This window comes from Lagopus muta, chromosome Z, assembly GCF_023343835.1.
Source record: "Lagopus muta isolate bLagMut1 chromosome Z, bLagMut1 primary, whole genome shotgun sequence".
Lineage (NCBI taxonomy): Eukaryota > Metazoa > Chordata > Aves > Galliformes > Phasianidae > Lagopus > Lagopus muta.
In genome coordinates, this window is record NC_064472.1 from 44,405,115 (window position 1) to 44,549,293 (window position 144,179).

The 144,179-nt window shown below is 40.7% G+C and overlaps 1 protein-coding gene across 5 annotated transcripts; it reads right to left on the reverse strand.

Annotated features, from left to right (window-relative positions):
• Positions 1-3,660: 3,660 nt before the first annotated feature.
• Positions 3,661-94,822, reverse strand: RNF38 (ring finger protein 38). Of its 5 annotated transcripts, XM_048931021.1 has the most exons (13): positions 94,724-94,771; positions 83,053-83,137; positions 31,000-31,070; positions 22,363-22,556; positions 21,777-21,990; positions 19,854-20,021; positions 16,336-16,506; positions 13,923-14,084; positions 10,795-10,901; positions 9,932-10,016; positions 8,360-8,481; positions 7,955-8,054; positions 3,661-4,105 (listed from the first exon to the last, which is right to left on the reverse strand). In XM_048931021.1, the coding sequence occupies exons 2-13, from the start codon at positions 83,135-83,137 to the stop codon at positions 4,049-4,051; spliced, it is 1,536 nt and encodes a 511-aa protein (XP_048786978.1). In that variant the 5' UTR covers positions 94,724-94,771; the 3' UTR covers positions 3,661-4,048. The 5 variants fall into 5 exon arrangements, with proteins under 5 accessions (XP_048786978.1, XP_048786980.1, XP_048786976.1 ...); XM_048931023.1 differs by lacking the exon at positions 83,053-83,137 and having other exon boundaries at positions 94,724-94,822; XM_048931019.1 differs by lacking the exons at positions 83,053-83,137; positions 94,724-94,771 and adding an exon at positions 38,963-39,505.
• Between the last annotated feature and the right edge of the window lie 49,357 nt (positions 94,823-144,179).

The window sequence follows — 144,179 nt, forward strand, 5'->3', positions numbered from 1 at the left end:
CCAAAATTAAGGATAACTACTGGGTTACAAGCAACATGGACTCATGGATTTATAGAATGGCCAGAACTTGGCTTGGTATTCAAGATCAAGCAGTACAAATTTTGAATTTGGTTGTAATTGGGACAGCTGAAGAGTGGTACACTCAACTATCAAGAATCACAGGCAGGAAATCTGCGAGTCTGATAGCGAAGAGATGGCCTGCCACCTGGCAAGTGCTTTCTGTGCCTATCTCCCACACGCTCAGGAGCTTCAAACACCCCAAATGCTGCCCAAGGGCTGCTTCTCTTCCTGTCATATGTCTGCCCATTTTTTCAAAAGCCCACATTGTGCTGGAGGTATCTAAGAGACGTGTGCATGTGGGGCTTAGGGAAATGGTTTAGTGATGGACTCGTAATGTTAGGTGGAGGACAGATTTGACGATCTTACACGTCTTTTCAAAACTAAGTTATTTTATGACTGCATGCACTACAGCTTAGAAGGCAAACCTTCCCCCAGCACCATGACTGTGATGCTGCCAATATCTGAAGTTAGTTGTATGACGATGCACAGAAATAGGGGGAGCAGTGAAAGGAAACAAGGCACAAAGAAGAACAAGACAAACTTGTGTAAGTGAACATCATACATTTATTACTGAACAACTCTCTCAACTCCAAAATTGGGCACAGGGATTAAAAATAAAACTTCATTGCACTACGTAGTAAAGCATTACTAGTAACTCTCATAAAAAATGTACAAATTTTGTTAAAAATTTATCAAGCCTTCAAATGATTTGGTTACAGATATTTATAATACATTTAAAACTACATATTAAGTGATTCAAAAGAGTATGATTTAAAGAAAACAACTGACAAAAATGATTCCAACAGAAGTCACAAGCTTTCAGAATCATTAATAGATCTGAAATACAAGTAGCAAAATGAGGTAACAATGTACCAAAGGAAAAAAAAACAAAACAAAAAAAACACAGCTTCTAAAAAGGCCCAAAGATAACTCAGTCAAAAATGTGTTTTCTGTAAGTAAAACAACAACAACAAAAAAAAAACAGGTTGGTAAATCCCATCCCAGGTACTACATGATGTGTTAACAGCTGTGAAATCACATTCAAGAGCCCGTATAAAACAGTATACAACAAAAGGCTTACTTTTTTCTTTTTTGTAAAGAAAGTCACAAAATGAGACATTGGAATTATCTGTAGGCCTTGATATCCCCTTAAATTTCAAATTTAATTGGCAGTTTATGCCAAAGCCACAGCAGTGCCAATATGATAAAGCAAATGTCTTATGGACTGTTTAGGAAAAGGGGACAGGTGAAGTCAGGAAGGGAAGGAACATAAAAAACATCTTGCTGGATGCTGGTGCTGCCTGGCACCACGGCAGGCTGAGAAGTTACACACAAATGTACAGAACACATGGCAGTGAGCAGCTCAGCACGAATCCCCATCAATAGCCACAACCGAGATCGGCTGTGGATCATCTGAGCTGATCCAGAACATGTGCACGTGTGCTGTTTACACACACTACCCACAGGAAGCAAGTCCACACACATCTGCAAGAGACCCATGCAAACAAATGAACCATTTGAGAAGAGACAAGCCATAAGAGTGCAACAAATCATTTCAGGATTTGACCCAGTTAGATCCTCCAACTCCTCAGTCTCCCAGTGCCTCACAGAGTTCCACTGGGGAAAGGGACTTCACACATCAGGATTTCTCAATTCCAGAAAAAGGGTGACTTTCCCTTGGCTTCAGAAGAATGTGAATGCTTAGAGAAGTGCCCTCTTCCCATGCTTCAAACTGAATATCAAACATAGCGTTAGTTATGGTTAAACTTGCACGCATCAAAAGTTTTCTTTTGCAGCTATATAAAAGAGCCTAAGTTTTGTAAGACACGTGGTATGTTTTTTAAACAAGATGATTTCATTTGTTAAAAAAATAAATTTCGCTATATGTACTTTAACCTGCCAGGTGTTATTGTGAAAGATTATTCTAACTCCTCTGGAAGAGAGGAGGAATTTTAGTACTTTGATCATTTGTTTAGCGTTCTAACGTATGAGTAGGAATGGAAAGACTCAGCGTTTCTGAGAACTACCTGCCTAACTACACAAATGGAGGCAAGAGCATCTGACATAGGGCAAAATTGTGCTTTTACATCATCTGCACCATCAGCTGTGAATGGTCTGTAGAACACTGAAAGAGGGCAAACAGCATGGAGAACATGTAACACTGGAATAATAATTGATACTAAAGCATAGCAGCATACAAAAGCATCAGAAATGACAGAGAATCAACTTAAAGCTGAGACTGGCAGCAAGCTGCAGCAATATTGCTAACTGTGCCACTTGTGCTGCTGCAAGTGAAGTAATGACAATTCAGGAGAAGCAATCTGATGCGAGAAGTGCATCCTCTGAATAACTATGGCATAGGTGGACGTTAGTATTTTGGAGGAACGTGCTGAAGATGCTAACAGTCTGAAACGTTGGAAAGGGAGCTACTTTTTTTAAAAAAAGCACAAAGAAAACACTATTCAGAAAGCAGTTGGATAGAAGCTACCTCCTGTTTAACAGCACTTTGTTCAGAAGGTGCTCCCGTTTCGTACTGTGGTGGAGTCTTCTGGAAACTCAATTGCAAAAACCAAGGGAGTTCCTTCTTCACATTACACTCATCATGAAAATAATGAGGGACAAGAAGCAGCATCGGGGCAACTGAATTCTGCAATGAGTGACCAAAAACCACCCTCTTTGTGATACAACAAAAAACCAGAAGTTCTACTTCTCTGAGAAAATGCTAGAAATTTTATTTTATTCATGAAGTTGCAGGAATAAAATTGTAACCTCTTACAAGTTATTTTAACTGTATACAAACTCCTTTGTAAATGACAAAGAATGTGTATGATTAAAGCCAATGCTTGTAAGCTAGAGGATTATCTATTTAGCAAGCACAATGGCAAAAAATGAAGGGCTGTTGCACAAGACCCTCAGTATCCTTTCTGCTTCCTTTCATGAAAGAAGTGCCTAACTGCAGCATCTTCAGAACTCAGCTCTAATGTCAAATCAGCTGAATGCAATTATAGCCCAACTAGAAAAATTGAAAAGGAGAACAGGAACATGTTGATTCTGAAATTACCAATTGAAAATGTTAATATTGCTAAACGATTCGTGTGATATTGCAACTTTACATTGATAAAATAACTTGTAAATAAGCAAAGTAAAAATCTGAACTCTGTAACTTATGCTAAAACCCAACATTACTCAACTATGAACAATCAATGACCCCTTTAGTGGTACGCACTTAAAGCCTCCGAGTAAAGGGTAGCATAACAGCTTGTTTGAATAGCAGGTAGACAGGTAAGTACCTGTAAGTACATTGGGGAGGAAATACTAAATGTCTGTAATTGCTGCACCCATTGTATTTTGTGTGCAACTGCAAACACAAGGAAAGGAACCAGTGTACAGTACTAGTACTGTTTAAATAACACACAAGATTATACATTGCAGCATAATTAATACTACACACATACGTTCTCAGCACATGCTGGTATACAGGTTCTCAAACACACATGCACACTCATTCCCAAGCACTCTTCACCCATCCTCTCACAAGCAAACATTCACACCACTCACTCCCACTCACAGTATCTGAAGGCTCTATATAAGGTAGATTGCTATACTGTTTGGAGCTACCACTTTTTTTTTTTTTTTCTTTTTTCTTTTTTATAAAAGCACATGCTAAAAGATCACGTCCACAGTAATCTCGCAGCAACACTCAGAATGATCACACAAAAACCAGGGAATGTTAGTGCACACACAAAATTAAGCTAAAGAAAAAAATCTTTGGAGTTCCAATCACACTGTTAGTATAACAATCCCGTAGATGTGAAGACTAGTTATAAGCTTTATAATTGATTAAGTTCACACAGTGCAAAGTAAGGTCCACTGACCCTTTTGTGTAAAGGAAAAGGCTGGAAGCCACATGGGTAAGTTCAATAGATAGTTCATATATACACATGACCAGGAACACCCAAACCAGATTTGTGCTCTTAGATTGGTCACTCTAATCACGATGCACTTCTGAAGCATCAGCTCTGCAAATTGGGCAGGTACGATTTGCCTGCAAAACCAGAAACAAAAAAGGGTTTACTGTAATGACAAACACATGTGTACGACATGGAACATCTGTGATAACAATGCTGCTACTTTCAAAGCTCAAGACTACTCAAAAGCAAGAAATGACAAGGTGTGTTCATCCACTTCGTTACTTCAGAGTTTTAAGTCTCTCAATTCATAACTGCACTTACAAAAAAAAAAAAAAAAAGAGGCTTTTTAATATTAAATAGATAAAAGAAATGCAGCGAACTGGGCTTTGTTCTAAGTGCAGTGGTTATACTAATGTGGATATGCTGTTACTGTAAGCTGCAATCAGAAGGGAGCAAATAGGAAGGGGTACTCTGTGTTCAGTGGAACCCATCAAAATCAAGCAAGTCACTTTGGACTGGCAATAAATGCCCTAAACTATTAAACAAAGGTGCCATGTTGTCACAAGCTGTGCTGATCAGTGACCACATCTCTTCATGCTCTCTTTATCCAGTTATTCTTAAAGAAACTCATTGAACAGAGTTGGTAAAAGCTAAAGGCAGAGCAGTGAAAAACAGAAGGGATTTCAGTAAAAAAGAAAAGAAGGGAGATGATCTGATTAAATAGGTTTTAAAATTCAAAGCCCAGGTAATAACACACAGAAAAGGAGGCCTAACTTTATCCCTTCGTTAAAGCGCTCACTGAAAATACATATCCATCAACTTTCTACAGCTTCCTTAAAAAGGACAGATAAAAGAAAGGTAACATTCCTTGAGCTACCGGGAGTATTTTTGGGTTCTCTTTCTCTTTGTAAATGAAGACATAATTTCAAATGAAAAAAGTAATGATAAACAGCAGAAACAACACGTGTCACATTTATGACACAACATTTACTTTGCAAAGGGCAGAGGGAGAGTAACTCCTTCCTGTCCCAGACTCTGTAGTTCACAATGCCCACAACTACAAAATAATCCAACCACCCTCAGCTCCAAGTTTTCCAAACTTTTCAATGAACACAAAACTCACAGCAATAGAAAACATGGCTCCCCCTGTCCCAACACAGAAATCATTACCACACATTTCAAGTATGAATCGTAAATGTCAATGGAAGTAGCATGCCATGACTAAAAAGCATTTCTTAATAAAATAATTAAAATGAATAATATTTTTCCTATTACTTCTGTTATTAATGATATACAGTTTATGTTGCATTTAATAATTTCATAGTTTCTATAAAGCACGGCTAGAGAATCATCGATTATTTCTTGCTCTCTCTCCTGCAGTTCTGCAGTTACTTGAGAACAATACCATCACTTGGTTGCTACTTTGCATTATTCTACGTATAGTTCAGCTTATGTAATTTTTAAAATAATTGGCAAGTTCTTCAAAATTCAATGAATTAATGACTCAAGGGATAACTGCAAGATAAACAATTAAGTACTTACCAACGTAGCACGAAACATTGCTCTTTAACATGACTCCTGATATTTTTAGGGTTTGGATTTTTTGGGAGGTGGCTTTTTTAGGTTTGAAGTACTAAAAGCTAAAAGTATTATTTTTCTTGTGTATTTATCAGTATGATATTGATCGGATGTTGTGAATTACATGGACATGAACACATCTATACTCTCAACATATAAAATACATGCATAAGGAAATGGACAAAAACAAAAAGTTATAAACCACAATATCCTGTAGTTGCCCTCACTTCCAGTTGGTGGCTGCTTTAACTGTAGGTACAGGCTTTAGCTAAAATAGGCTGAAGTTATACAGGTCATTTACTCTGGTTTGCAGAGCAAAATAATCTTTATTTTACACAGCATCTTCCTATAGTGCAACTAAACCTATGTGGTATAAACAGACTGATTTAGCAACGATGCTTTACGATGCTTTATCCTTGTCTTAAAATTGGATGCAAAATGAGCTAGACATGTTAGGCCAATACAAGCCATTTTTGGTGGATGCAGCTGCACCCCCCTTAAGTTTACATTGCACATCTTTCATCTCATTCTGCTTAAGCTCATGCTTAAGGTTACAACCTTTTTCTCTGATAAGTTAGACAATACCACACTCAGACCTACTCGAAAATAAGTGGTTCCTAACTTGGGAGAGGCATCTGGATTAGGTCATAATAGTTTTTTCATTAATACAGAACATTTAAGATTGTAAAATAAAGGCTAAAATAGGTTCTGGGTTTTTTTAGTTTGCTGATCTGAATTCAATTGCTAGTTCACTACCAACTCAAAGTACTGAATGCAACTTCAGAACTGCCACACTGAGTCCCAAAAAAGATTCATTTAACTGCCTGACTCTTGCGACCAAAAACACATAACAAAGAGCACAAGGAACATGACAAGCATGCATTATACTTCCCTGCTGTATTTTCCCAACTCTTAGTAATCTGCAGATCAGTGGCTCCCTGCATGAGATGCACGTTTTCTGCACTAACAGCCTGGGAAGAGCTTTCTCTTTAAGATCTATGTAACTAACTTAATGTACATGAGCTTACAAAGTCCTCTGTATCAAAGGCTGTGTGAAGTCCAATGAAAAAATTTATTTTTTCCACAAAATAAACTGAGTACTATCTGTGGTTACTTTGTCAACTGCATAAACCACTTAAGAAGTTTTATGCATCAAAAAGGTTTTACGAATCTAGTGCGAACACTTCCTGAGCACAGAGATAGGGGACAGTGAAGAAAGCCACTTTCAACAGCCTACATCTTCTTTAGTTTTTCTTTATTATGATTATTCTATTTACTAAATCTGAAAATAAAACAACTAGATGTTTATATTCCTCTCGCTGGTTGTCATGTATGTGGATTCAAATACTAAAGGACAATAGTTCTACCAAAAGATAGCTGAAAGAATGCTGTCAGTATTAATTTGATTTTTCATTCTTTGCACAAATATTTCAGTGTATGCCAAAGATAGGCATTTTCTTGCTGCTATGAACTAAACAGCCAAGGGCTTTTTAATTTCTTTTTCCAGCAGATTGCATTTATATGTCTCTCCACAGACTGTTTCCAGTATATTTTTTTAACACAATCATCGCAGTTTCAATTTTGTGCACACAGATTAAATTAAAGCTGAAGAGAATAAAACACAGAAAAAAAGGTGCAACAAGACAGGAATCCACACCTTGTTGGCAATATGTCTGGCTAATGCAATTTGTAGAGACGTTCTGCATGCTGTCATCCACTTATTTACATCTCCTGTTCTTCATGCCTAGTTCCTTTATTCTGTCACCTTACTGAGCTATCCAGCTTCCAGATCCTTTCATTTCTCCTCAAGTTGTTTTGAAAGATCACATTTTAATAATGTAAAACCATAATTACAGGTTAAATCTTACTGGCATATATTACATTTACATAAATATGTATGTATTAACTCAAACACACACACAACGTATTTGATGTGCCTCAAAACCTAACACTGACAGCAAAACAGGAAGGAAGTATGATCTGCTCTTTGCTACACGATATTGAAAACAAATTCACTGTCAACAGAGAAGCTCTAATTTGTACTTCTTATGTTACCACATCATTTCTTTTTTGATTTGTGTATTTGTGAATTTAAAGCTGAATTCACAGTTGAATTCCATTGTTTTGTGGAAATGGAAAACAGACAGATCTGACCATGAAAACTATTCTCTTTATGTTCCTTTTTCCTTATGCCAAGGATTGTAAAGAAACATACTGAATCAATCATTAAAAAAATAACATAGCTATATAGTGCTCTCAAGTCTGCTGGCATTTCTACTCTAAAATTGGACAAAAGTGAAATAAGAGGAAATGAAGAACAGCAAAATAACCAAATCCCAAAACAATAACCATCCCACCTCAAAATCCATACATAATGAATTCCCTCTAAAACTTTATTTTTTTACCTTAAGCCATTTATCAACACACTTGGCATGGAACTCGTGGTTACAGGGTAAGACTCTAAGTAGCTGCCTTGACTCAAAATCACACATGCACACCACGCACCTAAAAAAGACAGCAAAATTCAAATGTATCTGCTATTTAAGAACACCAAACATATATGTCACACACAACCTTGCTCATACAACTGCAGCATCGCAGCAGTTACAACAGTTACCTGTTTGTGTTTGAGGATGAGCAGTGTAGTGATGTAAACTGAGAATACTAAATGAGTTCTGTCTTTAATTAATAAAACTGTTTACTGATAATCACTGCTTTTAGTTCCTATAGTGCAGTGGAGGCTGCAGTCTAAAGAAATGAAAATACAGCCAGATAAACGATGTAATTTTGAAAGAGAGATGTGTACTTACAGTGTCTGTTCTGACTGGTGGTTGTTTGGATTGAACCTATAGGATGGGAGTTGTTCAATGTCTGCCTTCGTCAGTCCTCGTGGTTTGGCTTCTCCCAGGCGTTCTGCCAAATTCAGCAGGGCCTGCAAAACATGGACATTAGACATTTAAAAATTCGCTGCTTAAACAAATTCTGGTTCCATGAGATGTGGAGATGCTGTTACACAGCACTACATAACCTGGCACACAAACCACCCTTTATAAATAAATGTTTAGAAGCTTAGCTCTCCCCTATAAAATAAGATTCAATAGGAAGATTTGTGCATCCTCCTCTTCCAAACATCTTTCTGAATTACGCAGGGTATTTCTTTGGGATTTCAAAATCCAGAATGAAACTTCAAACTACTCCTATGCTTGCATACACAGGTTGGTATGTATGTCGTTTCTGTAAGATCCACTTCATCCCACTATAAAATTAATAGTGGGGGTAAGCAGAAAAAAAAAAAAAGTCAACACATTTACTTCCTACTAATACACTATGAGTCTGGTTCTGTGAGAGAAACACAAGAGTTCAGGGGACAAATTCTGATTCCCACTCCACACCTTGGGCTAGATCAATTGAGAGGTGGAGATTTTATCATCAATCTCAAAAATGAATTCATACCATTGAGGTTTAAGTACTTTTTTTTGAACTTCTATGCTCCTTTTTCTATGAGTCAAACATAGCAATGAGGAGTCATGCAATTAATTGCTCTCTGTCACATATAACTTACACTCCGTCTATTTTTTTTAGTGAAAAAATACCACAACAAGCTTGATGGAGAATGAAAGCAATCAAAAATTAAGAGTTGCTGAAATCTGCAAACCATTTACGATCACAGTCATTTCTAATATTTTCAATCTGAGGGCCCAAAGTCTCCAAAACAAGATGATGATGCTTCAGAACTAGCACAGAAGTTACTACAGTAATGCTCACCGTTAAACTAGCACATGTGCTGTTACTACAGATTGCTCCTCAGAGGAGCACAGGTGAAGAGATGCCAAATAAGAGTATTTGAAAGAAAAAGTATTTGAAGAGAAGCCCAAGGGAATCCTACAGTCCTAGAACCAGCAAAGATACAACAGCTTGGACTGTCCCATGAGTACCTAGGATATTAAGGATGGTTCTGCATCTGTAGATGTGAAATAATGTATCCTCCTGAGGGTAAAGAAGAAAAGGCACTAAAATGGCTTTATAACTGTTACACTTAAATCAATTCATCCTGTGATATTAACACTATTCTGTAGTTACTCAAGTAACTTCTCTTTTGAATGTGCTTTATTTTTGTTTGACATTTAAAATCAATTACAATTCAAAAGAGGAAGAGTAATATGAAGAACACAAAGACTGAACTAGTTAATGATTACTAGTCTGGGGAAGAGAAATGAGACAAAAAGTTAAGCACTTCAAATATCCAGTACTACAAACAAACAAGAGGATGATCTCTGGATTTTGTCTTTGCAGTTATTATACTTTCTTGAAAGCCATAAACAAGACTGAAAACATAATTTATAATTTAATTCTTTAAAAATAGTTGTTGTTTTCATACCAACCTCATAGTTTTCTACCTCTCCATCTTCCACATCCAGCTCAATGCTGAAAGCTCGTCCAACTGCAGGTGGAACTGGGAACATTGATCTACCATGAGAGCAAACAAAGTATAAGGCTCAGCATCTCGCTGAAGGAAATATCAGAAACCTGTGGCACTGCCAAAGCTATCTTACTGATCCCTTTCAGAATTACATATTCTCAGAACTGACGGAAATCTTATGTTTGAAATCAAGAACTGATGCTTGAAGTGAAAGAATCAAGAGAGAAGCTGGTTCTGCCACTTCCTGATCCTGGCAGTGCTGCCTTTTAAACTGCATGCATATCTTAAGTGATACTTAGAATAAGACTTAGAACTGTTACGAAAACGAACCTCTTGATTATCACACATTACGGAAAGCTAGTACTGATGATGGATTGGATTTGGCTCTGGACTTAAATATTTTATTTCTTTAAGTGGATAAAATATAATGATTCTGTTAAGAACAAAACCAAACTATTTTGATTAAAGACTCTTAGGACTTCACACTACAGCTTAATCATTAAATCCATAAAAGCATCCACGAAGTAAGTTTTGAATTTACTTATCTCAAACATCTTTATGCACACAGTTCAGAAAAAAGACACACTGCAGGCACAGAACTACATTGGACAAAACTGCACTTGTATTTTCCCTCGTGCAAGTGCATGTGTTATCCAAAGCAGGTTGGAAATTTTACATAGATATGGAAGTTTTTCTCCGATCTGGTGCAGCAGAACTGTCTACTCTCTATTAGAGTCCAACCATAAAAACTACAGGTTGAGAGGACTGGTTAACTCACATTACTTTGTAATAACCTACATGGAAGCAAATATACTTTGAACTTACAGCACATAAGGTAGTAGACTAGGATGGTAAGGGTGTGGAGGTATTGGCTGCTGTGATCTGTATCTGCTGCGCCCTGTGAGTCTTCGAGGCATAAACGGTGGGTAAGGCTGCAAGAGAGAAGAAAATAAGCTTCCTCTGAAACCTTTGGGACTGGTACTTGCGCCCAGCTCTGGGCTTCCAGGTACAAAACAGAGAAAGGAAGGTACTGAGAGAGTACAGCACAGGGCCACCAAGATGATGGACTGCAGTACCTCTTCTATGAGGTTGAGAGGTTGAGAGAGCTGTTCAGACTGGAGAAGAGAGGACTTGGAGGGAATTTCATCAATAGGTACAAATACCTGAAGGGAGGGTGCAAAGAGGATGGAGCCAGGCTCTTTTTCAGTGGTGCCCAGTGCCAGTACAAGAGGCAACGGGCACAATCTGGAACACGGGAGCGCATCTAGAAGCACTTCTTCACTGTGCAGGTGACAGAGCACTGGAACAGGTTGCCCAGAGAGGTTTGTAGAGTCTCCTCCCTGGAGATCTTCAAAAGCCACCTGGAGATGGTGCTGGACAAATAGCTCTAGGTGTCCTTGCTTGAGGACAGAGGATTTGACCAGAGGACCTCCAGGGGCCCTTTTCCAACCTCAACCACTTTGTTATCCTGCGATTCAGTATTTGGTTTTCCTAACCAAACTGGAATCTGAATATCAAAGACCACTTTCCATGCAGCGTCATTTAAAGAAATCCAGCTATTTTGGACACTGATTATATTCAAATAGCCTCAGCTCTTCAATTTGAAGCTAAAATTCCTGTCAGTAATGGAATCACACCATTCCATGTGAAAAAGTAGTAACACACAGCAGAAGTCCTTGCAAGACATTTTCTGCATAGTTCGCATGTGCATGAGGCTTTGGGAAGAAGATAAGACCTGAACTACTGTCTCTTTTGGAAAAGTCTTCTGTAACAATTCAGCTTTTAGGCTCAGTGCTATTATGCAGACTTGTGCACAGGATGAAGAAAAATCTTTAAAACTACAAACAAAAAATAATAACAACCCCCCTTAAAGGTCTGTAGCTGTTCTCTTCATAAATTCTTTAATTGGTGTAAGATTACTACGGAGTAGGGAGCATCACCACTATGCACTACAGCAGAATCTCTGATCCGGAGTTAAAGAAGCAGCAGCATACAATTACACTGAAAATAAAGCTATGCTATCTGTAGAGCAAGTTTGTACAGTTTCTGCATATGGACAATGCTTACAGAGGCTCTCAAGCCTACAGCTTCAATTGACAAGGATAAAACAGGGCTTTAATTGTTTTTCATTTGCATGCCAAGCCCTTCACTTAAACGTTTGAGTTTTCAGTATTATTTTTTGTAATCCCTTGTTTTACCTAAAAGAACAGGGACATAAATGGTAGAAATTTTCCATATAATAATAACTTTTTTTCCCCCCAGAAATAGTTAAGATACAAGAAGTGTCTATTAATTTTTAAAGTTGAAATTGATGAACCATTATTGCATTAATATTTGAAAGCTTTGAGGCATTTACTTCTTTGGAACAAAGAACACTCAAAATTTTTATTAACCAGTATTTATTCTTCCATGTTTGAACACAGAAAAGCTCAACACCACCAATATCTAATCTAAAGACCCTTAAGTTTACAAGATAAATATACCTAATAGATAGCCACAGTTTTACATTAGATTTACATATTAACATGAACACAATGTGGAAAAATTGGGTCTTTTTCTTGAAAGAAAAGACCTCACACTAGACAGAGTAAACACTAGCTTTACAGCTTTGAGAATTCTGTGATCCAGAATATCATTAAAAAGTGCTGTGCTCAGATTTCAGTTAACTGACCTAAAGAAAATCAGAGATGTAGCCATTCCATTATAATTTTAATATAACTAGAACACTAGTGATAGTTTAAAGAATACCAAGCTTTTCTTAAAATCACTTTGAATCACTGGAAAAATTTTAAAAATAGTTAGAATTCCTTTACAAAAGATCAAGATTACACCCTTATTCCACCCCTCAGCAGTACACAACCCAGAATTAAGGCACCACAGAGGAAAAATAACATGTGACCTGCATAAATGTGCTACTTATTTGCTATCTGTTTTTAAGGACTGAACTTAGAAATTCACAAACATCTTTGAAGTTGTTGTAATAAAATTCAGGCAACATACAGAAGTTTTGTAAGTGTATTTGAAAGTGTATCATAGTGACTGAAAATTTCCTGGGAAGACCATTCACATTAACTATGGTGCATGATTTCAAGGTGACTAATAAAGAAAAGCTAGCTCTATGTTCTGTTGTTGCAGGTTCTAAAGTTTCATTTTCATTTAAAGGCTGAAGCACCACTGTGCTTCTAAAACTTTATGACAACTTGACGCATAGGTCAAATATTAAAAAAAAAAAAAAAATACCAAGTAACATTATTTCTTCAAGCATTACACACAGGGGAAAGGCTTTTTCAACAACAACAAAAAAATCAAACCCAACAGACCAAAGTGCACCGCAAAGACCCTAGAGGTAGTAGAGATACTGGAAACACAAATTACAGCACGGATTTAATCTTGCACCATGTTTAATTGTTTCATGATCTTGCAGTTGAACTGCCTACAGTCATACAGAAAGTTGTCTTAAAAACACTCTGACTACTTCTGTAATATAATATAGCCTGTAGTGTGGAATTGATCTATACAACTGCTTGTCTGTGTATCTCAAACATTCCAGGAAGAAAAAAAAAAAAAAACAACAAATCAATGTTCTTAAAAATTCTTGGTTTTCTGACTTGTAGAAACTCAAAGTACGGATGACAAACTAGCAACAGCATACATGGCAACAGCTTTTCTAAACACTAACTAGTTTCTATAGTAGCAATCTTGTCAACATGCAAATGTTTTCAAAGTAACTACTATCACTGTCTCTCTAGATAATGTTATCAGAAATCATTTACTGATATCAACAATACTGGCTATAGTTAGCTTGAGTAAAATGAACTTAAAATATTGCAGTATGTAGTCATTAATGGACCACAACTGCAAGAAGTGCAAGTTTCTGACAAAATATACTACATATTTGAACGCAAGACAGCTAACAGCATGACTGAGAGTATAGCATGTAAAACAATACTTACAACGCCAAATGACACTTCCTGGTGTAAAGGATCATGAGTTAAGAACTGGAGAGGGGTGGAGGGAGGCAACGTTGGTGGATGAGCTGAGGGAGGATATGTAAAACCTCCTACAGGAAGATGTTCTCCAAGTAGTTCTACTTCATTTTCTATCCTTTGAAATGGCTAAAAAAAAAAAACAACCCAAACATACATATATTTGCTGCAATAATGAGATATAATATTTTCCCCCTAAAGAACTGCAATCTCATGTATACTCTGAGCTGCTGTAGTCAATTCTACAGGATAAAAAAAACTATAAGTAAAATAATACTCACATTCACAGAATAACAGTATGACCAACTCCTGCATCATTAACATTACCAAAAAGTGAAGACAACATACTTTTGGTATTAATTCAATTTTTCCAGCTAGTCATGCTAAATGACCAGGAATTTATGTCATCTAGCAAATATTGGAATAGCTATAATTTCCTGTCTATTGCATTTTGTAGGACAAATATTTGCTCTCTTTCTTGCCAGGCTGCTTTCATTTAACAACTACGAAAGAGAGGAAAAAAACAAACCAAAGACAAGAACTGAAATTGGTTTAGACAGTCTGAAAAGAGGAGAGTGAACACAGTGATTCCATTAAACTGTGAATGATACAGTAATCAAGCAAGATCTCTCCTAGGAGGATAGTGCAAGCAATCCTATCAAGAACAGACAACCATGAGATTCCAGCTCAATACTGTAATCTAGTTAATTGTAGTACGTCCACAGTTGTGCAGAGAAGGACTTGAGTGTCCTGGTGGACAACAAGCTGGCCATGAGCAGGCAGGGAAGACCTTATCACTCTCACCAATTTCCTGAAAGGATGCTGTAGCAAGGTAGGGGTTGGCCTACTGTCTTAGGAGACTTACAATAGGATGAAAGGTAACAGCGTTAAGTTGCATCAGGGTAAGTTCAGGTTGGATACTAGGAAAAATTTCTTCATAGTAAAAGTGGTGAGATATTCAAACAGGTTGCTCAGGGAGGTGGCGGAGTCACCACCTTTGGAGGTGCTCAAGAACTGTATATGGATGTGACACTGGCATTACTGTGGGCATGGTGGTGATAGGTTGGTGGTTGGACTAGATCACCTTGACGATCTTCTCTAGCCTTTATGATTCCATGATTTGAGGGCGATGTGCCACCCATAGAGGCAGCGGAGTCTCCCTCTCTGGAAATGAAGTTCAATACTCACTTGGATGCTTTCCTGCGCAACCTACTCTAGGGAATCTGCTTTAACATTGGGTTGGACTAAATGATCTCCAGAGGTCCAACCCCTAAAATTCTCTGATATGTCAGGTTCAACAGTTCCCAAGAAACATTCAAGAGCAGTCACTGTTTCATTAACACATCTTTCTGTTTCTAATGCTAAATTCCTCATTTAAGGAAACTCAGCAAAGAAATCCGTATTCTGGCAGCAAAGCAAAATTCTGTTTCCCTTTCATGCAGTACAAACTTTTAAGCCAACGTATTCTCAAAGCACTGAAATACTGGCTATTTGCCAGAGCTGAAAGTCAAATCCAGTCAATAACCTATGTCAGCAACTGAAGCTAAAATCAAAGTTCACACATTTTCTGAAAGAACGTCTTACAAAGATTACCACTGAAAACTATTTTTCCAGATGTTCTCCCATTACTTTAACAGAGCTATTGCATCAGTTAGCCATACCTTAGGTACGGCAGTGCAGGTCTATAGAAATCTTCTAGTAACAACAAAACTGTTTTCCATTTCTGCGTTAATAACATATAGGCATCTTCTGGGAACAGGGGCAAACAAATGAATGGGAGATAACCCATATGGGCTAGAGAGAACCCTACAGTAAAAACTGTATGCCAGAAAATAAAAATCTAATTTTGCTCCTCAGATTCAGTCAGTCACATTTCCCTGTTTGCATAGTCCCCATTGCTAAGACAAATCTGCTTGAGCAAAAAACTTTTGCAAGTAATTAATAGAAGGGGAGAGACTACAAACTCTTGAGTATGTTTGGAAGCTTTTAGGTCATCATGTTTTAGTGAAAACACTGTCCATTTAAAAATTAACTGAGAAGTAATACAGAGGAAGCATATAACGAGATTAACTTCCCTATGGCTTTCTGAAAAAGAAGAATTTGAAGACAGTGGTAAGGATATACATCTTTCAACAAAAAGTGAAGTCTTAGGGAGAAACTGCATTGATAGCAACTGATGAAATTCAAAAAGAAGTAGTGAATTTTAAAATTATTTCTTCATCTTCACACTAAGTAGTTGAAGGACTTGCTAAGGAAGCAAATGTGCAAAAACCTGTTACTTTCAACAAAATCAGTTTCCTGAATTAGTTATCAGTACCACTTGCACCTCCAGCCACACCAATTCTAAGGAGAGAGAGAGAGAGAAAGAAGCACTACTTACCGAACGTGACTGCTGTGCTTGGAAAGGAACAAACTGTCCTGGGGGAGGCAAGTGAGGAGGATGGTGCGGAGACAGATGAGGAGGGTGCAAAAGGAATGGGTCGCTAGAAATAAGGGGTGGAAATGCTGCATATGGTACTGGAAGGTGCTGAACTGAGCACGCTTGAAGCATCTGAAATAAAATGAAAACACTTTTTTTAGTCTCTAGCACAAAGTTCCTAGAGAACAGTGCACCATTTATCATGGAAAGATATAATTAAGAGAAAGCATTTCTCTTGATCCCTTGGAAAAACTTCCTAAATACACAAAAATATTAACTGAAATGCAAAGTGACTAGCATACCACAGACTCAAACCATGGTGTGATATCTCCTAGCAATAAATTCAATGGGAGTTGGGATTTTCAATAGGATTTTCACTAGTAGATGGACTCCTGAGTAAAGAGTAGGTATGTGTACCGTACTAGCTTCCTTGCATGTTTTACCTTCAAAATGACATTCCTAAACAAGTGTTCCAAGCATTTAAAGATATAAATGTAGCTGAGGGACTGCTAGCCATCAGACTGCCTCAAAACATCTTTCTTAACTCAGTTCTCCATTTTGATGGTAGTCTTATGCTTTGAAGGAGGCTGAGATATACTTACTGCAGAAACAGCTTTTTCTCTCTAATCTTTGGAACTACTTATACAACACAGAAGCGATGAATGCACTGCAGGTAAGCAGGAATGTGCTTCCTGGAAGAGCTCGGTTTTACTTCCAATTCTAGATATGGAGGAACATGAAATCCTTTATTCTTTTTCCTGTTCTTTGATCTGTTATCCAAATGCCAGACATCTGTGCTAAATTTTTGCTCATTAAAAGAGCAATTTATAACATACTTGTTAGCTGAAAACAACAGTATATCTTTGTTTTAAATGAAAAAAGATGCTTATTGAGAGTTTTATATTTAAAATTCCATCACCCTACCAGCAAACCTATCAAATTGTACAAAGTAATGCAGAACAATCAGTTCTGATCTCTCACTATTTTTGTCTTGTTACACAACACATACTGTGCATGCTGACTACAACAGCAAAGTGGGAATAAGGTCTAGTTTAAGATTAGCTTACATTAGTGAAGGTGGAATCATTGCCTCATTTATTGTAATCACCACCAAATGTAAATCTTTATACACTGAATCAGTAACAGATTAATTTGACGTTTTTAGATGCAGACACTTCACTTGCAGTTCCTAGCTTTTTTTATAAAAAGTATTTTTGCTGTTAAAATAAAATTGTTACTGTATTTTACTGAACTCAAAACTGTTCTCTGAAGCTAAATTCACAGGTGCAACACCACACCCCTATAGAATAGGAAATACATCTGGGGAACATCTTAAAATATGTTTGACTCCAAGATTTCATGCAGTGAAGATATTGTAGCTACTTGCAGTTAATATGCTAGGAACAATCTGTGCTAAGTCAGAGCCAATGAGGTTGCATGATCTTTTAAGAGGAAATAAATGAAACCTATTGTTTATTCATTCAAGTTTCTGGAAATCTTCTGTTGTTTGAACATATGATTCTACAGGTTTTAGAATCAATGACTGTATTTCATAAATGACATTAGATTATTTTATAGTTACATACACGATATATGAGACAAATTTTGTTAAAGTGACAAAATGATACTGGGGAGTTCACAAGTGAAGTTGGGTAAGGAAATGTCCTAGAGGGCAGGGCTGCCTTTCAGATGTACTCCTATAGGATAGAGAAATTGTATGACAAGAGCATTATTATGGCAAAATATGAAATCTGGAACTGGAACAGAAGAATCTGATGGAGTAAGATTTTGTGACTGGCTTTGGAGTGGACTTACAGGGAAAAAAAATCTGATCCTAGTGGGCAAATCAAACAGGAGTACAACAAGGACAGTAGCATATTCTTGCAGTCAAGACAACTTATTGCATACTGGGCTGCATTACTAAAAGTACAGGTAATGGGCCAAGGTAGGGGATTCTGTCCCTGTTTGATGCCTACTCCGTCTTAAGACCTGTGCCTGATTTTGGCTTTCCCAACACCAAAAGACTTAATGAAATGGGTCACTCTGTACAAAAGAAGCTGCAGAACTGGATTTTTTTCTGTCTTAAGAAAAAAAATAATGACTACCACTGCCTTCCACAATTTCATGAATGAGAAGGAAGAACCTGACTCTAGTCATGTTGCTTTCTTGCTTTGCTGATTTTGATATCCAGCTGTTGTTTCAATTGTTGAGTACTCACTCCGAGATAGTTTTCCTCTACACTAAACACACTACAAGTAGAAGGAAAAAGCCCTCTTTACCTCAGGAATAGAAACTCAAGTAACAGATTTTCAACAGTTTGAAAGGTAAAGGGAAATAACGTACACATATTTCAGACTGGCAAGCAGTATGCCTGAGGTCTTGCTGCAGGAGGATAAATGGCTTCTGGACAACCTAAACACACACTACCCTTAATCTTCAACAGGCAGCTTAAATAAAGAAACAGGTGATCACAACAAAGGTTTTTTTTCAGTGCCACAGTCTTGTTTATGTCCTCTGGTCACAGAACATGCAATAGAGGAAAATATAGGTGATATACTGCTGGCAAATGCACAGCTGGAAGAGTCCAATGTATACAGCAACATTATACATGTATGTACCAAGTACATGAAGCTGGTATGTCTGATATTACAGATTTATATTGGAAAATAGTAAAACAAAAAAAAAACCCTGCAATTCTTTCAGCAGGTTCCACAACTTTCCTTCATACAGTTGAAAGTTCTTGGAGTAATCTCCTCTACTTCTTCAGCGCTAGTACTTGTTTGGACTTAGTGGGGAACTCTCTACAGAATAGCATAGCACGGAAACGCTACGAACTAGAATCTCTGGAATCATGCCTCTCTGAGTTGATACATGAACTTTTCTAAGACAACAACCAACATTCTTTCAATTTTAAAGGTGAGAAAAGTGAGTCCATCAAGGCACTTCATTTCACTCCCAGAAAGGCTAAGAGAAACATCGTTATTAAAGAGTAATTTTGTCAAGAGTATTTTCAGCTCAGCCTTTCAGCTTTTACTGATCTTTTTCTTCTTTTCAGAAGAAAAGCTGTTTCAGACTATCCAACCATCTTTGTGTATAACCAATCCATAAACAAGCTATCTGTAATATTTTCTTGGTAAGCTGAGTAGTAAAAACCATAGAATCGTTCTTCTAAATATATGAAAGTAAGCAAAAAGCTCATGTGTTGACGTTGAATCATAAACCAGACTGCAGTTTGAATTAAAAGCCATCAGGACCTCATACTATAAACAGCCACACACTATACAAATATTAGATAAGCAACATACATTTGCCCACCAGTTCTAAGGTCCATATTAACATGCCACTGCAATTCACCTCAGGGGAAGAAAAAAAGAAGGGTATTTTTCATTTCAATTAAAGCACATAAACAGTAAAGCTTCATGGTACCTGCCATTCCTCTGTCTAAAATTGAAGCTGGATTAACTATAGAGCTCACTTACTGGAGGAGGCACACTGCAAACTGGAAGGTGCTGCCCACTGAAAACCACTGAACACCCCGGGACCTGCTGTGTGCTGCAGGCTGGGATGTGCTGGCCTGTGCAAAGTGGTATCCCATGTGGAGCCATTGTTGTCACTGTGTAGGAGACAGGAACTGTTCCCTGATGGATCTGTAGCAAAAGGAAAATTAGTAGTAAGAACTTATTGTAAACTCTTAACAGCACTGTACAGCATGCTGAGTAAATTAAAAAGCTTTTACCCATATACTGGAAAAAACATAGTCATAATGAGTGCTTAAAAAGAGGCACATGCCTGTAATTCCTGTTCTTTCAAATATTCTTCTCAATATACTACTTACTGATGAGTATTTTCTGGGCAGGGCAAAGAGGGATCTCTTTTTAAAAGGATAAATTTTGAAGTCTTTTTTTTTTTTTTTTTTTTTTTTTTTTTTTTTGAATACTGAATAAGAAATCTCTGATTCTTTGGCAAAATTGAAAAGCCTTATTGTCAGGAAGCACAGATTTACAAACAGTAATTATTTCAGGGAAGCTCATTCTTCATTCTTGTTCTGCTAAAGTGGAAACCATTCAAACAGCTCATTAAGAGGTGAGAATAACTAAATTAAAGACTGCTGATTTACTGAACTGGCATTGTGTAGTCAGAAACAGAGGTCAAAATAGGAACATGGATCACTGAATGGAACCTAAAGGCTAAACCTGTGCATCATGGTAGATAGAAACCCCTCTCAGGAGAGAGGCTGACATGGTTCTAGCTCTGGTGGAAGAGTTAGGCAAACAGTGTAATGCTGGCTGTGACTTAGAAATGCTCAAAATAAGAATTAAAAATAACCTCTTAAAATGGTTCTGTCTTTGAAGTATAAAATATCACCAATGGAGGACCTCAGTGAGTCTGATCACAGATGTTGCTTGGAAGATACAGGCAGCCAAATGGAAGAACTGCTTATCCAGGCTTGTCATGATGTAATCTTGCAACACAAAGCAAGAGCATGTTTTGATTTTTTAAGATATTGCAGCAGTAAAGTTGTTCACCAGAATGTAAGGTTGTGAGATGGTTAGCATGGTGGTTAGCTTCCATCCCTGCACTTGCCCTCTGTGGTTCTGCATACATAATACAATTCCCCAGTTGTATGCTGCTGCATGGAATACAAGTATGTTTTAAGTAGGGTTGTTAAAAGTTTAATTCTATGTACGTGCAGTTTGAGAAATGCACATCCAGACAAGCAGTTCATAATTACGTAGAATCCAAAGCACATCTACTGTAGCCTGCTGATCTGAACAACCAGAGACAACAACTTCTTTTACAGGTCCTCAGCTATAAACTCTGTGCCTATTCCTGTCTCCTGCTCAGAAATTATTTGCTTTCTGGACCAACTGCAGATCTCTCTTTTTTTCCCGTATGCTTTAAGGAGGAGCTGATTAGGTTTGGATGGCTTATCTGGTTACGCAACGATACTATCACAACTGCTGTTTTGTAAGCAACCAATTACTGGCATTATGAATTCTACTTCTGAACAATATATTTTAATAACTTATAGATAACCAATGCTAAGAAGAGGTACTTCATATGAAATAGAAATTTACTGTATCACATCTTAGAGAAGTTAATTAACCTCAGAAGCAAAAGAACTGTATTTGAAAGACCTGGGCCAGAGGCATACAGCACTATGGAAATATGTGCATAGGAAAGTTGTTATCTTTCAATCTTCTTTACTAGGACCAGATATTTTTTGTCCCCACTGCCTACTCTGCTTCATACACCAAAAACAGCTCCCTCTGTCTAACAGAATTTAGTGTTATGTGACTTCCACTGCCAACTAACCTGGAAACAAGGGGTAACTTGAACATTTGGGGGGGAAAAAAAAAGACATCTTCAACATCCCACTGTTTGAGCTCCAATCCTCTTACCTGGTCATGAATGTCAACCATCACTGCATTCTGCTGTGGTGGGTGAACAGCTGGGCGTAATATACGAGGAGATACATTCGGTGGGCGAAAAGCTCGGGGCTCTTCTATTGCTTGCTGCTGTCCATAGGAGAGAAGGTGATAGTTTTCATCTAGACTAATGGAATTATGTCGAGACAGACGATCTCTCCTAGTTCTCTGACGTCGAACAGGAGGACTGAAAACACATTAAAAAGATTAGAGATTATATAAATGCCACAAGTCCACAAGCCAACAAGAAGTTTCAAGAAATTTTTTTAAAATGCCCAGCAGGCCCAAGCTTGGGGCAATCCAAAACACGAACACAGACTGGATGATGAGCAGACTGAGAGCAGGTTTGCAGAGAATGCTCAGGTGTTGCTGGATACTGGTGGACAAAAATCTCGACACGAGCCAGCAGCATAAAACTGCAGCTCAGAACAATTTATAGCTCAAAGGAAACAAAAGTATTTACCATGTGATCTACTCAGAAATACTGATGGTATTAAACACCTCTCTTGAGCCGAGATGAAGAATCAAAAGCGTTTATCTGTCTGTACAGCCTGTTTACCTCCTTCTGTTTCGTGCAGGTGTGTTGCATCGTTCCCCTGAGAAGTGGTGTTGGTTGGGCCGAGCCAAAGGAGGCTGCCTATTTGATGTCATATCCCATGGTCGCATTGGTGGTGACGAGGCTGGTGATGCCGCCGTGTAGTCGAAGACTGAATGGGAAAGGCGTTGTCGCTTGGGGCTGGGACCGTCTTCGCTCTGTGCCAGTGAGAAACAAACAAAGCATCTCCAGGTGAGTAAATTACAACTGTGTTTCAAGATTACTGTGCAGCTAGAAGGAAGCACTTACTGCAGACTGCACTGAAACACCTTCAAGTTAATCAACTGCAAGTCATCATCTATTTATTACTATTCTAACAAAAATTTGTGATAGCTCCCTTATTCCTGAAGAATAACCAAATTATATTTCAGAAACATGAATACATCAAATATTCTAATGTCTATCAAATCCAAATGATCAGGAAAGAGAGTAATATGAGGAATATAAGGTACACCTTGTCCCTACATTTAAGGGTTACAGTAGCATGAAAATACATAAGCCCAGCCTTTATGCCTGTGCTGTGTTGCCTCCCTTTTTTTGGTGAAGGCAATGCTGTCATGGTTAATCAGATATTTGCTTTGCCCTGCAGCCCATTTTAGTTCTGCTAGCTTATCACACAGGTGCACATTTTTCTACTTATTAGTATACATTTTCATTGGGGAATACTGATACATGATCTAAAAAAAAAAAAAACCTAAAAAAAATCACCAACCTGTCTATGTCTTTCAATAAAACTCATCCAGAACTACATAAAACCTAGTTTTCAATGTTAGTGATACGAAAGCCATTTGCTTCCAAGTAATGATCTCCCAGCTGCTTCTGAATACAACTACCTCTTTTCCACTGTGCAACCATGCTACTGACTCTATTTAAATAGAGACAGATGCCATTCTTGTCTAAAAAATCCCACAGATGTCCCAGAATCCAGTAGCAAAGGCAATAAAAGTCTCTTCCTGAGCTTCAACCTTCTCTTCCATCAGAATTATAATCTCCCATGCTGTTAACAAATGACCAAGAATTTTCCACTCCAGAACCCACTGTCTGAACACATGAAAAATAAAAGCAATACAAGAACTACCATGCTGCATTCTACTGTTGACCTCAAGTAGCACAGATAAAACACTGTAATAGGAGTCTCAAAAAAAAAAAATTCCAGGCAACTATATTAATATCAAACCTGGGGACTACGTAAATAGCAATGTTGGACTTCAAAGCATACGAGAAGACAAGCAATATGGACTGTAGGAAATGAACTAATATGAGATAATTATGGCCAATAAAGTACAACTCTTTCCCCAAAGATGCAAAGCATCTTAAACTACAGTTTTCATTTGTGTAAATAAAAGGAGGAGGTCCTTAAACAGAAGAACAGAGTTGGTTGTTCCTTTCACTTGCATTCCCAAACAGCGTTTTACACCAAGTTCTCATACTTCTATCTTCAAGTTGCAAGTCTGCCTAAAAATCTACACCAAACTTCTGATTCCAAACACCAAAATAGGAATCAAACTTGTCTTCTGAATCTTTCAGATGCCTCTGGTAGATGAGACTAATGTTCATACAAAGAACAAGCATTCACCACTTTCTGTGTATGCTTCTAAGATGCCTTCACAATTGTAGTAGCTAAGCAGTAGTATTGAACCTTAAAAATACATATATATATAAAATCTCTGTTTGCAAATAAGTGACCTCTAAGTGATCAGTTTTAATTTGGACAACGTCTAGCAAAATATATTTGCCTACGGATTCTTTTCTAAATTATTTTCATGCCTTTTTGTAACTGGAATTCAATATACTCAAAAAGCTGTAACTCAAGAATTCCACTTTTTAAATATATTTAAAACAGATACCTGTGCAGCAAAATAGAAGTTATTTAAATTAAAACAATTACCTAGGCAAAAAAACCCCACACTGTGCACACACAGGGAAGGTGATGCACAACAAACCATCTGGCCACTCACCTCCCTGGCTCCATGGTGGAACTGGGTACGCCCCAGGGCCAGAGGTCACAGCGCTGGGGCTGGTGCAGAGACCCCAGGGCACTGGACACCAGCCACACAGGACTGCTGGGCTCCACACGCATCCTGTCCATGCAGCACATGCACACACACACGAGATAAGGGTGAGGTCACACAGAGGGCTCATTAAGAAAGGCTGCATGAGAAGACAGGACAGGCCGCGGTGCCCACAGCAGGGCTCATACGGATGAGCAAACCGACCGGCTGTGGATGCACAAGACTGACTCCTTTGTACCCTTCTTCTGCCCACCCCGTTACCCTTCCCAGTGCACAGGTCCTCCAGCCATGGCCTCGGGTTTGCATCCCTATCAGCTGCAAAGTCCTTATCTGCCTGCAGTTTCTTCATAGTCAGTGTGGTTCACCGGGGCTGGTTTTAGACCTTCTCTAGTCCCTAGTTTGGCTAGCAGATTTGAATCTCTGTGTACAGTTTCGTTTGTTGCTTCTTGCTCTTCCTTATCATGCCATTTGATAAAGTACTTGATCACATAATCTCACTGCAATAAGCATTCCCACATACTTTTCTCTATTACTGATGGACCAGTTTTAGTTTCATTACCATTCCCCTTCCCATTTGTTGGCCAGGTTTGGCATCCTGGAGATTCCCCTTACAGTTTCCTGCTTTTCTTAGTATTTCCTCTTGACACTGAAATGCTCCTTGACCAGACACACTCACAGGAATATGCACTCTCTCCTTCCACATACGTAAACCAAACTTCCATTAACTGTACACAGAGAAATTGTAAGGATGTCAGACACTACAGCTGAGGAAGAATGAGATAAAGACTATTGATGAAAAAGGGACAAACCAACACCTCCTCACCCTTTGCCCTAAACAAGAATATCTGAAATTAAGTGTGTGAAAAAATACTGGGAGAAAAAAAGTGATCGTATCAACTTTTAAGACAACAAACAAAAAAGCTCATGGGCTTTATACATAAAGACTGAGATTTCCTCTAAACATACCCTCAATATTCTAGACCTTAATAAATCTAGAAAGGAAGTACTACAAAAAAAACAAGTATATGAAATAAATTGAAGAATAATGTTCTAAGTATTGCAAAAAAAAAAAAAAAAAAAAAAAAAAAAAGATCAAAAACAGAAGATTACTTCCAAGCCTAATTGCTGCTTTTTTTTTCCAAAACAAAGTAAAAAATCCAGTTGGACACAGGGCCGCATCACGAAAGGTCTGTCTACATACAGATTTGCCAGCAGAGTCACACTGAGATGACACACTTTCAGAGGCAAAAGCTCTCTAGACAAATATTAGTCGGCAGAATAAGCACCATCAATAAGTATCTTGAGCCAGCATAACCGAGTTTGCCCAATGAATTTTGGTGGCTTGGTTGAGCTGGTTAGCAGAGCTCTGTTTTGTTGCTTTTTTTTTCATGGGGGAGAAGGGGGTGGCTGAAAACTGTGTGCTAGAACAGTTAGATGTCAAAACACTTTTTGCACAGCCCCTGCAGTGTTAAGTAGGATGTAGGACTTCTGCTTCAACCCACCACCTTCCATATCAACATCTTACCTGTTCTCATGAATAATAAAATACCTGGATCAGGCACCATGACACCACAGGAAGGAACTAAAAAAACCAATTATGTTTGCTGGTTGGGAACACGGCAGTGAAGTGGATGTAAAGTGGGCATGCAGTGAGAAAATGAACATTTGAATAGTGATGTCCACACTTTGCATCCTCAGACACCAAATTAAAACCTTAGATCCTCAACGTTCAAGACAACTGTTCCAAATAATGCATCACAAGAAGACTTAAATCCTGCTTAGACTCCAGTGACAAGTTTCCTTACCAGTAATTATTTTAAATGTCACAATTTTTTTTCTAGCCCAAATTCAGTTTTAGATTTGTGACCTACAGACAACTTGAATGCGTGGCTAGCAGAATACACACAAGACAATTTCCTGATGAAGGAACATTACCGTAATGTGAATTTGGCCTAATGAAAACTTGGAAAAGGACAGACTTTCCCCAAGCCTGAGAGCTGGCTCAAACAAATCAGGTGGCTGAAAGGAAGCCCAGTCAGGCAGCTCTTAAGGTTCAGAAGTCTTAAGAGAGCGTGTATGTGTTACCCTGTTTCCAGTTCTGAGCTCCCCAGTACAAAACAGAGTCCACTGAAAAGTCACTTAGATAATGAAGGGACAGGAGCATCCCTCCTACAAGGAGAGGCTGAGAGAGCTAGGACTGTTCAGCCTGTAGAGGAGAAGGCTCAGGGAGCTCTCATCAACATGTACAAACATATGAAGGTAGAATGCAAAGAAGGCTCTTTTCAGTGGTGTCCAGTGCCAAGACAAAAAGCAATGGACATAAACTGGCACACAGGAAGTTCCCTCAACACCTGGAAGACCTTTGCTGTGCAGGTGACAGAGCACTGGCACATGTTACCCAGAGAGGCTATGGAGTCCCTTTCTCTGAGATTTTCAGTCCACATGGATATGATCCTGAGCAACCTGCTCTGGGTAGCTCCGAAGGGGTTGGCCCAGACAGCCTCCACAGGCACCTTCCAGCCTCAGTCATTCTGTGAATCTGAGGCAGCACAAAGTAAAGTGGGAAATGATCTTCACTGAATGTTATGCACAAGGCTTTCAGTAGCATTGTCCTGTGAAAGCAGGAAAAAGCAAATCAAATAATACTTCAGAGCAGAGGTCCAAAAGTTACTATACAAAAGTATCCTTGTGAGTATGTGTCTGGTTTACACCACTTAACCCTGGCACACCCAGATTTTTTTAAATGGTACATAATTCGGCTCTGCTCTTCAAAAAGGTCTGTCAAAAGTTGAGAAAGTTATTATGTAACTAGAACTTGAGATGAAAATTTCAGTAGCGACCAAGAAACACTGCGCATGACAATCGCTATTTCCATGGTTACAGCAAAGGGCATAGGAAAAAGAAAGAACGAGCTCACAAGAAAACTCTTTCTTGTCTTCTTTCTCTGGATTTAGGAAAGAATTATTTTATATTTCAAATCCTAGAAACAGAAGAGTTCTTAGCAGGACTGAAAGGAAATAACTTGAGTAAGGAAGAAAACCTTAATCTTTCTTCATTCTTCTGGAAAGACCATTTCCTAAAGCACTGATGAAGACCGCCAGGCAGAGCATCTGCTCAGCAATATCAGAAGGTGCGCTACGAATGCTCTCACCCCAGCTCATACAATGACTTATCACAACATGAAAGAAAAAACAAGTCCTACAAAAATGAACTGAGCTGAGGTGACAGACACAAGGCTCTGGAGGGAGGACACGGCTGAGTTTGGGCTACTGTCAAGTCTGCCTAGGCCAGAGATGTCAGGAGATTTCAGGGATAAGACTCTGAAGATGAAAAGGCTCTTCAGACAATCAGCAAACAAAACACATAATTGTCACAGTGCCTACGTGAAGCACAGTTCTGTTGGTTTTCTTATTTTTTAATTTATTTTCAGTTATAAAGTTGTTATGATAAATGCAAAAGACAGTACTACTGCAAATGATCTAAGAGGTAAAAAGCTCTCAGGACAGAAATGCTGAAAAGCTTCTCATTTTCCTGAGAAGAGAAGGTGAGTATTGCCAGCCCTTTTAAAGATGGAAAACCAACAGAAGAACTCTGGTGAAGCAGTTCTGTGTAACTATTTTTCTATCAAGTGAGGAATAGTTCCAATGCAATCCAGGCAAACTGGTTGGACAGCAATCAGCAAAAGGCATCATTAAGGTGCAACAGAGATTTCCTTCTTCTCTCCCACCATTTTTAAATAGCTGCTGTTAGAATTTTACTGCTGTTGAAGAAAAACGACTTGGCTTTAGACATTTTGACAAACGGAAATCAGTAGAGGGCACCAAAAAGCAAAGGAAGTTTTCATGATCTTTCACAAGAGCTCAGTAAAAGAAGATCAATTCCAAGTCAAGCCTCCACCTCACCGGATGTTTCAAGTATCAGTGCCTCAACTTGAAACAGGAAGAAATGAATTTCATATTCCATCTATATTCTTACTCCTACCTTTCAGATTTCTCCTGGGAAAGAGGAAGACCTCTTCAGAAAGATTAAACGACAAAACCTTTAGGAATCTAAAACTTACTCCATACAAATTCCCATGCAGTTCACGAGCAGTTTAGCCTACACTGTTATCAAGGCTGTTCTGAAAAGCAACGAGACTATAGTTTAAGTTTCAACTTGCTTTTCAGTAGTAGTCCTGAAGAACTCACTTGTCTTCGTAACTGCAAAAGTTGTGCTACCCTTGAGTACAGAAATAATTTCTTAGACTTTCTTTGAAGAGCAAAAGAGTAATTTGACTTGGGAAACAATGTCACTTTAAATCACATTATCTCCTATAGTCAGAGTAAATCATATTGAAAAAAATATATATAGATAGGCTTTAGCTAAGGTTCAAATAAGAAAATCTTGAGATCCCTAACATATGAACCCCTCCAATGCATACACTACTTTTCTTGCAATTACTGTTCTTTGCATGTTCTGTTTGCTGGTAACTAGCTCAGGGAATTCTTCATATGTAATACTATACATGCATATTTTCTTTTCCATGGGTTTGGTGATTGTGGAAGATAACATTACCATCTTCTCACTACAGTGAGCATATTACCTCACCCACGCTGTCTCACACTCAATTCTCTGACTGTGCACCCTCTTTTCTAACTGCCCAGCCAAATGGAGCTTCCTCCATTTCAGGACAGCAAGTCTCCAATGCCCAAGCTACAACACCTTGCTAAAGAGAGGGAAAAAAAAAAGGTGTACATATTTCAAGAAACAATGGGATCTGCTGGGCCAGCAAACAGCAAAGTCCCTGAGATGAGGGTAAATGCCATTATTTAGCAACTGGAAGCAGAGCTGTTGTTCTAGCAGATGGGTGATTAGGAACAAGCATCTAAGCAGTGCTGCAGGTCAGGCAGTAACGCCAAGACAAGGTGGGCTCCTGGTGACCAGGGCTGCCTTAGCACTCTGGGTGCCTCACCAAATGGTCAAACAACACACCAAGAAGAGTGCGTGCTCCCACAGCCACTTTCGTAAGGCTTCACGTCAATGAACGTCTGCATAAGTAGTAACTACGTGACTACAAAGAGTCGCAATTGAAAGCCAACGCCTCCAGAAAATACCTCAACGCACAACTAGTTTCAAAACACACTTCTTAAGGAAGCGACAAACATCTACCTGGTCCACGAACGGGAAATAGGACTCGGTACGAACAGAAAATCCGGAAGGCAGAGCCCCAAGCCACACGCCTGTGCAGCGGTCTCTTCCCGGACAGCCGTCCCTTCTCGGCTCGTGACAGTGCGGCGTCCCGCAGGTACACAGGAGCCGCCGTCGCTTCGTCCCGACCCGACCCAAGTGCGGCCGCGGCCAACCGGCCCTCGCCCGCCGAACCGGCACAGCCCACGACCCGAGCACGGCCAACCGCCGCTCCCCGCCAGTACCTGCGGCCGCGGGGCCCCGCGGGGCCGCGCCCCCGCCTCCTCGGCGCGCCCCGCGGTGCCCGGCGAGGATCCGTCGCCGCCTCCTGTCGTGTCGGCTGCGGGTCCCGCCGCTGCCGCCGCCGCCGCCGCCCGGCCCGGGCCTGCGCCTGCGCCGCCTGCCCGCACGGTCGCTTCCGGGAATGGCGGCCCGGCGCCCTCCGCCCATCACAGGGCGAGCTCCGGCTGCTGCCCGCGACCCTCCCGCGTCCGGCCCGCCGCCCTCCGCGGCCCGCTGCCGCCACCGCCCGCCATCTTCCGCCCCTGCGGGCCCCGCGGCCCCGCGCCGCCTCCGGGCGCCGGTGACGTCGCGCTCCGGCGAGGGCGGGCCGAGAGCAGCCGGCCCCACCTCGCACCCAGCAGCGCGCGAGACGCCCTTTGTTTGCACCCGGCGGCGGCTGGCGGGCTGGCCCGAGGACGTCACCGCCGCGGCCGGAAACAAACGGTGAGCGGCCGGGGGCGGGGCTTGCGTCCCTGGTCGGCGGCCCGCTCCGTTCCCAGCCTCCTCCGCGGGCGGTCCGGGGAGCAGCGTGAGGCCCCGCCCCTCATCGTCTGGGACGGCGGCCGCGAGCCCTCGGCCCCGCGAGCCGCGCTTCCTTCCGATTAGCTGCAGTGCTATGAAATTAACCTCACTCTGATTTCACAACGCAAGGGGGTTTTGCTCTTACGAAGGCTCTGACCTCCAGACCTAATTCCGATTTCTAAAGAGTATCGTTTAAAACTGGGCAAACATGTGCCCTTTTCCAGGCAATTAAAGCAAAAAAATCAGCTCAGTATCAAGTAAGCCGCTTGCAAAGAGCAGGAAAATAAAAGCCTTGCAAAAAGTCCACCAACCTTCCAAACTGATGAAGTCAGAGCAGCTGCAGTAACATCCTAGCTTACCTCGCAGTTACAGCAGCACTGCTTTATCAACCCAGAGCATCATATGGCAGCGGTGCTCAGAATACTAAGCAAAAAGAGAAACACCATCCGTTCACTTACTAAAAGATTGTCCTGAATCAAGTGTATTTTTAACACGACAATTCAAAGCAATTCTTAAAAATGAGCACTATGCTGGCATAGCGAAGACTTCATATAGTAAAAGCAATACATAAAAAAGACAAACGTGGATCTTTTGAAGGAGAAATTTATGTACGCCTCACCTTGTCGCCATCATCGTTGCAAATGTGATCTTGATGGATTGACTGGCACTGAAAGGAACTGGCGATGCTACCTGCAAAAGAAGGTGGGTAAAAAACTTGTTAAAATGATAACACAATGATAAAAATACGGACAAATCTACCAGCCAGATTTTTTTTTCCCTTCATGCAGAAGAGGGGTTTAGTTGCCAAGTCTGACAAGTCATGCATTTAATTCTGATGCTGGAATAAGCATCAGAGATGCATTCTGTACAGTGTGCCAGCAATAACTTCACAGATTTTTTCCCAAACATTTAAACAGAACAAAATTTGAGCTAGTTCATCAATCCAAAGCAAACATATGCTTTGGATTGTATAATACCATAAGCACACACAAAGAGAAGCTACATGTTAAGGTGCTGTAGTCTTGCTCTGTATCCTTTATTGAAGAAAATGTTCAGCACCCTGGTTAGCCACAGAACAGCAGTTTCTCTCTACTAAAAATAAAAGCAGATTGAAAATTCCAGTATTGAAATTGAAAAAGTCCAATATTGAAATTGAAAAGTACAGAAAAGCATTGCTCTTATCCATCTTATCTGTAGTGGAATTCCTGCCTGCTTAAGGTTTTTCATCAGTTTCATTATGCCACGTTCTCTGCATGGTACAGCACACTTCTGCAAAGACTCATCCCAGTCCTGAGACTTCTATCCAAGCAGAGAGACAACCTGAAGCTAGACTGTATCAACACAGATTCCCAAACACGTGCTTTTCCCTGCTCAGAAAGCATAGGAGTGGGGTAACCACTACTCTTGATTTTGTACTTCCCACAAATACTGGGTGAAACAAAGCAGAAATAAAGTAAAATGCATGGAGAAAGAAAACAACAACAACCAACAACCTTATTGTAAAGGTACACTATTTCATTATGTTCCTCACAGAATAAACGTAGAAATTTTCTCCATGGGTTTCTAAGTGGCCGTTACAATTCTGAAATATGATCAATCCAGTTCTGTAAGATAGATAAGGAATTCCATGCATCATTTTTTTCATAAATCTTTGCAGCTTATGGGATGGACAGCAGTCAGATCCTTCAAAGAAGATGCTTATTTACAGAATCAGGCGGTCTGCCACTAGGCATGGCCAGTCAGAGAAAGCCTCCAAAATCACTTTGTAGTTGGGGAGGGAACAGAATCATTCACTCCTTATTGTCATCACTGCCTCAGTGTTAAAACTTTTTTGCTTTTTTCCCCCCTGACTTTTAAAATAGGATGTATAAAATGGGAAAAGCAGGAAAATTAGTTTCTTTCTGCTCCACAGCAGCAAGAACAGATGTGCTTGAGGAAACGCTGCACAGGCAGCATCCTACCAGCCAGCAAGAGCACACTGTGGCCTATGCACACGTAGCTTCTGGATGTTACTCATCATGACCTCGAGCCAATTCACATCGTTTTAGGCTTGAATCACCCCACTTGCAGACTAGTCAGCTTTAGCACAGATAGTGGGAAACAATTCATGTCATGGCTACATGTAAATAGTGTCCCAAAGGTTACAAGTTTCATAAAACAGCAAATGGTGTTAAGGTTTTGATAGAAAACCTTGCACATGCTAGCTGGGCAGAGACAATGAGACAACTCACTTAGAAGCTTTCTCATTCACTTAGATGCTACTTTACTGAAGCAAAAAGTTTCCAGTTGAGCCAAATGTAATGCACAAGAGAACTCAAATCTACCTCAACTTTATTCAAAAGAATAGTGCACTCCCTTTTTTTTCCCCTGAAAAACACTGTTACAGCATATGATGCATCTATGACTACCTTGTTTCCATATCTGCATTTTTTTCAAACCAGACAACTGTTGACAGCTTCTAATGTGTAAGAGTGCATAATGGTATCTTACAGAAGTTGAGTGTTCACATATTGCAATTCATAAGCTACAGAAATTTCTTAAAAGAGGCACTCTGGGAAGATCCCAAAGGCTACATGGCCTTTGTCTCTGTTTGGCTCTCCAACCCAGAAGGCAGTAAATTTAGTTTCATTTTCAAAACAAAACACAAGGATCAACACTGTTATACTGAGTGCATACCTACAGCTTCCTTCCACCTTCACAAATTAGATCTAGAAGCTTCAATTGATAAATACTTTGCAGAGGTTTTGTAGAATCTTGTTATCTCTGAAATTAGCTAAAACCACACACTTTTAACTACTAGAGCTGCAAATGGACAGAGTTCTTGTAAGCACATTGTTTGGTTATTTCCTCTGTCTCAAGACAGTTACAAGTTGTGGAAACTGTATATTCTCAACAGCATGAGACTCTCCCCTGTCACCAAGTTTCCCTGGTATTTACAGGACAGAATACTGCTTCAAAATAGGAGATTTCATTCATATCCTTATTAATTCCACAGTTCTGCTCCCAAAGGAAAAAAAAAAAAAGTACCAGAACAATGCATGAACATACCATATCCTTTTGAAAAAAAAACAAAAGCAAACAAGAACCCTCAAAAATTTCAATTTAAATTACTAATTAATTACAGTTAGTACAAATAATGCATTGCTAAAATAAAAGATAACAAAAATGGCACCAGATGCTGCAGTCTTCTTTTTGGCATCTCTTAGTAGCAAACTAAAAGCCCAACTCAGCAGTCACAGCCCACTGCAAACTGCATTTGTGCTCCCAGGCAGACTTTGCACTGAATATAGATTCATGCTTTCTATAGGTATTATTTTGGTCTAGCAGGTTAGAATGAAAAAGAAGAGTCTCATTAAGAAAACCTATCACTGAATTTTTGCATGTAGATGTGCTTTCAGATGCTGAAAACTCAAGTGTTATTAAAAACATAGCAAATAATATAGAAATCTGAATAATAGTTTTGGCATCACTGTGTTAAAAACTGCTCTACAGCAGACAGGACAGCAGCAGCAGCACGTTCCTCTGGGTCCCTAATACCATGATGCAGTTGCTGAAAGTGAAGCAATGCTCCTGCAGCCAGCCTGTCACAACTACTGATTCTTACCCCCTCCACCAACCCAGGACTGACTTTTAGAGTCCATCACTTCATGTTCTGAAAGGAAAACCTGACATTAAGCACTGATCCTACTTATTAAAAAAGTTCAAATTCAGTATCAGGAAAACCAAATCCTTTAAGCATATATTGTGTTTATTATGGTTTTCCGCAACCCCCCATTCAGTTTTAACATTGCAGCCAGCAGCTAGGGAGGTAATTTCTGACACCAGTAAGCACCAGGCAACAGGAACAGTTAAAAAAGCTAAGAATAATGTTTCCAAGTAACTGTCCACAGTTACCGAAGACAGAATTACAGAAAATGCAACTTATGGGCAAAACTGTTTCCAAATCTTTGTAACTTATTACTAAAACAAACAAACAAACAAAAACACGAAAACAACAACAACAGCAACAAAATGAGAGCAAACAAACAAACAAAAACCTGCAGAAATATGCATGATCTTTGACAGAATATTCTCCAACCATAGTAAAGTCCGTGTTAAAATATCTCAGTTAAAAAAAAATCTTTGAGTTTGAGGAACAGCAGAATGACAAGGTGGTAACGCTGAAGTTACCGCAAGACTGAAATTATGTAACTAGGTATGCAAGCACAAACAATTAGCAATGTGAGAAGTGTTTCCAAAAGAAGGCTCAGCAACACTGGAAATCAGGCAGGCTGGCAGATTAAAATACTAAAAATATATTTTATGTAAAATTCCAGTATACGCACATGGATTTTATTTTAAAAATGAAAATACAAGCTTTGATCATTTTGTATCCCCTATTTCCACAAATCACTTGGAACTTGCAAATTAAGAGATTCAAGTGCAATATTCTTGAAGTCAAATCAATCAAACAATAGCAACAAAAAGCTCCCCAGCAACTTATTTAGAAGTAGTATAATTCAGTTGGAAGAGACTTAACAGAGAACACTGAATCCAACTGCTTGACCACTTCAGGGCTAACCAAAAGCTGAACTATATTAATGAGATCATTATCCAAACAGTTCTTAAATACTGAAAGCCATGGAGTTTGAACCACTTCCCTTGGAAGCCTATTTCAGTGTTTAACCACCCTCACAGTAAACGTTTCCTAATGTCCCATCTGAGCCTGGCACTGCTCTGTGCCATTTCCATTCTGACATCAGCTCCCAGCAGCAGAGTCCAGCACCTTCTTCTCATTGAGCTGCAGGGAGCAGAGAGGTCAGCCCTTGGCCTCTTCTCCAGACCTGGCAGCCCAATGCCCCAAGTATTCCTCACAAGATTCCTTCTGCCCTGTCACCAGCTGTGCTGCCTGTCTCTGCATGTTTTCAAGGACCTAAATACCTTTTTATATTGTTGAGCCAAAACCTGCACATAATATTCAAGATGAGCCACGTCAGTGCAGAACATAGGAGGAGAATCATCTCTTTTGATCAGCCAGCTGTGCTGTTTGATGTACCCCAACATACAGTTTGCCCCTTGGCCGCCCAGATACAGCTCTGTCTCGTGCTGAGCTGCTGTCACCAGCACTCCCACGTGCCGTCCTGCTCAGCTGCTCTCCAGTCACTTGTCCCCACCTGTGCCTGTGTTCGGCACTGTTCTGTCCCACATGCAGAATGCAACACTTTCCTTTGCTGAACTTTGTGCCACTGCTGATTGTCAGTGCCCCAAGGTATCTACATCTCCCTGCAAGACCTCTCATCCTTCCAGAGAGTCAGCAGCACCACTCAGATTAGTGCCATCAGCAAACTTCCTATGGATGCATTCAGGTTGTGCATTCATTTACCACTGCTGTTCAAGAAACAAGTACCAGTAACACATTTAGAAAGAAAAAGACAGCAAGCTACAACAGCCTTCCACATACTTTCCAGCAGAGGCTAACAGTGTGCAGCAACACAGAACAGTTTACTCCTCTACTGTGGTATAGTCAAACTACAAATAATTACATGTAACAACTGCAGCACCATTAAACCTTCTCAATAGACATAATGCCTTTTGTTTTTGCTGGAGATCATGATGTACTGAAAACAAGAACATACATTCTGAGAAGCCAAGTCATCTGAAAGACATCAAATATATACAGGAAATAATGCACTAAAGAGAGAAAGAAGCAATAAACCAAAACATGGAGAGGAAAAGATCAGTGGTATTTAGACAGAGGACATTTTCTGACTGCAATAGAACCAAATGCAAAACACATTAAGGCAAACATGAAAACTAAACTAGTTATTTTCACAGGGAAAAAAAAATCATTTAATTTCCAACTGATAATTTTGGATAAAAAAAGGCATTAATTCAACTCTGCAAATTTATCAGCTAAGAGTCCAAGATGAAGAGTTCTGTTGTCAAATTACACCAGGCTTTCTCAAGATCTCATCAAAACTTCTATCAATACAGATATAATGACTGATTAAGATGTGTTAAAGTAAGGAGCTGCTGGCAAATTAGATGGCCGGCTAAATTCTTCAGAGAGAGTGGCCAATTAAGAAAAATAATAATAATAAAAAAAAACTTCTGACTCATCACTATGGAATGAAGTCTCTACAGACTTCTGGCCTACAGAGGTCACAAGAGTTCCAGAAGAGTTTCTGTGTATTGCTGTAAGAAGAGAGAACAAAGAAGTTATTATCAACTTTAAGTTTCAAGGTGTGATGTTAAGAAAGACAAGTTTTAAACTGTGCAAAACATGCTAATCTAACTTCCCATTTGATTTAGACCTTTGCAAAGCACAGGTATTTTCCCTAGGAATGTTCCATGTACATTATCGAGATTTGGAATTAATTCAAGCTCAGTATCAAACTCAAAAAACAAACAAAAAACAAACAAACAAGAACCCACCAACAAAAAACCCACAAGGAGTGTTAAAAATAAAAAGATAAGGCTTGGAGGCTTCCTGTCCATAGTCTCAGATGCTGAGTTAAATTAAAATATGACCTCTTGATTAGTCTAAGATAAAACTATAGGCAGCAGATAATGAGAACAGTTCCATTCTGCCAATGGAATGACAAATCCTGTAATCCTGTTTGCGACATCTATGCATGTGGATAACAAAAACAGTTGCCAGAATGTTATCTATATGAAAACTTAGCTTCTATCTAACTGCAGTCACAGAATCATAGAATCAGAACAGCCTGGGTTGAAAAGAATCAAACAATCATCCTGTTTCAACCGCCCTGCTATATGCAGGGCTGTCAACCACCAGACCAGATTGCCCAGAGTCACATCCAGCCTGGCCTTGAATGCCTCCAGGGATGGGCATCCACAACCTCCTTGGGCAACATGTTGCAGTGCATCAGCCATAAACATGGACCTTACATTACACAAGGAAAGCAGCATGTGCTATTCTTGTACAGATGTAATTTTCAAGAACTGTGATCACACACACAACAGCAAATTAGAAGTTGGCTTTGCTCTAGCTGTAATGCATGACAGCAGCAGCAACACAGCTGCAACAGTACTGCTTCCACTGGTAAATACAAACCTGTAGGGAGCCTTGGCAGCCCACTGCTCTTTATGTTGTCACAATGACATTTCAAGCAAGTATACATTACTAAGGAAGAAAGGTATCTATACTTTTTTTTAATCATACTCAGCTGCTCTGTAAACTGAGCCACAGACCACCATATGCAGTTAGTAGTGGATACAGCAATGATATCTTTTGCTACTTTCCACCTTCCCCCCTCCCCTTTTTCTTCTTGAACATAGTATTCCACAGTCTTCGCACCTACTCCTGGTCAATTATTTATTAAAAACCTAAAGCAGAATAGAAAGATATTTTTATATGATGATTTCCTAGCTCTCAAGAGTTTACAGATGTTCTGACTGCCTTGCACCTGTTATCTGGCCGATGTCATGTACAGTCATGTACAGGCAGTCCTGAAGATGGCAGTGGTAGTGCAGTCCCTCAGATGGGACTAGCAGAAGCAGCAGAGCCAGGAAGTTGACACAGAGATCATCAGCTAGAGGCTCTGCTTCACAACAGTGCAATCTATGATGTTAAGTTACAGATTTTTTTTTGTTTTTGTTTTTGTGTTAAAAAGGTAAAATGGTAGCTTTTAATAATTCAGTTAAGCTTTTGAACTATTTCGTTTCTGAGAAACAGACATCTCCTTACACTGAGAAACCCTGAAGGAAGGTGAATCACATTTCATTCCTGTGTAACAAAGGCCAACTGAGCCTGAGTCCGAAAGATAACCTCAGCAGCTTTCTACTCTGCACCACCAAATAGTTGTGACTGTGGTTTAACAGAAAATGATGCTGGAGGACAGAAAGAATATATGAACCAATGTACAGTGCCTCGATTGCAGTGAACAGATAGAACTCTGCTGAACTACCTTCATAACCCCAAATCTTAGCCTGTACATCAGACCAACACAACACCTGTGGGTAGCAGACCCTAATGTCACTAAAAGGAAGACTTTAATTCTGCTTGAAATATTGTCTCTACTACAAAACAGACAGTGGTAATTTTACACCCAGGGCTAGATCAGCTGCACCACACTGCTCTCTCACTCCTTCTTCTTCAAAAGGACAGGGGCAGAAAATATGATGGACAAGGGCTCATGGTTGAGATAAGGACTGGGAGATCGCCCATCACTTACTGTTATGAGCAAAACTGACTCAGGTTAGGGAGATTAATGTAATTTATTGCCTATTTCTAATAACAGACAAGAGCAGTAGAATTAAAAGCAAACTAAAAACATCTCCTACCCCCATCTATTCTCTTCTTCCTTCTGCCTCCAAACAGCACAGAGGATGGGGACTGCATTTGGTTCATAATGCTTTGTCTCTGCTGAACCTTCACCATTACTCCACCCTTGCTCTAGCATCAGGTCCCCACAGCCACAGGATGCTACCCTTCCTGATCTTTGAGTGCTCTCCACACACTACAGTTCTTCAAGAACTACTCCAACATGGCACTTGTGGTGCAGACCTTCAGTAGAAGACTGCTCCAGTGTGCCCCCCCCCCCCCCCCCCCCAGTTAGCAGCAGCTCCCACCAACTCACCTGTTCTACTGTGGGTTCCTTCATGGGCTGCAGTGTGGAGATCTGCTCCGCTGCGGTCCTTCCCGAGCTGCAGAAGAACAGCCTGCTCCCCCACAGTCCCCTCCATGGGCTGCAGAGGAACAGCCTGCTCCCCCACAGTCCCCTCCATGGGCTGCAGAAGAACAGTGTGCTCCCCCACAGTCCCCTCCATGGGCTGTGGAGGAACACCCTGCTCCCCCACAGTTCCCTCCATGGGCTGCAGAGGAACAGCCTGCTCCCCCACGGTGCCCTCCATGGGCTGTGGAGGAACAGCCTGCTCCCCCACAGTCCCCTCCATGGGCTGTGGAGGAACAGCCTGCTCCCCCACAGTCCCCTCCATGGGCTGCTGGGGGACAGCCAGCTCCCCTACAGTACCCTCCACGGGCTGCTGGGGGACAGCCTTCTCCTCCGTGGTCCTCTCCATGGACTGTTGAGAACTTTGGCTTCAGCAGCTGGAGCTCCTGCACTCCTTCTGCACTGACCTTGGCGGCCGCTGGGCTGTTTCACTCCTCTCTTCCAGCTGCTGTTTTGCAACAGTTTTTCCCCTTTCTTATATATGCTCTCAGAGGCAACACTAGCGTCGCTCATTGGCTCAGCTCTGGCCAGCAGCAGGTCCTTTTTGGAGCTGGCTCTTATCTGAAGTGGGGCAGCTCCTCAGCTTTTCTCATAACACATTTCCCCCACTATTAAAAACTTGACACATAAGCCCAATACACAGACTGAAAGTGGGGAAATAATGCCAGTAAGACCCCTCAGTAAGTGAGAGAGCAAAGTTATGCAAGCCACTGTGCATAGCACCTTGCCAAATGTACTTCCTTGCTGTGGTGTTCAGGAGATGCAACCATTAGGCCTAATGCCTCATAGTTGCCTTCTTCCTATGCAGCATTCAAGCTGAATTTTGCCACAATTGAAAGCAGTCTCCCCACTGTGGGAGTAATAGGGCAATTTGTGAAAGCAGGTTTACTCAGACTCACAACTTCTAATGCCTCAGTGACTATAGCCTGAAATTATGTTGGAAGACCTCCAAGAGACAACAGCCATTCAGAAAACTTCACAGCAGCCACCCCTTCAGCATTGCCAGTATCAAGACAGGGTATTGAGTAAGGCCCTTCAAGTGATGGCTTATCCTTGTATATGTATACATGCACATATATCTATGTATAAAACATATACACTAAATCTAAGACATTTAATGAGAAACTTCAGCTTTCCCCCAGTTAAATTCTACTTCAGTCCCTTTTTCAAATCAAAGTGAGACACTCTTCCTGATATTGCCTTGAATCCAGGAAAAATTATCAGTTATTTTGTAATAAGTGAGAAAAAGAGCTACGCTCCCTAGCTACCACAGGAAGGGGATTGCTTTCCTTCTAAACCCACACATTAAACTAATCAGCAAAGAGAATCATCAGATTCTACCTAACTTGTGGACTGTTATAAGAAAGAATCTACATCAAGTCTGAATGCCTTGCTTCACGCCTGTCAAGATGAAGCTCACACAATGCTAGTCCAAGGAAAAGAGGTGGGAGTTCAGTGCTTTAAGTTCACTCATTTCTGAGCTATGGAAAGCATAACTTTGCTTAAATGAATGATACCAACTGATACACTCATTACATTTGCTTCCCAGGAATCATTTGAATATGCCACTTACACTACTAAAATGAACTTTATGTAGGATGCCACTGCTGAGCTTCATTAACTTGCATGATTCAAGAGAGTTTTGTAGTGAATGCTAGCAGATTTGCAGGCTGGAGTTCACCAAGTAGCAAATGCATGGGAACAACTGAAATGTGAATCAATTATTCCTTTGATAAAACCTGTGAGTTGAGCGGAGGATGTGTTCTCATGATACAACCACAGATGTCCAGCTCACCTCTGAAGGTTCAACAAAGATAATCAAGAGGTTAAATTCTCTGTGATCCAAGAGTCTTGTCACAAAGGAAACTAAAACAACAAAAAAAACAAACAAACAAAAAAAACAAACACCAAAACCAAAACAAAAAAGACACAACCAAAAAAAACCAACCAAAAAGCAATCAAAATAAAACATTCCTGTAGATTCCTGTTACTTGCTAGTCCAATAATCCTGTTTACAACGTACTACTTTTCTTTTCTTCTAGATGCCCTCCTAATTCAAGAGCCTTTCAAACCAAGTTTTTAAAAAGCAAACAGAATATTTCAGAATTACAAAGAAAAATGTTAGAGATGACTTCAAGAAATGATGTATGCGAATCACAACATATTCTAATTTGGGGCATGGAAGCCCTTCTCAAATTATTCCTAGACACAGAAATCTCACTGTGAATAAGGAATAAGCTGCATCTTTGCTTGGAGGTTTTAGCTGCGTTAGCTGCAAGCAATGCATATTAGGACTGTCTTTCTCCCCTCTTTTTCTCCACTTTTCCTTTTGTAAGCTCCAAAAAACTCCATGGGTTTCCCAGAGGTCTGCATCCACTCTTAACTTCTCTAGCTGATCAGTGGAAAGAAAGTTGTTACATGCTGGGAATAGCTAATATTTTTCAGTTGTGTGGTGTGGCACTTCACTGGTAATTTTAGCAGCTTCTGAGCATAAGACACTGGATGACATCCTCTTCAAGAAAAAAATCTGAAGACACTAGAGGAAAAACAAAAACATAAAATGCCTCCTTTGCTTGCCAAGAAATCTGTGATCCTGCTCAACTGCTTTCTGCCCTCAGATCTCCTCTTACTCACCCCAACCCCAGCTGGCTCCATTACAAAGCCTGCCAGCCCCTTCTCCTCACTGTAAAGTCCAGCCAGGGGATGCAGTCCTCAATTTCATACACTCACTGAAGACTTAAGTACTGTGGGCATCAGAAGGTGCGGTGAAGTCTGCAAGAAAAGAACCCTCTCAGCTGCTGTACAATAAACAGACTGACTGCCCAGTAAGCATCAAGAAAGTTGATAAAAATGAGACAACCACAAGTTTGTAGTGAAGTCTAGGCCTATGTTTATTTCATACACATTAAACATGCCTTCCAGTTGTACTGCTGACTGCCATCTCGCAGATGCATTAGGAGCACAAACTGGACTGGTTGGCCCTGTAACCCCAGAGAAGTGCCCTTCCCCCCAGTAACTACCTCGACCAGTTGGTGCCCTCATCTCCCATGCCCCTAGGCAAACATCCAAGAAATAACCAATCCCTCCCCCCATGTAGTGTCTTTCCCCATGAGCGTGGAGATGAGGAGCTCCTTCTCTGCTGTCTGCCTCTGGTGGACAGGCAACCCACAGGCTCCGCCGCACTAGTTTATGACTGCTGCCTCTGGACAGGAGAGGCTGCTGGCATGGCTGCCACCTAACAGTAGTTGGCATAGGACATATCCTGCACAGGCTCACGTGGCATGTTTTCAAGTTACACTCATGTCTGTGAGGATGCCTGTGACATTCCCATTTGGTGCTGTCTCTGGGATCTGAATTGTCAGTGGCATGCCTCTCCATGCATCCCTGTGTGAAGTTGGAATCAGGTATCCAGCATTTCATCAAAGGCTGTCCTCAGCTGAGGATGCAGTATTGCTGGATAAGCAAACAATTCCAGTGAGAAAAAAAGGTTTTACTGACAGCAACCACAAACATTTCTACAAAGACTAATACATATTAATACTAAGCACACCTAGGGCAAGTGAACAGATTCACTCAGACTTCAAGTAAGATGAACATCCCAACACTTACATAATCCTTGAAATCAAAGGCAGTAATGACAAGGAGATTTGTATTTACTTTCATAAATTTCATCGGCATGCACTCTAAAAATCTCCATTAAAAATGAAATTACTGTACATGACAAACAGACTTCTGCAACATTCTTCAGCATTCAACTTTGTTATTTAAGATAGTACTGAAACACAGAAGAACACAATCCTTACTGTTAGCTTTTTCATTTCAAACATTATTCAAATTCTATTTAGGTTTTCATGCAAAAGTATTGAAGTTCATATTTCTGTATCTTTATAGTGCACATGTAAAAGCCAGCACCATTTTCCTTAAGGTATTCGCAGCTATGTGCTTTGCTCTGGTGACCAGCTTTTCCTGCTTGTTCAAGGAGCAGCTCAACAAGAAGTCACCCATGGAAAACATTTACAGCAGCCATAAATCTTCAGGAAATTAGGTTAATGCAGAAATACTTTTACACTCATAACCACAGTGCCACAGCTTTACTGGTAATCTTGGTACTTAGAATATCAGGAGATGAAGTGCAACTGATGAAATTACATAGCAAAGTGTCAATAAAATTCTGCTAGCATGTGTCAGTCTGGCTTTTAATACTATAAAAAAACCTACATAAAGCAGAAAGGTCAAAGCACTACTTGGAGTCAAATAAGCTAATTAATCTTAGAAGCCGAAAAGAGGAAATCACCTCCTGTTCTGAGGATAACCTCTACAGTGTGTGGATAAAAAGGGATCTTTCTAAAGTGATATCATATATAATGATTAATTTGCTTTTGTAAGGATTTTCTAAAGAATAAAAATCACAATTTTATATGTATTAACAGTACATAGTGCTCCTCACAATTCCTTTTCAGATTTCATCCTCTTAACAGCAGTGTATCCCAGGCTACCTTAATACTAATGCTTCTGAAGACTTAGATGTCTGAGCTCTTGAGGCACCTAAATCTAAGTTACTTTTGTAAAGCAAAAGCTACCTGAAATTTCAAGCCATTTGTTTTTCCCTATTTGTAACTAGATTAGTGAATGGATTTTCTCAAAATGCATCTTCTCTTGAAAATTTCAGTAAGGTTGAAAAATCGAAGACTGCTACTGTAAACTGTATAGGAACTTACTTCAGATACAATGAGTAGTGTGCTTTCTTTGTTTTAAATTTATTGTTACTTTTTTCATCATTACAAAATCAAAAACATTGACCAAAAAGTACAGAGGTACAACTCTAGATATTAACCTCTAAGCTTCACAGGCTTGTTGCCTTCCTTCTATTGCTTTATGGAATTTCTCAAAAGACTAGTAAACCCATCACTAATTTGCACAGAAATCCATCCTAGTCTGGAGAAGAGCCCAGCAGTAATTTTTGCTACTGTTGTCTGCCTCAAGCAGCCTTTAATCAGGATATGAAACAGTGGTCTAGATTAGGCATTTGTTATAAACTATTTCCAGTCTCCTACTTTTATGAAGAATGGATGCAGTGAATTACTGGAACAAAAATTTCAAATACAACTCAATTTTACCGTGTTTTATGTTTTTACTGCCTGTTCAATCTAGCCATAAAGCAAAGATAACCACTGAGGCACTGCTTATTTTAAAACTGACCTTGCAAACATTTGTTTGAAAGAGGGCCAAGTCTGAAAGCTTGCTTTCTTGAAGTTATGGGATCAAGCCACCTTTAGGAAATAATTTCAAGGGAAAGTTCTCTCTCGGTACAGGTTGTCTCCTAAAATGGGAAACTCTGAATACAATTAAAATTGGTCTTAGTGCGGAGAAGCCAGAATTAGGTAGCACTTCATTACCCCATACGAGCTTTCTAAAACCCCAATCCCCTTCCAGCCGATGAAGTGTTTACCACCATAACTTACAAATAATTGGGGGTGACCTGCCAGGACAAAAATGAAAAACTTGATTTATTTTTGACGGGCCATGAAATAACTTCCTCTTTTCCTGTCATTTTTGATCTTGCTCCAGGGAGTGAGCATTGTTTTCACAGTGTTGTTTCCAAGAAGGAACCATATTCATGTTCAGCATTTTACTTTTGCCTTTTCCTCCTATACCTGCAGAGTAAGGTCACTAGCAGCAATACCATAAAAATAAATAAAATAAATAAAAATAAATAAAATTGTTTGTAACATTTTTTTTTCCTGAACAGTTTACGTTATAAGGATAATACACAGGTTACTTGGAGGGAAAATAAAAGATTTAGAGCACACAGATTTTATCTCAGTCCTGCATATGGTAATAGAGATACTAATTATACCACACTGTTCCCCCAGGTCTGGAAATATCATGTCTCCGTGTCACTAGCTGTTGACAGGGAGAGAAGCTTTCCTAGGGAATCTCAAATTCCTTAATCACAAATGGGCATATTATGGTAAACAAGGAGGCAAAGATCCTGAGAAAATAAAAGATAAACATATTAACAGCATAGCTGAATGTTTCTCTGGAAAACCAGATTCTGCTTTTTTTAGGAGTATCACTCAGTAATCAAATTACATCAACTTTTACAGTGCAGCAATTCTGTGTTAATTTGTTGTACCTCTCTCGGAGGGATGCTGTAATTCCTTCTGACTCTATTTTTCCTCCTTGTTTTTTAAAACCAAAATGCATAACCACATATTTCATCCCATCTTACTGCTCCTTTTCCAGCTGCTCCCCTAAAACCTTTGGTCAAGGCATCTCCACAGCCTTCAGATCCTGTCACTACCTAGATCCCACTTGCTCTTGTCCAGGCTGCAATCAGCAGCAAAGAAAAGGACTCCCACACTGTTTAGTCTCAACTGGAAGGACAGAAACAGGTTCACAAACATCTCAGTTTCAGCTCTGGTGCAAATATGGTACACACAGTCATAAGATGGAGGTTAAAAAAATCATCTGCCAACAAACAAGCAGAAGGCACCACATTCATGGCTAGAAATTTCCAGCATTTCTGAATTCTGATTTTTTTTTTTGTTTTAAATTTTATTTGTTTTTAAAGGCTCTTCTGTTCTGTAATGGAAATGGATTTCCAAGAAAGTAGTACAACACAGTAGTACAACATGTTGTACTGGAAAAATTCCATCTAATATGTCACAATTTGGAAAATAAGCTACGAAGAACTGAATGCTATCTTGTACAGAAAGCCATTATACTCCTCCAAGCTCAGCTATCAGGGATTCAGACACATGCTTCATCTACACAAAGGACTTTTTTTTTTTTTAAGTAAAATGACTCACTAAGAACTCTCTAGGAGCTTCAACTTCTAATTCAATTTCAAAAATAATAAAAATATAAAATAATAAAAAATAAAATTCAAAAAATATTTCACTATCTTATCTTTTCATCGTACCTCACTGTATCTATTTGAAAAGGTAGCTGGTCAACATCTAATACAAATGACACCAAACATCATATTCTGCCCCTCCAAACTGTTCATGTCATTACACCATTTCTTTGTTCTGCAAGCAGATAAATAATTTTATATAGTCCAGCAATCCTAACAGACAAAATAAAACAAACCAGAACAAAAACATCTGAATATGTGCTCTAAAAAACCACACATACACACCAGGAGAGAAAAGCCTCCAGGGCTAGGTAGACTTATTTTTCAAGTGTCATGAAAAAGCCTTGCAATGCTCCATTGAAGAAAGCAACCTTTCAGTATGTTTTTGTCATTCTCTATTTTTGCACAGTTGCCTTATATGTACTAAAATACAAAAATTCTTTGGCCTACCTTTCCTGCTTGCAAAAGTTATGAAGTCTGAGTAGGCTTGCAAATATTAACATAGCTACTGTTGATACACATTCAACATCCAGATTACAAACCTGTCAGCTATGAAATGGGTTAGTTTCACACAACAGTGCAAATGGAGAAATTAAACAAAAATTTGATGTTTCTGTTTATTTTGCTGTTGTTAGACACCAGTACTTCTAGTAAGGGCACTCTGGAAACTTGTTACCTAACAGATAATCAAGCTTAGATGGATAGCTTGTCTAAACCTACATGTTGTTTCCCTGCTGGTCAATACTGATCTGTCAGGAATGATCGTAGAAGAACAGCAAGTAATTTTTCCTTTTTTTTTTTTTCCATGCCCTGTCAACTCACAGCAATCAATAGTCTACCAATCTCTGAGTTACAAGTGACATGTGAACAGTTGTCTAATATGTCTAACAAAATCTGATGGATTCATCCCTCATGAATTTGTCCAACTGTTTTCTGGGACACTTCATTCTCTGCAACAAATTTGAACTTCATTCGGATCTTCCTTTCTGATAATCCTTGCATCTTCCAAAACATATCTTATATTCTTAACAATCGTCCCTGAAATTCTCAGCAGAAAAAAAAAATCTCATTACAATCATGAACATACTCTCGATGTAAGCAGCTGAAGTCATGCAGAACTCAAGCTCTGAAGTGTGATAAAGGAGCAGTCTGCATTTTAATTCACATCATGGTTATTCAGAATTAACTGGTTTAGAGAATTCTGAAAGCACCAGAATATCCATCAGAGATTTCATTTACATTTCTGCCAAGCACCTGCTCAAGCAGAAGCAGGCTGTACTGCACACATCCATTTAAGTTATAAAACAGCCATGATCAAAATTAGCAAGGTGGGTAACATCAAGGCTAAAATTAAGGTCCTTTTTTGTCTGTATATACAGCATATATATATATACAGCTTATATATGCAGCACACAGACAGATTGATTCACCTGGAAGATGTCTCATGAGACGCAGGAAGAGACTCACAACAACACAGTTGAGACTGGAAATTCAGCTTTCCACTTTTTTAAAGCATAAGATCACTAAGCTCACATCCATCATCATTGCTGGATTATAATATATTTTTAAAGTTAAAAATCTGATATGGTACATATTAATCTTGAAGTTTGGCATCAGTGAAGCCTCTGGAGGAAATTCTTGACTAAGCAAATGAAGTCAAAATTGTTTAGGGTGTTCTTTCAAAAGCTGTAGTCTTTTTTCCCCTCCTTAAAGTGAAAAGAGAGTACTTTAACCCTTCAGGATAATGAGCTACTTGCTCAAAATGATGAGACTGTAGGAGAAGATGGGCTAATTGTTATAGATTGGAAAAATAAGGCAAACTGTATGCAACTTCTAAATCTACAAATTCTACAAATGCTATGTATGGAGAACAAATTTGCAAGTAAGTTTTGTTTTCATTTTCCTTACTTCTCTAAGCTGTTATATTTTTAGCACACTGACATATCAACATGCTTACTTCCAGGAGTGCTTTAAGAAGCTTTTAAACTAGATTTAATTACATTAAATTTCAATTCAACAGCAGCCCAGCATCAATTACAAAACAAAATATAATCTTATCAAGGGAAAAAAAAATCAAACCACACACATAAAACAACTCACAATTTTCCAGAAAAATAAGCCACGGAACATAAGAAGCCAATAAAGTGCTAGCTACATAAATTACTCAAATATCCCTGTAAGCTTTCACAAAATTTATTCAAAAAAATTAGCAAATAAATAACAAAAGCTATGTTTGGTTGGAAATGTCACGGCTATTAACTAGCAAGAATCAATTCTTCTTCAGTATAACACTCAAAAAATTAAACTGAAAAACATCATTCAGATAGAAGCTGGCATCCTACTTGGCAATTCAAATTAATTAAAACCAATGCAGCCTAGCCTTTGAGAGGATTTTTTTTTTTTTTTTTTTTTTTTTTTTTTTTTTTTTTGGTGTGCTGGTCTGAAGGCTTTGTTTGAGATTTTTTTTTTTCTCTTGAAAGCAGAAAATGAAGCTTGCACACATTGGCGTTTATTGCTTTTCAGCTGCTAGAAGTATGTACAAAGCTTGTGATTTCATCCCCTGACTCTGTGCACTTCCATTACTGACCAATGTGTTTCTCCACTAGCTGGTGTGTCCTAACATGCTGGTCCAGCTCTAACTGAAACTCTCCCTGTAGCTAGGGCTGTGGTCCAGGGGCAGTCACACAAATACCCCTGTAGGAGCAGGTGTGTCAGGGTGTCAGATACGTGCATGGTATCTTCTGGCACGTTTGAAAATGCGTGTTACACAACTAAAGCGTGCCCTAATCCACAGGCACAAGGGGAAGCATTTATCTATAAGTTATGAAGCTGTAAAATGTAACTGGATTGCTTCTTGGAAATGCAGGACTAGATGCTAATTTGTTACTGGGGTTGGACTAGATGTGCAACAAGTAACAGCCAACATTTCAACGGAGCAGTTAGCAGAGCTCTACGCGGCCACAGGCTGATTGCTGGAACAGTCCACTTAAAATGAATGTAAAGGATTCAGTGGCTCAGATGTTTAATTTGAAGGTGCTCTCTCTCTGAGCTCCCTTGCAAAGGCCCATCCTATGCAGCTGTGCAGGACCATGCGCAGGACACTTGCTGGGCCTTGCTCTGCATCTCCTACAGCTCTTAGGCTGAGATACAGGCAGTGACCAGAAACACGTATGACCAACAACTCACGCACAAAGTCCTGGGACCATGCCACTGCTTCCTCTGTTGGCCTGCAACAGATGTATGTACTGACTCCTGAGGCAGCAGCACAAATGTCTCTCTTAGTGTCAGTGGTCCTCCTGGCACTGCTCAGCTACATGCTCAGCAGGGACATCACCCAAAAAGCTGGCCTAAAATTACCAAGCATGGCTGTAAAGGAGACTGTCTCATATACAACTCTAAGCAAACTACAGCTACATTCTCTGGTATGGGAAAAAGAACATTCCTGCTCTTTTCTAACCTACTATACAGTGGCACAATACAAGGAGAATGAAAAGAGTAACTTAACCTATTATTTGTTTTGCATGCATCAAAACTATGATCAGTATAGGGAAAACTTTAGTCTCTGACCTAAGGATTAAATCCATTTTGATTTTGTTTATAACCAAAAGGAATTTACTAACATAAATCCCCCTTGATATAATGAATACCATGTTGTCACTGCATTATCATGGTTCCTTGGAAAAACTGAAGTGAAAGACAGCCAAATAGCAGCAAAGCTGAAATCCTTCATTGATGAAATGCTCATAGCATGAATCTGCCTTTAAACATTTCCTAGTACTGCTGTGCTTAGCACTGCAACAAAACCAAAATGCACACCAGGTGATGTTTATCACATGTTAGGCAGCTCAATTTTTATTTCAATTTTTATTTGTGTTTTTATTTCATCTCCCATCTTTTTGAGAGTCTGTCCTACTTGGGAGCTGCCTGAACACAATGTGTAGCTTGACATAAATTACAATTTTGAGATTATTATTTCACCATCAACTTTAAAAGGACAGGACAAAACACATGAGCATAAACTTAAAAAACAAAAAACACCAACACTGATGTATATGGTATGTTTTAAAAGAAGACTTAGGGTAGAGGGAGTTTTTTTAGACATAAGACTGAAACAGTTTTTATTGGAAAAATGTGTTGTTGCCCAGCTAAGGCACTGGGGACCTGGTTTCACAGTTACACCAGAAAATACACACCAGCAGGCCTTTGTCATGCAAAATAAAATCTTGTTGATTGATTGTCCAAACACAACTATTCCTGATTGCGTTCCTGGACTCTAAGCCCTACTTAAAGTACAAGCACTATTCACCATTTATTAAAACTGCATGAGCTAGCAAGGAAAATCAGAACTGAACACAGAGCTACCTACAGCTGTATGGTAAAAGCCTACTGAAGAGGCTCCTCTCAAAAACACCCTGTTGCCAAATAATTCACAGGTAGAGATTTCCTTTTTATCCCCTGCCCAGATCACTGAGATCATTTCAAGGCATCTGCAGCAAGAGCTGAAGAGAATGAAGAACAACCAGAGGCATGCACACGCTCGCATGGCAGGAGGCCCAGCCCAGGACGGCTGCAAACACTGTGCCATTAGCCTTATTGAAATTGCTTGCGTGTGTACACAGGTAAAAACAAGTTGCTGGAGCCACAGCTCTTCCTTCACCATCTAGGATAAAGTGTGTGCTTGCCCACATCTGTTTCTACAGTTTTATGCATTCAGGGAGGCATCAAAATGCATTAAAATGGGCATAAAACAAATCCTGGAAAAGTCCTCTTTGCTTAGATAACTGACAGTAAGCAGTCAAGTAAAATTTTAAGATTGTGTACATATAATGGAAATGAATTAGATTATATTATTGATTTAATGACCCAGAAATTATTATATAAACAAAATAGCTGTAGGAACGAAAAACACTGGTCAAAACCATTAAACCTCTAATACTTGGGCTCCTGCAAATCAAAATATAATGATGCTTTAAAATTAAAATAAAACCCAAACAAAAAAACATACGGCAGCTGCATTTCCCTGGGCTCTGGCCAGGAATGCCAAGATTCATTGCCCGCACTCTGTTTTTACCACAAAGCACTAAGCTCTGCCATGAGAGAGATTATAGTGGGAGAGTGCAGCAATTACTTTTACTAAAGTACTAGTAATGGGAACAGCTGTTAACAGGTTTCTTGAAACCGTTGATTCTGTCTTAAGATTTGAGTTCAGGAACCAAATATTTTCTTCTCCTCCATTTCTTGTAGAATTGAAAACAAAAACAAAAACCGACAAAACTTATCAACAAAAAACACACATCGCAGGAAACCTTCTCAATTTCCCAAGAGAAAACTTTTCCCACAAAAGATTCTGCCAGCTTCTGGCAATCAGTTCTGCAAATCAGTTGCTTAACCTGTTGGAAATGTGGCACGAACAGCAGCAGAGCAGGAAGAAAAGCCAGAGTCCTCTCTGCTGGAGGAAGGTTCTCAGGCAGCTTTTTAACAGAATCAAAGTAAGGCGTTTGGTTCCACCTCTGCCACCTCTGTTTTTACTGTCTGACCTGGTTGTAGACTTTTTAGATCAACATTTGCAAATAGCAATCCTTGCTGTAACAAAAAACTGAAAAGGATCCTTATTTTTTGAAAAATGTCTGTTTCCATTAAATAAGCATCACACCACTCTGAGTCTTCTTTGATTGCTGTACTGTTCCCTTATGCAGAGAACAAAACTGAATACGCAGTCACACCAGGATGGTACTGCACAAAGATCCCATTCTATGCAAGGCATTTACCATTTTTGGACAGGGATTTGGCATAAAGTGTGTATACATTCTATTGGTCAAGAATAAGGCATGGTCCCATCACCAGAAGGTAGCACCACAACACAGAGCTCATCTACAGAATGACCAAAAGCAAGGTTAACTACAAAGAATTTCAGAACAAGGTGTTCCCTCCAATAACCCACTGACTCCATGAGTGGGATATCATGTCAGATGTTACACAGACACTCCAGCCACTATTTTTAGGCAAAGGTGGCAGAAAACAACAGCACTAGAAACAGACATGGGCAAGAAAGTGTTGGTGTAAGCTGGTCACAGAATTCAAGCAAAACCAAAGTTAAAACAGTTTTCCTGGGGGACCCCACTGTAAACTTTTCCAGGCCTCTCAAACTCACTGTTACAAGTGTGCAGAAGTCAAATGCTTCCCAATCATGGCAAGCTGTGCTGAACACAGCACCATTCAGCTTGCACAGAGAACATCACCAGCTCTCCAAAAGAACACAGAAGTGTTATGAACATGCAGCTAGTTGTCTCAAATGTGGCTAGCAGATCCAGGAAACCGAAGGCAGTGTTAAATTCAGGCAATAGGTAGGCCAGCAGCCTGAAGATCTGGGCATCATTGGATGCAGTGGTGAGCATGAATAGTGCCACACTGTTATACACTTCCTACAATTGTTCTGATGCACAGTAGCATCTGTAAAGGCAATACATCAGTTAAATTACTTTGTAGCTTCACAACATCTCCAAAAGCAAAGGGAGAATTAAGATAAGAACTGGAGGACTGTGGTAGCAAAGGACTCGATGTCAGGAATGAGAGGCACCTCAAGATCATTGTTACAAACTGAAGGAACACCTGCCTCAAATATGCCTGCACAAACGCAGCCTGGGAACAGTCAGGAGGAAAAAGAACCCTACACTGATACACAACATGATGTGAATGGAACAACTGAGTGAAGCTTGAAGCACTGAGTGCTGTGATGGGCAGACAGATGCTGTTAAAGAGATATGGGCTTTTATACAAAACAGCATTTTGGACATAGGGAGCTCTTCCAGGGGACAAGAGCTGGGTGAGATACTGTGAGTCTGAATCAGGGCAGTAAACAAGTCATTTTATCAGGAGTATCCTTCTTGTTGATTTCCCAAGATGAAGCATTGCTTAAACAGAGAATTGCTCTCAATCACAGCACTGGCTCTTATGAAGGATTTTTATCCCTTTGACATCTGCAGAAGAGGTAACAAAACAGGTGGGACACACTGGAGATTTCTATACTTGAAGAACTTCTTAGTACTATACAGGCTAACTAGAAGTGGGGCATGGTTGGACTGGCTATTCAGGAGCAGAGATGCACTGAGTAAGGACATAAAAATCACTGACAGCTGTAGTAGTAGTGACCACAACACAAAAGATTTCAAAGTTCTCAGGCAGTGAGGAAGTACCATTGCAGGGTACAGACCACTGATTTCAGTAGAACTAACTTGGAGAGTGGCAGGTTCATACCCCACTGGAAGTAGCTACAAAGGGTAGAGTGTCACAAAAAAGCTGCTAGATCTTTGCAGACGTTTCCTTATCTCAAGAATAGTCCATTCCAATACTCATGAAGTCAAGGAGACATACCAGGAGCCAACGAAGGACTAATGGTGGAACTCTACTGCAAAAAGGCAGTGTAAGAGATATGAAAGCATGACAAGACTACAAAAGAAGAATTCAAAAACACTGCCTGCCACGCAGGAATGATGTCAGGAAAGCAGGTAAGAACTAAAGGTATTATGAAGATAACAAGGTCGATGGGATTTTGGGTGATCTGCGTTAGTGGAAGATTTACCTCCCATGGCAGGAGGTTGGACTAGATGATATTTAAAGGTCCTGTCCAACTCAAACCGTTCTAAAATTTTATGATTCTTACAAGAGTTTCTACTGCTACATTAACAGCAAAAGGCTGAAGGAAAATGTGGAACAATACTGTTACAGCAGCTCATTTAGCAACAACAGATGTAGATAAGGCAGAGGTACTCAGTGCCTTCTTCAACAAAAAATTCCTTAGAATGTCTGTAGTTAGAAACAGGGTTCAAAGAGGGAAGAATGACCGTTGGCAAACGAAGACAGAGTCGGAGATTACTGCACAAAACTTGACCAAACCTGTTGCATCCAAGGGTTCTGGGCAATGTCAGTAGGGAAGGTCTCATATTTGAAACATCATGGAGATCATCAGAGGTGACTAGACAAAAAGCAGATGTTGCACCCATCTTCAAACAAAGGCCAAAAGAACAATTAGGGGAACAGTGGAATGGCCAGCCTCCCTTTTGTTCTTGGTGGAATCAGAGTGAATTCCCTTTGAGCACATTTCTGGGCACACATTGAAAGGGAAATGCAATTGTTCTGGACAGTGATGGTGAACAGACAGCATCTGCTGGAGTGCAGTCCTCACTCTATTGACTTCATTGAGTTGAAATCTGGAATATTAAGAATCCAAAGTTACATGGAGAGAAACCTCATATCCAAAGAGGTCTTGCTTCAGGAAATGTCTTTTAAGTAGCAAGGTTCATAACAAATTCTGTCTTAGCTGCCAGTCTCCAAAATAAGCCTGAGAGAAATGAGATATGTACAGAAACTCTTTATCAATTTACGTTTATTTTGTAAGTACCAGGAATAATAAAATGCCTGCTTAACGACATTTCTGATATTGTGTAAAAAATTTATCTCTCATTTCACTTGTGATTCTGGCACCTGCTGCTTTTGTTCCTTCAAGACTTCACAAGTGTTCCTCTTGTTTATATTATGACTGGATCACGAAATTCAGTTTATACTTAAATATACTTAATTACTCAACACAGCTTAGTCTGCCTGTCCTGCCTCCCCCCAGACTCTTTCAAATATTGAAGTCAAGCAGAGAGGAACAGTAAAATACACTTTCTGCAACTTCTCTTGCAAATCTTGAAAATCCATGGTAACATCCATACTAACAGACCTGCAAAGACAAGTCTGAAACAACAGCAAAAAAATTATATGCAGGCTCTGTCTGCCCTCTCCCCACAACTGCAAGCAAACCCAGCTGCCACTGAAATGTACCAATGACAAGCACCCAAACTGCAGCACGTCTTCTGAGAAGAAAGGGCTGTCTTCTGTGGAATATTTGTAGAAACCCCCCAGAATTCCTTCTGGAGGTCCCTTTGACAGCTCAGGAGAGCTCAGCTGGAGCCCAGAGGCTCTTAGCATCTGGTCCCTGGTTTCAAAGCAGGATGTGAGAACACTCCTTGGCTGCTGACATAGATAATCCCCAGAGGGAATAGGCTTGCTCTCTAGTGCTGCACTCCAAAAGTCTGCTTCTCTCTCACGACAATATTACTGTCCAGAAATATTCTTAACAGCCTGCAATTTCATACAGGTCCTTTCTCACTCAACCTTTATGTCATGCTGTTCAATGTATCACATAGGCTTAAAACCGCTCACTGAAAACCCATGTTCACTTCACTGAGGACCTAAAGTGCAAAATCCTATCTGAACTCTGCCCCTTCCTCCCCTCTGCCTAGTTTGCTATGTCCAAGAAGCTCTTTGCACACAAAGTAAAATTTGCCAGAAGTAAGAACAATTCTTTTACTGCAGTTTCAGAAGACTGATTCCAGCTGTGACACACACATTTGAATTTAAAATTTAAAATTCAATTTTAAGCTTACCTTAGCCTCTGAATGGTGCTATAGGTTCAGTGACAGAGCCTGTAGTGTCAAACACTGGAGACCACACTGCAGAGCTGCTTGAGCCCTGCCATGTTGCAAGCATCTGAAAGAGGCTTTGGCTACCTTATAGATTCATTGGATTGGCCACTGAAAGTGTGACAAACCACACTGGTGTATATGTTTTGCAATAGACATCACGAGAAACCACTTTATCAGTCATAAAACATGAGCAGCTTACGACCACCGGGGGCTTTCCCTTCATGGGAGTTGTGAGGATACTGCACGACTCTCATATGCATTTGAAGCCACAAAGAAGTTTCAGAAGCCTAAAGAACTGGCATTGGTCTGGAAAGTGGATCCTGCCTGGGTGAAAACTTGGGTCTGGAGATCAGGTCTATGTGGTGCCTTTTCAGCTGCATTGGCTTGAAGGAGAGATGATCCTCCCTGTATTAGTCATGTCCAAAACAGCAGACAGAACATAGGCAGCAGTATAGAAAAACCGTGTTGCCAGTATCTGACTTCCCCATAAAGCAGCCATAGATGGGTTTTGTGGTTACTGCAGCACTCATCCCAGAAGCACTTTCCATCTCAGTGTACTCAGTGTGACAACAGTCACACCTACCAGGCATTGTGAGGGAGTTGGACGTGGTGCCAGACAACTCAGTAGATGCAAACACTACTGGGACTGAGACTGCCATAAGCACCAAGCCAGGAAAAGCAGTGGAGAGAACAGGGTATCTGACTGGTCCCATTGCCTGCCACCAGAATACTTCTGAGAAAACATTCACATCACAGCACAGCTGCAAACTGGACTTTGTGCAGGGGTTCAAAAGCAATCAAAGCCCCAAATAATCAGCAGCTGAGACTACCCCACTCACAGAAAGGAAGACACCCAAACACGACAGCAGTAAGAGTGGATGCAGCACAACACAACGATTTCATACATTATGTGCCAGCAGGATGCATCAACTTTATGAGTCTGTTTGTTCAGAAGGCCATGTTCCAACTGACAGCACTAAGGGTTCATTATGTTAGGGTTACTACAAGGCACACCCATGAGTCTCAGCTAACAGTCTGAGTGAAGGAAGTATTCACTATGCTATGCCATCCCCCCTTTTAATTTTATTTCCTTTTCTTAGAGAGGAAAGGGTTGCCGTGTGCACAGGCAGCATGAAATCTTGTAAGCTAATCTGAAAAAAGCCAGCATGTGATCTGGTGGAGCTGAAAAATGGGAAGGAACAGATGAAGTTTGCCCTTTCATTTCACTACTGACAGAAAGGGTGGGGAAAAGGATCCCACACACCCACCATCTCCTGTCAAAAAGTACAACTGCAAAAAAGTTGAGACTCATCTACATATGAGACAGCTTATTTTGGACAGCCTCCTCCTGGGTGCTAGACTTGGAGAAAGGACAAGATGGAGAATGGACAACAGCCATATCCGTGTCTACCTTTGTTTTTTCCTTTGAGTGTTTTTTTTCCCCTCACTTGTTAAAGAGCAAAATACAAGTGCAAATAAATGAATAAATATCAAGGAGAAACAGATGCAGTAAAAATTAAGACTGGCATTCTGTATCTCTCAGTCTACCCAGGACAGCAAAGCTGATGGGATGCTTTTCCTAGTAACTGTCAAATGTAATCAAATCTCATTACTCAGAGCTCCAGAAAGAAAGCCCTGTTATTCTACTACAAGTAAAATTATACAAAGTTAATATCTTAATCAGGCTGATTCATTTGGTTAATTTTTTATACCTCACCCTCTTTGAGCAATTTTTTTTCCTGACCTCATTCAAGTAATTCTTTTATCATGATAAAGAGAAGAAAGCAGGTGTCAGATTAGAGTTTTCCCTCACATTATCATACATTGCCATAAAGAAAAAAACTAAAACCACAGATGAACCAGGTACAAGTGTATTAACTAAAGCAACAGAAGCAGGATTTTAAAACATGAAATTAAATCCGTGGTATTCCAGCTGCAGTGGGACAGCTGCTGGGAATCATTTTTACCTTCCTGTCTTAACTGGAGAAACTGAAGAAAAAGAGCTAACATTTGAACCTTGAAATGACAACACTTTCACATACTTCAAATGTGGAAACAAATAGGAAGGGGAATGAAAAGACTTACATACAGGTAAAAACAGAAATGTCTTCCTCAGCAGTGTTTTAGACCTTCTTTTAAGCCCTCACTACTGCAGGGTACAAATCATGCTTGCAGTGAGCAACCATATGCTCTGCAAATCATTGAGAAAGAGGAGAATGATAATTTACACATTTGCTTCATGTACAACATGCTCTCCCTCAAGCAATACAGATTCTAATGTGTGATTCATAACCATAAAAACACATGTGAGACTTGCAGGACATTTTGCTGTGCCTCATAAGGAAGGGAAGGCTGCAAATTACCCAATTCTTAGGTAATAATAATAATAAAAAACAAAACAAGCAAACAAAACAAAACAAAAAAAAATCCAGCCTAAAAGGACACCAAATTGCATTTGCAAATTAATTATTTGGGAAGACAAGAATCACTTAGGAAAACTAGCCGACATGGTGACTGAAGGGAGCCTACAAGCAGGAGGGGAGTCAACTCTGAAAGGGTAATTAATGGCAGGACAAGGGGAAATGGTTTGAAGTTGAAGAAGGGAAGATTTAGGTTGGATGTCAGGGGGAAGTTCTTTACTAAGAGTGCTGAGGTGCTGGAACAGGCTGCCCAGAGAGGCTATGATTGTCCTGTCCCTGGAGGTGTTCAATACCAGCTTGGATAGGACCCTGGGCAGCCTGGTCTAGTACTAAATGTGGAGGTTGCTGGCCTTGCCTGTGGCAGGGGAGTTAGAGCTTTGTGATCCTTGAGGCCCCTTCCAGCCCAAGCCATTCTATGATTCTATGAAAACAACATCTTCAACACTCAAGAATAGTATCTGTTACAGTCTTTTGCTGTTTAGTGTTTATGAAAAGTAAAATAATTAGTAAAAAATTAGTAAAAAAGTCAAAATTTGAACGACACAAGTTGTTTTTCAGGGTTTTCACTTCTCTGAATTTTTTTTTAATTCAAGGCAAGCCAAAGCCATGCCAATGCAACAGCTTCACCATATGGCTGATGGGTCCTTTTCTGCACAGGCACATGCAGCCCATGTCCCAGGTGGAGCAGAAAGCATGGGGACCCTGCTACTAAGCAAGGACAGAAACAGAACTGTAAGCAACCTATACAAAAACAAAACAAAACAAAAAGCTCATGTCGTGATGTAGAAATACACTGAAAAAATGCCTGAACACTGAAGTTGATTCCTGTCGCTCAAGACTTGTATAAAGAAGATTTGGGTGTATGACAGGAGCCTGAAAGAACACCTGCTTCCATGCAACAATACAATTATCATGTCTCACTCCTACAATGTTCTCTAGCGGATGAAGAACTAGAAATATTTCTACATCAAGGCATGAGACAGATAGCACAAAGCAAGTGCATGCAGCATCCATCTCCCCCAGATCACACCCCAGTTCAATCTGCTCTCTGCAGGCAAAATACAACATTTTATCTCAAAGCATTACCTTGGAGCAAACCAAGGTAAAACCAACTGATCTCCCCCTCTGCTCATCCCAGCAGATAAACATGCACAGAGCCTTTGCTCAGAATTTTATCCCACATCATTACTTAAGCTTTGTAAAGGGGAAACAATCCTCTTGCAATTGCAGCTGAAGGTGTTTAGAGCTCACAACCCTCACAATGCTTGCTCCATGCTATGCAGACGAGCAGCAGCCTCTGTGTTGGTAAGCATCTTGAGCTATCCTATTCATAAAATCAGTAAAACAGTCCAGCACTTACACACCCATGGATGACAAAGATGTGGGCAGCAAGCTCCCTTCCTCTTAATTCCCGTTTCAAAAGCAGAAAATGGCTATGAATTGGATCTGTATACAAGGGTTGGGCTGCCTGTTATTTGAATAAAGCACAAAGGCTGCCCATTTCATTACATCTCTCTATAAGGAACAGCAAGAAAACTTCAACTCCTTGTCTTTTCAGCAGTTAAAAGCCTTTCAGCTATTTTGACTCACTTATTACACCTTCACACAAACCATTCATGTCATTTTAAGAAATGACACACAATTTTCTACCTAATCATTTACAAAAGAATGAGTAGAAAACAGCACTAGGTAGTACACAAGCACCTTCACCTCAAACAGCTGCTGAGGAGGGTCTGTGACTGTTTATCTAAAGAGGAAAAAATAAATCCTACTTGCTCTACAGATACATGAAAGATACATAAAAGAAAGACACACAAAAGTCAGCAGGAAATTGCTGAGGGAGATGCAGGGGTGAAAAGTTAAGATTCCATACCACTGTTGTCAGATACTTCAAGTAAACAAATGAGGAAAAACGCTCCAAACTAAAGTTGATTATTTCCAGTGTTACACATAACAGTTCATAGAGAGCAGAAAGAAATGCAGCTTTTAAAGATCAGCAAATAAATAAATATGTACATACTGCCTATCTACCTCAACACCAGGTACACATGCTCAAAAACAAGGAAAGAATCAGACTAAATAGTAATGCAGCAGATCAGTATTTAGGACAAAAATCATTCTCTCCCAGGCTCTTTTCAATACTATATATTTTATCTCTAATACCAATGATTCAAGTGACATCTTTTGGACAACTAGGCTCTTAAATCGTTCTAGTGCTATGTCATACCAAAATTGGCATCTCATTTACTAATTCCAGCTTGGAAGCAAGGGCTGTAATCACCTCGGAATTACTATGTACAGTGGACAGCTATGAATATAGATCTTTCTCAAATGACTTCAATTTAGAATGCACAGGGCAACCCACAGCTTTTCTATGTGAAAAAAATGACAGCACTGAACTGCTGGAGATCGCATGCTTCTCCCATTGGAAAGACAAAGGAAGATAAGAAAAATTTCCCTGATCAATAAGCAATACCTCAGAAAGACTGCTGATCATTCAAATCCCTTCCTTCATATCCCTCCACAAGGATCAACAGGGAACCTTCTGAAAATAATGTATTTTGCTCACATATGAGGGAAGAAAAGACAATTCCCCTTCCTGCCTTCCCAGATCCAAGTGTTATTCAAATGTACACAACATGGCAGAATTACAGGTTGGGTAAAAACATGGTGTTAATTATTGAGAGACCAACGAATTATTGAGAGACTAACAAATGAATAATCAAAATTGGTCTAAACTAGTTTGTGAAAAGTGTGTTCTATTTGGCTCTATAATACACAATTCAGCCTTTTTCAACAACAACTGTCTTAGGACACAGGCTTTGCCTGCACATTAGAAGTCACAGTAGACATCATGAAACCTGTTTAAGGATTTGGTGAAATTCAAAATCCAGCTGGGCTGTATGTTTGGCAGCTTGTCTAGGTGAGGTCATCTCAATAGATGTCTTCTGACCTAGGCTGTTCTTTGATTTTATGATCTGCCTACACTGTCAGAGACTCCTCTAGGCTAGTTAGATAAACTGTCTGCTCCACACAAACATTATGGGGAAGTTTAAAGCCTGCTCTATCCCTAATAGGTAAGCCCACATGAAAACACGTTCTGGACAAAAACTATGTAATAGAATAGTTTAAGCTATCAATTTATGATGTGATTCAATTTGCAGTCACTGTTTCTCATTCTACCGCCCTACTTCTGAGAAGAGACCTGGGTATGACCCTTGTCCAGCTCCTCCATAGGTGGGCAACTACCCTGCCCGTCTTGTCTGCCAGCCAAATAGGACTCAGTCCCTCAGCCTCCACTAACTATTACTCCAAGCCACAGATTCTTGCTAGTTTTTCATCATTCAGTTTTTCACCCATCCACACTGTACCATCCTAGAAAAATGCCGTGGGAGACCATATCAGTTACCTTGCTAAAAAACATGGCAGACTGCCTCTGCTCACCCAGCTTCCACAGATCTAGTCATTTCATCACAAAAGATAATCAGATTCCTGGAGTCTGAGCATTGCAGGCTTTACAACTTTTCTTGATACATCATGCAAAGCTTTCACATGACCCCAGTGTGTTTTAGTTTGTTGTCTGCATTTAAAGGAATGAATGCCTACATTTTGTTTGTTTCCCTCACTCACAGCTTTAATTAACACTAGACAACAGGGATCAGCACTATACACACCTGGAGGATATGCCTACAGTAACAAAAGCTGCCTTACTGACACTCTGGGAGCCTCCCAGTAAAAAAGAATCACAAGTTACTACTACAGGTCTACAATTTGTCCAATAGCCTTGGGAAAGGTTGCTCACTCAGCTGCTCTGCAGTGAGCAAAAACTCCTAATATGTGCAGAGATCGCTAAAATGAACGTGCACTTGACCTCTCCTAGGTTTTACTCTGCATGGTTCTCAAACACAAGCAACAGTATTTCAAAGTTACATAACTACTATAGATTTAATTTTTTGTGAGTTTTGACAAAGATGTGTGATGCAACTCAAATCTCTGTGGATTTTCTCCATCAGAGAAATGTGTGTTTCACCCTAGACCAATTCTCTGGTGAAGTGCAAGACTCCTAGTTAATGAGAACAATAAATAATCCTGTGGTACCCCAGCACTCAAAATAATTTATTAGTATGTGGGATGGCTGCTAGTTTCAGGACAGATCATTCATCTAAGATCTGAGAGGCAGCTAGAATAATTTTTCCTGCTTTCTCATAGATAGAAGATAGTAAGAGGACTTCCACAAAAAATTCAAAAGCTTTATGAGCTGCAAAATACTGCAGCTGACAAACTCAAAACACCCTCATATCATCTGAGCAGAGGGGCACTGGAAGTCAGTTACTGTAGTACTGCAGACATTTAGGCCCACAAAAAGCAGAGGAGCATTAAAAACAAGGAACCAGCAAGCAGGATTTGAGGGTCAGACATACAGCTAGTTAGGAGAAATTCCCACTCAGCATTTAAATTGGAACCCGCCAATCAGTCAAAATCATTTGGGTTTGGCAGTACTCTGCCAGTGCTCCTGGCTTATTACAAAAATAATGGCTGGCAAGGCTCCCCAGGAGCACTAACCACAGCCGGGTCTCTGGGGCCACCTGCAGGACTGCCCTAAGGCTTACACCCACTTACACCACAGGAATCAAATCCTCCATAGAACGCTAATTCACTGGGGATCTAATGGACACAAACCATCTCTGTATGCTTCCACGGTCAGCATCACATCTGCATGCCTCAGAACCAAGAGCAAAAGTTAAGGAATGGAAACAAAACAAAACAGAACAGTGCGTACATAAAATTCCCGAGAGGTAAGTAAAAGAGAAACTGATGAGAGACCTCTTGGCAACACCATCCAACCAGTTACATGTGAGCATGGCTGAGGACAGGCTGAATGAGAACACAAGTTTCTGGCTGATTTTGGAGGAGTGGGACAGATCCATTTTTAAAGCAAGGAATATTTTGTCACCGAGGTTAATGCACTTTAAACTCCCACCTCTGGCTACTTTTCTCCCTCAAGAAAAAATAACCCGTGAAATGAAGAATGTTAACCAAAGCATTCCAATGCCAGAGGTACATTCTACAAAGGCTGCCCCAAAAGTAGTGCCTCCTGTTTTATGATGTTAGCCCATGGGTGTTGGTGGTACGGCAGAAGAGGTGGAACCTTCCTACCAATATTGCATTACATGCTGTTGCAATGTGATCAATGGCAGCAGAGGGGCACTCTGTCAGAATGGCAGCTGACATGGAAACGTGGATGGAGCAAAGGTGTGTCACTGAATTCTTCTACGAGGAAAGAAAGGCACACACAGACATTCACTGATGTTTGATGAACGTTTATGGAGACCAAACAGTGGATGTCACACAGTGAGGTAGTAGGTGGTGTATTTCAGCAGCAGCAATGCCTATGAGAAAGACAAGCCACGTTCTGGATAGCCATGCACAGTTGTCACACCATGAAATGAAGTGTCTTGATCAACTCATCTGCAGAAATCAGCTAAAGGTAGTGACTGTATTGAAAAATAGTGTTTTCTAGTTAAGATTTGGCTCTATCAAATAGTGTTATTGAGTTCTTCCAAGCTTTTAAGAAATGTGGCCCAGCCTCCCGTTTTCCACATTCATTAAAGTGAGCTTCTTGAGTACTTCAGTTAAGAAACGTTTTCCAGTACAAGATACAGCCTCTGCCATTGGAGGAAGAGGCTGCAGTGTCAAGAAGCAATAACGACAAACAAAATTTAAAATCCTTTTAAGTGTAACAGGACACACAGAGAGCATTCCAATGGCACAGCGTCTTTTTAAAGCTGCTGTACCAGGGCATTAGCCAGCAGGGCTCAGCAGCTGCAGCTGACAAGCCTGCCCACAGCCTGAAGAATTTCTCCCTGGATCTCATGCAAAGAGGGCACTGGAAACAAGACCTGGTAGCAGTAAATCACAGTGTGACAGGAGTTGGTGGGCAAGCACACTCTGGGGAAGCAGGCCTGGAGTTTTTTGGCACAGCTCTCCTGGTCTGGTCAGTGGGAGCTCCAACTCAGCCAGCAGGCAATAAATATTGCTGAGCTGCTGGGGTGCTCTCCTGTCAGAGGAGCAGCTCACAGAAAGTACCAGAATAACAGAATTACAAAACATTTCACCTCGCTTCCTTTAAAAACCACAGCACAGTCTGCTGCAGAACATGTGCAGTTTGGATTACCTCTAAAATAAACTCCACCCTCACCAACTTTCCCAACATTTGATTACATGAACTAAGCAGCAGACATGCCAAGAAAAAATCTGTGATTTTTATGTCTTCTGAACAGAGCCAGAGGGGCTGCAATGACTATGTATCAAAACACAGGACCTCCACCAAATGTTTTTGTTGGCAGCCAGGCACAGAACAGCTAGGCCTGAAGTGATCATATAGAATCACAGAGTCATAGAATGGTTTGAGTTGGAAAGGATCTTAAAGCCCACCCAGTTCCACCCCCATGCCATGGGCAGGGCTGCCCCTCACCAGCTCAGCTGCCCAGGGCCCCCTCCAATCTGGCTTTGAGCATCTCCAGGGATGGGGCACCACAGCTTCTTTGGGCAGCTGTGCCAGCACCTCACCACCCTCCAAGTGAAGGATTTCCATCTAATTTCTAACCTACATCTCCCCTCTTTTAATATAAAACCATTCCCCCTTGTCTTATTACTATTCTACTGTGTAAAAAGCCAGTCTCTCTCCTGTTTATAAGCTCCCTTCAAGTACCGGAAGGCTGCAACAAGGACTCCCTGGAGTTTTCTCTTCTCCAGAATGAACAAGACCAGCAAATCTCCAGGGCACTGGAAAAGTGTTCACTTCACTCAGTAATATCATCTTCACTAACCAAGGTGAATTTGTCATAGTGTCTGAGACTGAAGAACTTCTTTCTAGCTGTAGCAGAGTCTTATGTGGTTAATTTTTCTAAAGAACTCTGCTCTTGTGTAGGAATTCTTCCATTAGTGTCTCACGATAGCTCTGCAAAGAAGCCCGGCATTCATTTCCTTGTGAAAACTCTGGTGAACAGGCTGCCTATGCCACTTTCAGTGAGCATTTCACTTCTCTTTAAAATCACTTTTGCTGCTAAAACTCCTAAAATTCTTATGTCTAGTCTTTCTGCTCATAGAGCAAAAAATAGGCCCAGTTGATCTTTTTGCCTTGTACATTCCTCTGTAATGGCATGGGAGGCTTTTTCCAGCAGCTCTTCTTTCACATTAAAGGGAGAAAGTTCTTGCAAGGTGAAGTGCTACCTCAGCACTGAATCAAAGAACAAATGAGCAGATTTTCCTGAATGGTCAGCAATTTACACTGCTGACACATTTGAATATGCGCCTTAGACCACCTCATCTATTAGCCACTCCAGATGCAGAACATACATGTTCACTTCACTGATTTGTAAGAAGTACCTAATTTTTTCAAATAACGTTTTTATTTATTCTAAAAACTACATCTTCCTTCTTTAAAGAACTTTAAAAACTAATAATCCTCATCAGGCAAAATGTCAGACCCAGATGCCAGGTAATTCTTGACAAAGCAGAATGGGAAAAAAATTGTATTACCTTGCCTTTAAAGAGACTTCCACACAAAACAAGACCCCTCTGCAATAAAGCCAGCTATTTTTTGAGCCAGCTAAACAATGGTTAGATAGATTTATGTTGTCCCCAAAGGAGTAATTCTCACTCTCTGGCTGTCACAAGTCTTTCAACCATCCCTTTTTCTCCATGAAGCAGAAGTTTTTCCAGAATATTAAAAAATGAGAGTACACTCAACAACGGACAAAGCTTTAGACGAATTACAATTTTCAACAACAGAAAAAGTTATCAACAGGATGACAAATCCAGCCATTCAAATAAAAGTGTACCTCACACTTCCCATTACAAGATTCCAGCTTGCATGTTAGTAGAGACTGTCAAACAATAGCATTTCTGATCTATGGAAACTTTTTATTTTAATTCCAAACTATAACAGCAGCTGACAATGTCAAAGAGAAAAAAGAAATAAAGGTTAAGCCTGTAACAAAATGTATTCCCGAGAAGTAATTGCTATAACAGAAATGGATACTTCCTTCAATTTTCGCTCTCCTTTGAAGAAATTACCATGGGAAGCTGCTTTCCACCTCTGCCCATAAGAATTGGCCTTATAGACAGAGGCAGGAACTCTACCTAACCTGATCTTCATCCACAGTCTTCAGCTGAAGTCAAACAGCAGCTGAAGAGAATCTTACCCAACCCCTGCTCTAGCAGGGACTCCAGAGCAGGTTGCCCAGGACCATGTCCAGGTGACTACTGAAGATTTGAAAGGAGGAAATTCCACAGTGTCTAGGTAACTTGTACCAGTGCTCTTGCCACCTGCACAGTACAGACATGCTACCTGGTGTTCCAGTTTGTGCCCATTGCTTCTTGTCCTCAATTCCACAACAAATCACCTCGACTGATGGCAGTACAATTAGTTTCATTACATTTTAGCTGTTTTGGCTACTTCTCAAGATATTACCTAACTCACTAATGAGGATGCAGGAACACGATACACTGTCTCCTTGCTTAAAAGTGGGAACATACTGAGGCAGCAGAAAATAGCACTGTTCCAAAACCACAGTTCTCTTAGCCTATTCGGAAAATAAGGAAAAAAATCCAGTAGTAGAAAATACATCCCCCAGTATGTATTTGCAACATGTCCTGTATACAGTCCCACTAAAATACAATAAATGAATGAATGAATAAATAAATAAATAAATCATTTTCATTAGGAGTATATTGGAGGACAAGAAATGTATAATCAAACAACAATGTCTCAATTAAAACACCTTTAAACAATGAAAAGCAGGGAATTTACAAAACATCTTTCCAATTTCTGTTTAATTTAACCTTAGCAAAGATCAATAAAAGATCTAGCAACAACTATGTTTAGTTGCTTTTTCCCTTCTAAAAAAACCCCATGATTTGGGAGAAACTTGCTGACCTTGCTGGGATGTGGTAAAAGTTCTCAATCCACAATTTTAAGCATGCAGAATCTATTATTTTTGGCTGTCATGCAGACAGCATTAGAGGGGGTTACAGGCTGGAACAGCCATTGCTTATTAGAACTTAGAAACATTACGAACGCCTTCCACAACATGATCCCTTTTGTTCAGCTTGCTGATTTCTGCTAAGATTTAAGTAAGAACACCACAAACAGTTGCCAACAGGAGGACTCAGTGTGACTACAAAACAAACAGAAGTAATGCCAAAGATGTAATCAATGTAAACAAAGGATTCACATATACAAATGTTCTTCTTTCTGTCTTAAAATCCGTGCTAAGGAGATTCATTACAGCACTGCTCATTACTACATTCTTGTTTGCAAAAGGTGTAATTCAGCACTGTGGCCTGATGTTAGTAATAAGAACTATTGGAAGCAAGCAAGCAATGACACCTTACATTTTCTAGATTAAAAATGTTTCTTTTTTAAAAAAAAGCAAAAATAGAAAGAAAACAAACAAACAAAACCCTTGTATACATTAGCAGGTTCCTGCACCAAAAATTCTGTTTCTTATGAGCTTAAAATTCCTGGGACCTACAACCAGAAAACCCAGAGATACCCCTCTCTCCAAGGAGTAAAAAGATTAAGTATCCACACTGCTCAGAAAAAAAAGAGTCCCTGCTTCTTGCACACACGGTTCATTAGTTAAGACTAAAAAATCTTTTTTGTGAAGTCTTCTGTGAGCATCAGTGAATTTAACATGGCCCTCATTATTTTTTACTATGTTACTGATTATTATTATTCTTACCAGACATTATGAGTTCCAGGAGAAATTTGCTTGCAATCAAGCAAGTATTTTCTGCCCTACACATGACTCAGTTTGATAAGGAAATGAACACAAACTGAACCTCACTGCATGACCTTTCCAGAATCAACACACATGCTGAATCACTCCTTGCTTTACTATAAAGCATGCAATTAATGGAGCAAACTCTCAAGGCACAGGAATAAGGATCTGTACATGCGACAAGCTCTTTGGCTGGCTTTCAGTGCATCGTACCCATGATCTGCCTGCTGAAGTTAAGCTAGCTGGAGTCACACAGCTCACAATGTTTGCTAAGCAACCTGTCTTGAACAGCTTGTCTTCAAAGAAGATGCCAGAGCAAGTCTTGAAACTTTTGGACCAACTAAATTGGTAGTGGAAACATACTCAAGATACGTTCCAGTTACACTTGAATATACTTCTCTCTTTCACCAGGCTTCAAGGAACATGGTGTGAAGTTTACAGAGAGCTGAATTTGTCAAGGAGGTAGATGCAGAGCAGCAGGAGTTGATGGCTTAAAACACGTTATGCCTCAAATCTGGAAGACAGCACAGAGACACGCAGCAATAGCGACCAAGTCATGGAGTGAACATAGCACTTTTCAGCATACAGAAGAGATAACTAAGGGATATCAGACTACAAACATTGGTTTGATGAAAATAAGCAGAGAGCAATTACTCAGTACTTCTCTCTGGACACCTGTCAGCATTGTGCAGTTACATACTTAACTCATCATTTTTCTACATAGTCTCTGTGTCAGCTCTGGAGCCATAGCCAGCTGTGGATCAGAAATGATTACAGATAATGAGATCACTGCCTGTTAACAGCTGCCAGAAAACTGGAAGTACAGACCATGAAAGGATCCTTCACTGCTTTTGATCTTGCAGCACCTTATAGTTGCCACCCATTAAAATGAAGGACTAATAAAGAAGGACATGGCCTAAGGATAGATGCCTTTTTTTTTTTCCCTAAACAAATGGAGATAAATAGTATACTCTCAGTTTTCTACAGCCACAGCCAGCATATACCAAAACAAAAGTGATCATTTCCCAAATTCTGCTCTAACCACCATTAACTCAAAGTCAATCCCAAGGTCAAGCTACCTATTCTTCTAAGACATCTTGGCAACTTCAGAACTCTTGGGCAAAGGCATGACACTTCTGTTGCCAAGCTGACCTGCTTCTGCTTATAATAACCAGTAGAGTCTAGAGTGCTTTTGTCACCTGAACATCTGTGAAGGCCAGACTTTGTTATCAGGGAAGCAGGAACAAGAACTTAACAGATGTTATATGCTAGCTGGACTCTGCAGCACACTAAACCCAGTGCTATTACAAATGACTGTTAGCAGAGGAGATGGAGTTACTTAGAGATCCTACAGAGGAACAAGATAGCCGTCAGCTCATTTACCAAACTAAGAAAAAGTAAGAATGTGTTTACCATGTTTGTGAAAGAAAAGCCTGTAGAAAGTCCTTTCCCAAACTCACTCAGATGCTGCAAGGGTATTTCCCCTTTTATTATCTTTTATAGCTACTAAACAGATCATAAAATAACTTTAAAAAGGCATGGGGGCAACACGATCTCATGTTAAAAGAGATGCATTTGGTGGCCTACAGGCATCCTTAAGTCTCCTGGTACTACAATCTTCAGCTGTATCTTCACAAATACACCATGGCTTAAGAGGCTGCTTCTGCCAATGAGGAAGGTACAGAAAATAAAAAACCGCAGATCCCATTGAACTTGTTACATTCCTTCAGGGAGAAGAGCAAGGTATTTACCTGGACACAGTAGAAAAATCAAATGTGAACAATCACGTCCAACTAAAGTCAGCAACACTCTTTAAACAATTCTAAACTACTTCATTGATTTTATATTCAACAGAAGAATAAGTATTATAGCTATAAGAAAGCAGAAGTTTTTCAAATCTTTTAAATGGCTCTAAAGCAAAATCACAATATAAAGGAGAAGCAAACTTCCGGAAGTGGTTGAATTACTGTGGTTTGCACAATGCTATTTTCAACCCCTCTGCGAGTTATGACAGAGTGGAAATCTCTGTTTCCTCAGCACCCTGCCCAGTGATAGGACACTGCATAGAGAGAAGGGTCACTCACTGCTCCCATTCTGCCTCATCTTTCAAAGCTCAGTGCTGCACACCACACTGGCCCTGTCTGAACACTGAACTTGTTTGAGTCTCACCACGACACCCCAGTGGTCCTACCTCAGATCTCAATGATATTAACCAGTCCACCATAAGTCTCTGACACCATTTTATAAAAACCTGTCCTGGCAAATTTGGGCCTGCTTTTCTGTCTGATCCTCCAGTGCTCAGTGCAACTTGTTGGCAGGCTTGTTTCCTAACTTCTTTCCATCAATCTCAGCTGCACTGAGACACACCCAGATGTCTGCAAAACCAGGCCCAGGATTATACTGAATATCCTGGAAGGGAAAGAGTTCCTGCAGAAAGTGTAGGTTGCATGGTTTATTTCCTGATGCTAGGCATCAGAAGCAGGAACAGAATTCAGTTGCCATGGCATTTCCCACCTTCACTGTCACCTAGGCATTCTCCTATTGGAAAGCTCTGTCCCGGTCACTGCTCACTTTCCCACATGAAATGGAGTTCCTAAAGAAATGCTCTCCTGAGGCACCCCTATTCCTTCTGCAGCAGCATCCAGTGCCTGATTTGAATGCAAAGCTGAAGTGCAGTAAAAAAGATTACACACTGTAAGGCATCATCATAACAAACGAGTGTTAGAAAGCTATCTTAAGACTGCCCATACAGCTCAAAGATTACAAAGCAAATAATTCAAAATCCCAGATTTATCTTAGAGTAATTCCAAATATTGTGCTTCAAAAATATCTTCAGTTTCTCCATTTATTTTTCTTCTGATAGAACTCACCAGTTTTACTCTGCAGAATGAGAGCAATGCATAAATTGCTCCACACAGCAGACCTCAGAACAGCAATGTGGATTTCAGCCTCCCCTGAGTTTCCTACTGGCATAGCAATTGAACATCCAGAAGCAGCTGAAATCTACAAGAAGCAGCGAACAGTATGGAAGAATAAAGCAGATTACAGTCTCCACAGGTTCTTGGTAGGCAGCTCACTGGGACACTCAGATGATTTAACTTTAGAATCTTACCTCATGGATACAGGAAGATCGCATTCTTCTGATAAAACCTGTGTTTCTAACCATAACACTCTACCAGGCCACTTGGCACAAAGCAAGGAGCGTCTCAAAGCCAGGAAATTAAGATTTCTATCCTGCATCATTGCTTCTCACAAGCCAAACTTAGGAACTCCAAGGACTGTTTGTCCAGTGGTCCCTGAGGAGACAGACTGCATAACACATAAGATGAGGGAAACTGAACCTTCATCTCTGCTCAAACCAGAAGGCAGAATTTGGGAGGATTCCTCTAAGTAGGTAACACAGCTGAGAGCTCAGATGAAATGCTTCTACACCAATGCAAGAAGCCTGGGAAACAAGTGAGATGGAAGTCACAGTGCAGTTAGAAACTGTGACTTCACTGCTATCACAGAGACATAGGATAAATTACACAACTATTCTGCAGTCAAGGGCTATAAGGTTTTTAGAAGAGACTGACAGTAAAAGAAGGGTTAGGGTGTTGCCATCGATGTTAAGAAATAAATATATTACCGAGAGCTGCCCTTGAGAAATGGTCATAAACAAGTTGACAGCTTGTGGGTAAAAAATAAGCACATCTGGTGGTTGCAGTCTATTAGAGACCTTCTGATAGGGGAGTCTGCTGATGAGGTCTTCTTGCTTCAGTTACAGGAAGCATCGTACTTATAGGTTCTCATCCTGATGGGAGTTTTAAACCACCCAGATGTCCTCTGGGAAAAATACATGGTTGGATGTAAGGAACCTAGAAGACTCCTTGAGTGTGTTGAGGATAACTTCCTGGTCCAAGTGTTAGACAGACCAACCAGAGGTAAAAACATTACCAGACCTGCTGCACACCAGTGCAGAGGAAATCATTAAAGAAATTGATTGGAGGCAATCTGGGCTACAGTGAGCATGCCCTGTTTGTGATCTCAAGGAATTTGGGCCTGAGCTGAGTCAGGGCCCTGAACTTCAGGAGAGTGAAGTTCATGCTGCTGAAGGAATTATTGGATGAGACAACCTGAAAAGGTGTCCTTAGGGACAAAGGAATAGAACAGTGCTGGAAACTCTTTGCTTTCTGAGAGCAAAAGATCCCTATCCCCCAGTGCACGAAGTCAAGCAGGGAAGGCAGGAAACCGGCACAGCTGAACAAGAATGACCTGCTGGTCAAGCTGAGGGATAAAAATGGAATGCACGGGCAGTGGAAACAGGGATCTGTGGCCTCAGAAGAGAATAGGGATGCTATATGAACATATAGAGGTGAGATCAGGAAAGCCATGGCACAGATGAGACTGAATTTGGCAAAGAATGTGAAAAATGACAAGAAGGGATTCTATAGGTACATTAGTCAGAAGAGAAAGGCTGAGGAGAGTGTACCTCCTCTGATAAATCTCCAAATCTACCCTCAGTAGGTATGGAAAAGGCCAAGGTATTCAACGATTTCTCTGTCTTGTTCTTCACTGGCAGTTAGCCTGCCCACATCTAACATGTCCCTGAATCTCTAGGTGGTGGTTAGGGAAGCAAAACCTCTTCTACTATAAGTGCAGAGCAAGTTCAAGACCATGTGATGAGATTGAATACAAGTCTACAGAGTCAGACAACATGCAACCCAAGGTCCTGAAGGAACTGACTGATATGGTTGCCAAGCCACTCTCTATCGTACTGAGAAAGTCATGACTGTCAGCTAAAGTGAGCCTCACCTCTGTGCCTGATCATGGAGCAGATTCTTCTGGAAGCTATGTGAAGGCACATGTGAGACAGAGAGGTGATCTGAAACAGCTAGCATGGTCTCATCAAAGGCAGATCATGCCTGGCCAATCTAGTGGTCTTCTATGATAGGGTGACAGCACCAGTACGCAAAGGAAGAGCAACTGATGTCACCCACCTAGACTTGTGCAAGGTATTTGACATGGTCTCACACTACATCTTTGAAGTGGAGAGATTAAGATTTGAAAGCCGGACTATTTGCTGAATGAGGAATTGGTCGAATGGGCATAGAGGATAGCGGTCAACAGCCCTACAAACACATATGACAAATGGTGTCCCCTGGGGTCTATCTTGGGACTGGTGCTCTCAGACATCTTTATCAACAACCTAGGCAGTGGGATTGAGTGTACCCTCAGCAAGTTTGCAGGTAACAGTAAGCTGAGCATTGATGCACTAGACAGAAGGGATGTCATCCAGAGAAACCCAGAAAACCTCAATAAAGCTACATATTGGAACTTAATGAGATTCAACGAGGTCAAGTGCAAAAATGTTGCATTTGGGTCAGGGCAACCTAAGATACCTGTACAGATCGGGAGAACTCACTGAGAGGTCTGTGGAGAAGGACTTGGGGGTCCTGATGGACAAAACCTTTACACCAGCCAGCAGTGTGTGTTTGCAGCTTGGAAGAGAAACAGTATCCCGGGCTTTATCAAAAGAGAGGTGGCCAACAAGGAGAGGAAGGGGATTGTTCTCCTCTGCTGTGCCCTTGTGAGGCCCCATCTGGAGTACCAGATTCCCATGTACCTCCTCAGCACAATAAAAATGCAGGACTGCTGGAGTAAGTCCAGAGGAGGGCCATGAAGATGATCACAGGGCTGGAGCACCTCTCCTGTGAAGAAAGATTGGGATTGTTCAACTTGGAGAAGTGCAAGTCCTGAGGAGACCTTATTGTAGCCTTCCAGTACTTAAAAGGGGCTTGTAAAAAGGAAGGAGACTGACTTTTTTCATGGTTTGATAGACAAGGTAGGAAGAATGTTTTTAAACTGAAAGAAAGGAGGTTTAGGTTAGATACTGGAAGAATATTTTTTTACTCAAAGGGCAGTGAGGCCCTGGCACAGCTGCCTAGAGAACTGTGGATGCCCCATCCCTGGAGATACTCAAGGCCAGGTTGGATGGGGCTCTAGGCAGCTGAGCTTGTGAGGAGCAGCCCTGCCCATAGCATGCAGTTTGGAATTGGATGATCTTTAAGGTCACTTCCAACAAGCCACACTGTGACTATAATAACAGCATATATAGCATAGGAGAAAGGAGGAAAAATGGGAAATGTTTTCTTAATTCTTTTCCACTTATAGACAATCCTTTAAAACAAGTCGCTTTTAAACAAATACTAAGCATGAGAAATAGATAAAAAAGTAAGTTTCCCAGTTTTTGAAGAAAGTCTTACGACCCAGATGAAATAAGTCAAATAAAGTGCTGCTTCCTACCATCTCTCATAATCAAGACTACACTCATCATGTTGTTTTGTTGCTGTTGTTTTTTAATTTAATAAAATTAGAAGAGAGAAGAAACACTGCACAGCAATAAATGGGCTTATTTTCCTTACAAATAATTACAGACAATTCATATGCAATTTAGTTTAAAATGTGTTTTTTGAGAATTATTCTTTCACATGGTTATGTTGTCTTGAGGAGCTTCTTCACATCTCAATTTTTTTCATGAGCTCCTCCAAACTGGTCACTCAAGTCACAGAACATTAGATTAAAAAAAATAAAGAAAGAAGAAATTGCTCTCTACTAAACCCAAACAAAGCTCTTTGGGCTAAAATTACACATGACATAAAATGAGCAAGCAAGCAATAAACAACTGCAATACTGTCATCAAAATTGACATAAGCCTTAAAAGAAAGCAAGAACAACTTCTGTGAATCATAATGAAAGATTTGTCTTAGTTCAGTAGCTATAAACTGTATGCAGACGATCCAACATGAAGCTCATGACTACAGTGATATATATGCAAAGATCCCAGACATTCTGCATCTTCAAGTCTTAAAGTATTTTAAAGGTAATTAAGCATCATTACGTGCTATAGTCTCTGCTTTGACAACTGTTTTATGACTTCATGGGAAAAAAGTTAGAGGAACAGCTGTCCAAAGCATTCTGTGCTAGAAATGCTGACTACCTAGAACTCTGTTACAGTAGATGTTGTTGTTGTTTTTCCTCAATGAAATTGTTGAAAAGTTAAATAAATTGCAGTAGAGATAAATTAATTAAGATTCAGATAATTTTGGAAGCAGCATTCACAGAGGATAGAAAAGTGGGCATATAAAAAAAGATGTATTACTACACACAATTTAGAAAAAGTTAAAGCATAATTAAGAAAACATACCTGCACTAGTAAAATTGGGGGGAAAAAGGAATTAATATCTTCAGTTAATTTTCTGCAAATGGACAACTTACTGAGGGCTGCAGTGTGAAGAGCCCGCTGCCGTGATAACTCCCTACCAAGTAACACCACAGGAGAGGAGCCTACACTGCCATCCCAACAGAGGCAGGCTCTGGGATTATGGCACGGATGTCTGGCAGCTGCAGCCTGACCTCTGATAGGCAACAGGCTGAGCAACTTTTGTTCTGTGAGATGACAGGTTAATTTCTCAGCACCCCCAAATCTCTGGGGCGGGAGTGTGAAGTACTGTGATCTATCCAAATCACCTCTGCAGATGCTGCCCCACGTGTCCAGCACTGAAGCAAGAATACAGAGAGCAGAGCTGCTGCAACCTGAAATGATTGCGCTAAAACCAAAACACAAGTAATATTTGAAGCTTTTCTGTTTTTAATATGCTTTTGAATATCATTTACATGACAGCACAAATAATGTCATTGCACAGAAGTCTTTGTGGTACATTTGCAAATAATAACATCAGCTTTATTTGTACCATTTACAGCATCCTGTCTATCCATGGATAGAAGGAATAAAGGCAAGTTTTAGATAGAAGAAACTGAAAACTCAGCAATCATAATACAGAGTTTAGTTACATGAGGGGCATAGTCAGTTAGTCCACTGTAGAAATTCATGAAGGAAATGTTTCACATGACATAATAATATCAGAAGACTGTCATCAACATGAAAGTCAGTTATTACGGAGGGAAGAATGTCTCTGCAAATTTCACAGGACAAACCAAGGGAAAAAGTAAAAGTACTGTGGGCCTGTTTAAAGATAAAGGGGGACAACTTTGCAAATGTTCTAAAAGAAATTACCAAGAAGGAATTTTGATAAGGGAGGAATTGGAAAAAGCACAAAGTGTATCTGGCATGAGATAAAGATTATAACAATTTGTGAGACAATCACACATCACAAGATCTAACCTTCCATGTCTGAAGGTAAGATCGATCTTTTAAAAGTTAACAGAAATAACCAGAAGCTGCAGATGTTATTCACAGGAGAAAAAGAGGAGAAACAGAAAAGTTGAGATAACTGCCTAACCCCTGAGCTGAATTCTGTTCACAGAAGTCTCTTTTTTCCCCCCTCAAAGACAGTTTCACTCAAACTTCACCTGCTTAGCACATCACTTTGCTTGACATCCCATTTACTCCATCACCCTGACATGCTGTGGTAAGTCAGTAAGGGACACTTCTCAGAGGAAGGCTTATCAGGAACTAACAGAACAGCTGTCCTCTTTGAGTGCTATAACAAAAATCAAACCACAGCAAAGAAATTTCCTGAGTGTTCTTGGGAGCTCCCACTTCAGGCACTACTACTTTAACTGCTTAATTTTCTGTTTTTCTTAACCCCAAATGTGCCAGAGTCATTTAATATAATGGTAAGGTATACTGTCACGTCCAACACTGGTACCAAAACGTCTGCTTCTCTCACTGCTGCATACTTCTTTCACTTCTTTCATTCATCCTTCTTTCAGCCTGGACATTAATAATAGCTCAAGGCATACTTCCAAATAACACAAAATTAATAACACGAAGGTAAACATTCAGCCAGTAGCCTAGGTGAACAAGCATACTAATGATAAGCTACATGAAGGCTTCCTTTTAACAGAAGGTATTAATATTATTCCAATTGGACACTACAACCTTCGCATCTAGCAGGTGACTGAATACTCACCCATTTCTGAAGCTGGGCAGTGAGTAGGTGTCATGGTCAGAAAGCTCTGAACTGTAGGAGAGGCTTATTGGAGAAACAAGAAGGATGTGGTCATGACATGTATGAAGTGCAGCAGCACTCTGGGACAGCTTTTCTTCTGCTTTCCTTCTACCACCTCAGCTGCAGTTGTGAGACATGAACTCTGCCTCCAGTATTTCTACCTCTTCAGAAGCCCTCAAGGGCTTGACCCATCCCCCTTTCATGATGCCACACCAATTAGAAGCCAACATACTCATGAGCACATTGTCATTACGCATTTACCTGCCTCTGAAAACCAAAGCTTCTAGAGCAGGAAGACTGCCCACTGTGTGTCACTGCCACACTCTATTACATTCAGGAGTTCTTCCACAATAGCATTGCTTAAACCTTATTTAAGGAACTTACATAGCTCTCAGGATAATTACTGCATGGAAATGATTCTTTTGTTCTCTCTTTAAAAGAGAAACACAGCCAACTTAAGACGTACTTCTTGGTATTGCTAATTTCAGAAGATACAAGCTGTTTTAGATAGGGGGCAGAAGACAAACTTCCAAAGCAAGGTAGAAAAACCCAAGCTGAAGTGGGAGTACAGGACACAACTGGAAGCATCTCTCACAAAACCCACTCCACTTGAGCAAGCATCTGAAGATCCAGTCTCCATTCAGCGCCAGTGAAGCTACAGCTCTGTACACTCTGGTTTGATGGTGAGGTTACCTACTGAGATGTTTCTGGGATTCCAGCAGTAGTATCCACAGGGGACAAGGAGAGAGGGAGCCACTTCTGCCACACAGCTCTGCCATCCTGGCCAGGCAATGCTTCCACATTTCCAGGACATCCTCAGGCCATGCTCTGCTCAGGAGCTGGCAGTACTGGGAATGCAGGAGGTGTAACTGAGCCAGTCCCACAGAGACACACCAGCATGCAAAACAAAGTGGGCAGAGCTGTTCCTTGAAGGAGCATTTCTGCTCACCTCTCTCGCATGGTTCTGCAATATTGAACAGACTTAAAAGCTTAGTGCAATTCTTGCTTTCTAGCCTATAAAGGTCAGACATAACCTGGGGTCAACACAAAAGACAGATAACAACTGGGAATTTTTAAAGGACTTAAGACATGGAGTGGAGAGGAAATAAAGTGACAGATGAAATCCCATTCCAAGAGCCAAACAAGGATGAAGATAAATCCAGCTACACTTGTGTACCAAAATCTTCCTCTTTCTTACTCTTTTTAATGGAAACAGTCTCTTTGCTTTGGTTAGAATTTGCAGATAAACATTCAAAGTTAGCAGAAAAGCTAAGAAAAGCTACAGAGCAAGACTGAAGATGCCTTACACTCAAGGTCTGTTACTAGTTTCAAAGGTACATTCTTGCGAGCCTGTAATTCAAAACACAAAACAGGAATGAAACAAGCTGGGGGGGAGAAAAGACAATATACGGATTTGGACTTTTCAGCACTGATGAGAGATGGTTTACTATCAGTTCATGAGCATCACTCAGAACTTAGTCAGAGAACAGTTACTCAGCATGCCTCAAAAAAAGGTCCAGTCCACAGAACACGATACGTTTAACACGACTTCCCTGAAAAGGTGTTCCTGAAGCTGAAACAGGGCAAAAAGAATTACTTGGTTTGTGCTTCATTTGCATCCAGCTCTCAAGCATTTACTGTGGACCGTGAGAAGCAGAATGGTTCAGCCTAGACTGATTAAGTAAGAACAATTTTTCCACAAAATACTGTTCAATTTCAACAAACATCCCTTCAGACACAGGTTCCAGGTCTTGCACAGCACTCAGTACTTGTATGCTGCCCCAGCACAACTGAGGGGCAGAGCCACTGTAACCAACAGCAACTCCTCTCAGAACATAAAGCTCATTAACAGATACTGTATAGCTTATTGGGCAGAAGCAGTTTATCATTGATGAAGAAGTGCTATCACACTGACAGGTGCCTGAGCAGGGCAGCAAAAATGTTCTGGAATGAGATCAGACAAAATCTACACAGCGCTCCTACTCTCTGAGAGGTTGGCCTAATTATCAGTTCTTCTTTTCACACTTTCTTTTGCTGCATTTTGCAAAAGAAAGCTTCTCTAAGAATGACAGTGATTTAGGTAAAAACATTTTGACCTAGGAAGGAATAAAGTATGACACATTATTTCCTGGTTTGGGAGCAAGGTAGCAAGCCCATGATTTTCCTGGAATACAACCAAGTGCCATATTTGCTTAAATTGCTTAATACTCAGTACTTGACAGATTCTTCTGTGCTCAGGTACCTGGGAACTGAAACTAGAAAAAAAGAGCAGCAGACATAGTTAAGTCTGGAGAAAATGACTACAGAACAACACAATGAACAAAAAGATTAGGTAGACCTTTTGCAAATGACATTTTTGTTTTCACACCTCAAGTCACCTGGAGGGGATGGATGTTAAGAGGAGTTGGACTCTTAGGAATGGACTCTTAGGAGCACAGCTAGGAGCAAGGATGTCAGTACCAAGGGAACAGCCAAGGATATGTAGAGCCAAGACTATGCATGAGGAAAAAGGGAACTGGAGGTTTTCACACTACTTCCCAGACACAAGCTCAACCTGGGGACTCTCTGATATTAAAAGATTCCCATTTCTGCCAACAGTGGGATTTTACAAATTCAAAGCATCCTTTCAAGAGAGCCCAACACGAAGCAGCAATTAAAGCACTCCCCAATACTGGAAGTATCTCGTAAGCCATCGAAAGTATTAGAATGCTCCACTTAATGCTCCTAATGGTCCTACATCAAGATTTTCTCTTCTCAAGAGATCTTTAGAAGAGAAAAATACAATCTAGCTTTTGCAACTCAAGTACTATCATTATCCTGCTTTAATAATACATCTAATGGTAATTCTCTTAGAGCAAAATGACTAAGCTATACTCTGGATTTCTGCACACAGATCCCCACTTGTCTAACTGCCAATGTTTTCTACATTATTTTCATAACAGGAACAGCTCTCTTATGATGGGAAACTCTCCCAATTTTAACAGGAAATTGTTTCCATCCAGTACTGGCAGTCATGCTACACAGCTTCTGAGAGTGCACTCTAAGACGAAAATAAATGTAATGCTAAAATGATATTAATGAGCAGCTTCACCAGGAAAACAAACAAAAACAACAAAACCCACCAAAAAAAAACAAAAACAAAAAAAATGTGTGGTCAGCGATCAGATGTTTGGTTTTCTCTGACAAGGTGAATACAATGAATACACTTATGTGTATTCATAAAATGAATACAGTTATGTGAAATGATGACATGCTATTGGGCGATATTATTAATTTAGGTTTCCTGCTTTTTACTTGTAAGATAAAAAAGCTATTTGATTTTCATCACATGCTTAGAGAACATCTTACATCATATTCACCTATCAAACATGAGGCAAAAAACACCTAAAATACGTATATGCCTACACTAGGCACAAGAGGAAGCACAGAGATACCTGAGCAAACCACGTGAAACCCTGCAACAATTATACTCGACATCCAAGGCTGATGTCTGCCGGTTTGTGGTTTGCTGCACTGTTGGGGTGAGGCAGGAAGGATCGCTATCTGCACAGCTATAGGGCTCCAGCATCAGCCTTCTGAACAGTGAGGATTACTCAAACAGCAGGGACAGACTTTGATTCATGCACAAACTGAATCACATGAATGAAGGTATAATTCAGAGAAACATTATCTGCACATTGAGATCATTCCATCTGTGCAGTAATTTTAAACACTGTTTTTCATTCACTTTGCATTCCTATAGAGCTGCAAGGAATTGCTGACAATTACTCTCTCTCTTTCTCTCCCATCACTGATGCTATCTCTGTCTCTACTATCTCTACATAGTGAATAAACACATATTTCCCTACCACACAAAATATAAACAAGTGTCATTAACATTTTTGCAAAACTCTAATTTACTTTGTGAATCTGTCTGAAATGTAATCTGTATATGCTAACGGCACCCTAACAACTACACAAAGGCACTACTAGTTACAGCAGATCATCTTTCAGATTGTTAAAAAATACATTTCTATATTCAACTTCATAGTAGCTATCAACCCTCCTCTGTTACTCAGGGCATCTCATAATTTACTCAGTAGGTCCCATGGACAAATGCAGGCAAAAACAAATGCCGCCTAAAAGTCATCAGGTAGGCTGACAACTGGTTGCAAGGTCTTTGCTCCATTTCTTGATCACATTCTAGGGCAGTGCTAACACTGAGGGAAACGCTTCCAACCTGCCCCACATATCACAGGTATGCATCAGTAAGAATGCCCTGTGAACCCAGACAAAGATTTACCTCAGTTAACACCTAATGTCAGTGTTCATCTTGCTTAGTACAGGTGGACAGAAGCTGGGTAATGGGCAGCTTCTTCTGCTGCTCCAGCTGCAGCTTAAGTGAGCAAAAATTTACAGTCTTAGAAACTGGGTTAATTTTCATGACAATCTTTACACTATTTCCAGATGGTTAATAAAGGGGTGGACATGTGATTCAGAGTTTAACAATGCAAACTACAGAAAAAGCACAGAAAAGAAGACAAATGTTTTACTAACCCTAACAAGACCAAAGCCAGCCTTAGCTGCCTTAACGCAAATGATTTCAGTCAAACATTCCAAGATTAGAAGAAGAAAAAAGCTCTGGCAGCACATCCTGATTTCACCTTCCTCCTCTGTTTTGCTCAACAGAGCCCCATGCTCAATCTGAAGAAAGAGACTGCCTAATATTGAAATAGATGCAGACAGTGTTCTTTACTGTGAAGACAGTCCATCATCAAAGTAATAGCCTCCTGGAGGAATCAGTTACCCCAGAGCTTATGAAAACACCTCACACCATTGAGGACTCATTTCAGTGAAAAATGTGCTTCATAAAGTTTTCTTCAAAAGATACTAATATCTTGGATAAGCTACGATATGACTTCACATGGCTTGAGACAGTGGCAGATTTTCACCATAGCACACATCAGTGTTACCTAAAGCAACCACAGCTGATCCTTGCAAAAACAAAAGGTCTTAACCATTCCTTTCTGCTTTGCGAACCAAATGCCCCTTGAAAAGGAGTACCTTTCTACAAACACAAGGATAGAAGTCATTTCCCATTCCTCCTCATGCAGAAATGCCACACACACTTCTAGAGAGACAGTTTCACTGATGAGCAAAGATTATTACTCTCAGCTCTTGCCAGCCATCTGGGTGACCTGTGTTCTGACATGAAAACCTGTAACAAAGCTCCTTCTGTCCTCCAGATGGACATGACTTTTGTATGAAGTTTATTCTGAATATCACAGCTCTAAGCGTTTGACAACAAGACAGTGACTGGTTAGATCTAATTCACTTAAAATGTTCTTAGAAAATGCACACAAAAATCCATGCGCTGCATTTACAGAAAAATAGACAAAGTGCAGCAATTTTATAAAGTGACAGAATATCAGGTCACTCATAAGTTGCAAATCATATATCAGACTGAATTCCACCACTCGCATTCCGTGTATAAAGCCAGATTATTTCTTTGTAACACTTGCAGGAGGCTTTTGTCTACTGTGTGAAAAACAAAACAAAAACAGAAAAACTTTCTGTAAGCCTGGGGAAAAGTTAAAATTCTCAAATCCCCCAAGCCATAAGCAAAAGGCACGATATCTCAATCTTCAAGGATCTGTCAAACTTCGAACAGTTTTGGTTTGCATTTCTTTTTGAATGTGGTTATTTCATTTTCTTTACAGTTCCAGATTTTCCCACCCATGGCAAATTCACATGCATATAGAAATCCTAAGATTTCTGGCTAGTGACTAATCTAAAGAGCCTCAGTAGGATTCACAGTCCTTTTCTACTGAGTACACAAATGTCTTTATTTAAAATAAGGGCAACTCATTTTCCATTTTAGATGTAAGTACAGCATGAAGAGGCCAGAAACACCTCCCTTTGGGATCAACTACATTACCCTTTTTAGCTGTACAGCTTCTCTAGGAAGCAAATGGCATAAATCATCATTCAGTAATCACACACAACACAACGAACTGGGCTTTACATATATCTCATCTAGCCACAGGACACCCCATGGAAATTAGCTGTGTTTCCTCCAGCATCTGTCTTAGAATTATTTAAAAATTACGAGCTTAAATTCCTTGTGCAGCCAACAAAGAGACAAGCACATACAGGCAGACAAGGTTTGCCTGCACTGGTTATCATAATTCCGAGTCTCTATACTACAGGCCACAATAAAGCACTGCACACGATAACCCTTATTCTGCACACTTCAGTTTCCATAGCTTTTATTATTTTACATTCTGCATAAGGGAACTGTACTCGCACTATGGAATTTTTTTCATATCTCCTAATACAGTATGGGGCTATGGAAATACTCAGCTCACTTTTCTTTCTAATGGATTTCTCACTGTTTCCTTCTCTGCAGTTGCTGGTCCTTATCTGCTCATATTTTCAACTCTTTAGTTAGCTACATAGCTCATTTTCCTCGCTAATTGTCACTCACTCTCTGTTCCATCATGTATCCCCAAGCCCCATCACACTCTTACCTTTCTCAAGTACACAAGACCCAGCTCTCCCAAATACTCCCATTACCATAGCTCCTTGTGCGCCAACTGATACTGATGGTAACATCTGAAAGCAAAAGCAGCAACACAGATGCACGTCAGCCAGTACCTGTGACATATCTGCATAGCTCAGTAGTTTTCAGTTGTACATCTAGCAGCTTAACAGCAAAAATACCAACTTTAGTTCAAACTCTACTAGACACAGGAAGACTTCAATCATACAAGAAAGGTACTGCAATTTTACTCAACTGAAGCCGTTATTTTAAGTGACTAAGTCCTTCTGATTGAGACAGCTGTTACCTCTACACAACTGAATACATTACCTCTTTTATTTTTAATGAGGGCATAACAAAGGGCTCAAACATTTAGGAGCAATGCACATACACAGATTTAAAAACTTACATACAGTGCCCTAGTTTACTTTTAATATTTGAGTCAGAGCAAAAATCTCATGAAGTAGTGTGCAGAACAGAAAGAGAAACAGCTCTGTAGCCAAGTCAACCAGCCTCAGCAGCAACTCATCACATAGCAGAGTTGGATATTGCATATAGTTTCATAAATATTTACAATGCAGTGAGCACACAAATCCAGGATGCCGCAAAGCCCAGTCTCCTCCCTAGCAGTACCTCTTTTCACAATTTAAATAATGCATCGATGCAAGGAAGTAACAACTGATAAACCGTAAGATCTTTAAGAGATTACTGTTTTATACACTGGAGCGAGTGAGTTTGGGTGCCTGCCTATGGGCATTCCTGCGCGCTCAGAGCGCTTGTCCGCACTATCAAGTGAACAACTGAAAAGATGCGAGGCAAAAAAAAAAAATGGCTAGAACTTAAGACGCTGTGAATGTTTTGAAGTCCCAACCCTTCCTCAAGAGCATCAATACACTAACAACAGTAATAAAAACAAGTGAGAAAATACAGAATTTTGAACAGAAAGGTATATTTAAAGGAGAATTTGAATGGGTAACAACAGTTTGACTTGTGAGACATCCATCTTCCTTTCAGAGCACTACCATTTACTCCCAGTAGCTCCTACCTCAAAAGCCTTAGAGCAATATCCAAAAGCCAGAGGAGACTTTCCAGTAGGTCCCCTCATGTAACACAGTTCAGCTCCTGTAGACTTCTAGAAGTCTATAGGAAATATCTCTTCTACCTCTGCCTTCCTCTTTCCAAGTACAGGCTTGGAAATGGTGTATAAGAACACACACCTCCGTTAATGCAGGCATAAACAGTTAAATCAACACATGACATTTGACTTGAAAAGTGAGTGTTCTTGATTATGAGGAGAATTGTGTCTGCTCTTCTGCGGACAGCAGAGCAAATCCAATCCTGAAAATCTGCCTACATCTCTTCTGTTTCACAGCGTTTTCTGGAAGGAAACATCTGCATTGCATGGGAAAGGGAGTAAACCAAGAACTTCATTTCTCACTACACAATATGCTACATCCAGAGCAAAATGCCAGGAGTTCAGACACAATCAGACATCAAATTGCTACATTTCCTTTTAACATATACACTCAACAAAATCAACTTCCCCTTCCTTTCACAATACATATATTCAAAACCATAGCAGTTTCCTTCACATACAAAAATCTTCTATATTGACATCATAAATACAAAGTTTTAAGTCCAGATTTGCCAGAGTTTTAGTACAAACTGCTCACAGAGACTCCAAGCAGTTGCACAACATAGTCTTTTGTTTACCAGAACTCAGAATCACATCAGGAATGTGTCTCCCAGAGATGGTTTTTCAGCCTTAGCCTGCTAACTATACTTTCCATCAGTATCTCAGGACAGCCTTGAAAAAGCAGACATCCATAGGCGTGGATGTTCTCACTGCTACACCATAAGTCTCCCATGCCCATGTTGCTTCTAGTGTGACATAGAATGATGGACACAGTGGTCAGCAACAGGCGTGGCTCAGCCCACCAAAGCATTTTTATTAAAATTTGAAATTTGTTCAAATTTAGCAGTAGCCTTGAAAAGGAGAAGCTTAATTAAATAAGGAAGGAGCAGAAGCTAGAAGAAAAGCCTGGGGAGACAGGATATCAACTCAGGTAAAACTATGACTTGTCATTTTTGGACACAAGTGGCACCAAAGCCACAACAGAAGAAGTTAAGCAAAGCAAGATAAACAAAAACAAACTAACAAAAACCCAAAAAATATTTTTGAGGAAACCATCTCATAAGTTCATCATCACAGGGGCTGCAGGATGAAGAAGCTTGAGCATTCCAGAAAGGTTCCACATGCTTCCAGAATGGCTGGAAATCTATTTTCAACACAAAATGTAGCCATTAGCAACTTCAAATTTTGAACACTTATGAGTTGGCATTCCACACAAAAGAACAGAGAAGTACTCCTTGAGCAGTGAAGCTCCAGGTACACCATGCCCATAACTTAAGAGCACTGGTGTTAACAGGTCAAGATGTTCTCATCAGTGACTTATCCTCTTTCTCAGAACAGGATGAACTCTCCCAGAATGAGCAATTTAAAGCCACATTCCTCTTTGAGAATAGCATATTTGTCACTTTAGCTGCACTCATTAAATTAACATCACGAAACTTTATAGCAGTGACAAAACCTACAGAGTTACTCCAAAGATGTCAGACAATACCAAAGCCTCTAGGCAGACAGGTTCAACAATATCAGCTTAACTGCAGTAAGCATTAACTTTATCTGAGGATTTGCACCTATGGCTGTCTACAGCGTACGTAAAATCTTCACTGGTTATCCTAGAACTTCAAAGTTAAAAACAGTTGTCTGGAAAACCATTTTGATATGTTTTTGTTTGACTATTCTCCTAAACTTGCATATCCCTGCAGATGTAAAAGGTCTCCAAAACTAAGACACAGTGCCTTGAAAGCAAAGCCTGTCTTGTACAATGCTACAATGATTTATTGTCTTGCTTTTTGATGCAGAAAATTAGACATTGGCCACTGCCCTGTTTGTCACCACTATACTTGAAAAAGGCCAGAAGGGTAAAGCAGCAGAAGAGAGAGAAACACTAAGTTAAGGAAGAAGTAAGCTATCTGGAATGTAGTTCCTCTCAGCCCCAAACAAAAAACATATTATCCAAAAGATGCACCAAGACAAACAAAAATCTGACAGAGAAACACAATGTAAAAGAAAATCTGTAGTACAAATGGCAGAAGCCTTTGCTTTAAAATGCTTTAAGATCACTTTTGCCCCAGCCTAGAGACTGAAGAACTCCACAGAATGTTGGTTTCCCCTTTTGGCCTCACTTACCCTTGCCACACAGCCTCTGTGCAGCTGGTGAACAAGAGACACAGTTGGCTGCGCAGCTAATCCACATTAAACAATCCATAACAATATTGGGCAACTATAACTTTTTCAATTCTATTCAACACTAAGTTCTAAGACTGATCTTGAGACAAAATCAGTTGTTACATGAACAGCTGAACCAACAAAGCCTGGTTTCCATGGGTTTTTGTTCTGTATTTCTGTGCTCTCACTCCACAATAACTCAGCTTCTCCCTAAGTCCTTGCAATTCTTCGCAATCTCCTCAGCTTCCCCTGCCCTGAAGTTCCACACTGCTGTCTGGAAGCAAACCATAGGCCTGCTGCCTGCTGTAGGCCTGATGGGATGGCACTGCCGCCCATCACAGTGCAGGGGAACGGTATTTCATAAGCCACTTGACCACTGACTTCTTACAAGTTTTGTGAAGGTTCAGAAGTCTCCACCAAACAACTTAAGTGGGTATTTACACAGAAACAGGACTAAAAGAGCAACACGGCAGCTTTATGCTGAAAGACTTCTCTATACTTACATGAGAAAGCAGCCAGCGGAGGTCACATACCAGAATTTTTGCTCTTTGCTCCATTTCTGCTGTGCTCCTGTGTGTTACTGACAGAACAGTTCATGCCATGTTCCCTCAAAAAACATGATGGATGATTTGCGTGCTCATAGAGCCACTACATCACAGATACTGATTATGTAAAGGCTAATAGACAAATACAAAACTGTGTCAGCAAATTACTTCTACACTTCTTTTTTTCCACTGATTTCACTGGTACACCTTGAATACAATAACAAAAATTCCCCATGTTCCATTACTTAGTAACAAATCTCTTTATTCATTTAGCTGACACCTTCTGAGAAAGTGTACCCAAGTATGACAGTGAAGACCAGTCTCAAGATCCCCTACAAAAATAACAGTAAACAAAATAAGAGAGGTTCATGCTTTTGTCAGTGAGAAGAAAACAGACATTTGTACATCAACCAGAAAGCTCTGCTTTCAGCACTGATTTAAATACAAACAGCTATTTATGCTTTTCTCAAAAGCATTTATATCCAAATCAGTTTTGGTTGTGGGTTTTTTGGGTTTTTTTTTTTTTTTGAGCGTTTGGGAAAGAAGCGTGCCAGCCTCTCATCCTGCCAGTCTGCAGGAGTCTGGTCTCTCTTTTCTGTCTTCACTTGAGCAAAGGCGCTTAGATCTCCCCTGAGACATCTTTCCTCCAGGCTGAATGAACATAGTCCCCCCCTCCTCCCCTCTTAATGCAAATGTTGCAGCCTTTACGTTACCTTGGGGTCCCCAGGTGAGCTCACCCCACACAGCCAGTATATGCCTTTCAGCACAGCAGCTTCTTACTTGTAGGAATAGCCCCTGCAGGAGGCCCTGCAGCCCCTCCATTTCCTTGGAGTCAATCAACTCCTCTGCAAGACTTCACACTTGCTTTTGTTGACTGCCATGAGGTTCCCTTTTCTCCAGCGAGTAAAGTTGCCTCTGAGCAGCACACCTGTCTTCCAGCTCAATGACTGTGGTCCCCACAGCTTGGTGTCATCTTTGCCCAGAGAAGATGTGGGTACCCCATCCCTGGATGTGTTCAAGGCCAGGCTAGATGGGGCCCTGGCAACATACAGCAGGGAGGTCAAAATGGTTGGTCTTCAAGGTCCCTTCCAATCCAAACCATTTTGTGACTCTACAATCTGTGAACTAGCTAGAGGACTGCTGTAGCACCAGACACATGTGTTGCTCAACAACAGGAGCGTTTTTTTCAAGTCTGTAAGTGACTCCATACTAGTCACAGTTGTTACATCACTTCTATAATATTTACCCTTCTCATAACTCTTCCCTAATTCTTCATATTCACTATCTCCCTTTTAATAAAAACAGCTAAAATACAGCAAGTCCTTTAATATATTTTTCCTTAATGCTGAAATCCTTCTTCATTATCACTTTTGGTAGCTTACTGTAGAAAAGAAAGGTTAAAAAAAAGAAAATAAAGAAAATAAAAAAAGAAAAAGAGAAAGAGAAAGAAAAAAAGATATCAAAGTAGCAAAAAATCAGTATACCATGAATTTAGAGACTGCCTGAATATCTTCTCTTGAGAAGTCTGGTGCAGGTTTCAGAATGCACATGATTCAGTAGACAGATTGAGGGCTGTTTAGCATCACCAAATTTCTTCCATCATAAGACCTCATTTAAAATCAGAAAAAAAGAGAGGGGAGAGGTTCTTTTAACATCTCCTTAATCCAGAACTGTTGCAGATTATTGGTTTAAGCAAGGGCTTATGTATGCATGTCCGTGGCTTAGCATAATGGATGATCACCAAAACACTACACAGCAAGTGAAAGACCCTCTGGACACAAAAGACTCAATGTTTTAAACATATGTATTTGTTCTAATTTAAAAGTGAACATTTTTCTTGGTTTTTCTCTCTGACTTTTTAAGTCCAACTCCAGCAGGCACCCACCAAGAACAGCATCAAGTATATTCCTCACTCCCACTCCTTCGAAATATGCTGAATGTACCATGGTTAGCTCCTTTGCTATTTCATAAGCACAGTCACAGATTTCTTATTTTCAATACACTTCTCATTGCAATGGCTATAAGTATATAGTCCTATGCCTCCAAAAATCATGAAGAATTTCTGGAACTGCTCCAGACCTAAAATCATCTGCAAAAGCAGTTTTCATGTCATGCCATACACACTTCAGGAACTTTGTCCTAAACCACATACAAACCACAAGGATCACAGATGTCCAGGGCTTCAGTGCCAAAGGCTCAGTGATCTCCTATTACTTAATCAGCATAAAAACTCCTTCCACAAGAATGGAAACTTACTCCCATGTGGCTTGCTGCTGGATCGACTCGTGAAAAGTGAAAAGCAATGCAAAACAGAAGATCTATAGTAGTCCAGCTCCAAAAATAGGCACATGAACAGGTTATGTGAAGGAGAATAAAAAACACTTGAAAATGTAGACCTGTAGGCACAAAAAAAAAAAAAAAAAAGAAAAAAAAAGAAAAAAAAAAAAGAAAAAAAAGAAAATGCAGTTCAAACCCTGCAGTGGGCTGCACGTGCTCATAATAAAAGCAGAAGCATACACATGCCCAAGAGACAAATCTTCACAGAGCAAGAAACCAAGCAGATCATAAACATAAGCCTCTAGCACTTTCCTGTAGAAAGGAGTGCTGGGGGTCAGAGCTGCAATGCCAGTCTCTCCATAGGGGAAGATCCACGGAGAAGTGTTTGAGGCACACACATGCCTGTGAGAAGCCCAGGAAACTGACATGCCACACACTGTGCTTGTCCAAAACACTTCTTGAAAAAATTACGATTTACTAAGTCAAAAACAATTTCCTGGTCTTTCCTTAAAGTGAAGTGTTCTTTCTTTGCTCTACATTACACATCAAATAACTTCAAAAAGAAAATTTTATCTTAATTCATCAGACCACAAAGAACAACAATGTTCTCCCCCTCAAGTACGAAAAATGTTTTCTGACTAGCGTCCAAGTGATTACTTATTATTACACTTCACATACACAAAGAAGGAAAAAAAAAATGTTTCAAAGAAAGTACAAAAGAATGCAACCAGAACATATTAAAAATAAAATCTAAACCACAACAAAAACAAAGAGACAATCCCTGACAATCAAAGACAAAAAAGCAGCACCATCCTATCAGACTACTTGTGCAAAGGGAGTTCTTAGTCCAAACTTCTTCAGGTGCTCTCTGGCACTTCAGCAGTCCTCATTCATCCTTGTTAGGTCACTCATATGCTGCCTCAAACTCTCACTCTGGCAACCCCCAGATTTAGATGCCATGTTTTTGTCTGAACTTCTGATAAGAAGCAGATACCATGTGATGGACCACTTGAAATACACAAGGTGCAAAAACTAAGAGAAAAAGCTGCAGTGCTCATTGGCTGAAAAAGCTTTAAATTCCATCTTTGTAAAAAACAAAAGCAACCCCACCAATCTTGGCTTGAAAAGATTCTGTACACGTGTGGATTTCGTTTTGCCAGCAAATGCTGTGGGTGAAAAAAAAAGAGAAGGAAAAAAAAAAAGGCTACATAAGCAGCGAAAACAAACATAAAAATGCAATAAATAGTTCTTATGGTTTGTTTTGCTTTGTTTCTCAAATTGAGCATTATTTTTTTTTCCTCCAAGGATTTGCAAAGCTCAGACATGTTTAGCATTATTCTTATGAAGCACTCCTCATTTTAAACTTTTTTTTGTGAGAAGGTAAGAATTCTTCTCTGCACGCGTCTGTGAAATTTCTATCACAGAATGCCAGTCTTTGCACCTGTCCTAAAGCATAAATCTGTGTGATGCAGTAAGAGTACAAAATATGCCCCTTCCTTACGTTTTTCTTCAGAATCTTGGAAAGGAGCAGTTCAAGGCTCAAATAGCCATGTGCTGGGATTTGCCATAGACATGGAAAGGTAAGTGTTGTAGCACTGTCATTAAGATAAAGAAAAATCATGCAGATAAAAGAGAGAACTGTCATGACATTTATCTCTCTGAGTTGGTACAGCACAGTACACAGAATTATTGACTATCTGTTATTAGTGATGAACTGAGCTGCGTCTGTCAGTTGTAAAATGAGACAGACCCTGGTAGAAACTGTACAAGTGTTAGACCTGAATTGCTTTTCAGCTGCAAATCCTTGTCATCTTCGCTAATGCCTATGGACTGACACCAACAAAAAAAATCAACAGAGAGAAGTGTTTGTCACCAGTCATACACCACACTCCAATCTAACAATTTCCCTTTTGACCTGAATTCACCTTTAATTTAGTGTTGGCAAACTGAAGGAAGGATAAAGGAAGACACAGATAATCTCTTGCCTGCTTTCTGGGCACAACTTTCAGTTAACAGAAGACAGGTGAGTTTGCAAACCGAGCCAGCTGCCAGCCATACCACAGCTCTGTTTTCACATGGGTCCCCATGCCCTCAGTCCCTCTGACAGCCAGCAGATCAGTTCCACGAGGCCACACAGCTCCCACCAATACTGACCACAACTGCTACTATAACAGATTGGACCAAACAGAAAACAGATTATTCCATAAGTAGATGCTCCAAAGAAAAGCATGCACTTCAGAACTAAAAGTGTATCTTTGGTCTTCTTCCTAGGATGAAAGAGTTTTGTAACATTGAGACAAGTTGAAATTTTTCATTCCTCTGCTCCTTCCTATTTGATAGATGAAATAAGTCAGTTAAGCAAAGATAAGGTAGTTACTCAGTGTTTTTAATACTGCAATTTAAAGAACTGCATATTCACTTTACCTTTTTGCCTCCAGCTATCTTTAAATACTTTAGTTTAGGGGAAAAGGAATTAACATGGCACTTAAGACAGGTGTCTTTTGAGCACCTCCAGTGACCAGCAGGGTTGGTTTCTTCTCACTGGTGACAGGTGACAGTATGAGGGGAAATGGCCTCAATGTGCCAGGGTAAGTTTAGGTTGGATATCAGGAAACATTTCTTTACTGAAAGGCTTGTAAAGCACTGGAACAGATTCCCCAGGGAGGTGGTTGAGTCACCATCCTTGGATGTGTTTAAAAGCTGTCTGGATGTGGTACTCAGACACATGATTTAGTGGAAGGTTGTTAGGGCAATCTGGTTAGGTTGCAGTTGGACTTGGTGATCTTTAAGGTCTTTTCCAACCAGAGCAATTCTAGGATTTATGATTCTATGATCAGGACTCCGCCAATTCTCTCCCCAGCCTCTGCAGCCATGGTGCACAGCAGCAGACACAGCACACTGCATGCAGGTGAATGCTGAGGGCACTGAGCCCTCCTAGCTGCACAGGGTGCTGGCAGTGCTGCTCCACATGGGTTGCAGCAGGGCTGCTTTCACCAACGAGCCCATTCCTCAGGCACTGCGGGTTTGCTTCTGTTGGAAAACTGGCACCGATCCTTTACCAACTGCTCCAGTTTCTCCAAAACGAAAGATTTGGGAGGTGCTGAGTTTTTGCCCTAAATACGCGTCTCCTGTTATTCCTTCTAGCAAAGTTTTCTGATCGGACTTAGCCTCGTGTGTATCAAACATTATTTTTAATTTTAACGTGGTTCTAACTAAAGAATTTGCAACGCGTGGAGTAAAAGCAACCTTAATATTAGCAAAGCTTGCCAGGTGGGATCCAGAAGAGAGCAGCTGCTTATGCAGCTTAGACATCACGTATCTCTAGTGTTAAGTATGTTGCAAGTTCCAAAGCCGCCTCTCCAGAGGCACCAGAAGAGCAGAGCAACAGCACAGATCCCCACACTCGGTGGATCTGCTGAGGTCTGGAAGTTCCTGCAGCTGCCATGCTGCTGGGCTGCTCCCCCTCCTCCCTGAGGAGTCACACACATCCCAGCAGGAGCACAGCACTGTGCTGAAGATGAAGTGCCGCTTAAGATCAGGATCAATTTCCTGAACAGAACAGGGAATAGGCTCATCATGCAGTGTTTTCTCGTCCAATTTCCTTTCACTAATTTGATGGTCATGAATAGAGACCTTCCCTTCTGTTGACACACACAGTCAGGGAGAAATACAAAAGCATAATGAAGCAACAAAAGGGAGAACCAGACATCAACATTTGTCCTGCAAGTAGGAAAAAAAAGACAACAAAACAGCAAGTTCCCTCAATTTTGCTTGTAAGTTATGGTGAGATCACTAGCCCTTAGTGCTTGAGGACCAGTTCATGAAAGTACAGTTTCGAATTTTTGGCTTTTTTCCCCCCACCATAAATAAATAAATAAACAAACAAACAAAAAAAATTAGGAATGCCAAGGGAGACCACTGCTTTCAAGACCAAGATGAGTAAAGTGCTCAGCAGAACAACCCATGCTCAGCCCTGATCCTGCAGTTTGGTGCATCTCTTTTTCTTCCCTGGTGGCAGTGTTGGAACGAAGCAGGCAGAGGTTCACAAACTCAGAACAACAGCCATTCCTTTTGGAGACAAAGGTGCAAACATTTCTCACCTGCAGACTACAGATCTCCTGCATTTGTCTGTAAATCATTATCGTATGAACAGAAGGTGAGTCAGAGATCGTACTGCATGGAAACATTTCACACATCTTTGAAATCACGATGAACATCAAACATTCATCCATTACTGCGACTTAAGTGCAGTGTAAAAACTTCACTACCCAACTCTTCTGCAAAAGCTCTGAAGAAATGATTTTGAGCAAAGTGGTTCTGACTCCTCCAGCAAAGAGTGTGCAGTCAACTGTGGGCAAACACCAAAACTGGAGCACAAACCTCAAAACTCCTTTCTTATTCTGGAAAGAGAAACGTAACCACTCTGCCATCTCACAGCAAGGGGACATGAGGGCTGCGATGGAATCACTGTATGCCGAGTTACATTTCCATCCTCCACCACGAATTTCTGATTGACTGGAGATGGAGAAGCTCACACCTCGCAACAGCAGTGCTCAAGGACATTTGTTTATGGGATAACAGTGCGGGATGGCTGAGAGAGGCTTTGGGATCAGGCTATCATCCACATCAGGGACATCCAAGCAATTTTAAACAAAAAAGTTGGAATCTTCCAGGTGAAATCTCTGTTTGGTTATCACATATATCCTAATGATCACCTTCTCCTAAACACTTTACATGGAAGGCCCACAAAGCTAGAGAGCAGGGACCAAATATCTGCATGCACTGTATGGTCTCAATGCATAGGGAAAGTTGTTTTTGAGCTACGTGATACAACTTAAACACACATAGTCAAGTTCTGACTTGCATTTCTGCATGATAACCCTTTAATACACCACCAAAAAACGATTTCCAGAGGAACTCACTCACAGAATCCACTGCACTTAAGACTGCCATCATTGTAAACACTGTTGCTGCACATTCCTGCGAATCACCCGAGCAGCTCCCCAGGACACTAGCACCACTAGAAATGAGATGCTGGACTGATTAGATATCTCACTTCTTCACCACCGGACCCAAAGAGAGGTGCCACGTCCTGTATCGCTTTCTGACTATTCATGCACACACAATGTCATTCTCGCTGCATTAACGAGGAGCCGACCCAGTCCCGATGCTTAACACGGAGCGTGCGGGAATCTCCGCAAAGTCCCGACGCCGGCCAAGGATCGCGCCCGCGCCGAGCGATCCCGCGGCCAGGGGCAGCAGCTCCCACGCGGGCACAGCGACTCTGGGAGCACTTCGGAGCTGCGCCCGGTTCTCCACACTCCCGAACACGCACCGCGACCTACGGGCGTAGCGAGCCCCAGAGGGCGCGGGCCAGACTCTCGGGCTCGCCCGCCGCTCCACCGCCCCCGGCGGCAGCTCCGCCCTCCGCCCCGCCCCGCCCCGTCCCGCTGCGCCCCCCGCCCCGGGGACGGCAGCCCCGCTGCGGGCCCGCAGCCGAGCCGTGTCGCGCCGCCCCTCCCGGCGCCGCCCGCCCCGCTCACCTGGCGGCGGGCCCCTGGAGCCCGGGGCAGCGCGGGGAGAGCCGTGGCCGGCGTGGCCGCCCCGGCCCTGGCTGCGCGCTCCCGGCTCCGGCGGGCTCGGCCCACGGAGAGGCGGCGGCGGCGGGCGAAGGGTGGCGGGGGGCGGCGGGAAGCGAGCGGCGCCGCCGCCGCCGTTCATGGCGGGCGCGGGGCGGGGGCGAGCGTGGCTCCGGGGGGGCGCCGGGAGGAGGCAGGGAGCCGAGGGGGAGGTGGCGGCGGCGGCCTCAGCAGCCGGGAAGGAGGTGGCGGAGGGGGCGGGGGGCGGCGCAGGGGAGGAGGCGGGGGCGGGCAGGAGGCGGCGGCGGGGGCCGCCCATCGACCGCGCGGCGGGGGCTGCTCCGCGGCGCTCCCCGCTCGGGGCACAGCAGGGCCGCTCTCCCACCGCCGGGCGGGGGTCGAGGGGGCGGTGACGCGCTGTGGGGCGCGGGGCGGGCGGGCACCGGCATCATCCCTCTGGGCGGGGGTTCAGCAGCGGCAGCCCCAGCCAGGCTTTGCGGGAAGAGCCGACTCTCCGCCGGGGGGGAAAGAGGAGGAGGAGGACGAGAAGGAAGTCTCTCCGCCTTCTTCCTCCCTCCGCTCCGGCCCCAGCGGGCGGGCGTGCTCAGCCGTCCCGGCGCCTTCTCACGCCGGGCGCCGGCTGCCCGCGGTACGGCGGCGGCTCCTCTCCGCCAGCAGAGAAAGGGAGGCAAGACCCGGCCTCCTGCCGCTCGGCGCTCTGCCCCCCCCCCCGTGCGCCTGCGGAGAGCTCAGAGCTGTCCGCGCCCGTCCGCGCGGGTCACGGTCACGCGTGGGCGCCGGGGAGCGGGGCTGATAAGGGCACGTAGCGCCCGCAGGGTCCGGGGAGCGTGGAGCCGCCCTGTCGAGCTCTGCTAGTGGGCAGCGGGTGCGGGGCAGTTCTTCGCGCCAGATACCCATAAACCCGCGGGTTTGTCGCGGGGAGGGCTGTGCAGTCCGCTGAGTGTCGTTCGGGGCAGTGCTTTGACATGGCAGGGGATCAGAAATGCAGCTAATGGTTTCTTTTAGAGCGCAGAACGTCTCTGTGTGTGATTGTGCGTGTGTGTAGTGTGCTGCAGTGAATGCCTGCTTTTGCCAAGCTACTCCCAATGGTTGTTGGTTTTCAGGAGAAGTAAAACAGTATGAAAATTGACGCACACACAACCAATGAGAAATCACTTACTCAGCAATATTCACTGTTTGAAAGGAGACCTGTGATTTCATCCGCTGAAGAACAACAGTTGTGTGAGCTTCCCACAAGTGGGAAGAGCCCATTTTGTTACACTGCATCCTGCAGGAGGCATTGAGTGGAGGGGTGCACAGCTTGTGGTGCTGTCACGGCCCTGTGCTGCCCTTGCGTTTTCCCTGCGTGTTGGGGGCCCTGCCCAGAACCACCTGGAGTGCCCTTGCTGGCAGCTGTGCTGGTAACTGTGCTGCAGAAAAAAGTCTGAAAGCAGTATCTGTCTTTTAGCAATGGCAATTGGACCTCGTTTCCTTGCTCCTCGCTTCCAGAAGCACAGAGCAGGCTTAGGTTCTGTGAATGGTGTTATCTGAAGTTTCACTGTGGCTTGATGAAGAATTGAATTGAATCTTTTCTAGCATTGAAGAAATGCTAGAAAAGAAAATGTTCATAAAGTACCTAAGCCAGCCTGTAAAGGCTCAGCGGTGATCCCTCATGACCAACAGGCAGCTTCCACGATTGTGTGTCTTAGGTCAGGGCTCCAGTAATGACAATGCCCCTTGTGTCGTTATGCCTTACTAGCAGGAGTAAATGCACGAGTTCTGCTCCATTGCATCAGGTAACAAAGAAGGACTGTGGAGAAACAGAAGAAAACATTTGGTTTGTCATACTTGTTGGTATGTGAAGTTATTGGTGTACTTGGCCCATTCAATACTTTTAATGGAATTTCTACTCTGGAAGTGAGAGCAAAGCTAAATGCAAACCCCAATGTCTTCCAGTCATTTGTTGTAGTTGTTTTTTGTTTTTAGTGTTTAGGGTCTTTCACTGTCAAGAGGTAATGGGATGGATTTTGATTTTGTGTCAGATTGGTGGTTTTGTTTAACTTTTTTTTTTTTTTTTTTTTTTCTTTCTCAGTGAATAAAAGATGTTCAAAGCTCTCAATACAGTTTGAATTACTCTTTACTCTTTGCATTTTCAATAGATCTTTGTTCTCCACTTTCCTCCCTTTCTACTTTCTGCCACTTGATGTAGTAGAACAGCTTTGGGAAGATTTAAAGGGGTCAAGTTTAAGAGTTGGATTCTTTCTCTTCTCTCTCCATCAGATTTCTAAAGTTCAGGAAATCTTGTAGCCTCTGACTGCCAACAGTTTAAATAGTCTTTAGTCTTAACCTTTCCTTTCCACAGGTTTTGCTGGGAATCAAAGAAAAAAACAAGATGAAATCCCATCAGAACTACAACATTTTCCAGCTTTGAAATAGGGGCATATTTAACAAATATAAAGCAAGCCAAAATTAAATTTGAAAGGAACTGAAAAAAATATATAGAATGTTTCTCCTTTGAGGGCTTCTCAGTAATATGCTTCATTATCAAAACATTTTCTTTCTCTCAAAATATTTTTTTACTCAATCATTCTTAAATTTCAAATTAAAACATTAACCAGCTTCATAGAAAGAGGGACCATGGAGCATTTCAAGTGAATTTTTCAGTTCAGATTTGGAAATATTTTACTGTTCTTGGCTTCTTCAGGGACAAAAAAAACAAAACTTTCTGGTCTTTGAAAGACTGGCCTTCCTCCATGCAAAGCATTGTGGAAGGCTGACTGCAGCCCAGCACTGCAGTGGGCAGACAAGGAGTTAAAGGGCACAGCAGAGGGGATCCCTGCTGCTGTGGTTCTGTTTGGGTTCCCTCACGCTCTGCAGCAGGCAGGGTGCTCGGTCTGCAGCTAAGTGATCCACATTTTACTTCATATATTTCTTCTAAATCTGGCACCTCTCAATCTTGGTGAGTTTCCTTTATTTGAAGACAAATACAGATCTAAGTAAATAATGCCCAATGTTTGGATATGTCCAGCCTGTATGGTTTTATTTTGGATTAGGAAAAAATAGATGACCAAAACAAAGCCAAGCAAGAACACAAGTAATGTCTCTCCCAGAGGAATCATGAGCCCTGTGTTCTGCATAGCATGTATCTGTCTTGTCAGGAAAAAAAGGCAGGTTAGGAAAGCTTAGGAGCATGAATGCATTTACATTAAGAAAAAATTAATAGCACCAGTGAGATGGGCTGACGGCATGTAGCGCAAGTCACCCTCTTTCCTGGATTTAAAATCTGCTGGGGAGACTCTGAGAGCTGAATTCTGCACTGAAGAGTTAATTCTGACCACATCGGAAGCTGGATGTCCTATTTCGCAGTTGTCATATTTTAATATATCCGTAGAGGGCACCATAGCTGCCAGACTTGCACATACCATGCTTGATGCATTTGAAAAAGGCAGTGTCAGGGTCTTTCTCACTGCTGTTTTTGCATGCCTTCTCAATAGTGCTTACAGAGCATTCAGTGCTAAGAGACCGAGATGGGGACAACTTCTTGCTATACTTTCACTTCAATCATAATCCATAATCCATGATCTACCATGTCTCATAATTTTCACAGTCTCTGATTAGGTTCTAGGGAATCACTTCAGACCCCTCATGTTTTCTTAATTTTTCACACCCACACATTTGCCATTTTCTTATAGAATTGCTTGAGTTGGAAGGGACCCTTAAAGGCCATCTAGTCCAATTAACCCACAATGAAAGAAAGCACCTACAGCTGGACCAGGCGCTCAGCGCTCTCCATCCTGACCTCGACTATCTCCAGAGACAGGGCATCCACCATCTCTTTGGGTTCCAGTGCTTCACCACCTTGGCTGTAAAAAACTTCTTCCTTGTATCAATCTAAATCTCCCTAATTTTAGTATGAAATTATTTCCCCTTATCCTATCACAAGTGACCCTGATAAAGAGTCTGTCGCTTTCTTTCTTAAAAGAACCCCATCAGGTCTCCCCAGAGTCTTTTCTTCTCCAGGCTGAGCAGTTCCAGCTCTCTCAGCCTGTTCTCGTAGGAGAGGTGTTTCACCCCTGGGATCATTTCTGTGGCTCTCCGCTGGACACACTCAAGCAGGTCCATATCTCTCCTCTGCTGAGGACTTTAAATCTGCATGCAGTACTCCATGTGAGGCCTCACCGGTGCAGAGCAGAGGGACAGGATCACCTGCCTCTCTCAGCGGATCACACATCTTTTCATGCTGCCCAGAGTACTATTGGCTTTCAGGGCTGTGAGGGCATGTTGCTGGCTCATGTCCATCTGCCATCCACTAGTACCCCCAGGTCCTTTTCAGGGGGCTGTTCTCTGTCCTTAAATTTCCCAGCATGTACTAATAGAGAGTGTTGACACAGACCCTACACTTGGTGTAGACCATACACTTGGATTGGTTGAACCTCATGAGGTACTTCTAGATCTGCTACTTGAGCCTGTCTAGGTATCTCTGGATGACATCCCATGCCTTGGGCATGTTGACCACACCACGCAGCTTGATGTCATCCAAAAACTTCCTGAAGGTGCACTCGATCCCACTGTCGATATCATTGATGAAGATGCTAAAGAGCGCTGGTCCCAGTACTGATCCCTCTGGGATGCCACTTGTCAGTGATCTTCATCCAGACACAGGTACTGACCACCACTCCCTGGGTATGTTCACACAACCAGATCCTTGTCTGCCGAACAATCCACCTGTCAAATTCATTTCATTTTAATTTGGAGAGAAAGAAGGCCTTATCAAAGGCCTTATCTTCACTGCTTACATTATCCTCACTGTTGTGCTAGAGTACATAATTCCTGTCTCCATGAATTGCCTCCCTATTTCATCAACTATCCAAATGTGAACTTCAGGAAAAAAAATAGTGCCTGCTGATTCCCTAGAGAGAAAGCTTTTCCCTTTGTCTCTAAGAGGCATCACACTTGAGCTCCTATTATAAACTGCTACTGTAGACAAGATTTGAGACAAAACACCCCATGATCCACTCCAGTGCAGTGCCATGCCAATATTCAGGCAGACTCCCTGTTAAAGGATGTGGAGTAGCATCACAGACTGAGAAAGACATCTAGTATGCTAAGCATACACATGAAGAGTGATGACAATAGCAGAAAGGAAGGTTGTAGCATTTTGAGCACCCAGGCAGCGCCACACACCTCTCAGCCCCATCCAGGGGAGCTGTGCAATCACAAAGATGGCCCCAGCACTGAATTCCAGGGTGCCTCCACTTCTCTCTATGAAGGCAATGATACTGCCTTTAGATATGCTTATTGTCCTCCCTTCTGGCCTGCCCTCATGCTTACATAAGACAGTTACCACACTATGGTAGCACTCATTAAATATTTAAATCCACAAGGTATGCCACTTCTTTGGTTGTTCTTCTCAAGAGAAACAAATATGAAAGTGTTCTCTTCCTTCGGATTAAAGATAGAGATCCCGTGCTTCATTCATCAATCTTGTACTGTAGACTGAAAATTAAATATCTTCTTTAAGCTACAGCAGCCAAAATCCTCCTTCTTTTATTACTGCTCTTCTTTTTCTAACTGCAACTTTTTCCCAGTCCTCTGCTTGCTCCCTGCAATGTTTCAGAGCTCTACTTTTACTTATAATTAACTTCATCGATGTACTACATAGGTATGTAAGAATAGTCAAGTAACTTCTAAAGAAGGTCCCTGATGTTTTGACTTGCTAGCAATGACTCTTTCCACTACCACACAAAGTAAGGTAAATGTGGATGTATAGCAAGAGGGAGGATACTTCTGCTTCTCTCCAGGAGGTTCTTTTCTGCTGCAGCTGCCACCCGGCAGTTGTTTGATCTCAGCATAGATATTATGCTTTCCAGGGAACAGCCATTCTTCAGCCCCCACACAGGCCTGGAAAATTAAGAGAGGTTTTGCTGGAACAAACCTCTTTTTCTTTCTTTCTTTCTTTCTTTTTTTTTTTTTTTTTTTTTTTTTTTTTTTTTTTCCAAGAAGCCTTCTTGTTTTAGCTGAAACACTGATTTAAGCAGATTAATTTATTTGTGCTTATTTTCAAGTATCCGGTTCAGAGCTTGGAAACATGAAAACTTTTTTTTTTTTTTTTTTTTTTTTTTTCTGTGTGTGTGTGTGATCAAAAATGGTAACCTGCCCTGCAAATCAGAGTAGGGGAGAAGGAGTTCACAGTGATGCATCTTGGCATCTTCAAAAACAAAAAGCAAACAACAAAAAAACCTAATACTTTTTAACATCTTATGCCCACAAATGACCACCAAGCCACAACATCCTGAACCAGCTAGACCTCAGAACTGTCAGGCTGCCCAGGACTGAATTTGATGCTTCCATCTCAATTTAAATATGAACACACAAAAACAAAATGTAGCGATGAGAAGCATGAAAATGAAAGAGTTATGCAGGCTAATTGTAACACTGTAGGATTTCTCAGTAAGAAACTGCAAATTGGCTCCTTAAGGTGGCACAGAATATTTCCCCCAAAATGCTCCATCTGGCTTCTGGGCAGCACAGGATTTCAGATGCCTGGCAACCATTAATGGGAAAGTTTGTCACCAAAGTATAAGGTAGAATGTCTACATCCTGGTGATTCCACTGCTTTTAAGACTCTGGAAATGCTCAGAGACGTGCAGGCAATTAGTGTGGAAGGTGTGATATTGTCTCACTCTCTTCTGGTGGACTGTATCAGCAGGAATTCCATCAGGATTCAGTTTCCACATCATCATTCTTCAGATCTCTTTACCAAATACTAATGTTTCCTGCAATTGTACAAGGGAAACTCGGTAGTTGATGCAACTTTTGATCTAGCAGTCCAGTGAACATGAGTTCAGTGACAAGTTATTCTTTTTGAGACTTGTTCTTCTGTGTGCTTCAGACCATTGGCACTTCTGAAAGCAAACTTTGTATCTGGCTCTGGAAGTTCAGTGCATTTTAAAAGTATTGAAGACTCTTTCGTGAATCTGTAAGCACTGAAGGCTAGATGCACTGCCATTAAAATTCATTTAGCTTTAAGAGGGAATTATATCAGACATCATTTCCACAAGTAGACTTGAAATACTTTGTACTGCTTTGAGGGCTGGGAGTGAAGAGCTTAACAAGATATTTTTTTCAAAACAGAGGAACATTTCAAAGCTGAACATTAAAAAAAGACAGCAATGTCTCTTTATTGGGCATGAAAATCAAGCAGTTGTTTCAAGTAAAAATGTGATGATGCATTTTCACATATGGTGACTTAACAGATAGAATCTTAGAGTCACAGAACCATCTATGTTGGAAGAAACCTTCAAGATCACCAAATCCAGTCATCAAGCTGACCGAGTCCCACTGCTAAGCTACATCGCTTAACACCACACTCAAACATCTCGTACACACGTCAAGGAATGGGAGCACCACCACTTCATTTAACTCTGTGAAGAAATTCTTAATGTCCAGTCATGGCAATTTTCCAGTCATTTTCCCCAAGCCTGTACTGCTCCATGCAGTTATTGTGACCCAAGTCAAAGACCTGGGTCCCTGGCACTTGACTTTGTTGAATGTCGTGTAGTAGCACTCAACTCATTGATTTAGCCTACCTAAATCCCTCTGTAGAGTCTTTCTACCCTTAAACAGATTGATTTTCCTTCCTAGCTTAACATCATCTCTAAGCTTAGCAAGGATCCCTCAATTCCGTCATCCAGAGAGTTGATAAAAATATTAAACTGGACCTTTGAAAAGATCTCTGAGAAACATTACTGGTGACTCTCCACCAATTGCACTAATCGTTTTTCGCTATGACTCTTTGATTCCAGGCATCCAACCAGTTCTTCACCCAGTAAGACATACAGTGGTCCAAGCCATGAGCAGCCAATTTCTCTGGGAGAATTCTGTGGGAAATGCAATTTCCAAGCACTACAGAAAATGTTCAAACTGTTCCAAATGGAGAAATAAACATTTAGGACTACAGATGCAAAAAATCCTGATCGCTACAGGCCTCTCAGTCTCATTTCAATGCCTGGTAAAGATATGGATATTATTCTGGAAGTTAACTGAAAAACTCCCAAAAGACAATGAAGTCATTACTCACAGACAGCACACATTCATGAAGACAAAGTTCTGTTTAACAAACTTACTCTCCTTTTGTGACATATTGACCAATGGAGGTAATCTTTCTGGATTTCAGCAAAGTTTTGCACTCTTCTGAATGGTATATCCAGCATAAAGCTAGACACGAACATAATGTGATGGGTGAGAAATTGGCCAACAGCTTGGGTCAAAGAGTTACAGTAACTCATGTTACATTGGTCCAGTGACTGGTCATTAGCAAGGATCCGAAGGGCTTCCTTTCAGTGCCAGTTCTCTTTAAAGTTTTCATAAATTACTTGCATACAGGTCTTAATTACATACAAAATTTGTAGATGATAACTACACTGGGAAGAGCTGTTGATTCCCTCAAGAGCAGAGATGCTTGAATGGCAGGATCAAGTTGGGTATTAGGAAAAGTTTCTTCTCCAGAGTGTGGTTGGGCACTCCCCTGTGCAGTGGTCACAGCACTGATCTGCCAGTTCTAGAAGTATTTGCTCTCAGACATGGGGTTTGAATTTTAGTGGTCCCGTTCGAAGCCAGGAGTCTGACTTGGTGATCCTTGTGGGTTCCTTCCAACACAGGATGTTTTATGATTCTATGATTCTATGAAAATATCCCATTCATTTAACCTCTTGTATCTCTACATAAGATTAGCCTTCTGAGTTGTGCTGTTAATTATATCTTGGAGGCAGAAAGGGAAAACAATATCAGAAAATGGCATAATGTGAAAATAGCGTGGAAGAGCAACATAAAAGCTTTACTGCTGCAGTTCACTTTTACTTGTTAATTAAATAAATATATTGATTAATAATGAAATGTTTGGTAGGAATGTAGAAACATTTTGCACTTTGCTGTTTGTCTCAGGACATGAAAGCTGTTTTAAAAGAATGTCTTGCAACTCCACCTGTAAGAAAGGGAGAGAACCATTCTAGGGCAATTTCAGCTTTTGACTGAGGTGAAATTTGGAGGTGGCCCTCTTAGTTAATAGAAGTCAAGACAGTAATTCTGTGTATTTCATGAATGCCAAGGTCTGTTTCAATTGCACTCTTTTCCCAGTAAAAACAGAGTAGTGGCTACCTAATATCTTACGGGGAGGATTTTGCCCATCCTGTCGTTTGTTCCTGGCACAGAAATTTCTTTCCTGGAATGAAAATACTGCATGGAATTGAATAGATTTTTAAGTTTGGAAAGCACCTACAAAGATCACCAAGTCCAACTGCCTATCTGCTTCAGGGCTGAAAATTAAAGCACATTTGTAAAAGCATTATTGATAGACCTCTTGAACCGGCATGGAACATCCTGAAACCTGAAAGGTTTCAGAACCTTTTCCTACTGTCCATTCCAACCCATCGCTGGCACTGTTCTGTGCCATTCCCATTCTGCCACTGTTCCCAGGAACAGAGCCTTGAACCCCCTTCTCCTCTTCTCTCATGATACTGCAGGGATTAGTGAGGTCAACTCTTGGCCTCCAAGGCCACACAGCCCATTGCCCTTAGCCTCTTCACACAGCATGTGCCATCTGCCCGAACCTGCTTTGCTGACCTCCTCTGGGCATTTTTAAAGATGTACATAGCCTTTTTATAATGGGGAGATGTATGCAGTATCTGAGATAAGGTCACATCAACACTAAGAAAAGTAGGAGAATCACCTCTTTTGATTGGATGTACACAATACTGTTTAACACTGTAGAAACAAATTTTCCTTTTGGAGGTTTCTCCTCAGTTTTATGTAATAAGATTATATTTGGCCTTAGGAAAAAGCACCCACTTCGGAAAAAGTACCCCCACCACCCTCCTTGCCTGTGGAATTGTGAATGAGGAGAAACAAATCAATTGAATCAGTTGATACAATCCAAGAAATTGTATAAGCCCGAGTGTGAAGCAGCCCCAGATCACTGGTAGAAATACTGCAATAGAGAGGAAGGAAGCATCACCACTTTGGAAAGAGCACTTCTAGGTAATAAAAAAACATAGAAATACTTTCTGGTGTAACACCAGAAATCCAGAGATCAGGGCAAAGAAACCTCATGTATGCAGTAATCAGAAAGTAATCCTGCATAGGAAGACCTCATCTCAATAAAGCATTGGGAAAGGAAAATTGGAGGAGGTCCCAAGAAGAGCAAAATCAGCAGGAAAAACAACTTAATTAAATATTATATTGTTGGCTCAATGAGCTGCTGGGCTAGAGGAAGTTGTCATTGTATACTGCCAGCTCAGCAAATTGTGGATCCTGACAGGGCCCTCAGGCTACTGCTGTGTTTTATGAATGCAGTGCAGTAATCATCATAATTATCTGAAGAAAAAAGAAAATGTGGATATAATAGATACGGAGAAGCAAAGCTTTGCATTGCTGCTATCTCAAAATGCATCAAGGGAATTTCCAAAAAGCAACAAGTCTAGGCGGGAGATAAAAGGATGGTAAGGGAGTCATTGCATTGGAGCATTTCTGATGATTCTGGAAAACCTGTAAAAGAACAGAAGAATTAACAACATTTTCTCTCTAAAAATAGTATTGAAGTTACTGACATGAATGGAAGAGTGACAGTATCATAGGCAGGAGAGGAAGAGAGATGTAGAAGGCTCTGTAGGTGAATCTCTGGCTCCATGAGATTTGCAGATTATTTAAATGAATAGGATCTCTGATGGTGAATTTTCCTCTTCCAGTGAAATTTTATTGGAATTAATTGTTCAAATGGAGACAAAATACAACAAAACAAAACAAAATAAAATAAAACAAACCAGAGAGTTTAAGAGAAAGGAAAACAGAAGTGAGAGATTTGGATTTAGCAACATGCAAGTCTTTAGCAACACCAACAAGAAGTATCATGATAGGATCATCAGAAATGGAGAAGAATAAAAAAGTAATTGATGTTCTTGGCACTAGAAATTCCATGGAGCTTTAGTGCTTTATATCAAGTAAGAGCTGGCCTGAGAGCCATCAACTTTATGTGCAGTCATTGTAATATTACAGAATCACAGAATTGCAGGGGTTGGAAAGGATCTCTGGAGATCATCTAGTGCACTCCTCTTTTAAAGCGGGTTCCCTGCAGTAGATTACAGTTCTAACCTGCTGCATTTATGACCTGAGCCAGACCACACCTCCTTAGGCAGCCTGGCATGCTCTGGCTCAGACGGTCTTGCTGTACTGATTCCGCCCTTAGTGCCAGTGCTCGCTTGGCACAGTTTGCTGCAGTCCAGAATTCCTGGGTTCAGGTGATTGCAAACTGGTGGGTTCAGCCTCCTGCATAGCTGGGACTACAGAAGTGCCACTGTGCCCCTCAGTAGAGAGAAATGCATCTCTAAGTAACAAGTGCATAAGAAAATGAAAGGTGAAGATGAAGGAGTGCTGGGGAAAGGAGAGAAGAAACAATGGAAAGCTGGAAATCTGATAGCTGTGCTAGTAAGACCATAGGTGAAAACAGCAAAGGTGTTACTTTGAAAGGAACAAGGTGGAGAGCAACACAGAAAGGAAAGAATGATTAATGCTAGTCGTGATATCAATAGATTTAATTGCATTCATATTTTTTGCTCCTTAGCTGCAAAAAGCATGGCATTAAATGGAAAAAAAAAATAATTAGTTTTGAAGAGAGTTGAATGCTTTGTGTCAAAAGTGATTGATATTATGAATGTGTAGCCAGTACTTATAGCATGAGTGGAAATGTAATGGAGGAAACAAACACTGACAAACAAACTGTTCCAACAACAGCAGTTTGGGTGTCAGCTCTGTAGTGTCTGACTCAATATAATTTCAAAGGTCTCATTTTCGAGGAGGACACCTAAACAATTTTTGAAAGGCAGACAGTAATTAGGGTCCTTATGGTCTGATATCCAGTGTTGTTTTCAGAAACAACCTGGGACTCAGCAGAAATGCAGAGAAAAATAGAAGCCATTCTTGAGTCAAAGGATGAAGCAGAGATTGCTGGAACTGTTTACATCAAAATTAGCCACCATAGATACTGTACAAAAATTCTCCTGAAATATGCAGTTCTCTCCACAAAGTAATGTTTCACTGAATGCTTCTTAAGGAGTTACCCAGTACCATTTTAATTACTGAGCAATGTTGCAAGAGTTGTATATTAAAGGTTTTTTATTTATTTTGCAGCAGAGATAACAGTTGTGGCTGTTGGATACTGGCTTGATAGGTATTACGTTATGTCTGGAAGATGTGAGTGTACTTTGAGTTGTGTTTCATCAGCCAGTGAGAAGCACTACTTTGGACCAGTCAGCTCTCCACAAACATATTACTGTGCTAAAGAAACTGTCATCCCTTTTTGAGTGACAGAAACAGATTGGACAGCAGCAGAGAGATGGGAGCTTTAGCTTGCATGCTCATCATTTGAGCATGTCAGTGTCAATAGGTGGGAGAAGAGCATAGCTTCCTACACTTGGATTACACCCTACTACAAAATCTTGTTCAGTCACATTCTTTTAACCAGCTTTTAAAATATATGCACCCATTGCTTTTAGGGACTCTGTGGAATGCTCCTTTTGTATCACCCTGAACACTCCAGACTTAGTGTTGTTCACTGAAGCAATGGAGTTGGCTCATTATTCCCCCTGTCTGGAGCATCATCATGAAGCTTAGACAATGCTTAAGGATGATTTTAAGCAGAATTAGCAGCTGGTCCCCTGTAGGCAGTGAAGTTAATTCTTGAAGTGTGGCATGAAAACCAAGCTCATTCAATTTCACACCTAATTAAATCAGTAAGATCCAAATTGAAGAGAGCATTTTTAGTAAAATATAATTTTCTTTGTCACCCAGCCATCCTTCACCTAAATACAGCAATAAGTAAGAATCAGGCTTTCATATAGCTCATATTTCCTAGGCTAAAAATATGAAATTTTATGTTTTATTCTTTCAGAAGTTTGGATCTCATCTTCAGTGTTCAGTCTGTCTATAAAAAGCATGGAGAATGAACTTGTACAGAGCAAAGAGATCCTGTGTCTTACCACTCCTATCATGTTGCCGGATTTAACTTTGTTGTGTCACAGTAACTGGTGTCAATTAAAAATTAATCAATATTCACTGTACATCACTGTTTACTAGCACTTGTCTCATGCCATTATTAACTGCGCTACAATTTATGGTCTAAAAGTCTACAGGGAGTAGCTCTTTTCCCATGAACCATATGCCTAGAGAATAGCAAGGCCAGCTAGTGCCTCACAGGATATCTTGCTGTTTTAAGACACAGTTACATGCATGACACCCGAGCTTACCTCTCTCTTCACAGACTTATTTCCTCTGTAAGCTATAACATTCAACAGCACATTCACAAAGAGTATGCAATATATAAGGTTTCCTTTCCTCTCCCCAAATATCTGTCAGTCTCAGACTGGTGTCATTGCAAATAGCAAGAAATTGTTTTGTTTTTTCTTGTTACTAGGGATTCCTGGTCCTGTTGAAATAAAATAGAACGGATATATTTCTTCTAGTATTTTGTGTTTTGTTTTTGAAACAGAAGAACTCACAATTGGAGCCATAAACCGACTGTGATACAGTGACTGCAAGCTTAGGAATTAGTAATTGTGTTCCTAATTGCCCAGCCACTGCCCATAGCTATCTCTGCTGTCATGAACTATTCCTCCACAGGGTGTTTAGTCAGCCCTGAGAGTCTTCAGTCTAGGACAAGAGTCCCCAGTTGCAGACTACCAAGGTCTGTGCTCCCAGACAAATCTAAGAACCGTTCAAGCTAGCTCTTCTCTCTGCTGACTTTAGATGTCCAAGTGGTGGATGTGAACCAACTATTTTGAGCACAGATTGGGTTCTCTGCAAGGTAAATCATCTAGTCTACATTATTAATTCAAGCATGACCAAAATTGGTCTAATTGACCCAATTTATTTGGAGAAGAACACAGTTTGTAGTTAGATATCCCATATGATGAGGCTGAAGGTTGGAGTAGATGATTTTGATGTCTTTTCCAACCTTAATGATTCTATGATTCCATGATTCTCTGATTCTCTATGATTCCATGATTCTGTATTTAGTTCTGTAAACACAACAGGTGATTTTGATCTTGAATAAAAAGTAATTTTCCCTTTTATAATGGAAATGATAAGCCTGTGGGGTATGGGCACACTCATTCTTCTTATACACGGTGTTGAACATAATGCAGGCCTGAGAGATACTTAGAGCTGTAGAGGATACCTGGCTGCCAATGGCAGAAGTAACACACTCAGTCTCACAACACTGATTTCCTGTCTGTGATGAAGGCTTGCTCTGACACAGAGTTAAGTAATCTTTGATCGAAACACCATGGAAAGTGAATACTTCTCCTCTTCTCTTGGGAGCTACATCTAAGCTGAGACTCTCACCACAATGGCACTTTTGTGAAGATGTAGTTATGCAGTTGTAGCCATACTGGTGTTAGCTTGTTTCCCTGACCCACTGCCTTGATTTCCTGGTTCAAACCTTGACCTGCCTAGTCATTAAGTATCTGTCCAGTGATTTCAAGATAGTAGCTGACTCCAGCTCCTGTGCCGCAGCTTGTGCTGCTCTCCTTGCAGTGGTGTTGTGGTACTGTGAGCTCACTGTCCTGATAATTATGTGATCCCCTTGAGTCTTGTTTCACCTTCCCTTCCTGGATAGCCATTCCTACAACTTCCTGATATTCAGGTCATTAACCAAGGCTTCAGACACCTCACATGACATTTCGTAGTTAACCATGTATGAAAGGCAATGTGATTCTATTCTTGGTTTACTTCTCTTAATAGAGATCCTAGACTGATTATTGATTCTCATTTCAACCCTGCTTGCTTGGTTGCATACGATTTTGGTTGCTTTTAGTCAGGCTTAAAAAAAGAAGAAAAAAAAGTTTAAACACAAGCAATCAAAGATGCTTGTTTTGATCACATGCACAGGGCAAACAATCAGCTGCAACCCAATTATTTCAGAACATCACCCGCTCATGATATTTGGTTATCTGTGTATGCCAGATACTCAGAGAAGTCACAGTTGCAAAGAAATACAAGATAATATAGATTTTTTTTGAAATGTTGGAGGGCATCTTGTCTTACACCTACTCGGATGAAGTGTGTAAAACAATATTTTCTTGTCCTCTCTTGTAGGAAAGGGCTTTAAACTACGTATGAGAGGGGAAGGGGATAAAGCCAGGCCCACTAGAGATGAGCCAAGGGAGATGATGATGGGATTGGGGGTGAGGCAAGGGGCTCAGCTGAAATGTATATATACCAATGCATGCAACATGGACAGTGAACAGGAGGAGCTGGAGGCAGTGATGCAGGCAAACTATGACTTAGTTGCTATTACAGAAACATAGTGGCACTATCACAACTGGAGTGCTGCTATACGCTTTGCAGAAGGGATAGGCAAGGAAGGAGAGGTGATGGTGTGGCTCTCTATGTTAGAGAGCATTTTGATGTTGTTGAGCTTGTAGCTGGGAACGTTAGGGTTGAATCTCTATGGATAAGGATCATGGGGAAGGCCAACAAGGCAGACATCCTGGTGGGGGTCTGTTATATATATCCTGCCTAAACAGGATGAAGAGACAGATGAGGCATTCTGTGAATAGCTGACAGAAGGGGAAACCAAAAACTCCAAACACTCTTTTCCGGTCTATTCCCCTCAGTGTAGAAAAAGAAAAAAAGAAAGAAAAAAAAAAGTAAGAAAAAAGGAACCATTTTTCTAAATACTTTGTGCTCTTGCAGTGTTCCAAATTAACCTGAAGAACATGTATAAAGAAGGATATGGGAAACACTCTCTCACAGAGCTTATCTGACATTTTGTCCAGCTGTAGTAAGGCCTAACTGACCTCAGGGCACCAGAGTGTATTGTGCTTTTGGCTCTCCTGTCTCCTTGCCTGTGCCAGAAACCCTTGGGGTCTGGAAGGACTCCTCTGAAACCTAGATTTGTAGTTATTTAAGTGCTAACAAAACTCCAGAACTTGGTTAAAATATTGATTATGCGCTCCTGTTCTGTGTTGTTTTTCAGTTTTCTTATCTCAGGAGGCTTAAAAGCCCTTAAAAGCACTTAAACGTGCTGATGTGTTTTCCTGAAATGATACAAAGTTACAGGAAAACAGGCTAGTGAAAAAAGAAACTATTCACTGGCTGGGAATGGAGGCACTGTCCATCACAGTGACTGAAGTTCAGTCGCAGAGGGAAAAGAATGCAGGCTTAACTAATACTTTCTGAACCAAAGCACTGTTGCTGATGTTACCTTTTGTCTAGGTTACAGAAATTATTGTCTAGGTGATGTCGTTCTTCACTGGCTGTATGTGTACCCTCTCATCAGGTGCACATTGCAGTACTTTAATCTGTCTTTGAACGAGGTTTCCTGTAGGTATCTTAGATATTGTTTGGAATGACAAGCCGTTGTTGCTGACTGGGTGGAACTGGAAATTCACAAGGCATCTGTGAATTGAGAACATTCGGGATTTACAAATTCTGTTTCTCGATGCCTCTGGAGGCTGTTCCATTCTTAAACATTTTTAATGAACATTAGAGAAATTACCCATTCACCCTTTAAAATCAAAAGACACTCCTACAGAGAGTGACACTGATTATGATGACGTTTATCTTCTTGCTTGACTGATCTACACATTTAAATGAAGCACATGCATTTTTTTCCCTTCACATGAGGAGTCGATCTGTTGAAGATAGTAATTGAGAAAGTTTTCTTCCGTGGATTAAACAGTATGCTTTGGTGACAGAGAAATCTAGCACTGTGCTATCTTCTTTAATTTGGCTGGACTTTTATATGAGAAGCAAGCCCAGTGTGAGGTAACAATGAAAGTGTTCCTACTGCTTGTTTCACCTTACTAGACTTTGAAGATTTTACTTACTATAAGCCAAAAAAATGTCCATTCAGCAAAAGTGGGCCAAATTCAAATGCTCTGTTATGCAGATATTTGCATCTCCCGTGGATCTGACTGAGGACAGATACGTAGTCAGACACTGGTACTTGGAAGTCTTTCAAGAAAGCTTGATGCAATAGAAGAGTTAAGATGACCTCACAACTTCTTCCTGACCCAATGGGGAGATCCTCTAACCAAATGGGCATTCATTTCAATGTACAGATTTAGTTTCAGACTTCTGCTGGTGAGTGTTTATGATAGCATAAATCTATGCATGCATGTGCATGACTGTGTGTGCAGCCTGTCAAATTTCCATCCAGGACTGTAAGAAGTACTTGAACCTCTCTCTGGGTGAAGCAATAAAAAGGATGTGCAGAGAGACCCTGAGCATATAAGGTATGCAGAGGAAGAAGCTAAAAGAAGGCCTTTGGTAAAAGTGGGCAAAGCAACTGATACTTGATTTTTATTGTGCTCAGTCTTGTGAATAAACAGACACCAGTTCAACACGTCCTGCAGCCAGGCTTTCTTGTCCTCCGTGCCTGATCATCTGTTGGTCATAGATCACTATTGCTGAGCAGTTAGAATTTGAATTTCTCCTTCATCACTAAAAAAACTCTGGATATCATCATAGGAAATCAACCACACAGAGACAAACTCTGTCCCTTTGGGACTAAGGATGTGGAAATCCTGTATATATGCAACCACAGGGTTTGCACATATTTTTGCTGAGAAGTAGAATATGTTGTCTGATAAAACTTTCAGGTATTTTAGATCCTAAGCCCTCTCAGTTGTGTTTAATTAAAACATGGAGACAGTTATGCAGCTAAGTCTGCAGTACTACATGTGTCCTGTGCATACTTTGTCCTGAGCCTTACTGGATTTTCTGGGAGTTCCCTCGTTGAATAGTTCTATCTCCTTGTAAAATCAGTTCTAATCAATTCTGTTAGCTTGAATTAAGGATGCAGGACAGGACTCTAAAAGGATACTTCCTCACTGGCAGTATTGTTTCAAGAAAAATATATGTTATAATTTCCTTTGCCTGGAGCATCTTCCTTTCTGGCCTGTACAGTTCTGCCAAAGCTCTCTCAGAATAGTAGATTTTGTGGTCGGATCAGGACAAACCAATGTCTCTTTGCTTGAAGCAATCTGAATCACTGTCAACTTCCTGGCTAAGTTATTGGCCTGCTTTTCTACTGAGCCCTTTCCAAACCATTCAGCTGGGCACTGATGAATGAGACACACTGGAGGATTCCAACTCCTCAGTTACTAACTAAATCAAAATGCCATTTTTGACTTTGTCACCACATATTAGCAGCATAATTTGATAGTGATTGGTGGAAAAGAGACTGAACAGTTCCTTTCCTCACCCCTCAAATATTTGCTTTAAGTTTTGATTTGCACTAGCCAAAGTGACTGATAGTGCACGGCAAGCTATTATGACTTTATAACTACCAGACAGCATGTAGCAGAATTTACTGAGGATATATGTTTGTGAGAGGATGTTTCTGGCTCAACACATGGTGCACCCTACCAAACATCTCAACTCACAGCCCTCTCTATAGAGCAGTAAGGATCTACATTTTCTGGGACTCTGAAGGTAGAATGTCTGTTTCAGTCATGTGTAAAATGTCAAAGGGCAATCCAAACGAACTGAAATGGGCAGAAAATTTTTCACAAAATAGAAGAACTTTGATGAAAACAAAGAGAAGTGGAGACTCAGCTGTGACATTTGGGGGAAGGGAGGAGAACATGGCTGATGTTTCATCCCTGATTTGCTAGGAAAGAAGTTAAATTCCTATGCAGCGTCTTGCTGCATACAGAGAACTGTGTTTGGATAGAACAAATTCTGGATCTGCAGAAACTTCATAAACTCTGAAAACTTCTCTCCAAATAAGGTGCAAGTCCATCTTTTTTTTCTTCTAAAAAACAGTTTTTGCCTACAAGCAGTCAATTTCTTTGCTAATTGGGACACAGATCCCATTTTACTTACTCCTACTACCACTTTATCCTTCCCAGGCTTCTCATTAAAAATGGCCCAAGCAACGTGGTGCTGTTCCCTGCAAAATGCAAATTCAAAAACTGCACTGCTGGCTATCTTAATCCTGAGAACCATGATGTTTTTGTATCCCCTCAGCACACAGAAGAATACTAATCATGTGAGTGACTGCTGTAACAGGCTTCATTCTGAAGATGTGCATTAATTTATGTGGTGAAGGCTGCTTAGTCTGAGGTATGTGCCCCTCCTTCTCCTTTCCTCCGTTCAGGATGAGTAACATCAGATTCTGATTTACTAATGAGAGATTGGAAGTCACTGAACCTCATATGACTTGTTAATTAGCCTTACAAACGCCAGTAGCAGGAATGGGTTTTAGCTATTGAAACATGAGAGGTACAAAGAAGTTCAGATAGCAGGAATAGCTTCATCAAGAAAGTTTTATCATTTATGGTTTGTACATTTGCGTTGATTATAGTTAAAAAGGTGTAGCTGAAAAATTATGTTTACAATAAAATTATTTTGGTTAACGCTCAGTGTTTAAATTAGGTAATATTTTTTTTCAGTGGCAAAACATTGTCACTTCAACACCAACAGAAAGTTTGCAACAGATCTTACCGACATCATATGGAATTCATGTTGTGACAGGGAAGTGTGTGTATGTGTGTTTACAAATTAAAACTGAAAAGTCACAAACACAAGACAGTGATGATTTCAGAGGAACATATTAAAAACAAGATTCAGAGCAAGTAAATTAGTAGCTCTTTACATTTTTTCCATTTCTTCTCTTACAGCTACATTTCTGTAAATGGATCTATATTTCTGCAGTTGATGGTGAGTTGTACATCCTTTGTGTTCAATTAAAGACATCCCCATGGCACCAAACAGTACGATTGACACCAGCAGTATTGCAGAGATTTACACTGATGAGGCCTAGTTCAGATTTTTTCTTGTGGATTGAATGTGGAAGGTTACTGTATTCCACGGAGGAAAAGAAATTGCACAGGCAGAGTATCATTTATTAAGGTGCAAACTTGGGTCAAGCATTAAGTATAAAATGCTGACCTTCTAGAAGTAAAATTAAAGCCAAAGAATGCTTAATGGTCTACATAAAAAAATATGATTTTAATGTCCTTCTCAAACAAGTAGATGAAACGAAAAAATATGGTAGATATATATTTAAAATAATATATAATGGCATTAAATTATTTACTCAGTTTTAACTTGTTTCTTGCTAGAAACATCCAAAAAGACCGGAGACCTACTCAGAAAAGAGCTATGCCATTTGTTAAGATATCATGGTTAAAGACCCAGTAATTTACCATAGGACACACAGTAATCAAATTCCATGCTCATTTCAGGAAAATACTGTAAAATTAAGTATGAATAAACAGAAATGGTGTAGATCTGAAGAAACAGCAGTTATAACTGATAGGGAACAAAATCAATATTTTTTATACTTATTAGGGCATAGATATGTCTTGAATTGCATCTCTGGACAAAAAATTCAGATCTTGATAATATGTTACAAGATACCAAGTTAGCTGAAATTTGCCCCAAGATGGAATAATCATCTAAGAACAGCTTACCTTCAAATCTGACAGCAAACAACAACTTTCTAAAGAATAAAAATTACAAACGTGCAAGTAGGAGTCTGAAAATGAAATGCATAAGTAGAAGGACGCAGACCCAAGTGTCGCTGTGTGCTAATGCCTCCCCACTTCATCAAAGTTAATGAAGAGGAAAATAAATCATGTTACCAAGAAACAGACATGTGGTAAATTCAGATGCTGCCAAGTAGAGTGCATTGAGTTCTATGCATGGACCTTGCTGTTTCCTATGAATATTCATGAGCTCAAATATGATGTACTTGCTCACAGTATATAGATGGGGCATCTCAGTGGGAGGGCAGAAGAAAATGCTGACTAGCATGGACATGAGAACCAGAAAGTTTTTCATTAGTCATTTTTCATATTTTCAGTGTAGGCACACTGGTCAAGTTGACTTTCAGCCCTTCCTGTGCTTTGCATTTGATAGCAGTACTGAAAAATTCCCAAATCACCAGTAAGCTGCCCTTGCCTGACTGGGTCTGTGGATACTCTGTGTCTGGTGACTGCCTGTTCCTCTAGCTCCACTGCTGGAGCTCTTCAGGTTTATGCCGGGATTTCATGAGATATAACCAGCATAGGCTGGGACTCAGGCTGCCCAGATATTTTAAGAATAAGTAACTGGGAAACTATCCTACAGTGTGGGGAAAAAAAAAAAAAAAAAAAAAAAAAAAAAAAAAAAAAAAGAAATAAAAAAAGAAAAAAGAGAAATTAAAAAAAAAAAAGAATAATAATAATAAAAAGAATAGAAAACAAAACTAGTGCTATGGACTTACACTTGAAATATTTTGAGCCAGACTGGGCATCGTGAGGAGAGCACGAAATTGCAGTGTTGACTTTTTGATAAGAGCAAATTAATGGTGTGTGAAATTTTCTTTAGCTGCTATAATTTCTGTCAGGTGCTAAACTGACAGAATCATCTGTCAAGCCAGCTCATTTGCTTAGTGGCTTTCAGTGGATGGCCTCTCCAATATTTAGATATCTGACAGCTGAATAACGTTGATATGGCTGCTACAATCTTCTCAAGACCAGAATGCTCTCAAGACAAAGACGTGAAAAAGAAACAAGGCAAAAAATATGCTTTCTTATTTTTCCCAACTCACTTATCCTTGGGGAGAAGGAATTATTATTATCATATAGGGAATCTTATACATGATAATCCCACTGCAAGTAGAGGACATTGTATGATGATATATTCATGACTGTTTTCATGGCTGCATGCTAATATCAGTTGAACAGTAGTACAAATCATATTCCTGGAGAGAAAATACTACCAGTGGGCCTCTTTTCCATCATTTGTCTGGCAAAGAAAGCAGATTGCCATAGGTCAGTGTCCTTCCAACAGTGTAAGTAAAACCAGTCCTTATCTGGAAGGGCTGCTACTTTTAAAAGGTGAGACAAATGAGATAGGAGAAATTACTGTAATTAAGGAAGACAAAATCACATATTCTGAGTGCTCAGATCAGTTTTGTTCATCGCACAAACTGTAAGCGTGGAACAACAAATGGCTTGAATTTGACCCCAGACATCTTTCTCAGATATCCAAAGTGTTTCCTTTGCTTTATGGCAAATGTCAAACAAACAGAAGTTATCTGAGACAAGGAGACAGAAACAAGAAAGGAGTTTTTGAAGAGCAAGTATGAGAAATGGTAGAAATCAAGTCCAGAAAAAAAAGTTACTCTAAATTGAGGTTGACGCAGGAGTGTTGATGGGGAGACCATGCTGCTGTGGGCCAGGTAGAAGGACGAATGTGGGCAGCCACAGACTTGAGATACTTCCACGAGGTTCCTGATGTCTGCTCTGTTAAACTTTGGTATGCTTGATCTGGGAAAAGTATAGTCAACTTACATGTATGACTGTCAAGATCCAAGGCCAAACACATTGCCACTGTGAACTGCACCAGCTCCCTTGTGACCTGCACTCTCTCTCCAGGTTCTTGATCTCTTCTTGAGCAGCTGAACACCTCTGGACTTGGGCACTCAGTACTGTGGATCATTGACCAGTATGCTCAAGTGTGTAAATCCTGCAGCAGATTGCGCTTTACTTGTCTGTTGGCAGAAAGGGGAGTTGTTGATAACAGTCCTGATAACACACTGAAGTCTCAGCTGTCACTGAGAAATCCTCACATGCCATTCTCTGCTTTTCATTCTTCTCCACAAGCATTAGAGAGAAGGGGAAGGGACAAAGATAGGGTTGCTGATCCCAGCTGACCAGAGGGATAACCCATACCATACAAGAATGTGCTCAGCAATAAAAGCTGAAGGTGAGAAGGAGGAAGAGGGGACATTTGTGTGCATGGTACATGTCATCCTAAGTAAATGTCCTGTGTGACAGAATTTTGCTTTTCAAGAAAGTGACTGAATATCTGCTTGACTTGGGAAATGTGAACATCTTCCTCGCTTTACTCTGCTTACATGTGCAGTTTCTGCTTTACCTATTAACCTGTCATTTGTCAGCCATGAATTTTCCAGCTTTTGTCTTTTCACACCTCTCCCCATCCCATTTGAGAGCCGTGAGTGTGCAGCAGTGTGAGGCTAAGCTGGGTTATACCACCTTTGCTAGTCATGATCTTACCATTTTACCCCAGTGGGAGTCTTTCAGACAAAACAGGAATTAGTCGTAAGACATGGCTTTAAATAAAGCGTGGATAATTTCTGATGTTGCTCATTTTAATTTTTTAAGGCAGCCCTGTGTTTTCTAAGTAGTTCTGTAATGGTTCTCTGCTGCAAGATGTGGAACTGAAGTCTGACAAGCCACTGGTACCCAGATCTCCTTCAAAGACGTTATCTTCAAAGGTGTTTCAATTTTTCTTGGTACCTAGTACATCTCCCTCTTTTTTTCTGTTACAGTCTTCTGCCATGCTTATGTTTCTGGTGCTGATTAAGAAAGATTTACATTCCCTGTCCCCGCAACACATAAACAATTCCTGTGGATACATTTGATGAAGAAGCACTTGTTCTTGCACGTGAGACCAGAGTTCAGTTAGTGAAATGTTACCAAAGGAGAGGCTGAATCAGAGCAAGAACTACGAAGTAGGGCACACCTATAAATAGGATTATGTAAAGCAGTGTTATGATTTTCTTCTCTGTGGTCAGATTTGCCTAAATTCATTAACACTTCATGACCACATTTTCTTTCTCCATAGAATAGAAATTAATTATCCAGTGGATTATGCCCTGCAGGAGGCTTTTGAAGTCAAACTGATACTTACTTGTACCTGTGCCATAGTAATACAAATTAATATCCTCGAGTCATGACAGTTCACAACCATTTCTGGTTTTTGACAAACATAACCAATCAGCAAATCAAAGGCTGGGGTAAACCACCAACTTGTTTATGCCATGTCCTTGGTAAACTGAAGATTTTCCTCAAGCCACAGACTGTTGTAACTTGATAGTGTTATATTGCCAGACAGGTTTGTTAGTAGGTCACTCTGAAAACGATGCCTCCTATTTATTTCCATGGAAAGTATGACAGACAAAGAGCACAAAGACACTGTTTGATAGAGCAAATTCTCAGATACAACACACTGTTTTTCAACATAGTCACCTAACATTAGCTATAGTTTTTGCAAGTGATCAAATGGAGCCTGCATGCCACACTCATAAAAATCTGCATCAGCAGAAGTGGCTCACTGTTTCACTGCTGCTATGACACTTCATTGCTAGGAAAATGTTGCCCATGCAGTTCATCTTTCATCAGCCCAAACAGATAGAAGTCAGAGGACCTTAAGTCTGAACTATGCAGTAGTATGGTAGAACAGTCCAGCCAAGACCGGCAATGTGCTCCACTGTCTGCAAACTGGCATGCAGTCTGGCGTTATCATGCTGCAAGAGAAAGATTGTCTTCTTCTCTGATCTGACTCTGGATGTTTGAGCCTTCAGTTTAGTCTGTATCCTGATGTAGCAGACTGAGCTGACAGTCTGGGTTTCAGGAAATCAAGAAGGATCACCCTTTTCCCATCCCAAAAGGCAGTAAATATCTCTTTACTCAATAAGGGCTGTGTCTTGAATTTTTTCTTTGAAAAGGAATCCACACTGGCACTCCATGAACTGCCATTTTGATTCTGGCTTATAGTGGTGACACCATATTTCATCACTCATAATGATGTGATCCGGGAAACACTAGCCATTGATTCACAACATCGATTCAATAGGTGCTGATAAACTAGCACAGTGTTCTTTCTGCTCTTATGTGAACATCTATGGGACTCATCTGGTGCGAACTTTGTGATATTCCAATGATGCCACTATCATTTTCAATGTATTGAAGGCAGTTTTCAACTCCATGCAGAGTTCTGTGTTCTGTGCGTTCAGAGTTCTGTGGATGTAATCTGACAGTTCTTGTGAATGGGCTGATAGAGACGCTCTTCATTTTGTGTTGTGTAATTTTAAACAAATCTCAGTGTCCTCTCTCTAATTACTGTGTTTCTCAATAGTTTGCTTACTGGAGAAGCATCAGAAGCCAGAATCAATTATCACATGCTGACCTGAAGTACCCAGACTAGATACAGGAAAATTGCTATGATGGTTCTACTTCTTTCAATAATTTCAGATTAATCCATTTCTCTCAAGAAACTTGAGTGGCACATTTTCATGAAACTTTAAGCAAGCCCTGGATGATCTTCTCCAGCTATACGGTTTTTATTTACTTGATATATGTTAAGTAGTTCAGTTGCAGACATCTTTTTCTTTTTCCTTTAGAAAGCAAAAAATGTCCATGTCCAAAGACTTTGTGTGGCATAACTTACATAAAAATTATTCATTACAGATGTCACTAGAGATGTGAAAGCTGTCATAGTTAGGTGGAGTCAGAAAAATTACCACAACAGGAATTTCCCAGATTTAAATTTTCAGGATTCAGATAATGTAGGGATCAGTGATGAACTCAGTAGGAAAATAAACAACTTATTTTGGTCACAATATTCACAGAAAGAGAAAATCCTGTTTCAAGTGGGAGATGTTAGCTGTTTTCAGAATAATCCTCTCTCAACTTCAGAATTTGCAACTGTTTTTTCCTTCCTGACAGCTTTCTGTCACAGCCAGGAAGACACTTCGCCAATATTGTTACCCCAGGAAGATGTAGCAATGAGTCAGCTGCATGTATTTGTTGGTTTTAGCTTTCCATATTTCTCCCTTTAGAAAAAAAAAAAAAAAAATCCATGGAAAAAAAGAATGTGCTAGATCAGATTTCTGCTCCTTGAATATGTTACAATACTTTCTCAGAAGCATGAAAGAAGCTTCTTTACCTTAAACTTCCTTCCTTCCTTTCTTCCTTCCTTCCTTCCTTCCTTCCTTCCTTCCTTCCTTCCTTCCTTCCTTCCTTCCTTCCTTCCTTCCTTCCTTCCTTCCTTCCTTCCTTCCTTCCTTCCTTCCTTCCTTCCTTCCTTCCTTCCTTCCTTCATTTGAATTATAAAAAAATTGGCAAGGGAAATGTTTGAATATAAAAAAGCGATTCTGCGAATGCGAATTCTGTTTAGTTGTTAGGCTTGATCGGACATTTTGTTTCAGACTCTCTTAGGCTGCTGAACTATCCTGTCCTCGGGCATGGAGTTAAAGTGTGCGTGTTAAGGACAGGAAGGAAGTTAGCAATGTGCCAGAAGGGCCACACCTGTCAATGGGAGAATAAGGAAAGGAACTTACTGTTATCTTTTCGTGTCATCTGACAGTATCAGTTTCCCACAAAACAAGAGCGATGCATCTCTCTGCACCCTACAGTATTAGAACTGCTATCAGCAAGCTAATGAGCCCTGCATGAGTGACCTCCAAAAATAAGACCTTTTCCCACTATATACTGCTTAGTTTTCTTTGTTCTCATTTTAGTCATATGGGAACTGGAGTCTAGAATAAACCTCTCAGATTCACAAGGGGCATGTTGGGGCTATTCCTGTACACCCGAAGGGAGAAACTCCTCACAGTGTTTAACTTATAGTCCTGAGGACTGGCAGCATTATGAGGTCTCTGAGAAGCCACCTGCCCAGACAGGTGAGCGAGAGCATCCCAATAAGTTATGGAGAAGCATCAGAAGCCAGAATCAATTATCACATGCTAGAGCAAACACACTGCCTGGGTCAGGCTTTCTTCCTTCTTTTCTCATGTACTGAGGATCATCAAAATCAGCCTTAATAATTCTGCAGCTCCGTCATCCATTCAGGACAGACAGATATGTGTATAAATGCCTGGTCAGCTATATGGGTGCTCTTTCCTCTGGTAGGATACCTGTTAGGATACACTATGTATTTTCCAAAGTAATTTGAAAATCAGTTGTTTGGGCAGTCTTTATTTTTCAGCCACTTCCTCCTGGATGTTAGTGTTTCACAGCGAAATTATAGAGGTATTTATTTCACGTTTAACAAAGCTTTCTTCAGGCTGAGAACAAAGGAGAGTGAAAGGCACTCATGTTGCTTATGCTCAGTTTGAACCCAGGGTTCTACAAAGTTTAACAAAGCATCTTGCCCATATAGCAAGATGCTTCCAGGAACTTGATTTATTCACGACTTGGTGTCAAGAAATCTCATGGAGTACTGAAAACACTGGTTTTTACACATTGCCTTGCAAAAGCTAGTGAACACAAAAACAGGGCAGTGAAGCAAATTTCTTTTTTGCAAAAATGACTCATCAACTCCTAAGGACAGTGTTTGTGAGAGGAAGCTATAAGCACAGGGTAAGTCAGGGTGAAATGTTTCTGAAGGCACAGACCGCATGCAGACAGTGCAGAAAAGTGTCCTTCCTTTGTTGGAATCTGCTCATGGCACTTCCTTGATTTTCAACTAACACTGTCAGAGGAGTACCCTGTGGACTGTTAATTCAACAGTGTGAGGAGGGTGGATTGTTATCAAAAGTGACATAAAGAAGAAAGCTTTGAAAAGATTTTAGATAGAATGTGTAAGCATTCTTTATGAAGTGTACTGAATCATATAGGGTCAGTGAACAAGTTCTTATGATATGGTGGGCTGAGGCTGTGGTAGGATTGACTCAGAGAAGGCAGTGTGTGCAAATTGAAAGCTCCAAAATCAGCTCTCAGGAGAAGAAGTAGATTTGACAGAAAAAGGAGGCTAACCAGACACATGCCATATATTTTGGACTTGCAATGTCTAAACCAGAGTAGTATACCAGAACCAGTACCAGAGTAGTATAAGGCACTCAAAACAAGAAGGAAGTTGAAGTATGACAACAGAAATCTTCAAAAAGCAGCATATGTAGTGCTGCAAAACAAAACCAAAACAATGTCTGAGAAAAGGTGCAGTGTCCTACATTTTTAAGTATCTTCAGAGAATATCTACAGAGAGGGAACAAAGGCAATACAGTTCTTCAGAGGAGAAACAAGTTATTGAAGTTTTAGAAGCAGAAGTAGAGAGGAAAGAGCTCAGTGGTTGTACTATATTAGTGCATTCACCAGCTCCTTATTGCTGGGGAACATAGAATTGATCATGTGTTCCTGACTCATCAATATTACATGTACAGCGGGGAAGGAGAGACTTATCTTTGTATTTCAGCATTTCAGGCCTGAGCTGGTTTCAAGTTTGTTGCTGCACTGCGCAGCAGAGCACAGTTTGAACGGGACTCAGATGTCAAAGGAAGTTGATAGCTTGCCCCTGAGTGATCTGTGACCATCACAGTGGTTAAGCATGAGTCTGTAATGGTATTTCAGCAACTCATGCAGCACCCAGAGCAACCTGTGTTCAATCAGAATGAACACATCAAAAGGATGTACGTCTATGCTGGCCTCTCCTTGCCCTAGATTATAGAATATCTCTGCCCTTGTGTGCACAGGTGAGCTGTACCATGATTGTCCTCACAACAATTCTGCTCCTCTGACTGAAGTGAGGGGAAAAATATGAATAACATGTCTGCAATGGGAAGGGAGAAGTGATCTAGTGCTGATTGATAAAGGTGCCTGTTTCCAGTGTCCAAATTTCTGGATTTTATGGCTTAGAAAATGAAAAAGAATTTCACTCTTGGTTGCCAATTTCTTACCTCCATTCTTTGCTCTTTAAAAATCTGAAAAGACCTGAATTCACAAAAAGCATGGAGCCTTGGTAAAAAAAACTGGAGCCTTGGTAGTGAAATCTTCCACTTTTTTCTTTGAATACAGTAGCAACTTGTGTGCTGAAAATACATGCATATACTTTCAGCTGAATCATGTCTCCTCAGATTTTTTTTTTACTTATTAGAGGGCATTCAGACATTCCAGACTACTGCAGAAAATATACAAATCATAGAATATAGATTATCAAATACAGGTGGATTAATATGCATCATTTATATGCACAATTTATGAGGTCATGTTATCAGGAGCATCCAAGAGTAGAGCTTCTACAATGCCTAATGCCTTCATGTAAGAAACACATAGAGCATTGGAAACAGAAGTTAGTGGTCAGACCTTCACCACATGCACATCTTCTAACCACTGTTCTAACCCCATCCTCGCAAGGCTTGTACAAGATTATGTAGTGATGTTGTCCTACATCATGTCCTACAAAACAGACTGGATGGATTTCTACCAGCTTTCACTCTTGGAGATAAACATTTGACCAACAAACAATCCATTCAGCTGTCCACATTCTGAAATTGTATTGGCTGATGCAACACATTTCAGAGAAAGAGGAAACTGACAAGCAAAGACTAATACTAGAGGCAGAGGACTTTCCTCTGGAGTTTACCTTGTACAACGTTTCCAGAGGGTTGTTCAGGACCACCCCGTCTGGGCAGCCTGTGTTTGTGTTCCATCACCTGTACAGCACAGAAGTGCTTCCTGATATTTAGAGTAAAACTGTGTTCTAATTTGGACCATTGCCTCTTATTCTGTCATTCTGCCACTGAAAAGAGCCTGGCCCCATTCTTCTTACACAACCAACTTCACATGTGTACATAACAGTGAGATTCCCTTTGAGCTTTCTCTTCTCCACACTCAGCAGTCCCTTTTTTCTCAGCCCTTCCTCACTAGAAAGATTCTGCTGCCTATTCACTATCTTTTAGACCTTTTACTGGACTCCATCCACAACCTCCTTCTGTCTCTTATATTGGGAAATGCAGAGCTGGACACAATTCTTCATCTGTAGCCTCACCTGTGCTGAGAAGAGGGCGAGGAGAGGGACCTGATGCTTACATTACTCATGACAGCCTTCTTTGCAACAAGGGCACATTTCTGGCTCACTGCAGGCTCAAGTTGACATTCCCCAGAACCCCCAGCACTTCCACAAAGCTTTTTTCTTGATGGTCAGTATCCAGAATATACTGGAGTGTGGGGTTGCTTTTTTCCTGTAGTGCAATGTGTGAGGTTCCTATCAGCCCGTTTTCTCTGCCTGTCTACGCTCCTCCAAGAGGCAGCATGGCCTTGTGGCATACCAGGTTTGTGTCCTCTGCAAACTTGCTGACATCACTAATGAATGTGTTGGGCAGCATTGGACTATGTCTTGTCCCCTTCTAGTACCTGGCCTCCAACTAGACTTTGTGTCACTGGTGACTGTCCTCTGGGCCTGTCTGTTCAGCCAGTTTTCTATCCACTTCACTGATAATCCGATCCATACTTCATCAGATTACTTATGACAATTTTATGGGAGACAGACTTGCTGAAGTCAAAGTAGACAATACCCACTGCTTACCTTCCATCTCTTGAGCCAGTCTGCTCTTATGAGTTACCAAGTCAATAAAGTACGACTTTGTGAATCTCTGCTGTCTGCTAGCAGTCCTTTTTCCTTCTTATTCTTGGAAATGTTTTCCAGGATTAGCTGTGCTGCCTCTTTCCCATGTGATCTTTTCATACGTAGCTTCCATTCAGTAGGTACTGATCATTTACGGATTCATTTACTTCAGTGCTTTCTTTTTCAGTAGCTCCTATAACCACGAGTTTTGAACATAATTTTCATTTCATAATGCACATTAGGTTTACTGACAGAGGTTTCATTTGCTAGTAAGAATATACATTTTTATCAATACACTCCTAATGATTTCCTGATGACACTAAGAAACCGCAGCAGTTGACAACTGTCAACTTAGAAGCACTGGATATTCAAATGTGTTTCTTGACATATACAGGAAATCTGTGAGATGGCTGTGGTCCCTTTCAGATGGTAGAGAGACAAAAGGTGTTCTGTGAAGCGGATGAGAGATGATCCTCATTGGATTAAAGGAAGTGAAAATTATCCCTGTCCAATGATAGTTCCCAAGTGGAAATTCAAACATGTAGAACAAGGCTGGATAAAACTTCACTCCATCTCAAGTACAGGCATCATAAACTAGATTTCCATTTTGTGACATACTAGAAGACTCATCAGAGAAAATGGAAATTAAGATGTAAATTTACTTTTCCAAGTAGCATGTGATCTCCCATGTGTTCCTAATTTTTATCCTTTAATTTCTCTGCAGCAGGAGTTTTGACCTTTAGGTGAATCTTACAGATGGATTATTTGCATTACAATATTCCAGCTGACAGGAGTCCTTTGGAGGGAGCTTGAACACCAGTTGTGCAGTTTTGAGTCTATCACTGTGGGCTTATGGTTCAGCATGAATTGTAAGTGATTGCACTGTTTGTTGTGGCCAATGGTACTGTCAGTTTACCTCCAGAGGAGACCTGGTCCTGATTCTATGTTTATACTGGCACCTTTCTCCATTTCTTGCTTTCACCATCAACAGGTTCAACAGCGTGTTAGCCTCAGAAAAGGGAAAGATGAAGGTAAAGTCATCCTCAGCATGGTTTGAGGGCTGGCTCTGAGCAGCTACGAATTAATGAATTCTGGACACTCCTTGCTGTCAGTCAGCAATAAGGATGGGACTTGTCCAAAAGGACAAGCACTTAGTATTTAGGCAAAACTTTCAAGTGGCACAGAGTGGCACACGCTCTCACAGGACTTGTGCTCATCCTCTTTGTGTCCCAGGACAAGAATTTTCCAACTTTTGTAGTCAGTGCTGCTTTCCTGGGGACTGTGGAGGTGGAGTTAGTTCTGTCCTGTCCACTAGCTGCAATAGGTGCTGGTAGACAGCAGAGAGTGGCACGTTGTTAAACCCATCTCTTTCTTCAGGAAGTGTTTATGGTACATGTTTTCCTGCTAATGTTTTTTCTTAATAGACCCTCCTATGCTGTGAAGTGGAAATGGTCAGAATTCCACAATGCAGTCAGGATGTGCCATTGGCTTTGTTGCCAATCACTTGGACTGAATCTTCGTGTTTGGACAGCTACTCTAGGCATGCCTAGAAGACCACTCTATAAGATAAAATACTATGCTTTCTTCTTACTGTCTGAGACTATCCTCTTGGGTTTCATATGCACTTTGTTGCTCATCTTTACCTTTTGTGGAATGTCTGTGCATCTGATCTGCAGGCATTTGTGACAGGGGTCACACTACACAAAACCGATAAATTTCAAATGAAACCTCACAATAGATAGATATGTGTTCATCTGCCTCTTCATGTTTTCCCTGGTAGGTTTTTCACAGCTGTTCTCTCAGCTATTGCAAATATTGTTCCTGTAGGATGTGTTCCATTCAGCTTTGCCAGCAATTGTCTTTGAAGTTCACAGCTATGGTTGCCAATTGGTTGCCAATATGGGTTATCACTTTGGACTCTGCATATCCTCTAGTACAGTCCAGTAAGAAAAAGTAAAGGAGATTAATATATTTTAGAATTTGGAAATAAATAATTGATGAAAAATACAGAATTTCAGACCCTTTACTTGCTAGAAAACTCAACTGCATTCAAGAATTTTCACCCGTTGCCTGTGTAATGCTTGAGCTCGCAAGCAGAAATTACTTGGTCCTTCTTGAAAATATTTTCATCAGTAGTCTGTTATGAAAATGAATATCAGCATCTGTTTGAATGATTGTCTTTCAGAGGGACAAAACTTGGAAAAGAGAAACTCCTATTCAGGACTGTAGTGCTGTCTTCAACTTTTTCTCATATCTTGCAGTTTTTGGAAAGATATGATTTGAACATTCAAGAGGTCTGTCAGATTGTACTCAGTCTTAAGACAAATTATGAGTTTTAGATAATAACATTCTTGTGGTTTAAATTATATTTTCATGCACAGAAAATGGTTTAGCCTTTAGAGAGCCACAATTATTGAGTATAATTTTGCTATTTTTTATTTTATTTTAGAATTCCTGCGTTATGCTACACCACTAGTTGAATCTTTACCAGGAAGGCAGTGCCCTTTTTGTAGATAGATTGCTGTTGTTCCAGATATATCTTTAAAAAAAAAAACGAATGGAAAATGGTATCTGCTGGATGAGAAGTATGAATGACAGATATAAAAAGATCTCTGTCATAAAAGAATTTATGAGAATTTACTGTGCAGCTCCAAACTACACAAAATCTCTGTTAACACTCTTTGTCTTCATGAGAAATGCATACACTAGCCCGCTGACTGAATAAATCTGGTTGTTTTGTTCACACTTGCAAAGGAAATAGCTATTTAGTTCGAATGTGGGTTTCAAGCACCTGGCCCAAAGTACAAATGGAAAAGACTGCACCCTTTCTGTTATTCATGAATCTTATTCTGCATGTACACTTACATGGCAATGAGTGTGAAACTACAGACTCTGGATTGCAGGTGGTAAACTGGGCTGAATGACTCTGATTAGAAAAATCTGTTTGCACACAGATACCATATTCCAGCAATGAACACAGACAGAAGAGGAAGTAAAGAATTGACATATCTTTTGCATTAAGATTGGTAGCACGTTGTCTGATTGTGGTAATAGATTTCCTTTTGTGATCATATGTTCCTGTTCTACACTGAAAACATGTATGTATTTTCTCCCTTGTTACATGAAAAAAAATGCTGAATAGGATGTGGCACAATATCCGTGATTGTTCATATTGTTACTGAGGTCAGACCCACAAACTATACAGTCTTTCATGGCAAACAGGAAATGCTATGAATGACTTAGGAACGAGAGATATTTATAATACCTTAGTAGCTATACTACTTAAGCCACCAGAATTCTGGCAGAGAGCATGCAGCGCAGCTCCCGCTTTAGCATAAATATCACTGAAAATTATAAGCCGATTTTGCAATATTGCTGTGTTTTGACATGACCATGTAAAGTGTAAAACATCCACGTTTTGACATCCAGAAGTGACAACACTCTGGATCACACACACTACATTCCAGCTTTCTTCAAACAATTGCCTCTTTACACAGTGTTATTTTACACTTTCCTTCTGCAAAAACAAAAAGAAGCTTCTCTTCAAAACATCAAATATATTTCTTTTTTTTTAATAGAGTGACATATGATAACAATATATAACACTGCATTATTTTTGGAAAAAAACCCTTTTTTACAGTCGTAATCAAACTATCCACATCAGTTATATGGTCTGATTTAGGAAGTTCCCCTGTGGAGCCACTCATTAATACTTCAGGATACCCTCAAACTTAGGATATTTTATGATTCTATGATCAGTCAAATACTGCTTCTATAGACAATTTGGAGAAGTAAAAAAGGTAGTTTTCCATATTGGATCTTCTGAATGAAGTTCCACTACTTTTAAGTATCAAAACCTTTGCTTTAACCCCCTACTGTCACTGGATGATAAAAGACAGCTCTGGTTACTTGTCCAGAGTGCCAATACCTGCAGAGGTGAAAGTGTTTAGGACATAACCAGTCAAATTCAGGGAAACTTGAAATGTCTCCAAGTAGTGGGGTGTCTACCAATTTGGGGATGTCAAGTGATTTTCCCCCAGGAGCAGACATTTGGCTAGCATAAATAGTCTCACTGGCACAAGCTAAGGATACAGACTCTGGTCCTGCCCTAAAACTAAGGACAATGTGCTTCCTGTAGGGCCATCTCATACCGGTATCATTCTTGGGGACATCTTTTTCTTTTCAGACCCATATCGCCATCACATCCTTACCTGGACTTCATGCATAGCCTCTGAGAAAAAGATTTTTAAGCATTTTTTTCCTTTCCTGAGTTTGTGTGTCTTATCTCACAGTTTAGCATCTGTGATATTATGGAGCAGCCTTCTTCTGCAACAGGCTTAGTATGAATTCATTCTCCATTAATGTGAGAGGAACAGAACTTCAAACAGTCCAGGAATTAATATGAGGCTTTAATTTATGTTAACTAGAGGGTTTGATCACTTTTCCAAAAACCTTAACATACACATTCTAGGTCTCATTTTGCTCTTTCTAACTGCATCATCTTGGTGGATCATCATCATCCTGAAAATGAAGTTAATTCCTTCTCTTCCTCAGATGATTAAAGGAATGGAAGACCTTGTGAATTTATTTTTCTCCCCAGGAAGGTGTCCTTTTTTCTTCCGATGTGCAGGAGTGTGCAGTTCACACAACAATTTCCTTTTGTATAGCTGATAACTTCCAGCTGTTTTTCATCAGCAGTTTTCAGAAGTATGCTATTCTCAGGAGCAACATCATTAATATAATTATCAAACAATGCAAAAACATTAACTAGAACTTTTATAACTGACTAATATGTCCTGTTCAACCTGATGTTGTCGCTTCAAATGCAATGAGGTGATATGTCCTTTTCAATCAATCCTGTGTTCACCCCAATAACTTCATGCATTTTTATCTTTCACTGTGTGATTGACTATTTCGTATACAGTGCTGTATGATAAGTTTCAGTAATGTATAGATATCTGAATGAATGAGATACATTTGATCACTAATGAACTGCCAGAACATGATCTAGAGATATAGAATGCTCTTTGTCTAAAAAATCACTATGCTAACGTGGGAAGATGGTCTCATATGGTCTGCATTTTGATAATCCATTTTGCGTTTCCTTATTACTTCAGGAACCTGGGAACACTCTTAAGGAGCTCTCTCTGAGAAACAGTCAGGAATGTGTTGAGAGTTTATGGGTCAAAATCAGGGATGGGACCAATTAAAGTCAGCTGGTAATCAGGGTTTTTTACAGGTCACCTACTCAAGAGGAGCCTGCTGGTGAGGCCTTCCCGCTTCAGTTCCAGGGAGTTTCACGCTCAGAGGCTCTTATTCTGATGGGGGATTCCAACTACCTGGACATCTGCTGACAAGAAAACACAGTGAGCTGTAAGAAATCCAGGAGACTCCTAGAGTCCATTGACAATAACTTTCTGGTTTAGGGATTGGAAGAAGGGAAATGTCACTCCCATTTACAAGAAAGTGAGGAAGGAGGACCTGGGTAACTACATGTTAGTGAGCCACACTTCTATGCCTGTGAACTGAGAACTGCTCATGGAACAGATCATCCTGGAAGATATGTTAAGGAGGAATTAGTGAGTGATCTGAGACAGCCAGCATGGCTTCATCAAGGGAAGGTTGTGCCTGACCAATCAGGAGGTTTACTATGATGGACTGATGCATAGAGGGAATGCAGCTGATGTCATCTACTTGGACTTCTGCAAGACCTTGGACATGGTCCCTCACCACATCCTTGTCTCTGAATTGGAGAGATGTGGATTTGAAGGGTGGACTACTTGGTGAATAAGGAATTGGGTGGAAGGTTGCAATCAGAGTGTTGTGGTCAGTGGCTCTATGCTATTGACCAGGTGAAGGCTTATAATGTGCAATGTCCCCCAGAGAACTGTCTTGGAACCAATACTCTTTAACAACTTTATCAGTGACATAGACAGTGGCACTGTGTGCACCTTCAGCAAGTTTGCTGATGAGTGGTGTGGTTGATACAGCAGAAGGCAGGGATGCCATCTACAGGGACCTTGATAAACTATAAAGGTGGGCCTTTGTGAACCTGATGAAGTTCAGCGGAGCAGAGTGCAAAGTTTTACACTTGGGTCCCAGATATGTATACAAACTGGGAGATGAACTCCTTGAAAGTAGCACTGCTGAGAAGGACTTAGGGATCCTGATAGATGAAAAGCTCAACATGATCCAGCAGTGTGCTCTTGCAGATCAGAAGGCCAATGGTGTGCTGGGTTCCATCAGAAGGGTGGCCAGTGGGGTGAGGGAGGTGATTGTCCCTCTCTACTCTGCCCTTGTGAAGCCCCATCTGGAGTACTGTGTCCAGGAAAGATATGGAGCTTTTGGAGAAGGTCCAGAGGAGGGCATAAAGATGATCAAAAGTCTGAAGCACCTTTCCTATGATGACAGACTGAAGGAACTGGGCTTGTTCAGCCTGGAAATGAGAAAGCTGTGGGGAGACATCATTGGAACATTCCAGTATTTAAGGGGAGTTTATAAACATGAGGGAAATCAACTTTACAAGGGCAAATAGTGATAGGACAAGGAGGAATGGTTTTAAACTAAATGAGGGAAGATTTAGATTAGATGTTGGGGAAGTTTTTCACCGAAAGTGGTGAGTTGCCCAGAGATGTGGATACCCCATTCCCAGAGGTGTTTAAGGTCAGGTTGGATGGGATGGATGGGGTCCTGAGCAATCTTATCTAGTACTTTATCAAGCAGCTGTTAATCTTGCCAGAGTGTGAAACTTGGTGATCCTTGAGGTCCCTTCCAACCCAAGCCATACTGTGATTCTTCCATGTCTTTGACCATTCCTTCACCAAAAAGCATTAGCAAGAAAACTAACAAACAAAAAAATCCTATTCTCTTCAAAAGTTTAACATGCTACCAGAACCAAATCTCCCTTTCTTTCTCCCAGCATGGATTAGCATCCCTGTCTTGTGTTTTCCAAACTGTTATTTGGCAGGATGAGGGGAGGAGAGAGTGCCATCTGAATTCAGCCACAATTGTAATCCTGAAACTAGATTTTACCAAATAAAACCTTAATCAAAAACAAATAATTACCTTGTTCTTTTAATAATGACTATAACAAAAATTAGTTAGGTTTTGACACTAAAAATTGATTGAAAAGTTCTTGACAGGTGTCTTGACAGTTGTCATGGTTTTTATAGGGAATGGAAGTCCATTATCACATGATAGTAAATCTTCAGACTGAGACAAGTTCCACTGTATATATAGAACTATTAACATTTATTTTTCTCTCCAGATAAATACCTATGAGTAAATCTGCTTTTTGTAGACCCAGTGTGTCTAACAGTGAGGATTAATGCACAGTTAATGGCATCAGCCTGCGGTCTAGAGCTGGAGCTGAAGTAACAAGTATGCAGATATGAATCATGGATCTGTTAGTTACTTTCTTAAGAGGCAGTTCCTTTTTTTGCATCTTCTGGAGTGCTGTGTCTTGACAATAATATGACGAAGTTATATTTTAGATTTTCAAATGCAATGCAAATATTGAAGTCCCCTCTGTTTACAGTCCTTTCCTGCCTGAGAAAACATGTTCTTCTCTACATCTCACTCAGGCTGATTTCACCTTCCATCGTGGTGCAATTTTCTGGCCTTCAGAAATCCCTTCCTTATCTGAATGGCAGCTCTCAATTATCTTTCCTCTTTCTTAAAAAGATGTCCCAAGAGTTTGGAGGTATAACATTCTCTTAGCACTTTGATGGTTTGTTTCTGACTTTTTTTTTTTTTTTTTTTTTGCGGGAGCGGACCTGGGGCAGTTACTTAGAGACGACTCGACATGAGTTAGCGGCTCAGTCCAAAGTTTAATTGCAGAGCAATAGAGTATATAACTTTAGGTACATTTGTCACACTCTTATTGGTTATTGCTTATTCACATCATCCTGTAACCTTGACAACTCGAAATTCCCCGCTATGCCTACACTTCACAATGGCTTTTTTATACAACTTGCAACAAGTTGTTTACCCAAATTCTTTTACACTGTTATCATGTCCTTGATACTCTGAACATGGCCTTGTTTCTCAAGCCAGTCCTCAACATTTTTTCATATTCCACATGTAGAGGGTGCAATGTTTAATATTAAACTTACTTGTTTGAAAATGGTTGTACCAATGTTATACCAGATTTGGTATCTAGCAGATCGATACAAACTATACAAAAAAAAAAACAATGCAAGTGTGAGTTCCACTTTTAAAAAACACATAGTGTTCTTACTTCAAAACATAGCTCAATCACAATACCAATGCGATTCCCATCCCTCGTCTCAGTGATACACTCACCATCATGACACTGGTTGTTCCCAGTGTCACAGAAGGAAGAAATGGGTTGAAGCAAGCCCTGCATTTCTCTTTGAAATTCTTTTCTTAGATGTCTGTTTATGTACTCTACGACATACAAAACAAGCCAAACAAGAAACGCAAGAGCGACAACTGACTTTCCATATACTTATCAGGCATGTTCTTTCTGATTTTCTCTAATCATCTGTTGCCCCTACATTCTTCTGCTTATCCGGAAGCTTCCTGAATTCACAGGATTATTTTATATTGATTCTGACTGGACTAAGACCTGTTTCTTAAAAAAGAAATCAAATAAGTACTCTCAAGTAAGTGTCCACGAACCCACTGGAGATCTCTCAACAAGCAAGCTGCCCTTCAGCAGGTAGGAACATAAGTGGGGATCTAATCATACGTCTGTAGGCAAGAATAGGGCATATTTTTGCAGCACAAAATGGATGTCACTTGAAGACACAAAATAACAAATGTTCTTTCTGCTGTCAAATTAAGAATCACAAAGTAATCAAAAGGGAATGTCCAAGCATTTAAATCATGTTTTTACAAAGCAATGCTTCAGGGTCATCCTTTGTACAAGGCTGTCTCACAGTAGGAAGAGAACTGTGTAAGTAAGCCGCTTTTGTGGTATCTCCCCCAGCAGTTGCACTGCTGCATCTCAGGTTCCAGTCAGCATTTGTGAACAGCTCAGCTCTGGTGGAGCTGCCCCAAAGTCTACTCACTTCTTCCATCTCTTGCTCTCAATTGCAAGACTAGATCAAGCTATGCCATCCATCTCCCTGTAGGTCGATGTTTTTCCATCTCCTTTTAGCATAAACTCTCCACTTCCACTGATATTTTCCTAACCTCAAGTACCTCCACTAATAGTTGCTTTATTTCTGTTCTCTATGTGGATTCTCTCATTCTTTCATTCTGTTTTCCATGCAGTTCTTTGTGGCGTTTGCTTTCACTAAATGCCTGCTGTATCCTTTTCTAGGTACCTATTAATAGAGACACAGACCGGCTGGAGAGCAAAAGAAACAATCCCCAAGGCCAGATTCCATGAAGCAGACACATTAATATTACTGGCAGTGATGTTTGTGAGGTGTCATAGCCCATTAGTTTTCTACTACATCATTAAAAGCCAGAATTTTCCTCCTTATATCTGATCTATAGAAGATACTTTCCTTCCTAGCTATAGCAAAAGCAGATTGGTCTGCACAGTCTTTTACACACTGGCAGTAGAGTCTTGGGTGTCTGGATGCAGGTGAACATGTCTAAGTAACTTGATTCTCAGATTCACCACATACTGCTCTGAACAAAACCACAGGAACCTACAAGTCACTGCTAAGTGATCTTAAGGTAAAAAGCAAACAAAAGAATATGTTTACTACATTTAAAATAGGCAGAGGGAGTCAAGCAAAGTCAGTAAGGGGGCCACAGACTCAGTAGATGGGTCATATTTCAACTTTTCTCCTTGGACTGAGCCTTCAAAAGCCAAACCCACTATGTCCACGTATGTTTTGCTTCCTTAAAATCTGAGGAATTTTTCTGTCTCTCAGATGCAACTGGGACACTGGAGAATAAAAGAAGATCCATGGGAGAAGAGATTCAGTCAGCCAGTGTGCACAACTTCTCCTGTACAAAGCAGGCATTCCTCTTCTGTCTAATCAGTGGTAGCTCTTAGAACAGCTCTGCCTCTAGGCCATACACTAAATCACAACAAAGTAGAGTATTTAACAGCACAGTGCTGTCATACAGGATCTGGTTGATGTCAATATTAAATAGCTAAATATCAGAGAGATGCTGGGTGGGGGCAAACAACTCAAAGTGAAAAACTACAAGCTCTCTAGCCCACTCTCTAGCCCAATTGATTGTGAAGCCATACAGAGACTATTAGGAGTCACTGGTAAGAAAGTCATGGCCAAGTACTTATAGCTTGCATCAGTGGGAAACACTGGCAATCTGAATGGCATATCCATCACTGAAAGCACACATGCTGTAAATTCTACCATTCAGGGAGGAGAAAAATACGTCCTTACTGACAACCAAGTTATTTCCTCTGAGTTTTCATTATTTGCATTTTTGCACTTTGCAAACTGTGTGTGATTGCAAAACAGTTGTGAAGAAGCAGAAGAAGCAAACTGTAGTAGAGAAGTGTGCCATAGGTTTTCCAGAAGCAGGCTCTTTAAATGAGTGATCAGCTAGCTACAGATGAACTCATTTGAAAGCAGTCTGAAAGGTTGAAAGGAGCCATTTTCTCACCTGGATTAAAATATTATGCTACTTAGTACACTGGTGTAGCGGTTAATACCCTTATCTAAGCTCTGTTTTTATATTGCCTGTAACACTGAAGTGGAATAAATAGAATGAAAATGTGGAAAAAAATAATAAAATAATTTATCACTAAAATACAAATTCCCTGGTATTATAGTTTCTTCTTTAAACATCAGGTCTTGATGTGCAGAATAGTAACATCTCTTTTGTACAACTGCAATAAAAGTAGAAAAATAATACTAAACCTCAGCAACCACCCTGTCCCATTTGTTCTCCTCAGGATGGGGCAGTCGGAGAATGATCCCTGGTGCTCAGCAGGAGGTCCTAGTCTGTTAGCTAGACCCTGCAGTTTGTGCCACATTCTGTGAAAGCTAAGAATCTCATTTAGATGTACAAGTTGATTTGCTTTGAAAAACCTGGTTCTGCATTTCTCTGCAGAAGTGTATACTTGCTCAGTTACCCACTCACTCTCTGATATACTAAGGAAACAGGAGATGATCAGAAAAATTTCACTACAGAAAAAGAGCATTGGGCAAGAAAAGAGTTGTCTTGATACTGTCCTGGAAAGAACTTTTGCTTGTACTTTTCTGTAGCTCCTATTCAAGCTTCTTATGTGAAGTAAATTCACATCTACTGGAAAGGCAGAGGAATGTGTCCAGCACTACCACAAACTGTCCCACTGGCTCTCACATTTCTCCACGGCATGGGGACAGAGACTGGCTCACACTTCTGTTAGCTGTCTCTGGTGTTTCTGATAAGGATGTGGCAGGTTTCTAATGTTCCTGGACAAGACATCACACATGGAAACTCATTCCTTTTTAATGAAAGGAAACTTGAGATCAGGAATGCAGGAGTTGAACTAAGAATTGTCCCATGACTTTTGCTGCCAGGGAAAATCACTCTTCATTCAGTGTGGGTACAAATCAGGCACTTTGTTTTATTGCATGGTGAGGCTTTGGGAATAACCCAAGAGTAAACTCTTGTGATGTATCAAACAATATGTCCCGTTCCATTGGACTCAGAGTCCAGTGAAAGGTCTAAGAGATAGTGAAAAGGCAGCAGTATCCTTCTAGTGAGGAAGGGCTGAGAGAAAAGGGACCGCTGAGTGGGGAGAAGAGAAAGCTCAAAGGGAATCCCATTAATGTATACAAACATGTGAAGCGGGAGACAAAGAGGATTTTTTCAGTGGTGCCCAGTGACAGAAAAGCAATGGATACAAACTGGAACACAGGCAGAAGTGTTCCTATGGAAGTTTTGGAGTCTCCTCCTTGGACATACTCAAAAGTCATCTGGACATGGTTCTGAAAAACCTACTGCAGGTGCTCCTACTTGAGCAATATACAGTATATTGGTATGTATACTTTCAGGTTCTATTATTTATACAGTTTTTCTTGAGACTGTCATTTTTTAACTTCACTGTTTCCAGTTTTGCTCACACAGAAAGCTCCTACAAAATTTTATAGCAAATAGTACAGAGTGCACAGCTTTTATCCCAAGAAAGTGAATTTTACAGTTAATGCACAATATTCAACCTTAGAGACTAAGGGATAAATCAATTCAATGGCATGTATTCTAGTCCAATAGACTGTAGAATAAGTTTACAGTTGTAGGTCTCTACAACTGTAAACTCTGTCAGAGGCAATGGTACTTTAAATGGCAGTCACCACTGGATTCTTTTTTACTCTATTATGTGTAATGTTTAACAGTAGCTGATGTTACTGTATCAAATTAGTCATATCAATTATCTGCAGGTGAATAAATTGAAGCAAGATGTATCTCAATTGGTCAAATTAGCCCACTGAGGTTAAGTCATTTTGTTTATGTGGTACCAGCCCAGAGGCCACTGAATTAATAGAGAACTTGTCAATTCACGTCAGTGGTTACTGAATCTAGCCTGCTATTTGATTGATTACTAATATTTGATTTCACAATTATAGGTGTTTGATTTCACAGTCAGTAATCTATTAACTAAGCTCTGTGTGTATTTGAGTAACCTCTTGCAGGGCTTCAGTCAAATGGAGCCTTGATCCCTAAATTGTTAAGTTTAAAGCCACATAAAATTAAGGGATGAAAAAGCCCTGTTCCCAAATGAAATAATCTATTTTCAACATACTATTGAAGTCACATTCACATTGTGGCTTAGTTAAAAAAAAAACACACAATCTTATCTTGTGATAATTCCTGCATAATACAGTTTACAGAGCTAAAAAGGTAGATGCAAAAGCTATATGTACATTTTGGCAATATTATTACAGTGTAACAGCTTTCTATAGCAACAGGCATAATATTATTCCAATAATATCATCTTTGTTTTTTACTATCACAAAACATTCCATAGAAAATGAAGAGATGTTTACATGGAATGTAGAATTCTGGAAATTCTGGAAATGGACATCTCTATTCTTGGAGATGTCAAAAGAGTGACCAGCAAAACTACATTCTTGAACTTTCAGAGGGTGGACTTTGATCTGTCCAGGACGCTTATAGCACGGATCCCTTGGGAGTTGATTCTTAACGGTAAAGGGGTCCAGGAAGCCTGGACACTCTTCAAGATGGAAATCTTAAAGGTGCAAAAACAGGCTGCCCCTGACTGCCATAGGGCGAGCTGTAGGGGAAGATGACCAGTGTGGATGAACTAGGAACTACTGTTGAGGCTCCGGAAGAAAAAGAGAGTCTATGTCCTCTGGAAGAAGGGACAGACTACTCGGGGAGATTACAAAGAAGGTATGCAGGGAGGAAGTTAGGAAGGCGAAAGCCAAACTTGAACTCAGGTTGGCCTCTGCAGTAAAAGACAATAAAAAATCCCTTTTTAAATATATCAACAGCAAAGAAGCAACCAAGGAGAATTTTCATCCTATACTTGATGCAGCAGAAAATGTAGCCACTGAGGATAAGGAGAAGGCTGAGGTCCGTAACGCCTTCTTTACATCTGCCTTTAATAGCCAGACCAGTTATTCTTTGGGCATTTTATGCCCTGATCTGGAAGTCTGGGATGCTACTCAGAATATACCCCCAGCGATACAGGTGGAGACAGAGAGCTCCTCCTCCATCTGGACTGTCACAAGTCCATGGGACTGGATGGGCTGCACCCTCTGGTGCTGAGGGAGATGGTGGGGGTGATTGCTGAGGCACTCAGCCATCTATCAGCCAGCACTCCTGGTTAACTGGAGAGGTCCCAGAGAATTGGAGGCTTGCTGATGTGACTCCCATCTTCAAGAAGGGCTGCAAGAAAGACCCGGGGAACTACAGGCCTGTCAGCCTGACCTTGGTACCAGGGAAGGTTATGGAGCAAATCATCTTGGGTGAGATCACAAGGCATGTGCGTGGCATCCAGGGGATCAGGCCCAGCCAGCACAGGTTCATGAAAGGCAGGTCGTGCTTGACCAACCTCATCTCTTTCTATGACTGGGTGACCAGCCTGGTAGATGAGGGAAAGGCTGTTGATGTAGTCTACCTAGTGTCCAGAGAAGGGCAATGAAACTGGTGAGGGGTCTGGAGCAAAAGTCTTATGAAGAGCGGCTGAGGGAGCTGGGATTGTTCAGTCTGGAGAAGAGGAGGCTCAGGGGAGACCTCATTGCACTCTACAACTTCCTGAAGGGAGGCAGTGACGAGGAGGGGTTTGGCTTCTTCTCCCAGCAACAAACAGAACCTGGGGAAATGGCTGCAAGTTGTACCGGAGGAAGCTTAGGTTAGACATGAGGAAAAACTTCTTCTCTCAGAGAGTGGTCAGGCACTGAAATGGCTGCGCAGAGAGGTGGTAGAGTCACCGTCCCTGGCAGTGTTCAAGAGGCATTTGGATGAGGAGCTATGAAATATGGTTTGGTTTGTGGTAGCAATGGTAATGAGAAGACAGTTGGACTAGATGATCTTACAGGTAGTTTCCAATCTTGTGACTGTGTGATTCTATGATTCTATGATTACTCGATGACCTCATTGGAAAGCATGGAAGGTTCTACAGCACATCCACATGACCAATACCTAGACAACAACATTGGTGGAGAATGAAACAATAGACAAACATACAGCTGTAATGTAAAAAAAGGAACAGAAAAGAGTCTAAAACACACATGGAGCTGTGAGGTGCTGCCTCGACCGATGAAATATGATTTTTCCAGATTCATAAATTCAAACTGTAGACTTCTATTTCCATTGTGTTTTTACATTTTATTGGAAACATGCTTCTCACCCTCCCACATAGTACAGTAACTTTCAGGGTTCTCTACTATGTCTTTTTAATTATACTTTATGTATACACTCATATCAGTGCACACAAACATACATCCATGGGCCAAGATACAGAGATCTGCAGAAAATATGAGCATGTATAGTTAAAACAAAAGCCTTAACATTGTGGTACTCTCTGTTCTCTATAGTTTAGGGGTTTCATGCCAGAACACAGACTAAAAAAAGAAGGACATAGTACTGTGAGGAGTATTTACTATGAAAAAATACCCTTTCTGGTATCATTTTCAGGTACATTTTCTGAAACCCATTTCTCTACAGCCTACATTTTAAAAGATTTTAGCTATTAAGACGTAAGTGAAAATATTCCACAGAACATCTAGAAGAACTGAACTTGTAGCTAGGGCAAATGTCATAATTTGTATTAAATACAATAGGGATCCATCCATGGTTTTCAGCTCTGCATCACTGTAGGAAGTTAATCTTACTGCTATTCACATGCAATACAGCACTGATTTAAGAACACATAACTGTTCTCCAGGAAGCTGCTTTAGCTTCAGAGAAAGATGTTGCACAATGGATTATCTAGACACTTCTCTTTTAATTATATTGACATCTTAACTTGCAAGTGTGATTCTTTTAACAGTGCATCAAATTTAACTCACATACTGGCATCCATCCCCATTTTCAAAGGCATCTTTATAGATAGACTCGCAGAACAATCTGCTGAACTCTCAACTACATTTTTTCTAAAATTGTTAGAGAACAACCAATTTTTCATTCTCTGCCAAGTATTTTAATTAGTAACACTGTTGCAACTAACATAACATCTGGACATGAGGAAGTATTACTTTTCAGAAAGGGTGGTCAGGCACTGGAATGGACTGCCCAGGGAGGTGGTGGAGTCACCGACCCTGGGGGTGTTCAAGGAAAGGCTGGATGTTGTGTTGAGGGACATGGTTTAGTGGGAGCTACTGGGAATAGGTGAACGGTTGGACTGGATGATCTTTTAGGTCTTTTCCAACCTTGCTGATTCTATGATTCTATGATTCTATAACTGCAAGGATTCTTGGGTGTGGAATTGGCAGATATTTTGTGCAATTTAGCACAAAACTTTCCTTTGGTTTGATATGTCTTTTAAAATGATCTTAAAAGACCACTTCCTAGAATCACAGAATCATAGAATCATAAAATCATAGAATCACTGAATCATTGAATTGTAGAATCACAGAATGGCTTGTGTTGGATGGGACCTCAAGGATCACCAAGTTCCACCCCTCCTGCCGCAGGCAGGGCTGCCATCCACTAATCAAGTACTAGATCAGGCTGCCCAGGGCCCCATCCAACCTGACTTTAAACACCTCTGGGGGTGGAGCATTCACAACTTCTTTGAGCACCCTGTGCCAGCACCTCACCGCTCTCCCAGTAAAAAAACTTCCCCCTGACATCCAGTCTAAGTCTTCGCTCCACTAGTTTAAAACCATTCTCTCTTGTTCTATCACTATCCACTTGAAATCACATAGAATCACACAGAATCATGCAAAATGGCCAGGGTTAGAAAGGAACTCAAGGATCACGAATCTCCAACCCCCCTGCCACATGCAGGGCCACCAGCCTCCCTAGACTGGTTTAATACTAGACCAGGCTGCCCAGGGCCCCATCCAATGTGGCCTTGAACACCTCCAGGGAAGGGGCATCCACAGCCTCTCTGGGCAGCCTGTTCCAGCACCTCACCACTGTCCCTGGGAAGAATTTCTCCCTGACATCCAACCTAAATCTCCCCTCCCTCAACTGAAACCCATTTCCCCTTGTCCTGCAGTTATCAACCCTTTCAAAGAGTTGATTCCCCTCCTGTTTGTAGGCTCCCTAAATCCTGCAAAATTGTGTGGGAAAGAACAGGCACAAAGTTTTTCAAAGGATTACTACCTAATTCAGTTCCCTTCAGTTTAAGAAGCAACTGAATAGTCAGCACATCAGGACATCTTAACCCTGTATGTTTCTCACCAGTCATCATCTGAAGCCATTTGACACCTGGTAAGTTGACATTGAAGGCATTAACTTTAGTCTGACTAGGCACAAGGACTGTTGTTGCTAGTGGTTTGAACCGTTAGTTCAATATTTTTTAAGTGCTTTTGCTAATGTAATTGCTGTGCATTGGATCAGATGATTCATGTGACTGAGGGAGATGTTATGGCAAGATTAGGTCAGGGATTCCTAACCACAGAAAAAATGAGGGCTAAATTACAACAGTTTGGTTTGTAATATGGTAATCTCCCCTTGTGTCACTGAGTTTTGTCCTGCAGGTCCAGGAGAAGTTAACAAACACCTTGTACTTATCTACTGTATTTCTTTCACAACTCTCATGGCCTGTGCATGGGAGGCCAATTTGACTTGCATATAGAGATTGTACACTGAGATCTTAGCATTGAATACACATTTTTTTCCAACTTTCTCCACTTTGAGACACACCTATTGTACCAAGAAGAGTCAAGCTGTGTCCATGACAGGCTTTTTTAAGGAAAAAGAATGTAGTTCATTTTTCTTAAATCCAGTTCAATCCAGTTAATCAGTTAAATCCAGTCAAATACATGCCATTACAGTGTTGAAATTGGAAGCGGTGGCTGCCTTGCCTCCCCCTGTCTTGCCTCCCCTCTCCTGTGGCTTGAAGATTTACAGAGGTTAACATTAAGCATCTGGCTTTGAAATTAAAAAAGAAATAATTAAAACCATAAGATCTTAAAGCGGTGTCTCAAAAGATAAGGTTAGGCTGACCTGCCCCATTTTTCATATGATCACTCTGGATAGAATTTCCTCTTTGTTTTTTTTCTTTCCAAGAGGCATTATTCCTATACTACAGAAAAACAGATGACAGCAAAAAATTAAACGAGGAACATAAGAACACAGAATGCCCATCTGAGGAGAGCCTCTGCTGTTGGAGAGCAGACCATGTTGGTCTAGAGCTTTAGCCCACACATTCCAGGTAAATTCAGTGGCAGTAGACTTGCTTATGTCAGCTGAAAGCAAATGCTGTCTTTTTAGACAACAGAGTGCCTAAAATGTTTCAAGCACTCCGTTTGACCATACTCTCATGATTTCCACAGAGATGTATAACTCAGACCCATTTCTTATTTGCAGCATTTCACAAAAAATAAAATAAAATAAAAGTATTAAAATTAAATAAAAATAATCCACTACCATGTCCAATAAATGACTTGCACCCAGAAGAGTTGAATGATTGTATCCTGGGACTGATCCTCCTCGGAAAACAAATAAACAAACAAACAAAACAACACAAATGGGAATAGAAGAGGGGAGGTTAAATGAGACCAAATTGAAAAACAGATGGGTCCTTCCAAGAGAAGGTCTCCTGTGGTGTGGATCAACTCTGGGAGGATGGGAGGGACTTCTGCTGCAGTAGAGGGAGTGATACTAAGCCACAGAAAAGTTTCTAGGACCTCATTTTGAGGAGGCTCTTTCCCACAGCTGTTTTTGACATCTTTATCAGGATATTTCTCTACCTGCAGTTGAAAATAATGTAGTTTTACATAGGTTAGAAAAAAATTAAATGAGGCAAAACAAAACAAAACAAAAGAGACAACCATGAAGGCTGGGAAAGAAAAGAAGGGCAGAAGGCTCAATAGGCACTCAGGTTCTTGAGGGAATCTGCTTTCTCTCCTTGTCCATGATTCTTCTCCCTCAGAATTTTGTTGCCTGAGAGATACTGGTCTGACATAACCATGTGCACCTTCACTGTGAAGGATGCAGTGGATATGTGATTATGAAGGCACTGCCAACAACACAGCAATCAATGTTGCTAAAGTTGTGCCAGGCAGAAAGCTGGCAATGAACCAATGTTAACAAGCTTTTCAAGGCTGAGAATATAAAATGACAGTTGTGTATTTCAGGATAATGTAACAGCAACCTTTCAACAAATGACATTCACGTTAAGATATTACCAACGCCACAGAATGATCTATGCTGTGCTGCTCCTGTAGGTGTGGATCAGTGGTCAGAATCCCCTTGTGCAGGCTGCTCAGGCATCAGGGATGGTGTTCTGTTGCTCACTTTTAAGAGCTGCAGGAGGTTAGCATCTCCACCAAGCTATCTTCCACTCAGCCATGGTGTCCCTAGAAAGACATCTTAATATTAACACCAAATTATTTCCCTCTTTCCACTAAGAACAAGAAGCACATGTGGACATAAGAAATTGAAATTGCTAGAAGTCTGATCAAGGAGCCCCGTCCTTCCCAAAACAGTTTCTTACTCTCCTTCAGTACTGACTTTGGTGTTGAGGAAGCACAGCCTCTTTCCAGAAAACTCTTGAGAGTTTTCTCTGCCCTGGCTCATAACAGAAGCATCACTTTACATCCCTCTGGGTGGGACAGCCGAGACTTACAAACATGGGGCGACAGGATAGAGATTACCAAAGAAACAAAACAAAACGAAATTCTTTGCTAGCATTTAGTGCTTTCATTTGAGTCTGAAAAAAGAAATTAAAAAAAAAATCCTGAAATAAAACCAGGTTTTAAGGATG

What these genes read in the sequence shown, in the direction of transcription:
- RNF38 (XM_048931019.1), bottom strand. Translation starts at nt 39,404, where the DNA reads ATGGAGAGGACCACGGAGGAGAAGGCTGTCCCCCAGCAGCCCGTGGAG. An exon ending in AGTCTACTACCTTATGTGCT is followed by an intron (nt 10,017 to 10,794) that starts GTAAGTTCAAAG and finishes CTCTCATGGTAG; the next exon opens with ATCAATGTTCCCAGTTCCAC. An exon ending in GTGTTGATAAATGGCTTAAG is followed by an intron (nt 4,106 to 7,954) that starts GTAAAAAAATAA and finishes CTGGTTTTGCAG; the next exon opens with GCAAATCGTACCTGCCCAAT.